This window comes from Oncorhynchus mykiss, chromosome 28 (assembly GCF_013265735.2).
Source record: "Oncorhynchus mykiss isolate Arlee chromosome 28, USDA_OmykA_1.1, whole genome shotgun sequence".
NCBI lineage: Eukaryota > Metazoa > Chordata > Actinopteri > Salmoniformes > Salmonidae > Oncorhynchus > Oncorhynchus mykiss.
Window position 1 is genome coordinate 14,402,945 of NC_048592.1, and position 144,179 is coordinate 14,547,123.

Below are 144,179 nucleotides of genomic sequence, written 5' to 3' on the forward strand. Positions count from 1 at the left end.
TACATATGGCCAATAACTAGGTACTACATGTACAGTGCCTTGCGAAAGTATTTGGCCCCCTTGAACTTTGCGACCTTTTGCCACATTTCAGGCTTCAAACATAAAGATATAAAACTGTATTTTTTTGTGAAGAATCAACAACAAGTGGGACACATTTATTGGATATTTCAAACTTTTTTAACAATTCAAAAACTGAAAAATTGGGCGTGCAAAATTATTTTGCAGGTATTAGGGGTTGCAACAATGGTGGCAGATCATTTTAGAAAGAGAGGGTACAGGTTGTCCAGCCAAGCTGATTTGTACGGGCCCAGGTTGTGCAGTTATTTCAGAACATCTGCTATCTGGATTTGGGTGAAGGAGAAGCTGGAAAGCTTGGGCAAGTAGTTGCGGGGGGTGCGGAGCTGTTGGCCGGGGTTGGGGTAGCAAGGAGGAACGCATGGCCAGCTGTAGAGAAATGCTTGTTGGAATTCTCGATTATTGTGGATTTATCGGTGGTGACAGTGTTACCTAGCCTGAGAGCAGTGGGCAGCTGGGAGGAGGTGCTCTTATTCTCCATGGACTTTACAGTGTCCCAAGACTTTTTGGAGTTAGAGCTCTACAGGATACAAATTTATGTTTGAAAAAGCTAGCCTTTGCTTTCCTGACTGACTGCGTGTATTGGTTCCTGACTTCCCTGAAAAGTTGCATATCGCGGAGACTATTCGATGCTAGTGCAGTCTGCCACAGGATGTTTTTGTGCTGGTCGAGGGCAGTCAGGTCTGGAGTGAACCAAGGGCTATATCTGTTCTTAGTTCTACATTTTTTTGAACGGGGAAGGCTTATTTAAGTTGGTGAGGAAATTACTTTTAAAGAGCAACGAGGTATCCTCGACTGACAGGATGAGGTCAATATCCTTCCAGGATACCCGGGCCAGGTCGATTAGAAAGGTCTGCTCGCAGAAGTGTTTTAGGGAGAGTTTGACAGTGATGAGGGGTGGTCGTTTGACCGCGGACCCATAGCGGATGCAGGCAATGAGGCAGTGATTGCTGAGATCCTGATTGAAAACAGCAGAGTTGTATTTGGAGGGCAAGTTGGTCAGGATAATATCTATGAGGGTGCCCATGTTTACGGATTTAGGGTTGTACCTGGTGGGTTCCTTGATAGTGTGTGTGAGATTGAGGGCATCTAGCTTAGATTGTAGGACTACCGGGTTGTTAACTTCTTGGTGACAGGGGGCAGTATTTTCACATCCGGATTAAATGCATGCCCAAATTCAACTGCCTGCTACTCATCCCCAGAAGATAAGAAATGCATATTATTAGTAGATTTGGATAGAAAACACGCTGAAGTTTCTAAAACTGTTTGAATCACGTCTGTGAGTATCACAGAACTTATTTAGCAGGCGAAACCCAGAGGACAAACCATTCAGAATCTTTATTTTTTTTTGAGGTCGCTCTCTTTTCAATTTCATTGGGAATCCAGATTTCTAAGGGACCTTCTTGCAGTTCCTACCGCTTCCACTGGATGTCACCAGTCTTTAGAAATTGGTTGAGGTTTTTCCTTTGTGTAATGAAGAAGCAGCCCTGTTCAGAACGAGGGTCACTTGAAGTGTACTGTTAGATAGAGGCGCGTGACCAGAAAACTAGCTACAGTTTGTTTTCCTCCTGTATTGAACACAGATCATCCCGTCTTCAATTTTATCGATTGTTTACATTACAAAATACCTAAAGTTCTATTACAAAAGTAGTTTGAAATGTTTTGGCAAAGTTTACAGGTAACTTTTGAGATATTTTGTAGTCACGTTGCGCAAGTTGGAACCTGTGTTTTTCTGGATCAAATGCGCCAAATAAATGGACATTTTGGATATATATCGGCGGAATTAATCAAACAAAAGGACCATTCGTGATGTTTATGGGACATATTGGAGTACCAACAAAAGAAGCCCGTCAAGGGTAAGGCATGAATTATATTTTTATTTCTGCAGGGTTGAAATATGCTTTTCTCTCTTTGTTTACGGAGGTGCTATCCTCAGATAATAGCATTGTTTGCTTTCGCTGAAAAGCCTTTTTGAAATCTGACATGTTGGTGGATTCACAAGTGTAGCTTTAATTTGCTATCTTGCATGTGTAATTTAATGAAAGTGATTTTTATAGTAATTTATTTTAATTTAGCGCTCTGCATTTTCCCTAGCGTCCCCACATATCTCAGAGAGTTTAAGCATATCCCAGTTTAGGTCACCTAACAGAACGAACTCTGAAGATAGATGGGAGGCAATCAATTCACATATGGTGTTCAGGGCCCAGCTGGGAGCAGAGGGGGGTCTATAACAGGCGGCAACAGTGAGAGACTTATTTCTGGAGAGATTCATGTAAAAAATTTGAAGCTTGAACTGTTTGGGTATAGACCTGGAAAGTATGACAGAACTTTGTAGGCTATCTCTGCAGTAGATTGCAACTCTTCCCCCTTTGGCAGTTCTATCTTGACGGAAAATGTTGTAGTTAGGGATGGAAATCTCAGAATTTTTGGTGGCCTTCCTAAGCCAGGATTCAGACACGGCAAGGACATCAGGGTTGGCGAAGTGTGCTAAAGCACTGAATAAAACAAACTTAGGGAGGAGGCTTCTAATGTTAACATGCACGAAACCAAGGCTTTTATGGTTACAGAAGTCAACAAATGAGAGCTCCTGGAGAATGGGTGTGATGGTGGGGGCTCCAGGGCCTGGGTTAACCTCTACATCACCAGAGGAACAGAGGAGGGGTAGGATAAGGGTAAAGTGGTCACCTCGCCATTGTTCCTGTAAACAGACGAGGGATAGGGGTGAAGAAATGTAACCACTCACACTCACAGAGAGTCATGTCCACAGACCAAAATTAAAGTTTTCAATTATTTTTCTGTAAACAATGTTTTAAAAAACAGGGCACAACAAGCTCACATTTTAGTCTCTGACAGGGCAAGAGGAATAAGGGATCCACAAGCCACATTCAATAAAAATCATTAGGCACCATCAAATCAATCACCAACATCAATGTCCTCCGAAAAAAAACACAAAGAAATGCTCCTCCTACCAGTAAAGCACAGGGGTGTCAAATACATATTCATTTTTGTTTTAATAAGAATGCCATCAGAGTATAAATAAATAAAACATGTTTTGATTTGTTTAACACGTTTTTTGGTTACTACATGATTCCATATGTGTAATTTAATAGTTTTGATGTCTTCACTATTATTCTATAATGTAGAAAATAGTAAAAATAAAGAAAATCCCTTGAATGATTAGGTGTGTCCAAACTTTTGACTGGTACTATACATCTGAAATTGCACCCTTAGGAAGCTTGTTTAGCTCAAAGATGCTCTCTATAGCTGTACTCACAGGCCTATTGGGAAATTCAGGTGTGTTAACTCTAACAACGTTCCTAGTCTGGAGACTTTTCCTGCAGCTGAGCAAAAGAGACAAATGTATCATCAAAGAGAAATTGGGCTGGTGAGGAGAGGCCCAGTAGGTGCCAGATGCCAAAAGCCCCATAATTGATTTGGCCTGATAGAGAGAAAAGCCTCGAAGGCTAAATGCTAATCGGAACTGATTCCACATTTTAAGAGACTGCTTTACAATTGGGTTGACACACCTTTTGCCTAGGGACATTGGGAGAGACGAGCACAACACAGAGGAAAGTGCAGCAGGTTTACATGATTCAGACTCAATCTGGACCCAGAGAGGTCTTGGGTGAGTAGGATCAGTCTGTAGCCAGTTCAAAGGGGCTCTGAAATTTGCAGCCCAATAGTATGTCTGAAGATCTGGTAGAGCTAAACCACCCATTAGACTTCTGTAAATGTTTTCTCCCAATCCGTGGAACCTTATCCACCTTTCTTTTGGGACTTTTTCAGCGCAACATTTTCTCTTGATTGCAAGCTGTTTTTCCCCGATCAATAGACAAATAAACATAGAAATCAAATTTAATAGAGACATTGGTGATTTTATCAATGTAATCAGATTTAAAATATTAGGCTGTTATTGACATTGAAATTGTGTTTAATCTGTAGCATATGAATTGGGCTGCTATTATGTTCTGTTCCTCCAACTTTTAGCTGAGAATGTTTTTTTGTCCCAAGCCCAAACCTATTGCCGACTCCTGCTGTACGTAGTTTAGCGGTATAGGAGGGGGGCGGCAGTTTTTTATCTCGCCTAGGGCAGCAGAATGTCCATGGCCGGCCCCTGCCAGTAGGTGTACAAAAACATTAAAGGGAATTTTTTTGAAAAGTGGGGTTACAAGTTGACCAATTTTCAAAGCAGAATTACTTTCACACTGTTCCTAGTGTATGATATACCATTTTCTAGCTCTGAGTGTTTACTTTTATCCAATGTAAAAAACACAATTAAAAATGTTGCTACTTAAGAACGAATCGAGCCTGTCGGTCAGTTATAAAATGGGTTGTTTGGGTCCTGGATGCGGATTGGTTGATAGCAGGGATTTATAGCACCACAATTCCCATATTCCATGGGGAATGTCTGATAACAGTTCAGTAAGATTTATCAATGCGCATCCACTGTCCCACAGCCCAGCCAGTAAATGTATAAACTTAATCTCCCCCGGAAAATAGTGTCTAGACAATATTTCGTCCCCATGTAACAATCCTAGCGTGTCCGACATGCAACATGTTGCAGTTTTGTTTGTCATCTCCACTGTGCCATGCATATGAATGTGATGAGACTGACAACTTCTCTGACCCAGGCAAGTTAATTTATTAAGGATACATTAATATAATGGATGTACAGTTTAAGTCAGAAGTTTATATACACCTTAGCCAAATACATTTAAACTCAGTTTTTCACAATTCCTGACATTTAATCTCAGTAAAAAATCCCTGTTTTAGGACAGTTAGGATCACCACTTTATTTTAAGAATGTGAAATGTCAGAATAATTGTAGAGAGAATGATTTCTTTCTTTCATCACATTCCCAGTGGGTCAGAAGTTTACATACACTCAATTAGTATTTGGTAGCATCGCCTTTAAATTGTTTATCTTCGGTCAAGCATTTCGTGTAGCCTTCCACATGCTTCCCACAATAAGTTGGGTAAATTTTGGCCCATTCCTCCTGACAGAGCTGGCGTAACTCAGTCAGGTTTGTAGGCCTCCTTGCTTGCACACGCTTTTTCAGTTCTGCCCACACATTTTCTATGGGATTGAGGTCAGGGCTTTGCGATGGCCACTCCAATACCTTGACTTTGTTGACCTTAAGGCATTTTGCCACCACTTTGAAAGTAAGCTTGGGGTCATTGTCCATTTGGAAGACCCATTTGTGACCAAGCTTTAACTTCCTGACTGATGTCTTGAGATGTTGCTTCAATATTTCCACATAATTTTCCTACCTCACGATGCCATCTATTTTGTGAAGTGCACCAGTTCCTCCTGCAGCAACACACACCTCCTGCACCCCACAACATGATGCTGCCACCCCCGTGCTTCACAGATGGGATGGTGTTCTTCGGCTTGCAAGCCTCCCCCTTTTTCCTCCAAACATAACGATGGCCAAACAGTTCCATTTTTGTTTCATCAGACCAGAGGACATTTCTCCAAAAAGTACAATCTTTGTTCCCATGTGCAGTTGCAAACCGTAGTCTGGCTTTTTTATGGCGGTTCTGGAGCAGTGGCTTCTTCCTTGCTGAGCGACCTTTCAGGTTATGTCGATATACAGTGCCTTGCGAATGTATTCGGCCCCCTTGAACTTTGCGACCTTTTGCCACATTTCAGGCTTCAAACATAAAGATATAAAACTGTATTTTTTTGTGAAGAATCAACAACAAGTGGGACACAATCATGAAGTGGAACGACATTTATTGGATATTTCAAACTTTTTTAACAAATCAAAAACTGAAAAATTGGGCGTGCAAAATTATCCAATAAATGTCGTTCCACTTCATGATTGTGTCCCACTTGTTGTTGATTCTTCACAAAAAAAATACAGTTTTATATCTTTATGTTTGAAGCCTGAAATGTGGCAAAAGGTCGCAAAGTTCAAGGGGGCCGAATACTTTCGCAAGGCACTGTAGGATTGATTTGCACTTTTCGCACCAAAGTACGTTCATCTCTAGGAGAGAATGCGTCTTCTTCCTGAGCGGTATGACAGCTGTGTGGTCCCATGATGTTTATACTTGCATACTATTGTTTGTCCAGATGAACGTGGTACCATCAGGCGTTTGGAAATTGCTCCCAACGATGAACCAGACTTGTGGAGGTCTACAATTTTTTTCTGAGGTCTTGGCTGATTTCTTTTGATTTTCCCATGATGTCAAGCAAAAAGTAACTGAGTTTGAAGGTAGGCCTTGAAATACATCCACAGGTACACCTCCAATTGACTCAAATGATGTCAGTTAGTCTGTCAGAAGCTTCTAAAGCCATGACATCATTTTCTGGAAATTTCCAAGCTGTTTAAAGGCACAGTCAACTTAGTGTATGTAAACTTCTGACCCATGGGAATTGTGATACAGTGAATTAGAAGTGAAATCATCTGTCTGTAAACACTTGTTGAAAAAATTACTTGTGTTATGCACAAGGTAGAAAAAACAACAACAGGTTGGGCTCAAAACAGGTGACGGGTCACCACTGCAGCAAACTATGTGCATTTTCATTTGTTTTACCTTAGTTTCTATTGCCAACTCTAAGGATACAGTTGAAGTTAGAAGTTAACATACACTTAGGTTGGAGTCACAACCACTCAACAAATGTCTTGTTAACAAACTATAGTTTTGGAATGTCGGTTAAGAATGTTTATCTTTTTAAGCTTGGAAAAGAGACCCTTTCAGACAGATGTTTCAAATCCTTAAACACAGACTTGGACCACACACCATGTCCATAAATAGCAGGCCGAGGAAGCAAAATAGTGATTGCTTTGCAACGCTTGCAGTTAGCCACTGATTCCTTTCAAACCACTCATTGTTGAATTTGCGATTTCCAACTTGTTGTGTAATGTTTATGTCCAATGGCCGATGAGCACCGACACGTTTTATCTATAATTTCTCTTCATAAGACAAGGATTGAAAAGGATTTGCCAGTAGAATGTCAATGTGATTCATGCTGTTTGTTTGTTTAGCTTGCTAGCTAAGATTTCGAAAGTACGATGTTGACATTATCAGTCCAATCAAAGCTATGGTAGATATAATGTGATTTGATATCATTTTATCTGTGGCCAATGACCTTAAGCCTTCTTGGATGGGGTACTTCTTTGGCAGCACCCAAGGCGGCTGTAACTGCCTAGCTCCCCATGTAGAATATGCTGTGAGCCAATCACGACGCAACTAGAGAACATTACCTGCCCCTTCGCTCTGTATTTCCCGCTGGCTGCCCCACCGCCACAGAAAGCACTGAGCTAGGCTGAAACACCTGCATTTTGGAGCTGCCATACTCAAGGAAGCAAGAAAGAGACCCCGTGTTTGTACTACATAAATGTGTTTTTACATTGTTTGCAAATTGATATGTGACACATATTAATGCCAAAATAACATGCAAAACAGGACAAAAATGACAGGTCGGGCTCAAAACATGATGAGTCGCCACTATGTCGGCTAATCGCTAAATTAGCAAGTTCGTTTCTTCAATATGTAGATAGAGCTCACTTTAGTAATTATTAGCCATAATGTCCAGCATGCTACTGGCAACACTGGTCGTGCTGAGAAGTCTAAAATATGGTCCAACTAGCAAGTGTTGCACTCTGAAAATATTCCCAATCCCTTGCTGAATGAAAATCGCCCACAATTCCAGTTTTCATTCAGACGCTCAACATCAAAGCAATTTTGTAACTGCAGAACCACCACCAGTGTTTTCAAATCTGTGCTCCTGCATATATCGTCAGCTGTCGCACAGACAGGCAGACGCATAGACGGACTGACAGCCAGGAGTCAATATTATGAACCTTTACGTCATAAATTTGTCAGCTAAATTACACATTTATTATGTATCACTCAACTCTCATTTAACAGTCTCGTTTGTATTGAAAGCGATATGTATTGTTGATGTAAGTGTTGCTGTAGTCGTGGATGGATCAGAAGGACAGATGTAGAACGTGTTCAAGAGAAATTATCAATAAGCCTATGCATGCAACATGTCATAATTACCTGGAGAAATCTGACCTGCAATTTGTAAACAAAGCTAATATACTTATAATTCGTAAAACCTTTATTTGTATCGCTTTGAAGTGATCCAAATGGCAAATTAATATTTCATCTATACATTTCAAGATACACTATATATACAAAAGTATGTGGACACCCCTTCAAATTAGTAGATTTGTCTATTTCAGCCACACCCGTTGCTGATTGGTGTATAAATCGAGCACACAGCCATGCAATCTCCATAGACAAACATTGGCAGTAGAATGGCCTTACAGAAGAGCTTAGTGACTTTCAATGTGGCACCTTCATAGGATGCCATCTTTCCAAAATGTCAGTTTGTCAAATTTCTGACCTGCTATATCTGCCCAGATCAACTGTAAGTGCTGTTATTGTGAATCAGAAATGTCTAGGAGCAACAAAGGCTCAGCCACGAAGTGGTAGGCTACACAAGCTCACAGAATGGGACAACCGAGTGACGAATCACGCTTCGCCATCTGGCAGTCCGCTGGACGAATCTTGGTTTGGCGGAGGCCAGGAAAACGCTACCTGCTCGAATGCATAGTGCCAACTGTAAAGTTTGGTAGAGGAGGAATAATGGTCTGGGGCTGTTTTTCATGGTTCGGGCTAAGCCCCTTAGTTCCAGTGAAGGGACATCATAACGCCACAGCATAAAATTACATTTTAGATGATTCTGTCCTTCTAACTTTGTGGCAACAGTTTGGGTAAGTCCCTTTCCTGTTTCAGCATGACAATGCGAGGTCCATACAAAAATGGTTTGTTGAGATTGGTGTGGAAGAACTTGACTGGCCTGCACAGAGCCCTGACCTCAACCCCATCGAACACCTTTGGGATGAATTGGAAGGCCGACTGCGAGCCAGGCCTAACCGCCCAACATAACTACTCAACTTCAATAATGCTTTTGTGGCTGAATAGAAGCAAGTTTCCTACAGCAATGTTCCAACATCTAGTGGAAAGCCTTCCCAAAAGAGTGGAGGCTATTATAGCACAAAGGTGGGACCAATTCCTTATTAATGTCCATGATTTTGGAATGAGATGTTCGACGAGCAGGTGTCCACATACTTTTGGTGAAGTAGTGACATTTTATTTGGGACTTACTGAGTCTGTCTTTAATTAAACGTATTTGTCACATTTCACTTTCCATATGACTATCACTCAAAAATCTAATATTCAGAGTTCCATTCCTTGCAATGCTTGACCATTTTATTTCAAAATAGAAGTTGACAAAGCTGAATATTTAACAAGTTGAGGAGTTTATCGCTGACTGTCATTGAGTGATTGGTTCTACTGTTGTAATGGATAAGAGTGTTTGCTAAATGACTCAAATGTAAATGTAATACTTGTAAGACTAGGCCACCATCTAGTGGAAAATGTGTGGTATACTGTAGTTTTACTTTAGCACCATAGTATCAAATAGCCTATGACCCTTTCAACAATATTGCATTGATGTGTATTGTGTAAATAATGTTCTTATTCACTTCCTTAGGCATACAGTAGTTTTGACCCTTGTTCTTTCTTGATCGATTAAGCAGAAGGATGTCCAAGCAATTGCATGGTGCTTCAACTGAAAGAAAAAGGAATTCCAAATGAATAAAACCAGGTGTGACATTAGGTGGGACTGTTGACCTCCCTCTGCTCAAGCCATGTGATTCCCTATTGACTATCTTCTCCATCTGTTGGAGGCTGGAAACACTCAAATCGTGGTACAGACCGACTCTTATCATACACTGTAGCTGTTTTATTTGATTCTTGATCGTCTTTTTCTGGCTTTTTCAAGTGCTTTGAGGTAATTTTTTTTGTAATGAAAAGCGCAACAGAAGTTGAATAAATTGTTGTTGTTATTAGGCTTTTCAAATAGGCTTGAGTGGGTTACATTATTCACAGTAAACATTAAGATGATCAATTAACAGATGTTAGCAATATACTAGTGACTATATAATATAACATGCTGTACTTGATCTAACACTGACTCATATCCCTGCAGAGAGTATATGATTGTTGGGATGAATTCCATGCATAGCCCCTTTCCCTTCCTTCCCTATGCAGCCTGTGTAGCCTACGTTGATCTCAGCTAGACTCCTTGGCTCCCACTCTCCTGGATTTAGCCGCACAGCACTAATCATCATCCCTCAAGGATTCCGCACAAAATCGTTTCTAACCATAGTCAACGACAACTTGAGGAATAAGAAGAGAATAAGACAAATTTCGTGTCATTTTGATAGCAGGTGCCCTGCCGCGAGTCGCATAACATGTAGAATGGAGAAAGGGACGTCACTTCAAGGTAAATTATGTTTTTACAGATCAGTTAATTGGTGTTTCTTCCAACCTTCCATTACTGTATTCCCTGCGGAACCATTGTAAGTTGTTTCTAGTCGTTTATTATGTTCTCTGATTATATTGTAATGTTCTTAATTGGTGGTTTTCGTTCATTTGAAATGTCCATAAAAACATCCTATAATTCCAAATATACCTGCTTTTATTATCGCATTAGGATCTAGGATCTTCATTTCACAGCCGACCCATGTTTGACACACACCAGTTAGGAGAAAGGGCAGGTATAACTTGCCAACTCTTGTTTCAAACAATTCCGGGTACGTGGGCGCACTAATTAAGTGTTGTGCAAGATAACAGCCAAGGAAATGTTTCCAAATGAAAAATGACAAGAGAATCTCAATGGAGTGGTTAACTTTATGATGACGATTAAAACAGGCATGTGGACATCCTGATTATCTAGTCTATTCTATTCTATTCTAGCTACCCCATGGCTTTATGTTTGTGAGGGAAGACCTTTTTCTGTCATTCATTTATTCAGCTACTATGACACCTGTCATATGGCAGAATAAATAGTACTACTAATGATCCGCTCAAATATACCTTATGCATTAACTGAAGTCCAGACTGATATGATTCACATCGTGTTGGTTTAGGTGTGTCTAACCTTTTTCCCACAGCTTCAATGTTGCTTTAATGATAATATGAGGCCAAGGTCCAGGACACAAAGCACAATAGAATACTCTCACCCTTTCACGGTATGCTGGCTGTCACAGGCTGTCCCTCTACTGTAGCCTAGGTGAGAGCAGAGGCAGCTCTGCAGTCATGTCTCCTGTGGCTGTACAGGTCTAATGAGCCTAGCTGCTGATAAGTGACTCACTCTCCCTCCTCTCCCTGTGCCTCAGCTCTCCCACACTCCATAAAGCTCCTTTCAGATCCTGCTCAATGGAAACGGCCTTGTCTCTCCTCTGTCTCAGACAGTCACAGCTATCCGCTGTTCTGTTCTCTTGCCAATGCCTACATACTTAAATAGCCAATTGAGGTGCCTGATACAGGTGTAGGATCCTAATTTGAGCTAGTTTACTACAGCAGGAAAATAATCCTACAGGAACAGGAAATATACATTTTTATATGGATTATAATTAATGGACAATTTTGTAGCGTTTTATGCATTTTTTCATAAGGTATAATCAAGTCTGAAATTTCAAAGTGGAAATGACAAACTTCAGAAGTCTTTTTAAACCTCAAATACACTACATGTTTTACATTTCTTGCATTGCAGGAAAGTTATACTGCAACAGGGTAATCAAATTAAGATCAGCCAGGGTAATCCTGTGAGATCCGTTGGAGCAAGGATGTTAATAACGGTGTGATGAACCCCTGGCATTTACATTATCATCCAATGATGTGCTCTTATTCAGGTCATTTTAATATAGTGCATGATTGGGTAGATTTTGTTCGTGTAATCAGATTGCATTCAGGAAAGGTGAGGTTAGAGAGGATCAGGTCATTCTTTTACTCCATTGAAATGAATGTTCTCCTATTGGTGAATTGTAATTGCCGTATTCTGTTGTCAGCATCCTCGTTTTGGAGATTGTATTGTGTTCCCTAGAAACAAAAGTCTAGAGTGAAAGCTCGGTTTTCCATCTATAATTCTCCTTACCCAATTATCCTCTCTACGTGCTTGGTTCGTTAGTAAATATTGGTTATGTATTAGTAGTTAGCTTCACATAAACAGCTATTAACGCCGAAAGAACATAGGACTGCATCCAGGGAGATCACTGTACTTTTCTTTTCATCCAGCTGTGCGAAATGGCAAGATACACCCAATTATTCTTCAGTCAAATATCAATACAGACTTACGCCTCCACAAGGATCAGACTTTCAACTCCTTTTATTTGACAACATCGTCATCATCACTAAAAGGAACGGACCAACTGTGAAATAAAGGTGACCATTGGGTGCTCCTACATTGAACACGATGTTAAAGGATTAAAATAGCGAACCTCGAGGCAGATAGGAGAAAACAAATCTTGTCTGGTCTGCATAAGATAAGACCGAACAGAGATTTTTTTTTGCTTGTTATTAGCTTCTGGTTATCAGATTGAGTTACAGAAAAAATGTATTCTAAGACTCTGTACAGAAAACTATTACCAGAACATTGTTCATATATTATCTTTCTCTCTCTCTCTCTCTCTCTCTCTCTCTCTCTCTCTCTCTCTCTCTCTCTCTCTCTCTCTCTCTCCCCCTCTCTCTCTCTCTCCCCCTCTCTCTCTCTCTCCCCCTCTCTCTCCCTCTCCCTAGCATTATGTTGATCCCAGCAGCTCTTCTATCCAGAGATGCTCAACAGCTCAGATAAATCTCTCTCTCTGATGCCAGACCACTGTGCCCCAGTGGGTTTGGCTTCCGGTCCCAAAGTCTGCACCACCAGTAGGGGGATGCACGGCACCCGCTCCTCCCTCTCTCTACCTGAGCCCGAGGCATGGCGTCGGACCCCGATGCCCAGCCCGGGCACCACCCGTCAGGGGGGCCTAGCCCAGGGGTCCCGTTCCTGCTCCCTGCAGGTTCCCCGCTCCGGCCTGGAGACCCTCGCTCTACCCCCGCGGGCAGCCAGCTTCGACGTCCCTTACAGGGTGGAAAAGACCGGGTCGGACACAGGCTCGGGGTCTGTGAGCCCCTGTAGTATGCAGAGGAGACGCGGGGGCATCGTGGATCAGAAGGATGTGATCAGAGCCCACGAGTCGCACAAGATGCAGAGCACACCACAAGCCCGCAGGAAAGAGTGGGAGTAAGTACACAAGATAGAGGGGGAGGGGTTCTCTCTTCACATCTCTGGCATGTGTCAAGATGAAAAGAAGCACGGGAAAGAAATGTACAGAATGTATACAGGAATAAAATGTATACAGTCATTTATAGGAATGCACAGTATAATCAGCCAACATTGAGGTCAGTGGCGTAGCGCAGTTTTGCAGGGCCGACGCAAGGTTCGAGCATGCCTCCCCAACCCCCCCAAAATATATTATTATAATTATTCTTACTATTTATTATTATATTTTTGCCATGGGGCAGAGCAAAATTATGTTGAACCTAAGCTACAGTATGCGTAGCTTGCTTGTGGAACATTGAGCTCTGAAGCCTGGAGCTCTGATTAACTCCTTAGCATCAGGAAGGAACTCCTTAGGAACTCACTTGACTGTGTCACTCTATCACTGTCGACCCCCCTCATTTCTCTATCCCCCTCTCGCCCCCACCGGCCCCAACACATGCTCTTCATCATACCGTACATACAGCACATACTGTTATATACTGGGTCCTTGTGTCACTCTCTCTTTGTCTCTGTCTCTCTCATGCTTTCTTTCTCTCATGTGTCCTCTCTCTCTCTATTTCTCTCTGATGAATTCACTCTCATTCTGTCTTCTCTGTGCTCTCTCTCACTCTGTCATACACACGTACGTAATTACTCTTTTGTATCCCTATTACACAAGCACACACTCTCTTGCTCCCCCCCACCGCCCCCTCACTCATTCATCATATACAGCCAAACATAATTGGGAGAGCTGTTTATTTTGGGTTGCAACCCAGTGTTCCAATGTGCAACATTGAATGCAACGGTTACTCTCTCAGTCTTGCACTATGGTGTCTATCAGGTTTGGGAATCACTGGGAATTCACCCTTAACAACAGTTTCAGCATGTCAAAATGAGATTCAATTTGGGAACTCACACATTTATTCCCACGCGTTCCCCCCGAATCCCAGCTCAAGTGTTTTTGGAGGCCTAATAGCATGTCCAGCAGAAAGGCCAGGCATCATGGTTTATCATGGTTTATCTGAGTGTAGTGTGCATACCTGACCATTAGAGGATGCCACAGAATAAAACAAAGCAGACCGTGGAAAATCAGATAGATAGTGGAGATGACAATTGAAAGAGAACGTCTTGTTCTTCCTAGCGATACACAAAATAGTTTGGGTATTTGCTAAACATGAGCAGTAGAGCAGTAGAGATGGTGAGGCTACACAAGTGGTGGATGACTGGTTTCAATAAAGTATTTATTTTTGACAAGTGTCACAGGATGGGATGGACCAACCACTTTTGACTGGCAGTTGTCATCTTTGAGCAATATTGTACAGGATAGCGATTGCCGTAGGAGACATAAACAACATTTTACCATTATCAAAATGCAACTTTGATTTGGGGTGTGGTGTACAGTTTGTTACGAAGAATATGTCTATGTATATAAGCTTCAGTTATTGGTATGTCCAAACTAACATAACTCAGGAATATAGCGTGTCTGTTGCTAGGTAACGGAGAAAAATAAAAAGGATAAAGCCACTCCAGTCACTGTTTTTTGGTGAAAGTCTCTGTCGACAGTTACATAAATGCTCTTCCGAGTTCTGGCGATAAGTACACCCATTAACGTTTTAACGTGGTGCATCTGGGAATATCTTTAAAAAGGGCTGTGCTTATTAAAATTTCCTCCTCCTAAATGTTGTGAAGAGATAAATACATAATTTGTTTTCCTGCAATGTCTTGAGAAACAAGAGATGGCACCGGAACTGCTCATCTCCTCTTTGTACATCCAATACAAAACTTCATACTGAAACACATAATAACAGCACACCATTTCCGCCATGAACCCCTTACTGAGGTCATCTTAGTGGAGGTGTAGTGTAGCTGTGGCCTCCACCTACTACATCCGGTTAACCCCACCAGAACAGGCAGAAGGTTACTTGATTGTTCCTGGTGCTGTCATAGGAACAACCATGCTAAACCTTCTGATGCCATGAATTATGAAGTGACATCTGAAGGCTTGATTATTATGCATGACGTGGATTCAATCTGGAAACACACTCAAACGTGTTTCTCTATGCAACTTGTTACATCCAACACAGTAAGCTGAGCGGTGTTCATACACGTTCAGTTCACTTATTTTACCAGATAGAAATATTGTTTGAAGGTGGTATTGGCCTCTCCGTTTATCTAGAGGGACTGAAACCTTGACATGATGTGCTTGAAGCGGAGTTGCCCTGGGGGGAAAAACGATTTCTGTAGGAAGAGGTTGCTCTATTGTGCAATGTGGCTTTTGTTGGCAAAATGAAAAGAACAGAGCAGAAATTCAAGAGAGCTGTGTCGCTATGGAAACAACTGTTAAGATAGAGAAAAAGGAATGTTTACAGAAATTTACAAATATTTTAGGCCTACCTCTGAGGGTCTTTTTTTGTGCTTTATGTAATGGAGGTTTATGTAAAACAGATAGCTGGATTTAAATGTTTTTTTTTTTATTTTTATTCTCCCTCCTTCTTTCTTGCTCCCCCTCTCTTTCTTTCTCTCTTTATCTCTCTCTCCTTATCTGCACATACAGTATACATCGCATACAGTATACCCATAGGGATGGGGGGAGGGAGTGTTTGGACGACGTGGTAGTCATTTGTAAGACCCATCTCCACATCTCCCTCGGCCCCCATTGGGAAGGGAAGGACAGCCGCAGATGGAATGAGAGAGCCTGGTTGCCAAATGAGGTCTCCATCACACTCTGAACTAGTGTTAAAGCCCCTGCTTTCTCCTCTCTCTCCCTCATAAAGGGGGGGGCGGCCCTTCAAGATCTATTTCATGATCTATTTTTATTTAAGACATGATATTCCGATATTAGCACAATGACCTGGATTGGTTAAATGTTTTTAACAGTAGCCTACAAGTTCGTCTTCACGAATACAAACATCTCAATGCTCTGGGTGTGTAGCCTAAAGCGAATACAGTCACCTCCAAAAGTTTTGGCGCTCTTGATAACGGATTATTACATACAGCAACACATTTTTGGTTGTTTTTGGCACTGTACTCCAGCACTTTCGATTAGAAATGATACAATGAATATGAGGTTAAAGTGCAGACTGTCAGCTTTAATTTGATAGTATTCCCACCCATAGCGGGTGAACCGTTTAGAAATTACCCCCAAGACATGCTATCCTCTCACCATTACAATACCAGTGAAGGTTAGCGTTTTAGGATGAGGTTATGATATTAGTGCGATTGTAACTTTCTCACTCATCATTATTCACGATCCATTCAGGATTATCTGGAATCATGGTATCATCCACATTAATGTAGAAGTGTTTAGAAAGATATTATATTCTTACAATAAAAGTGACTCCAAAATGACACAATACATTATTTACCATTAATTTCTATTGGGCACAAAATAATCTGAAACACAAGCAAAACAAACAGAAAATGCCATCCAACAAATTCGTAGAGTCACATGCTTGATGTAGTCAATTGTAGGGTATTTTAATCCATATCAGGTGAACCATTTAGAAATTACAGCACTTTTTGTACATACAGTGCATTCTGAAAGTGTTCAGACCTTTTTCAAATGTTGTTACCTTACAGCCTTACTTTAAAATGGATTAAATTATCCCCCCCCCCCCCCCCCCCCCCCGTATCAGTCCACACAAAGTTAGACGCACAAATAAAAGCCAAAGAAAAGTCCAAGGGCCACAGTTGGAGAATTACAGAACTTGGTCACATCTTCAGGACTGAAAAATATGGTGGTGGATCTTTGATGTTATGGGGCTGTTTTGCTTTCACTGGTCCTCGTCAAGGTGTACATCATCATGAACTCTACCAAGTACCAGGACATTATAGCCAAAAACCTGGTTGCCTCTGCTAGGAGGCTGAAACCAGACCACAAGTTTTTATTTATCTTTATTTAACTAGGCAAGTCAGTTAAGAACAAATTCTTATTTTCAATCATGGCCCAGGACCAGTGGGCTAACTGCCTGTTCAGGGGCAGAGCGACAGATTTGTTGTCAGCTTGGGGGTTTGAGCTTGCAACCTTCTGGTTGCTAGTCCAACGCTCTAAACACTAGGCTACCCTGCCACCCAGGCAGTGGATCTTCCAGCAAGACAATGACCCCCAAGACAAACTCCTACCTAATATATTGAATTATGCTTGGTTGACAACGCAAACATATATCAACGATCTACTGCTTGGATAGTTAGATCTGAGCCACTGGCTTAATCCTATTATTTGATTTCTTTAACTTTTTTTGGTTGAGATACAGATTTGAATCCAACATATCATAAGTTAATGGCTATTTACCATATGGCAAAAGTGTTACTGAATTGTGTTTGGCTGTCAATGCAAACAAATATCAACATTTAAAGGAGATGAACTCATCACTAAGCTAAGGACCCTGGGACTAAACACCTCTCTCTGCAACTGGATCCTGGACTTCCTGACGGGCAGCCCCCAGGTGGTATGGGTAGGCAATAACTTGTCTGCCACACTGATCCTCAATACTGGGGCCCCTCAGGGGTGTGTACCTAGTCCCCTCCTGTACTTGCTGTTCACCCATGACTGCGTGGCCAAACATAACTCCAACTCCATCATTAAGTTTTCTGACGACACAACACCGACAACGATGAGACAGCCTATAGGGAGGAGGTCAGAGAACTGGCAGTGTGGTGCCAGGACAATAACCTCTCCCTCAATGTGAGCAAGACAAATGAGCTGATCGTGGACTACAGGAAAAGACGGGCCGAACAGGCCCCCATTAACATCGACGGGGTTGTAGTGGAGCGGGTCGAGAGTTTCAAGTTCTTTGCTGTCCGCATCACCAACAAACTATCATGGTCCAAACACACCAAGACAGTCGTGAAGAGGGCATGACATAACCTTTCCCCCTCAGGAGACTGAAAGGATTTGGCTTGGGTCCCCAGATCCTCAAGAAGCTTGGGTCCCCAGATCCTCGAGAGCGCCCTGACCGGTTGCATCATCACCTGGTATGGAAATTGTTCGGCATCTGACCGTAAGGCAGGACCTATATAATAGGCAGTGTCACAGGAAAGCCCATAAAATTGTCAGAGACTCCAGTCACCCAAGTCATAGATTGTTTTCTCTGCTACCGTACGGGCAAGCGATACCGGAGCGCCGGTAGTCTAGGACCAAGTCTAGGACCAAAAGGCTCCTTATCAGCTTCTACCCCCAAGCCATTAGACTGCTGAACAATTAATCAAATGGCCACTGGTCAATTTACATTGACACCCCCCCATTTGTTTTGTACACTGCTGCTGCTGGCTGTTTATTATCTATGCATAGTCACTTCAACCCTACCTACATGTACAAATGACCTCAACTAACCTGTACCCCTGCACACTAACTCGGGACTGGTACCCCCTGTATATAGCCTCGTTATTGTTACTTTATTGTGTTACTTTTTATAATTTTGTTTATTTGGTAAATATTTTCTTAACTCTTCTTGAACTGCACTGTTGGTTAAGTGCTTGTAAGTAAGCATTTCACGGTAAGGTCTACACTTGTTGTATTCTGCGCATGTGACAAATAAAGTTTGATTTGATTTGAGATGTTTCTTATGCTTGGATAGCTCCACCCATGCCACTGAGTCTGACTTTAATTCCAGTTTGTCTACAAATTAATAATTTACACGTTAGATTCACATCTCCATTTCAACCAAAAATCTAAGTTAAAGAATAGGGTCAAATCAAACTTTAAATGCACTTTAAATACAGTTTGATTTGATTTAATCCTATTCCAGTGGAAATTTCAGCATGTAAATCTTGGTGGGGCAAACTTTTAATTTTATTTAGCAAAGCCAATACACAGTACTACACTAAACAATACATTCATTTCCATATAACGGTGACAAGCGGTGCCCACAAACTGTTAGGGCCTACATAAAGGTGTCCCAACAGCAGTCCCAACACCTTATTACTGCTACCCCTGGCTATCAGAGCCTTTTCTGGCAGCGAAACAGTTAATTCAGCCTAATTTCCTGCCTTTTATAAAAACATATCTGATATGGCTGACTTGCTTAGACAAATGTGGTTTCTTCTAACAATCGAGGTGTACAAACTATGGCATAAGGGGACGACGAGCGTATAAAAGGCAATCCGTAATTTCGATTAAGACATTAATGAGCAACCTAGAACGGATGTAGTCAATATAACTATATAACATTTTTTTTTTAAACGGCCACATAGAAATGGCCTTGTTTTTGAAAGAAAAGCACATTTTTTGTCCATTAAAATAACATCAAATTGATCAGCAATACAGTGTAGACATTGTTAATGTTGTGAATGACTGTTGTAGCTGGAAACAGCTGATTTTTAATGGAATATCCACATAGGCGTACAGAGGCCCATTATCAGCAACCATCACTTCGGTGTTCCAATGGCACGTTATGTTATCTAATCCAAGTTTATCATTTTAAAAGGTTAATTGATCATTAGAAAACCCTTTTGCAATTATGTTAGCACAGCTGAAAACTGCTATGCTGATTAAAGAGGCAATGAAACTGGCCTTCTTTAGATTAGTTGAGTATCTGGAGCATCAGCATTAGTGGGTTCGTTAACAGGCTCAAAATGGCCAGAAACAAAGACTTTTCTTCTGAAACTCGTCAGTCTATTCTTGTTCTGAGAAATGAAGGTTATTCCATGTGAGAAATTGCCAAAAACTGAACATCTCGTACAACGCTGTGTACTACTCCCTTCACAGAACAGCGCAAACTGTTTCTAACCAGAATAGAAAGAGGAGTGGGAGGCCCTGGTGCACAACTGAACAAGAGGACAAGTACATTTGAGTGTCTAGTTTGAGAAACAGATGCCTGACAAGTCCTCACCTGGCAGCTTCATTAAATAGTACCTGCAAAACACCAGTCTCAACTTCAATGAAGAGGCGACTCCAGGATGCTGGCCTTCTTTTTTTTTTTAGCTAAACCCTGGGACTCAAAATGAGAATTTCAACAAGCATTTTTCTATGGCTGGCCATGCTTTCAACCTGGCTACCCCTACCCATGTCAACAGCTCTGCACCCCCCACAGCAACTTGCCCTAGCCTCCCCCAATTCTCCTTCACCCAAATCCAGATAGCTGATGTTCTGAAATAGCTGAAAAATCTGGACCCCTACAAGTCAGCTGGGCTAAGACAATCTGCACCCTTTGTTTCTAAAATGATCCACCGCAATTGTTGCAACCCCTATTACTAGCCTGTTCAACCTCTCTATCGTATCGTCTGAGATCCCCTCTTCAAAGGGGGTGACACTCTAGACCTATATCCATTCTACCCTGCCTTTCTAAGGTCTTCGAAAGCCAAGTTAATTAACAAACAGATCACCAACCATTTCGAATCCCACCATACCCACCATACCTGCAATCTGGTTTCCGAGCTGGACATGAGTGCACCTCAGCCACGTTCAAGGTCCTAAACAATATCGTAACCACCATCGATAAAAGACAATAATGTGCAGCCGTATTCATCGACCTGGCCAAGGCTTTCGACTCTGTCAATCACAGCGTTCTTATCGGCAGACTCAACAGCCTTGGTTTCTCAAATGACTGCCTTGCCTGGTTCACCAACTACTTCTCAGACAGAGTACAGTGTGTCAAATCGGAGGGCCTGTTGTCCGGACCTCTGGCAGTCTCTATGGGGGTGCCACAGGGTTCAATTCTCGGGTCGACTCTTTTCTCTGTATATATCAATGATGTCGCTCTTGCTGCTGGTGATGCTCTGATCCACCTCTACACAGACGACACCATTCTGTATACATCTGGCCCTTCTTTTGACACTGTGTTAACTAACCTCCAGACGAGTTTCAATGCCACACAACTCTCCTTCCATGACCTCTAACTGCTCTTAAATCCAAGTAAAACTAAATGCATGCTCTTCAACCTATCGCTGCCCTAACCTGCCCACCCGTCCAGCATCACTACACTGGACGGTTCTGACTTAGAATATGTGGGCAACTACACATACCTACGTGTCTGGCTAGACTGTAAACTCTCCTTCCAGACTCACATTAAGCATCTCCAATCCAAAATAAATCTAGAATCTGCTTCCTATTTCGCAACAAAGCATCCTTCACTCATGCTGCCAAACATACCCTCGTAAAACTGACTATCCTACCGATCCTTGACTTCGGCGATGTCATTTACAAAATTGCCTCCAACACTCTACTCAGCAAACTGGATGCAGTCTATCACAGTGCCATCCGTTTTGTCACCAAAGCCCCATATTCTACCCACCATTGCGACCTGTATGCTCTCGTTGGCTGGCCCTCGCTTCATATTCGTTGCCAAACCCACTGGCTCCAGGTCATCTATAAGTCTTTGCTAGGTAAAGCCCCGCCTTATCTCAGCTCACTGGTCACCATGGCAGTATCCACCCGTAGCGCACGCTCCATCAGGTATATTTCACTGGTCACCCCCAAAGCCATTTCCTACTTTGGCCGCCTTTCCTTCCAGTTCTCTGCTGCCAATGACTGGAACAAATTGCAAAAATCACTGAAGCTGGAGACACATACCTCCCTCACTAACTTTAAGCATCAGCTGTCAGAGTAGCTTACAGATCATTGCACCTGTACATAGCCCACCTGTACATAGCCCATCTGTAAATAGCCCATCCAACTACCTCATCCCCATATTGTTATTTATTTATTTTTTGCTCCTTTGCACCCCAGTATCTCTACTTGCACATTCATCTTCTGTACATCCATCACTCCAGTGTTTAATTGCTAAATTGTCATTATTTCGCCACTACGGCCTATTTATTGCCTTACCTCCCTAATCTTACCTAATTTGCACACACTGTATATAGATTCTTCTATTGTGTTATTGGCTGTTTGTGTCACACTGCTTTGCTTCATCTTGGCCAGGTTGCAGTTGTAAATGAGAACTTGTTCTCAACTGACCTACCTGGTTAAATAAAGGTATAATAAAAATACATTAATGACGGGTTGCCACCTCTCCTGCCCTGAATGACTGGTCTCCACTGTCCTATTCTTTAACTTAGATTTTTGGTTGAGATAGAGAGATGAATCCAACATATTTATTATGAACTTGTAGATTCCATTTGAAATTAACCAACGTTTTTAATTGAATCCTGGGCTGAATTTGAACAATAGCTGTTGATGACTTTCCAAATGCTATATAGGCTTAAAAAGCTTAATTGATGATATACAGTAGTATTGATGGTTACATCTAATTTGCTCTGTTAAGTAGAAGGTCCGTCCAGGCCTATAGTTTTTTTTCTTATTGTGGATATTACTTAGAAGATATTATGTCGTTTTAAGGTTTGTCTATGTTGAAAATTGGTTTCCATGATGACATAATCCTATGGTAGAAATGTTACACTCGAAACAACAGTTGACTACTTTTTCAAATCCAATGTATTGTCGATGTAGATTCCACATCACAATACATTAACAACGTTGATTTAACCAGTTGGTGCCCAGTGGGAGGCTAGTGTCGAGTTAGTGGTTCTATAGAAACCCTTACAGTTCATGTTGATGGTGTGTTCTCTGAGGCAATGACTGTCACCTAGTGGTACCAATGACACACCTCATGTTACGCAGAAAACGTTTTGAAATGCATTTCAGAGAAAGAGGTCTAGAGTATGTGTATCTACCTGTATTTTACTATAACATAATGCTCACAGATTGGATTCCTAATGTGTTCCTTAAATTTCAAAGGCGATTTCAGCCCCTCTTCTACCCACCCCTTATAAATTATGCTTCTTGCTACACATTTAGAACTTACAAGGACCTGCAAATGGTCTGGATAATGGATTTATGTAATGCATAGTTCATGCGTATTTTTGGAAAGTGACCATTTTGAGAACATGTCAGCGTATATCATTGAACGCTGAAAGATGTATTGCCATGGAAACGGAAATATGATTTTTCTATCTCATGATAATTCTCATTGGGATGGATGTTGAAAATTACCATACTGAAAGACGTGGGAGGGGGTTGCGTTGCGCAAGCGTGCGGGAGCTTGCGCTCGCAGCGCATTTAGAGGCTGGTGATCATTTTGAAAGATAAGCGTGCGCCTATCAAATCAGTATTATCGCATCCAATGTTTCTCTCTCCAGAAACAATTACATGTCTGATTGATAAGCGGATAAAGGAATGCAAAAATGTGTTAGTACACCAATCGTTCCGGAAAGTTACCAATATCGAATTTGGCTGAACGAGAGGAGATGCTTAAAGTTGTTGGAGACGAGTATTCCATTATCTAACGAAGATCAACTGGGTTTAGGCTAAATATGCATTCTATAGTGTACGTAACTCACGTTAATAGTTTTTTAGAAAGTCGGTGGATCCAATGATTTGCTTATGTTGAAACTTGCCTGGAGCGAGGCTAACTATCACTTTTCACTCGCCTGGACAGATGGGATGATTCATATGCTATAGATTGAGTTATTTTACAATCCGTGTAACCGAATCGTTATACATTGTGGAATTTGTATTAAGACGCCTCACGAATTTTACCTTTTGTTGTTTACTTCAGCATGTAACTTTTTCAGGGATAATTTTGGTGCTCCAAAAGGTCGTCTCAGGCTGTCAATGGATTGAAAGTGGATCTTTTACTATTTCAATCCATTCGATTTTTCATGCTTTGATATACAAGAAAACAACATTTCTACAAGGCTTTATCATCGTTTTTTCTTCCATAGAATGGCTCGGTTTGGAGAAGAGGTTCAGATGGCGATGGATTCTCGAGACTCCGGGGACCCGGAGCACGTGGAGGACGGCGGGGACACGGCTTCAGGTACAGGGTCAGGGACAGGGTCAGGGACGCTGAAACAAACCAAAGCAGCGAGGGCGCGCACCATGGCTCTTTACAACCCTATACCCCACCGGCAGAACTGCCTCACCGTCAACAGGTCACTCTTTATATTCGCCGAGGACAATTTCATTCGGAAAACTGCCAAGAGGATCATAGAATGGCCATATCCTTCCTTATACTTTAAAGACTCACTATAAATCTTACCTCGTGAATAGCACAGCACTTTAGAGTAGTTTTATGTTGTCTAAAAGTTGGCGCTTCATTGACTTTAGTGCAGTTCAGCACCATGGAAAGCGCCATTCTTATCAAGTGCGCTATTCTACAGATGTTTCACTATTGGAATTTAGTGAATTTAGTTGCAGGCTATGTTATGTAATGGCTGTCCTCAGTCATCACTATAGTTCTTTAGATTTGATTGGACTGTTACCTGCAATATTTTATTTGATGAGGCACGGCACATTTGTCTATAAATCCAATGTTACTGTCTGTCTGTCAATCTATCATTTTCCATCTATCATTTTCCACTTTAAATAGCTGGTCTACCATCTGTACCTTTATCCATCTCCCTCAAACCCATAGTTGTACCTATTGTGCAATAAAATGCTGTGTGAATGTGAGCTGGTTGTGCTCACTGAAGTTAACAGGTCTAGGTTGTAAGCATATCTCTGCTGCCTTGGTGCATGATGGAACATAAACAAGAGTAAGACTCGGGACAAATGCGTTATTCTTTTCACTTTTGTGTTTTGCGACCCTGTCGGTCATTGCAGATACTTTTGCTGTATGAAACTGGCTCAAATTAAGATCCTACGTCTGTACTAACACGTTCTGGTGCTTTACATTCTAGCCATACAGATATTGCTTTGATTCCATAATGCAATACACTGCTCTTTCGAGAATCATCACACTCATACATTGTGTCACTCTCCTGCTTGCTGTGATCAAACCGCCATCCTAGTTGTTGTGTGGGTGTGGGACCTGAGTGGTCAAGGCAAGTTGAATGTAAAGGGTTGGAGGTGTAAGGGCGAGACTGTGAGTGTTCCGGACCAGATAGTATTTTATTTTCTGCACTTGATTGAGCTTTTGTGAAGCAATGGACCTAATAGAATCATCGCCAAAGTGCACATGTTCTACACATGGCACTTCCAGGCAGGTTCAATCAAACGCTTAGAATATTTGAAAGAAAACAATACTTTGTGAGCCCAGGTCTGGTAGTTGGTGGCTAGTATTCATTCAAGTGACTGTGAGAATGACTAATGGGAGTCATGAATCTGCAGAGTATTCTTTTGTTGAGGAGTATTATTTTGTTCTCTGGATTGACTATTTTTAAATAGTTTGAGTCGTGCTGACATGATGTGGACTCATTCACAGTAGCTCCCAGAGGCTCCCCGCCACATCCTACCTCAGTGAGTTAGTGACACCATTTTCACTCAAGGCTAGAAATGAATAATGACGGAGCGAGTGTTCCATGTGGCACCTCTTACCACAGCCAAGACAAACACAGTCTCTCATACACACACACACACACACACACACACACACACACACACACACACACACACACACACACACACACACACACACACACACACACACACACACACACACACACGGGCACACACACACAGGCACACACACACGGGCACACACACACACACACAAGGGCACATACACACAGCGATGCAGCAGCAAGTCTGTGGGTATCACATTTCACATCCAACAGGTCCCTCAAAGAGTTGTCCTGTGGGAAGAGGCTGTCAGGGCCAAAGTGACTTTTGAGCACACTCAGATAACCGTTACTGCAATGTTGTCATGGATACCGTATTATCTCTGACTGCTTTGTTTCAATGCCATTCTCTATATCAACCATTCCATCGTCCATCCGTCCAGTTTTCATTTTACTGGAACTACCAACACCCACAGCCATAGAAGTGTAACAGATTCCATTGTAATGATAAGCCCCCTCCCCACAACACCAATATAATAAGCACTATCACTATCATCTGTTTGTAAATGGATTGTTGTGTACTGTATATGATAGTCTAAAAAAAAGCCCTTTCCTTAACCTTATGGCCCTTACACCGTTTGAGTGGGTGATCCTGGCAACCATCACGGCCAACTGCATCGTTCTGGCCCTGGAGCAACATCTTCCTGGGGAGGACAAGACTCCCATGGCCAAAAGACTGGTGAGACTACAGGCCCTGTTTGGTTTCTATTAGACTTTTAGTCTGCATCTCAAATGGCCCACTATTCACTCTAGTGTTTTAACTTACATTAAATGGGTTACAGAGTTAAATGGGACCACAGTTCATTTCATTAAGAATTACCTACAGATGTTATTTGCAAGAGAGTCATTGTATTACATTGCAATTCATGTGACTGAGAACTACTACAATTTTTTTTATTTTGTAGGCCTATTGGTTAAAAAACTTACAGTTTACCTACCTTTCTTTTACTGTTTTGTACAGTCTAAAGTGGCCAGCAACCCCCCTCACCCTCAGAACAGCCTCAATTAGTGTGCTCTACAAGGTGTCGAAAGTGTTCCACAGGGATGCTGGCCCAATCCTTTCCATAGTTGTGTCAAGTTGGCTGGATGTCCTTTGGGTGGTGGACCATACTTGATACACAGGGGAAACTGTTGAACATGAAAGACACAGCGGTGTGCAGTTATTGACACAAACCGGTGCACCTGACACCTGCTACCATACCCAGTTCAAAGGCACTTGAATATTTAGTTTTGCACATTCACCCTTTGAATGGCACACATACACCATCCATGTCTCAAGGCTTGAAAATCCTTCTTTAACCTGTCACCTCCCCTTCATCTACACTGGTTGAAGTGGATTTAACAAGTGACATCAGTAAGAGATCATAGCTTTCACCTGGTCAGCTATGTCATGGAAAGAGCAGGTGTTCATAATGTTTTGTACACTCAGTGTATAATAGTGCACTACTTTTGATCATGGTCCATATGGCACTATATACAGATTTAGTCGCTGAGAATTTTCCAGAGGAAATGAAAGTGGTAGTGTGTTTATAAAAAGGCTTCTAATGTTTTTAATTTCCATTTTGAAATTTCAGACATGATTTGCCCTAACGAAAAATGTATCAACCCCAAAAACGATTTAAATGTCCTGTTGCTGGAGGATTATTTTCCCGACGGCTCAAATTAAGATCCTACACTTGTAAGGTAAATAGGGTTCCTTCTTGGCTCCCGTCCCTCCGATATCCTAACGTATCCATGTTGCCTCTTCCTCTACAGGAGTGTACTGAGCCTTACTTCATCGGGATCTTCTGCTTTGAGTTTGGCATCAAGCTGGTGGCCCTGGGCTTTGTGTTCCATAAAGGCTCCTACCTGAGGAATGGATGGAATATCATGGACTTCATCGTGGTGGTCAGCGGGTGAGTTTACAACTAGTGAAATATGGATTGCTTTGCGTATGTGTGTGAAATTTGGACGATTTAAATGTCCTGTTGCTGGAGGATTAAAGAAAAGAAGCTCCTGCACGAATATGACTTGTTCATCTTGTGCCAAGGTTTTGGGTTTAAGGCCTAAATTTACTTTGAGTTCAATGGGTAGGTGGCAGCATGGGCCGCTTTCCTCTCTTTTCCGTGACCTCCAAAGCTATGGCTGTCTGGATGTCCACAGTGGTTTGTTTTTGTGGACTGTATTGCCAACATATCCATATGGATCTAGTCTATGGCAGTTAGGTAGTGACTATTACAGTAATGACTATACATTGTGTGCGTTTGGGCTTCAGTCTGTGTTTGTACTTAGACGCACTGTATATGAGGATGGATCCATATTTCCAAACCTTGGACATATGAAACGTAGTCTGACAAACATACCGTAAGTCATAAATTGGTGAAGAAACCTTATTCAATTGCCTTGATACAGTGTAGCTATGGATACCTGCTCATGTCATGACTTGTGTTGGTTAGATAGATAGCTGTTCATCATTACGAAATGAAAATGTGTAACGACTAACATGTGTGTTTATGCATAACTAGGGGAAGTGTGTGCTCCCCTTGCACAGTGCGGCCAGCAGATAGGTGGGTGGATAAGTGGATTGGCGGTCGTGTCGAAAACCTGTTTCGCCCCCAGGACCTGTAAATGTATTCCTGAAGAAGATTTTATGCTAGAAAAGTAGAGAGAGGTGGGATAGAGAGAGAGAGAAAGAGAGGCAGACAGAGCGAGAGAGACACAGAGACCGTTCTTTTGTTTCCCCAAGGAATGGGTTAATTTATGCTTTATGTTTACTTATTCATAATGCTTTAAGTCAATATTATTGGCATCCGTATTCGTTCAGTTCTGTTGTATGGAGGGAGAAGCAGCATACAGCATACCATATTCAGGGAATATAGCTGTTGGCATATTGACATCAAAGCTCACCCCATCGCCCACATCTATCTCTTTCTCTCTCCACTTTCTCTTACTGAATGTACTTACATAAAAGCCCAGCTAACAACAAACGTTCCCACAACTTAACAGAACGTTCCCTTAAGAGTTTCATTAAGTCATTAACTAACGGTGTCATAGGAATGTTCCCGTGATTTGCAAGGAATGTTTCCAAGAGAGTGTTCCCTTAATATCAAATAGAATTGATCAAGAACGTGGTTACCGTGTTCTCAGAACTTAAGATATGACTGTTCTAGAAAAGTTAAATGAGAGCCTTGCAATAACATTAACCTCTACAGGATCGGTGGGTCCCCCCGCGGGATGATTGAGCTAACGTAGGCAAATGCGATTGGCATGAGGTTGTAAGTAACAAGAACATTTCCCAGGACATAGACATATCTGATATTGTCAGAAAGCTTAAATTCTTGTTAATCTAACTGCACTGTCCAATTTACAGTAGCTATTACATTGAACTAATACCATGCTATTGTTTGAGGAGAGTTTACAGTTATGAACTTTGAAAGTTATTAATAAACCAATTAGGCACATTGGGCAGTCTTGATACAAAATATTGATCAGAAATGCAATGGTTCATTGGATCAGTCTAAAACATTGCGCATCCGCTGCTGCCATCTAGTGGCCAAAATCTAAATCGCACCTGGGCTGGAATAATACATTATGTATGGCCTTTCTCGTGCATTTAAAAAATGATGGTACAAAAAAATACAAAAAAAGATTTTACCCGATCTAATATGTTATATTCTCCAACATTCATTTCACATTTCCACAAACTTTAAAGTGTTTCCATTCAAATGGTATCAATAATATGCATATTCTTGCTTCAGATCCTGAGCTACAGGCAGTTAGATTTGGGTATGTCATTTTAGGCGAAAATTGAAAAAAAGGGGCGGATCCTTAAGAGGTTTAATGCGTCCAATTTTCTGTGGGTTAGGAGAATATTCCATCAACATCCCACCAACATACATAGAACATCGTTGCTATGTTTTCAAAACATAAGATAATGTTCTAGACACGTTTCATGAGAACGTGGCAAAAATGTTAATGTGTCCAGTTTTCTGTGGGTTAGGAGAATATTCCATCAAACATACACAGAAAATGCACAATCATTGTTTTTAACATACATTGAGTGTGCAAAACATTAGGAACACCTCCTAATATTGAGTTGCACCCTCTTTTACCCTCAAAACAGCCTCAATTTGTTGGGATATGAACTCTACAAGGTGTCGAAAGCGTTCCACAGGGATGCTGGTCCATGTTGACTCCAATGATTCCCACAGTTGTGTCAAGTTGGCTGGATGTCCTTTGGTTAGTGGACCATTCTTGACACACACAGGAAACTGTTGAGCATGAAAAACCCAACAGCGTTGCAGTTCTTGACACACTGAAACCAGTGCTGCCTGGCACCTACTACTATACCCCATTCAAAAGCACTTAAATATTTGTGCTTGCTCATTCACCCTCTGAATGGCACACATACACAATCCATGTCTCAATTGTCTCAAGGCTTAAAAATATTTTGGATTTCACGCATTTCTGAAACTTTGGCCAAAATTCAAGAAATGTGTGAAAGAGGCAGCCAAAGTTCCACAAATGTGTGAAAGAGAAGAACTGTATACACATTATGTCCATATAAACAAGTCTGATGAATACAATCTAGAACGGCAATAATGACATGATCAAATATTGCTAAGAATGTGAGGGTAGGGTGATTCCCCCAGCAGGTCTGGAACCCAGGCCGTCAGCACCAATGATGAACACCCTAACCACTGTCCCAACAAGAGAGATCTCTAGGGCATGTGCTTATTGGGCTTGTATAGTTTAAGGTTAATATGCCCCAACCAACATTAGACATCTATACAGAAAGCCCTTAAATTGTTAAAGTAAGTAAAAATCAATGAGAGAATAGTCAATTTAACTGATAACTGACAGACATGGTGGAGTAGCAGGAAGATCATTTACAAACCCTAAACCTCAACTAAATATTGTAATGAATAATGTGGTAATTGAGCAAGTTGAGGAGACTAAACTGCTTGGAGTAACTCTAGATCGTAAACCATCAAGGTTTAACCTTATTGTTAAAACAGTAGCTAGGATTGGGAGAAGTCTGTCCATAATAAAGTGCTACTATGCAGTCTTAACAGCACTATCAACAAGGCAGGTCCTACAGGCCCTAGTTTTGTCGCACCTGGACTACTGTTCTGTCGTGTGGTCTGGTGCCACCAAAAGGGACTTAAGAAAATTGCAATTGGCTCAGAACAGGGCAGCACGGCTGGCTCTTGGATGTACACAGAGAGCTAATGTTAATAATATACATGTCAATCTCTCCTAGCCCCAAGATTGACCTCATCACTACTTCTATTAATGAGAGGTATTGGAATGTTGAATGCACCCAGCTGTCTGACTAAACTACTGGCACACAGCTCGGACACCCATGCATACCCCACAAGACATGCCACAAGAGGTCTCTTCACAGTCCCCAAATCCAGAACAGACAATGGGAGGCGCACAGTACCACATATAGCCATGACTACATGGAACTCTACTCCACATCAAGTAACTCATGCAAGCAGTAAAATTAGATTTAAACAAACAGATAAAAATACACCTTATGAAGCAACACAAACATAGGCACAGGCACATGATAACATTCGCACAATACACACACGTACACATGGATTTTGTGTTGTAGACATGTGGTAGTAGAGTAGGGGTCTGAGGGCACATACTTAATATGTTGTGAAATCTGTTGTGAATGTATTGTAATATTTTCTTAAATGTATAACTGCCTTAATTTTGCCTGACCCCAGGAAGAGTAGCTGCTGCCTTGGCATCCATAATAAATACAATACAAATGCCATGAACCAGGAAGTTGTGAGTTCAAATCCCAGGTGAAGAAATGCTGAATAATAATTACTGTAAATGAACATGCACAATGAAATAGTGTGTGTAAAATATGTAAGTTAAAAACACTGTATATTAAAAGCAGTGTGTGTGAGTAGGGCTGTAGTGTTCATTAATTTTAGTCAGCCAGTGATTGTCAAGTAAATAACTGCCGGTCTCACGGTAATTGACTTTTAAATAACATAAACACATTTAGAATCTCCTGGCTTCCACGCCTAGGTTACCATCCACTGATGCAGACCTTTGGAACATCTACATTTTAAAACATCTAATAAATGTATTTAATATAGCCTCACAAGTGAGAATATATCATTCACAAGAGAGAGGCTAATGTTGCCACCCATCAGACTATTCTTGATTTTATCTTGTCTTTACATATGCTAAATAATATATGTGTGAAATTAGTTTTAATTTAGAATGGAACATTTTCATTCACCTCAGAGCAAGGGAAAAAATGTCATCTATGCACTTAAATAGGAAGTGGAGGACGCTTTTCCCCGTGGTTCATTTTCATGCCAGCCAGGTAGGCTATTCTCCTGTTGTAAAGAGAAGCAATGTGTTTAATATTAGGGAAGTTGAGAAATAAATATAGTAGGCCTAGCCTATACAAAGCTGATGGAATTCTCCTCTTTTTAATAGAGGCCATCACTCTGTTTTATAACGCAATTGCATAGCCTATAGAAATGTTGAGCAACATGAGCTCATGGGCTCTCATGAATTGTTTGATTAGATTTTATGATACCATTTGCATTGATGTCAGAATGATTAGAGGGACAATAGAGTGCTGAGTACCAGGCAGTTAGCACGTTTGGTAGGCTACTAATGACCACCAGCAGCATAAGAGCTTGGAGAAGCCTAATTTCTGTAACTAAACAGTCACGTGGAATATGACTGCCATCAGGACTCGTGACCGCCTGTGAGGCGGTAATACGGTTACCATAACAGCCCTACTGTATGTGTGTGTATCACTGACCGTGCCAACAGACAAAAAGTGCTTAGACTGAATCAGTGGTTCACCAATCAGGGCCCTGATGGGCTTGTTGTGAGAACATTTCTTTGGAAACATTCTTGCAACGTCCCCATGAAATTTGTCTAGAACATGAATATCTTTTTACATTCTGTCACGTTCTGACCATAGTTCTGTTATTTTATTCTTTGTTTTAGTATGGTCAGGGCGTGAGTTGGGGTGGGCAGTCTGTTTGTTTTTCTATATGGGTTTTTGTGTTCAGCCTAGTATGGTTCTCAATCAGAGGCAGGTGTCGTTAGTTGTCTCTGATTGGGAATCATCCTTAGGTAGCCTGGGTTTCACTTTTGGTTTGTGGGTGTTTGTTTCCGTGTGAGTGTTTGGGCCACACGGTACTGTTTCGGTTTTGTAAATTCACGTTGTCATTTATTGTTTAGTGTTCTGAGTTTTAAATAAACATCATCATGAACACTTACCACGCTGCGCTTTGGTCCTCCTCTCTTTCTCCCGAAGACGTCCGTTACACATTCAGAGAAGATGGCAACCATGTCCTGTGTATGTTTGATGTGACTTTGATGGAATATTCGCATAATCCTCAGAAAACTGGACACAGGACTGTTCTTGCAATGTTCTCATGAAATGTGTTTAGAACATTAGTATCTAATATTGCGAGAACATGGCAACCAACAGGTCAATCTCAACAGCTGTTCTTTCACCATTTAGTGTAGATTAGTATAGATGCCCATCGCTGGAAGAATCTAAAACGGAGGCTCTACTTAGATTCACAATATATCTTATTCATTTTGGGCCCAGATTCAGGCTTAGAAAATGTACGCCTTTCCTACACACTTCTCAGTAGTTGATGTTCGGACTTACCTTATGAAGTTGCATAATGGGCGTGGGTCCCTTGTGCGCTGAATAAAGGTAATGCAACTGCTGATAACCCTCCCGCTTCCTGGCCAAGAGAATTTCTCATGGAGTTTTCATTCATTGGATTTTCAGTACATTTATCTAAAGCCCTACCTTGGTGCAACTTTAATCCGAATTTTCTCGACAGACTCACAAGAACAGTGGTCACCAAACTTCAAGAGTCAAGATTAATTTCTGAGTCAAAATACATGCCGAGATCTACCGCTCAATTTTTTTATAAACATTATTTTAAAAAATGAAAGCCTATGCAACATTAACCAATTAACAGTTCTATAGCAGTTACAGTGCCTTGCGAAAGTATTCGGCCCCCTTGAACTTTGCGACCTTTTGCCACATTTCAGGCTTCAAACATAAAGAAATAAAACTGTATTTTTTTGTGAAGAATCAACAACAAGTGGGACACAATCATGAAGTGGAACGACATTTAGTGGATATTTCAAACTTTTTTAACAAATCAAAAACTGAAAAATTGGGCGTGCAAAATTATTCAGCCCCCTTAAGTTAATACTTTGTAGCGCCACCTTTTGCTGCGATTACAGCTGTAAGTCGCTTGGGGTATGTCTCTATCAGTTTTGCACATCGAGAGACTGACATTTTTTCCCATTCCTCCTTGCAAAACAGCTCGAGCTCAGTGAGGTTGGATGGAGAGCATTTGTGAACAGCAGTTTTCAGTTCTTTCCACAGATTCTCGATTGGATTCAGGTCTGTACTTTGACTTGGCCATTCTAACACCTGGATATGTTTATTTTTGAACCATTCCATTGTAGATTTTGCTTTATGTTTTGGATCATTGTCTTGTTGGAAGACAAATCTCCGTCCCAGTCTCAGGTCTTTTGCAGACTCCATCAGGTTTTCTTCCAGAATGGTCCTGTATTTGGCTCCATCCATCTTCCCATCAATTTTAACCATCTTCCCTGTCCCTGCTGAAGAAAAGCAGGCCCAAACCATGATGCTGCCACCACCATGTTTGACAGTGGGGATGGTGTGTTCAGCTGTGTTGCTTTTACGCCAAACATAACGTTTTGCATTGTTGCCAAAAAGTTCAATTTTGGTTTCATCTGACCAGAGCACCTTCTTCCACATGTTTGGTGTGTCTCCCAGGTGGCTTGTGGCAAACTTTAACCGACACTTTTTATAGATATCTTTAAGAAACGGCTTTCTTCTTGCCACTCTTCCATAAAGGCCAGATTTGTGCAATATACGACTGATTGTTGTCCTATGGACAGAGTCTCCCACCTCAGCTGTAGATCTCTGCAGTTCATCCAGAGTGATCATGGGCCTCTTGGCTGCATCTCTGATCAGTCTTCTCCTTGTATGAGCTGAAAGTTTAGAGGGACGGCCAAGTCTTGGTAGATTTGCAGTGGTCTGATACTCCTTCCATTTCAATATTATCACTTGCACAGTGCTCCTTGGGATGTTTAAAGCTTGGGAAATCTTTTTGTATCCAAATCCGGCTTTAAACTTGTTCACAACAGTATCTCGGACCTGCCTGGTGTGTTCCTTGTTCTTCATGATGCTCTCTGCGCTTTTAACGGACCTCTGAGACTATCACAGTGCAGGTGCATTTATACGGAGACTTGATTACACACAGGTGGATTGTATTTATCATCATTAGTCATTTAGGTCAATATTGGATCATTCAGAGATCCTCACTGAACTTCTGGAGAGAGTTTGCTGCACTGAAAGTAAAGGGGCTGAATAATTTTGAACGGACAATTTTTCAGTTTTTGATTTGTTAAAAAAGTTTGAAATATCCAATAAATGTCGTTCCACTTCATGATTGTGTCCCACTTGTTGTTGATTCTTCACAAAAAAATAAAGTTTTATATCTTTATGTTTGAAGCCTGAAATGTGGCAAAAGGTCGCAAAGTTCAAGGGGGGCGAATACTTTCGCAAGGCACTGTACCTTTTAGCAATACGTTTGTGCCGTAGGCTATAGGCCCAAAACATTATCACTGCATATTGGCTACGCTTGAATTGCCCTACCAATGTTGTTCTTCTCAGACAATTTTGAAATAATATTGAAATTTTTTAGATACAGTATATGATCACACTAGTACTAGATAATTTGTTGTATTACTTGTGAGGCACAGCTGAGTGAGCATACTATTTTTTAGTGGACTGATGGCCTGCATTTTATGGTCATTCTGAGGGGAGGGAGGGAGGGAGCAGCTGTGAGGCTGCCGCTCACTCGACTCACCGTCCCTCCGCTCTCCCTCCCTTCACTGAGAAAAGGGGACAGTCCTCCAGCTGACAGCAAAACTCAAGTTGCACTGCATCATTTCTGCCTCATGCACCAATTCATGTTGTTACTCTTATTACCAGAGAAAGTGAAATATTCCTCAATATAAAAAAATACACAAGCTGCTAATAATAACAACACAAGCTTATTGAAACACTTTGCAGTACTCATTCATTGCAGCTGCAATACTGGTGGTAGCATGAATGGACGTAGGGAGAACAGAACACACATTTTATGGCTTATAAAAATGTTGAACATAGTGTTGACAGTGCTGAATAACAACTTGAATAACTTACCCATAAAACCAGCAGCTCTCTGCTGTATTCGTTGTGTCCATTTCTAGTCATGGTTTTAAAAGTTTAGAAATCTCACAGTATAAACTTTTCTGTGCGTTCGAGGCTTCTTTTTAGTGTATGGCTCGAGGAAACTGTGCAGACAAGGTGATCTGAGTTATCTATTTGGGCAGCGGTCGGCCTATAGGTGCACTTAATTTGCTGTCTAGGCCTGCCGGGGAGGCAGAGTTCTACCTACATACACATGAAATTGTTCAAAATGGGAAGATTTTGCCTTCCCGGTGCGAGGGCTGCTGAATCAAGTGCCTCTACAGTACCACCAAAAGTGCGAAGCTAATAAAAAAAATTGGAACACAAGGTTTTATTTTTTTATTTTTTACAAAAATGCGATTGACCGGATGGATGGTGACCACTGGGCTAGAATATATGAGAGAACTGTTCAGAATATCAGGGATCAATGGAAGAAGTGTATACCATGTATACACACATATTCACCTCCTTTTCAGCACCAAATGCTAGATTTAAAAACCTCTTAAGGATCAGACCCTTTTTTCTTCTATTTTCGATTTAAAATGACATACCCAAATCTAACTGCCTGTAGCTCAGGCCCTGAAGCAAGGATATGCATTTTCTTGGTTCCATTTGAAAGGAAACACTTTGAAGTTTGTGGAAATGTGAAAGGAATGTAGGAGAATATAACACATTAGAACGTTTTTTTTTTGTACCATCATCTTTGAAATGCAAGAGAATTTCATCATTCCAGTGCAATTTAGTTTTTGGCCACTAGATGGCAGCAGTGTATGTGCAACGTTTTAGACTGATACAATGAACCCTTGCATTTCTGTTCAAAATGTTGTATCAAGACTGCCCAAATGTGCCTAATTTGTTCAAAACTCTCCTCAAACAATAGCATGGTATTCTTTCATTGTAATAGCTACTATAAATTGAACAGTGCAGTTAGATTAACAAGAATTTAAGCTTTCTTGTTACTTACAACCTCATGCTAATCGTATTAGCCTGTGTTAGCTCAACTGTCCCGCAGGGGACCACAGATCCTGACAAAGTTTTAAAAATACTCTGATCTTGTATATTATTTAGGGTTAGGTAACTATTTCTGAATAATAAAAAAAATGGCATATTCAATTGTTCAATCCATGAAATATTGGAAGGGGTTGAACAGTAGTCCTATAAATCTACCCAAGTAATCCTCACTAATCATGGAACTGTAATGACAACGGTCCAGTCGCGTGAACCAAATGAATGTGGGTATAAGTGATGGTGGCTACCGACAGTGTCTAATATTTAACACGATGCAAATGATAAAAAAATACTGTGAAAAGGGCATATCATTAAAACACGCTAGAAATCAAAAATCAACTCGGTAGGTTTGGCGCTATACTGTCACTTACTTATGGCTATAAGGCCGGCATTTCATTAACGTCACTGTGGAAAAGGTGATATGTTGATATGCTTCAGTTTTCTGCCATATGACTGGTATCACATTTGTATGCAGCGATCATAAGGTAAAATAGATCGAAAACAATTGCCATTTATATTTACAATCCATTCATCCAAACAGCTTACTCGTTTACCTAGCTTTTATCAATAGCTCTTATCAATTTCTAAATTACAGTGCATGGAGAATGGTGTTATTTCTATTGTTGAAAAGAAAGTAGAGGTCAGAGGTCAGAATACAACTCTCTCTGGCTGTGTCTACATGTATGTAGACACACCTCCACCACACCTTTATTTCTATGATCTCTACCCCAAAGGAATAGTGGGTGACTAGCATGCTATTCTCATGCTTAAGTTCAAGGTCATAATATGTTTAGAGAGAAAGTGCATAAAAAAGGAATTTTATGTTCCATTTAGTCATGCTTAACTCAGGTTGAAGTCCCCCCCCCCCTTTTATCAGAGTCATCAGTGGGGGGGTCACGGCAGGACAGACAGACCACTCCATGTCCGTACAGTCTCTGGATTCAAGTGTTACGAGGACAGACACAGTATGGTCACTGTCTGGAGCGGTTATTGAGACCATAGAGGCGTGGCATTTACAGAGTAAATCCTTTTTTTTCTGAGGCGATAATGATTAGAGGACAGAACATCCATGCTGTTCTTGTTGGAAAGAAAAAGATTGATGATCGACTTGTACCACAGAGCCGGCCCTTTATTGTACAGTAGCTCACCTGCTGGCTGGTCAAAAAAGTGTGTGTGTACTGTATGTGTGTGTGCGTGTGTGTGTATGTACTGTGTGCGTGTGTGTGTGTGTGTGTGTGTGTGTGTGTGTGTGTGTGCGCGCGCCAGAGAGAGTTGTAAATGCCCAGGTCAGGACCTGGGTGAACCAGAGCTGTATAATTTCAATGCTTCATCCCCTGACAAGGATCACTATTTCAAATGGAAGATGTGTCATGCCATTTCCTGCTACTCATGGTCAGTATATTGGATGCTACGTACTGTATATTCTTGGGTAGTAGTAATCAACTGATTAGTCAATCATTCAAATAATTATTTGACAGAATATTTCACTAGAAAAATATTAAATCAGGTGTGTTAGCAATATTGAAGAATTAATCAGTTGAGGAAGTAGGACTGATCTCGTGACCCAGAAAATATTCTAAAAGGTCACTGCAGCTGGGTGGTTTGAAAATCAAACTCTCCTTCTCCTATTACAATTCAATCAATTTGAACAAAATATACAAAATCTGTCACTTATAATGTTTTCCACATCCTTTTGTCCAGCATGGATTCACACACAGACACATCTGGAACCTGTAATACTGATGACCTGCTTTCTACTGCACTTATCTGACACACTTTCTGTTTGGAAGCATATTCCGCCTCTCCCCTCCTCTCCACCCTTTCCCTCCCCTCCGCCAGCTAGGAAGTAAGTCAGACTTAAAAGAAACAGCACACTTGTCACCGCGGCGACCGGATGGGAATTGAAACAAGGCCAGTGGGCCAGTAGCTGGCAGCTTTCATTTCGTCTGAAAATAATGAAATCGCTGGAACCTAATCTACAGGGACTCAGATCTCAATTAAGAATTCCTCATTTTGATGGGGAGAGTGTGTAGAAAAATCCAGCACTAGTCCATCGTACCCCCAAAAAACGATTTGATTTGCTGGGGTGTTGAATGTGGTCAATTACAGTAGCTCCCCTGGCAACAAGTTTGGTACGTCATTTTTGATTAGCATATCCCAGGGGAATTTGATTGCATATGTTGGTATTCCAATTATGCTTTACAACTGTGTCACATCAAACGTTATTTATAGAGCACATTTCTTACATGGGTTTGCATTTCAAAGTGCTTAACAAAAGAGAATAATAAAAGGTGAGACGTTTAAATAATAAAACAACAATAAAATAGCAGTGGACATGACATGAAAGCACCCTAAGTAAAAGCTTGACTAAAAAGGTGGGTCTTAAGATCTCTCTTCAACATTTCTACAGTTTCTGAGGCCTTAAGGTGCTCCATCAGGCTGTTCCAGGGGCCAGGACTATACTGGCTTAAGGCAACCTCACCAAACGCTTTTATTCTGGCCTTTGCCAGAGGATCTGAGGGACCGACCAGGCACATATCTTAAAAGCATATCAGGCATGTATTTGAGTGCAAGGCCACGAAGAGCTTTAAAAAGCAATAAAGCAATTTTTTAAAATCAATTCTGAAACTAACAGCAAACCAATACAGGGACTTTAAAATAGATGTTACGTGTGCTCTCCTTCTGGTCTTCGTTAGGAGACATGCTGCTGCATTCTGAATTAGTTGGACAACTGGATAGCTACAATATATGCACCTATACAGAGGTGGGGTTTCCAGCTCCAAGGATTTGAAATAACAACCCTCTTATCACTACTCAATTTCTCTATACTCCAAAAAATGCTGGGTTGTTTCGATGACCCAATTGCTGGGTTGCAGGCATTGGGTCACTTAGACGGATTGTTTTCTTTAAACAGAGCATGGTTGGGTTGTTGATGCTAGATTGTTGAGATGTGACCCAGCGGGTCAGATCAGAAGACTGGAGGCGTGGCTTAGTAGGGTGTGGCTTTCAGATAGATGTTTTTGGTCATTCGGGTTAATCTGTTGTATTGTTATCACATGTTAAGGTTGAACGCTTTAATGTGGCTTACACAAGTGTATGAGTTCTTCAAGAGCCTATGCATATCCCAGTGTTGCTGTTGCTGTTAAAATACAATAAATCATTTTCATTCTGAACTGGAATAAACTGATTGATCACATCACACAGATGAATAACAGAACACACACACACAGGCTTTTTGATTGTGCAACCCTAAGTAACAGTACAGAAAAAACATTTATCAGGCCTACTGTACATTACTTACTTAAATTATTGTTGAAAGTCTAGTTTGAAACTGTTGCTGTTAAAATACATATGTTTTTATTCTGAACTGGAATAAACTGACTGATCAAATCACACAGATGTAGACCAGAAAACACACACATACACACAGTCCTAATGAGAGGTGTGTGGCTGGTTGAAGTTTTCAACAAGCATGTCTATTCTGGGCTCTGTTTTTGACAGTGCAACTTTGACAGGTCATGCTCAGCCTTGAAACAGTTTCTGTACTTGTTTTCTAAGTATGTCAGAGTTGAGAACCTTGGCTCGCATAGGTATGTGGTGCCAAACTGGATCAGAAAATCTACTGCTTTCTCAGTCAGGCAGGAGAACGCTTCCTGCTGTACTGTAGATGAGCAACCCAGAACTGCCTCAAAAAGCATCTTGCTTCAATCAGTTTATTCCAGTTAACAATAACAATTGTTACTTGTATTTTAACAGCAACAGTTTCAACCTAGACTAGGTATCAATAATCCTTTCAACAGTAAAATGTACAGTAAAGCCTGATCATTTTTTCATCTTCATCTGTACTGTTACAGTAGCTAGCTTGCTTTGGCTAACGTTAGCTATTAGCTGTGTACAAGAACAGGGGATTGTTTGAAAGACAAATTCACATCTACTACTATGAGAGTTAGTTAGTACTCCCTTATTTCTGCTTATTTCTACCCGTTATTAAATGACAACAATGCCTTGCTAGCTGACTTCCTTTTCCACTGTCGTAGCACTACTAAGCACTTCCCCGCACAAAACACATTGTGGGCGCTCTTCGTTATAAGTATGTATGAAAGAGAGAGAAACGTATCGCTGTATTTGCGTTTCATGACAATTGAGCTCCGTCAGAACTTGTGGCTAGCATGAGTCCATTTGATGACAGCGGTTAGTGTTGGCGAGTGGGAATGACAAGCAAGTGGCTAACTTTTACTTTTACTTGACTAGATTCCTAAAGAAAAGTATGTACTTTTTACTCCATACATTTTCTCTGACACCCAAAAGTACATTTTGAATGGTTAGCAGGACAGAAAAACAGTCTAATTCACACGCTTATCAAGAGAACATCCCTGGTCATCCCTACTGCCTCTGATCTGGCGAACTCACTAAACACGTGCTTCGTTTGTAAATGATATCTGAGTGTTGGAGTGTGCCCCTGGCTATCCGTAAGTGTAAAAAACAAGAAAATGGTGCCGTCTGGTTTGCTTAATACAAGCAATGTGAAACGATTTATACTTTTACTTTTGATACTTAACCCTTGTGTTGTCTTAAGGTCAAAAATTACCCACCACTATGTTTAACAGCAGAGAAAACTCCCTAAATGATACTTTTCAACCTGAAATTTGATGACTTGTCCTAGAGTGACCCCAACATCAGAAAAGTGAAACATCGCCTTTGTTCATATTTCCATGAAAGCTGTTCACCGCCAGGGTACAAAGATTGTCTTAGGGTCATTTTTGACCCGAACGTTACAAAATCATTTTAGACACCACAAAAACCACGCACAAAGAGAAATTGCAATTATGTGTGCTACTGATTGAACTCAGCCAGCAGCTACTGAAGAGGAAGATCATCATAGTCGTCACAGTGACAAAGAACAAGCCGGAGCTCCCCCTGCACTCCTTGCAAACAAGGGGGAGGGAGGCCTTCTCATCAAAGTTTTCCTTTTATCCCCACCACCACTCTAGTATCTTACCTCCCAAAGAGGAACAAGAATGTGGTCTTCCTGAGCACACTGCACAAAACGGCTGAGATCAGTGATCGTGAGGACAGGAAGCCAGCCATCATCCTGGACTACAACCACAACAAAGGAGGCGTGGACAACCTGGACAAGGTGATTGGAACTTACAGCTGCAGGAGGATGACTGCCAGCTGGCCCCTGGTCATCTTCCATGACATCATTGATGTGTCCTCATATGTGATATGGAACAAGATCAACCATACCTGGATGCCTGATAAGCAGAACAAGAGGAGGGTGCTCCTGGAGCAGCTGGGAAAGGCACTTGTAACCCCACACATTCAAAGACGGGAGCGCCTGCCCCGCACAGCAGCCTCTGCAGTGCTTGTGAATTTTTTTTCAGGGGGCTGAATCTTGTCCTGATCCACCTGAGGCTGCAGCTGGGGAAGGCAAGAGGAGGAGATGCCAATTCTGCCCCCAAAGAAGGACTGAAAAACCAATATTATGTGCTGCACATATGAGAAATACATTTTCGAAGTCCATGCACACACACTTGCATACTGTCCTACATGTGCATACTGTCCTACATGTGTTTCTTCATGCAAAATAGATTTGAGGTTTAAAATTCAATTAAGCTGCTTTATTTCAGGGGTTTAGTGAAGGCGGGTCATTTTTTACCCTTAGGACAAGGGGAGTATACAGAATGTATAAGGCTACACAAGGGTTAAGTATATTTGATCAATTACATTTACTTTTGATACTTAAGTACTGTATATTTAAAACCAAATACTTTTAGACTTTTACTCAAGTAGGATTGTACTGGGCAACTTTCACTTTTACTTGAGTGATTTTCTATTAAGGTATCTTTACTTTACTCAAGTATAATAATTGGGTACTTTTTCCAACACTGATAAATAATCATGTTCATTTTACATGTGATTACATTTCCCAATTAAGTCTTATGTACCCTTTCCAAGATTGGCTTTTTGTACATTTGATAAAAGTACAGACTCAGAGCTTCATAATGGTATATCATACAACTGCAGGTGGGGGAAACATGGGAAAGTTAAGCTTATTTAAAATGTGATAAATGATTCCACCTTGTAAACAAGCACCAGAAAAATCCCCTTGAAAGATTGACCCTTGGCCTATATCCTAGCATGTTGTTCTTCACATTGTCTCTAGTAAACACACTATATATCAACTAAAATCAAACCACCCCCCAGACACATCTAGCTCAATGGATGGGTCTCTATTCAATCAATCAATCAAACTTATATATAAAGCCCTTTTTAAATCAGCCTGATGTCATGAAGTGCTACAATGCAGTGCTGCAATGCAGATGGAGAAGCACGGTGGCTAGGATAAACTCCCTAGAAAGGCAGGAACCTAGGAAGAAACCTAGAGAGGAACCAGGCTCTGAGGGGTGGCCAGTCCTCTTCTGGCTGTGCCGGGTGGAGATTATAACAGTACATCGCCAAGATGTTCAAACGTTCATAGATGACGAGCAGGGTCAAATAATAATTATCACAGTGGTTGTAGAGGGTGCACCTCAGGAATACATGTCAGTTGGCTTTTCATAGCCGAGCATTCAGAGTTTGAGACAGCAGGTTCGGTGGAGAGAGAGAGTCGAAAACAGCAGGTCCGGTGAACAGGCCAGGGTTCCATAGCCGCAGGCAGAACAGTTGAAACTGGAGCAGCAGCACGACCAGGTGGACTGGCGACATCAAGGAGTCATCAGGCCAGGTAGTCCTGAGGCATGGACCCAGGGCTCAGGTCCTCTGGGAGGGGAGAGAGAGAATTAGAGGGAGCATACTTAAATTCACACAGGACACTGTATAAAACAGGAGAATTACAGTAAGTTAGTAAAATGTCCCCTATCGTTTCCGTTTCGTCCGCTCAGCTTTCTTGGGATGTTGTGCATTGTCTCTCCAGTTCACATTTACAGTGTTCAATGTTCCAAGACTCATCACATCCTTTTTTGTATGCAAATGGTATATATCCTCTTTGGGCTAGGGGGCAGTATTTTCACGTCCGTATGAAAAGCGTGCCCAAAGTAAACTGCTTGTTATTCAGGCCCAGAAGCTAGGATATGCATATAATTGGTAGATTTGGATTGAAAACTCTCTAAAACTGTTAAAATAATGTCTGCGAGTATAACAGAACTGATATGGCAGTCGAAACCCAGAGGACAAACCACCCCAAAAAATTATAATTTCAGCCTACCACTGTTTCCAAATGCTTTCATGTTTGTTATGAGGCAAAGTCCTCCCATATTGCAGTTCCTAGGGCTTCCACTAGATGTCAACAGTCTTTAGAAAGAATTTCAGGCTGGATTTTGGAAAAATGAGCTAGAAGTTGTAGTTTTTCTAAGTGGTACCCATTTTGGCTGTAGTGTTTCCATGCTCGTGGATGGAAGCGCGTTCTTTGTTATTTATCTCCGGTAATGAACATACTATTCTCCATTTTAAATTTGATCGTTTATTTACGTATTAGGGTACCTGAGGTTTGATTATAAACGTTGTTTGACTTGTTTGGAGAAGTTTATTGGTAACGTTTGGGATTCATTTTGTATGCATTTTGAAGGAGGGAAACTGGTGGATTATTGAATGAAGCGTGCCAGCTAAACTACGTTTTTATGGATATAAAGAAGGACTTCATCGAACGAAAGGACCATTTGTGATGTATCTGGGACCTTTTGGAGTGCCAACAGAAGAAGATCTTCAAAGGTAAGGCATTTATTATATCGCTATTTCTGACTTTCGTGTCGCACCTGCCTGGTTGAAATTTTTTTTTCATGCATTTGTATGCGGGGCGCTGTCCTCAGATAATTGCATGGTGTGCTTTCGCCGTAAAGCCTTTTTGAAATCTGACACAGCGGCTGGATTAACAAGAAGTTAAGCTTTATTTTGATGTATTACACTTGTATTTTCATGAATGTGAAATATTTATATATCTGTAATTTGAATTTCGCGCTCTGCAATTTCACAGGATGTTGTCGAGGTGTCCCGCTAGCGGCACGTCTAGCCATTTGTTGTAAAAACTGCAGTGTAACTGCATGTATAAAAAACAGCCTGCATTCAGAAAGTATTCAGACTCCTTGACCTTTTCCACATTTTGTTATGTTACAGCCTTATTCTAAAATATATCTTTTTTTTAAATGTATCATCAATCTACACTCAATACCTCATTTTGACAAAGCATATACAGGTTTTTTTAGACATTTTTGCAAGTGTATTAACCTTTTCACACGTACCAATAAATGGGTGTGGTCATTCTACAGTGGTCCCTGTAGCATACGCTCAAACCGGTGTGATTAGAGCGTTTATTTAGAACATCCAGTTTAGATTGATGCAACAGTCAGCACTTGAGCTGGCCACACTGTTCTTTTCACAGAAACATGTTGCACAAACACAGTCCTTACATAGTTATGTCTTGAATGTGTCCAGTTTATTTTTGGATGCAATGTTCAGACATTCACAGAAATAGCAACAGCATAACACAATCATCCGAACCGGAAAATGTAGGCTACATAGGTCCTAGCATGAACTGAGGAAAGATTGACATAACACAAGCAGTCATATTTAGAGAAATCTCGGCTGACAGAAACCACAAAATTAATTAGCTAATAGCAATTTATATTTATAATTCATCACATCACGGTCCAGCTCAACATTGATCGAAATAATTGAGCAAAACACTTTCTAGAAATCAAAAGTAATCCGACAATGGGTAGTTTGTGCAGCTATGTTTTTTGTTTGTTTTGGCGTCAACCAAAGATAAGAGGAGACAAGATGAGTTTGGTCTGTTTGCAGTATGAATGTTGAAGGGGTGTGTCGTCTACGATCTTTCACTTCCGTTTATTCACTTCCGGAAGTTTACTTGAAGGATAAGTGAACAATTCCTTCACTTCATTATAACATCTTTGGTCTGACAGACGTTTACGTGACACCCAGAATGCATTGTGTAATGTCAACAAACATGACGCCACACACACAGCTGGCAAATAGCTTAGAATTAGCTCATTATAATCAGTACAACAAAATACAAAAAAGTATTTTACACATCATAGGTGTCCATTACAATCTATGCAATAATCGGAATGAATTATTTGTAACCCGTACTTGAATTTTTAAAAATAAAACTAAATACATTATGCGCCATACATACATGCACACTACGCTTCAGTAGAAATTACAACAAACAGAAAAAAAGGCACTAAATTAGATAGGAGCTCACACATCCAAAGCTATTATTTGTAAGGAAAACAACAATGCAACAATGCGAGGGCCAGCCGGTTTGTGCAAGACTGTGCAAAGGTCTGCATACTTGAAGTGCAAAAAAAATTGTGAAGAGCTCTCCTCGATGTGGAAAGTTTGTCCGGCTCAGTAAAGCGTCAAACATAAATTGTATTCTAAACTGTAATGGGCTACTTCCATGTGAATGAATGAGGTCGAACACACCTCAATTCAAACTGCTTTAGAAAATAATTGGAAATTGACAAGTTGAAACATAGCCTATAGAGTGTTAGCAGGTAGCTCGTGTTAACTGTCCTGTTGTGTAACAATCACATTTTGGTGTGTGAGTGCATTCTAACATCACGGCCATAAAGAAACTCACGACCGTTAGAGATATTTGGAACTCACGTGTGAAAAGGTTAAAAAATAAAAAACTGAAATATCACATTTACATAAGTATTCAGACCCTTTACACAGTACTTTGTTGAAGCACCTTTGGCAGCGATAACAGCCTCAAGTCTTCTTGGCACACCAGTATTTGGAGAGTTTCCCCCATTCTTCTCTGCAGTTCCTCTCAAGCTCTGTCAGATTGGATGGGGAGCGTCACTACAGAGCTATTTTCAGGTCTCTTCAGAAATGTTCGATCAGGTTCAATTTCGGGCTCTGGCTGGGCCACTCGAGAACATTCAGAAACTTGTCCCAAAACCACTCATGGATAGTCTTGGCTGTGTGCTTAGGGTCGTTATCCTGTTGGAAGGTAAACCTTTGCCCCAGTCTGAGATCCGGAGTGCTCTGGAGCAGGTTTCATTCAAGGATCTCTCTGTACTTTGCTCCGTTCATCTTTCCTTCAATCCTGACTTGTCTCCTAGTCCCTGCCGATGAAAAACATCCCCACGGCATGATGCTGCCACCACCATGTTTCACCATAGGGATGGTGCCAGGTTTCCTCCAGACGTAGAGTTTGACATTCAGTCCAAAGAGTTCAATCTTGGTTTCATCAAGATTTCTCTTGATCTGAGTCCTTTAGGTGCCATCTGGCAAAGTCCAAGAGAGCTGTCATGTGCCTTTTACTAAGGAATGGCTTCGTTCTGGCCATTCTATCATAAAGGCCTGATTGGTGGAGTGCTGCAGAGATAGTTGTCCTTCTGGAAGGTTATCCCATCTCCATAGAGGAACTCTAGAGCTCTGTCAGTGTGACAATCAGGTTCCTGGTCACCTCCCTGACCAAGGCTCTTCTCCCCCGATTGCTCAGTTTGGCCGGGCAGCCAGCTCTAGGAAGAGTCTTGGTGGTTGATTGAATTTACCACAGGTGGACTCCAATCAAGTTGTAGAAACATCTCAAGGATGATCAATGGCGTCGGAAGAAATGGCAGCAGTTTTGGGCGCCCAACCAATTGTGCTATTATGTGTTTTTTTTTTGCATTATTTGTAACTTAATTTGTACATAATGTTTCTGCAACTGTATCTTACGGCAGAAAAGAGCTTCTGGATATCAGGACAGGGATCACTCACCTCGGATTAGACAATGTTTTTTTCTACAAGTACGACGCCCCACATAGTCGACATCCCCGTTATTTGCGACGCAGGTACAGAGGACAAAGAGCCGGAGGCTTGGTCAGGACCCGCAGGAGACAACTAGGAAAGCTACCGTTACCGTCAATATTACTCGCCAACGTGCAATCATTGGACAATAAACTAGACGAGGTAAGATCATGAATATCCTACCAACGGGACATCAAAAACTGTAATATCCTATGCTTCACGGAATCGTGGCCGAATGACGACATGGATATTCAGCTAGCGGGATACACGCTGCACCGGCAGAATAGAGAACAGCACACTCCGGTAAGACGATGGGGGGTGGTCTGTGCATATTTGTAAACAACGCTGGTGCACAAAATCTCTAGAAGTCTCTAAATTTTGCTCGCCTGAAGTAGAGTATATTGTGATAAATTGCAGGCCACACTACTTGCCTAGAGAGTTTTCAGCTATACTTTTCATGGCTGTTTATTTACCACCACAGACAGATGCTGGCACTAAGACTGCACTCAGTCAGCTGTGTAAGGAAATAAGCAAACAGGAAACCCTTCACCCAGAGGCGGCACTCTTAGTGGCCAGAGACTTTAATGCAGGGAAACTTGAATCAGTTCTGCCAAATTTCTATCAACATGTCAAATGTGCAACCAGAGGGAAAGAAATTCTAGATCACCTGTACTCCACACACAGAGACGCGTACAAAGCTCTCCCTCGCCCTCCATTTGGTAAATCTGACCACAACTCTATCCTCCTGATTCCTGCCTACAAGCAAAAATTAAAGCAGGAAGCACCAGTGACTAGATCAATAAAAAAGTGGTCAGATGAAGCAGATGCTAAACTACAAGACTGTTTTGCTATCACAGACTGGAACATGTTCCGGGATTCTTCCGATGGCATTGAGGCAACATTTGCACTGAGCTAATGGGTAGAGCTGCCGCTTTCAAGGTGCGGGACTCTAACCCGGAAGCTTATAAGAAATCCTGCTATGCCCTGCAACAAACCATCAAACAGGCAAAGCGCCAATACAGGGCTAAGATTGAATACTATGGGTCTCCCCGGTGGCGCAGTGGTCTACAGTGCCTTGCGAAAGTATTCAGCCCCCTTGAACTTTGCGACCTTTTGCCACATTTCAGGCTTCAAACATAAAGATATAAAACTGTATTTTTTTGTGAAGAATCAACAACAAGTGGGACACAATCATGAAGTGGAACAACATTTATTGGATATTTCAAACTTTTTTAACAAATCAAAAACTGAAAAATTGGGCGTGCAAAATTATTCAGCCCCTTTACTTTCAGTGAAGCAAACTCTCTCCAGAAGTTCAGTGAGGATCTCTGAATGATCCAATGTTGACCTAAATGACTAATGATGATAAATACAATCCACCTGTGTGTAATCAAGTCTCCGTATAAATGCACCTGCACTGTGATAGTCTCAGTATAATCATTCGCACAACTGTTCATCTTTTGTGATGTCCTCGCAATGTTCCCACCTGACTGTTCCCACAATGTTCCCAGAACATTGTGGGGACATCACGACTGAACATTGTGGGGTCGACTGGACAGTTCTTGTGTTATGAGAACATTTGCCACAACATAACTAATGTTTACATAACCAATTTGGACTTTCTGGGAACCTTTTAGTGAATGCTAGGTGAACACACCAAGGATATTTCATTTTACACATAAAAAAAACATTTGGTTTTTGAATGTTTTGGTTATATCATCCTAATGTTAGATACAACCCTAACTAGAACTTAATGGGAATCTTAGCTAATGTTCTGGGAATGCTCCTGGTTTGCTGGATACCCTCGATGCCAAACTGCGTTTCATTGTACTGTACTACTGACCCCTCTAAAATGTATGTGTCAACCTGAATGACACATTCAGACCACAGACCAACTCACCCTCCCCACTCCTCGCCTCTCACCTCTCGCCCCCTCACCCCTCTCTCTACTGTATGTGCCAGACCAGCTCATCCTCCATACTCCCCTCACCCCCCAGCCATCACTTGCCTCTCCTCATGCTGTCCCTCTGCTGTTCCTGATAGAGTGTGTGTGTGTGTGTGTGACACTTAGCTCTGATTCATAATAGATCTGGGAGGGTGTTCTGAATGATTTATTGGCCATCTGGCACAGAGACAGCTCCTCCATGCTGTGTGTGTGTATGTGTGGATTACCTGTACTCGGCATCGCCTCACACCTCACACACAGCTACAGTGGACACTCCCAGCTCCTTAACATATATTCAGTCTACCTCTTGATTCCTTTTCGCTTCATTTTCAGTATGTACACAGCATTGGCAATATTATACAGCACTTATAAAATAGGGGGGAGGGGATGTGATGGGGGGGATTGGGAGGGTGGGGGGGGTGCTCATTTCCAATCTTGCTGTGCTAATTGAACTGTATGAACAATGGTTTCTAGTCCCATGTGGGTAGTGGTTGGGAAAACACAGGCCCAGCTATTTATTCTGTGACTAATAATGGTTTAATGCCGCATGCTTTCCTAATCCCAAATGGAAGCACGCTAAACGTTTTATAAAACATTACGTTTGTGAAGTTAAATGGAAGATAATGCACTTAAGTCTAGTACAGTCGTCTATGGGCGTGGGGTAAAGGAGAGAAATTTTTTAGATTCAGCAGCACTCCATCAAGGGAAATATATCTACATGTATTTCACGATGTTGTGTATCCCTGGAAATGATCAAAATCATGTAAACATTACAGTTTTGAAAAGCTACCTTGTCTAAAAAATGTGGTCTGTTGACACAACTTTGCCCGGATATGGGGTAAGTTAAGCCGCATACACATTTCTGTACTGAATTAAATATTACCACTACCATAACTATCTTTTTCCCCCAAACACATGACAACACAATCAAACAAACACAAACACATTCAACACAATCTTTTAATAATTTTAAGCATTTTTTAACAGAGGCTTAACATCTAAAAAAAATACTTTGTACTTTTAACATAGGCCAGACCCTGTTGTTACCTCATATCCCAGCGATAATGCCTTGCATTATGCCTGGGAAGAAAACATTTACATTTGCTCTAATTGCCATTGGCTCCATCATTGGCTCAACATACCCCATGGCCATTGGCTCAATTTACCCCTAGGCAAACATTTTGACTATATTAGCCCACATAAAGGTGAAATACAGGTATAAGGATGCACTTTCATACTACAGGTTTAGGTTTAGGACCTCATATTGAAGCTTATAGACCCCAACTAATGTACAGAACAATCGTAAAATGATCTACGTTGGTTTAGATAGAAGCGTCATGAAACCTCTAACACAATAAATTAATTTGACTTGGTGAAAATCAGTTTTTTGGATCCTAACTTGCTTACCACTTTTTCCATGTGGTTTCTTCCTTCACAGACAGAAATATTTGGTGAAATGATTCATTTTGTGTATGGTTTCCTAGAAACAAGGCTGGTTCAACTTACCCCTTTGGTGTAACTTACCCCACTCTCCCCTACATACAGGACTCCTCGGTTTATGTTGTTGTTAGCTGCAAGCAGAGTTGTCTTATAATGGCAGCAATGTGATGTTCAGAATAGAGTTACTCTCTCTTTCTTTTTCTCTATTTTTCCCTCCCAGTGTTCAGTGCTGGTTCACCGTGTAGGTGGAGGTGTGTGGGAGAGGCCGGCAGGCCGCATTCTGTTCATGTAATGAATTCAATCACTTAAAAGTCAGTTTCAGTACAATACAGTGATACACTATGAGATGACCATAAAAGTGGAGCAACCACTCAGTGTAGTGTGAATGAACGACGACAAACAAACACGTAAACAACATAAATTAATTCCTGAAATCTGCCGATGCTACTCCTATCAATCCCTTACATTAACAACTACTGAAAATACTCATTTCTATTAGCTAGTGTATTTCTCCAATGCAGGAACTGGTTGATTTAGACTGTGTTTATGTGACAGTTTGTTTGTGTAGCCTGAGTGCCAGTCTGTTTGTGCAATAATATCAACTGTCACTCATTGCCATGTTTGGCTTGACAGTGACAGCAGTGTTGTTGGCAAAAGCCCAAACAGATCTGGGACGAGGCTATTGGTCGTGTGGTTCTGAGAGCAAACCAAACCAGTCTCAAAACCAGTCTCCCCCCCACCAGATCAGCCTTGAAAAAGCAGTAGTGCTGCAGCTTTTGTTAAACGTGTTTGCTGGCTGTAGACTCCTACACCTCTCCACCACAGGAGGTTGGTGGCACCTTAAATGGGGAGGATGGGCTCGTGGTAATGGCTGAAGCGGAATAGGTGGACAGGTATCAAATACAGAAAACATATGGTGTCCATGTGTTCTTTCTCTCTCTCTCTCTCTCTCTCTCTCTCTCTCTCTCTCTCGCTCTCTCTTGCTCTCTCTCTCTCTCTCTCGCACTCTCTCTCTTTCTTGCTCTCTCCCCAGTCTCAGGACAACCCCCCTCTCTTTCATTCTGTCCACGTTCTCTCTCTTACCCTCTTTCTCTCCTTCAATCTCTCGCTCTTTCTTTTTGTCAATCTCTCTCCCTCTTTATCTCTCTCTCTCTGTCCCTCTCTCTCTCCGCTTTCAGTGAATGTTGCGTGGGCCCACACTTGAGTTTCTGCCATTTGCTTTCTGCACCCCTACACGCACGCACGCACGCACACACACACACACACACACACACACACACACACACACTCGCCCACAATCCACAGCACTGACGTGTGTGAGTGAGTGAATCTATTAATCTACAGTGCCTTCAGAAAGTATTCCCACCCTTTGACTTTTTTCACATTTTGTTGCATTACAAAGTGTGATTAAAAGGAATTTAATAGTATTTTTTTTGTCAATGATCTACACAAAATACTTTGTACTGTAAAAGTGGAAAGAAATTCTAACATTTGTAAAAAAAGTAAAAAGTATGTACAACAAAACACTAATATGCACTGAGTATACAAAACACCCGCTCTTTCCATGACATAGAAAGAGCGGGTGAAAGCTATGATCCCTTATTGATGTCAACTGTTATTTCCATTTCAATCAGTGTAGATGAATTGGAGGAGCCAGGTTAAAGAAGGATTTTTAAGCCTTGAGACATGGATTGTCTATGTGTGCCATTCAGAGGGTGAATGGGCAAGACCACATTTTTTAAGGGATATGGTAGTAGGTGCCTGGTGCACCTGTTTGTGTTAAGAACTGCAAAGCTGCTGGGGTTTTCATGCTCAACAGTTTCCAGTGTGTATCATGAATGGTCCACCACCCAAAGGATATCCAGCCAACTTAACACAACTGTGGGAAACATTGGAGTAAACATGGCCTAGCATCCCTGTGGAATGCTTTCAACACCTTGTAGAATCCATTGCCCTGACGAATTGAGGCTGTTTTGAGGGTAAAATGGGGTGCAACTCAATATTATTAAGGTGTTCCTAATGTTTGGTATACTCAGTGTATAAATCATTGATTACACCACTGATTATTATTTATTATCATCTGACCACATTATATTCAGAGAGACATTATCAGTAGGTAAGAACACAGACATCATTCAGTGTGGCTCTCTCTGGAGGGAGAGAGTACAAACCAAATCTCACATCCCTCAACAACCGACGCACGTATTGACAGCCTTCCACCCACACACACAAACATTGAAACACCATTTACAGCAACCAACAGGAGGCAAAGAAAGGCAAATTCACAGTTTCTATGTACTGTATTCACTGTATATCTTGTACTGTACGCTGCATTCAAAAGTTCTGGGACACTGTAAAGTCCATGGAGAATAAGAACACCTCCTCCCAGCTGCCCACTGCACTGAGGATAGGAAACTCTGTCACCACCAATAAAACCACTATAATTGAGAATTTCAATAAGCATTTTTCTATGTCTGGCCATGCTTTCCACCTGGCTACCCCTACCCCGGTCAACGGCACTGTACCCCCCACAGCAAATCGCCCAAGCCTTCCCCATTTCTCCGTCACCCAAATCCAGTCAGCTGATGTTCTGAAAGAGCTGCAAAATCTGGACCCCTACAAATCAGCCGGGCTAGACAATCTGGACGCTTTCTTTCTAAAATTATCTGCAGAAATTGTTGCAACCCCTATGACTAGCCTGTTCAACCTCTCTTTCATGTCGTCTGAGACTCCCAAAGATTGGAAAGCAGCTGCGGTCATCTCCCTCTTCAAAGGGGGGTACACTCTTGAACCAAACTGCTACAGACCTATATCTATCCTACCCTGCCTTTCTAAGGTCTTCGAAAGCCAAGTCAACAAACAGATTACCGACCATTTCGAATCCCACCACACCTTCTCCGCTATGCAATCTGGTTTCAGAGCTGGTCATGGGTGCACCTCAGCCACGCTGTCACGGCCGTTGCTGGAAGAAGACCAAGGTGCAGCGTGGTGAGCGTACATTTTCTTCTTTATTTTGGAATGACGCCAACAAAACAACAAACAAAAAAACAACCGTGAAGCTTACAGGGCATTAGTGCCACAAACAAAGTTAACTACCCACAAAGAAAGGAGGGAAAAAGGGCTACCTAAGTATGGTTCCCAATCAGAGACAACAATAGACAGCTGTCCCTGATTGAGAACCATACCCGGCCAAAACTTAGAAACACAAAATCATAAAAAACAAAACATAGAATGCCCATGCTTTTCAACCGATCGCTGCCCGCACCTGCCCGCCGTCCACCATCACTACTCTGGACGGTTCTGACTTAGAATATGTGGACAACTACAAATACCTAGGTGTCTGGTTAGACTGTAAACTCTCCTTCCAGACTCACATCAAACATCTCCAATTCAAAGTTAAATCTAGAAATAGCTTCCTATTTCGCAACAAAGCATCCTTCACTCATGCTGCCAAACATACCCTCGTAAAACTGACCATCCTACCGATCCTCGACTTCAGGGATGTCATTTACAAAATAGCCTCCAATACCCTACTCAATAAATTGGATGCAGTCTATCACAGTGCCATCTGTTTTGTCGCCAAAGCCCCATATACTACCCACCACTGCGACCTGTACGTTCTCGTTGGCTGGCCCTCGCTTCATACTAGTCACTAAACCCACTGGCTCCAGGTCCTATACAAGACCCTGCTAGGTAAAGTCCCCCCTTATCTCAGCTCGCTGGTCACCATAGCAGCACCCACCTGTAGCACGCGCTCCAGCAGGTATATCTCTCTTTTCACCCCCCAAAACCAAATCTTCCTTTGGCTGCCCTTCCTTCCAGTTCTCTGCTGCCAAAGACTGGAACGAACTACAAAAATCTCTGAAACTGGAAACACTTATCTCTCTCACTAGCTTTAAGCACCAGCTGTCAGAGCAGCTCACAGATTACTGCACCTGTACATAGCCCATCTATAATTTATCCCAAACAACTACCTCTTCCCCTACTGTATTTATTTATTTTTCTCCTTTGCACCCCATTATTTTTATTTCTACTTTGCACATTATTCCACTACAAATCTACCATTCCAGTGTTTTACTTGCTATATTGTATTTACTTCGCCACCATGGCCATTTTTTTTGCCTTTACCTCCCTTATCTCACCTCATTTGCTCACATCGTATATAGACTTATTTTTCTACTGTATTATTGACTATATGTTTGTTTTACTCCATGTGTAACTCTGTGTTGTTGTTTGTGTTGAACTGCTTTGCTTCATCTTGGCCAGGTCACAATTGTAAATGAGAACTTGTTCTCAACTTGCCTACCTGGTTAAATAAAGGTGAAATAAATGTAAAAAAAATCCTGACCAGTAGCTTTGCGTGGATAACATCACTGGGGAAGCCAAGCCAAATCAGTAAAAAAGCCATATTACAACCTATGTTGTGATAATTGCGTTGTTTGCTCTATAACCCATTTGTTCATACACCACCATGATATGCAATAAGGCCGTGACAACAAAAAGACAACAGTCACACAGTGTCTGAATAAATTAAACTACACATACTATCAGGAATCAAGGTAAGACCCAGATGCAGACTGTCGAAGTAACACTGTTTATTATAGCAAACAGGGGCAGACAAAGACAGGTCAAGGCAGGCAGGGGTCCAATTTCCAGGGTAAGGCTGAGGTACATGACGGCAGGCGGACTCAGGGTCAGGCAGAGTTCAGTAATCCAGGGGTGGAGCAAAGGTAGGCAGGCTCAGGCAGAGAGGTCAGGCGGGTGGGTACAGGGTCAGGACAGGCAAAGCCGGGAGGACTAGCAAAGAGAGGCTGGGAAACGAATTGAGCTGACAGGAAAAACGCTGGCAAGTTTGAACGAACAAGACCAACTGGCAACAAACAGACAGAGAAGACAGGTATAAGTACACACAGGGGATAATAGGGAAGATGGGAGACACCTGTAGGGGTGTGGAGACAAGCACAAGGTCATGGGAAACAGATCAGGGCATGACAGGATCCCCCCCTCTAGGGACTCCACCTGGCGTTCCACCTGGGCGGATACCTGGTTGACTGGGATGCCGGCTGCGAAAGTCAGTGATGAGGGCTGGATCCAAGAATGTTTAGCGAGAACCCTGCACCTCTCCTCCAGGCCATAACCATAACCTTCCCAGTCAACCAGGTACTGGAAACCCCTGCCCCGTGGTCAAACCTCTGAAGTCGTCTCACCATGAACGCTGGCTGACCCTCGATGAAACGGGGGGAGGGATGGGCCTAGAAACAGAAGACAAGGGGCAGTCAGACATGATTTTGACTCTAGAAACAGAAAAAGTAGGAAGAATAAGGAGGGTACAGGGCAACAGAGGATGAACAGCAGAAGGGCAAATGATCTTGGAACTGGGGGGACAGGTCTCGGCTTCCGGGGGTGTAGCCACGGCCCTATAGCGATGTGCCAGTGCCTCAGACTTGACCTTCTCGGATACTGGTCGGTGCTACAGAAGCAAAGTGGCCCAGGCCTTACTGAACCCCTCCCGGAGGTCCTGGTAATCTGCGGAGCTGACGGAGAGGTCCGGTGCAATTTTCAAGCCCCCAGGAAGACTTCCCGGGGCAGGCAGAGCTGATTTCAGGCAATGAGTGTGGCAAGACGGGCTCCAGCCCACGATGGCACCAGTAGCCCAGTCAATGGAGGGATTGTGTCGCTGGAGCCAAGAGAATCCCATTACCACAGGGGCCTGCGGAGACTCAACCAGCAGGAATTGGATAGCCTCGCTGTGGTTCCCTGACACTCGTAGGCTGATGGGGGTGGTCTGGTGGATGATTTGGCCTATAGAGCACCCGTTCAGTGTTCTAACACCCATGGGAATGGAGAGGGGTTGAGTGGGGATGCCCAGCTTGGATGCCAGGGTAACGTCTATGTGACTCACATCGGGCCCCGAGTCGATGAGTACCGAGAGATACTTGGACTGGTCGCCCCCACAGCAGGGTGGCATAGAGAGGGGGCGAGTAAGGGGAGAAGAACAATTATCTTTCAGACCCACCAGTATACTCACTCCAATGAATGAGCTAGCTCTCGTGAAGGGACAAGTAGACACAAAATGACCAGCAGTACCTCAATACAGACAACTCTGGGTCTCAAGGCTGTGTGCACGTTCGGCTGGAGACAGCCCAGCCTTTGCCGAGCTGCATCGGCTTGGGAAGAGGTGAATCGGCAGTTCCTCTTGTAGGGACTGGGTAATCACGGATCCTTTCGGGGACGCAGATGCCAGGGAGTTCCGGAATTTATCAGCTGCAAGGTGCGATCCCTGAGTGAGCGATTGGAAGTGCAATCGAACCTCTTCTCCCTCCTACGTTTCTGTAGCCGACAATCAATCCGGATGGTTAAAGCGATGAGTGAGTCGAGATCAGTCGGTAGTTCTCGGGCTGCCAGCTCATCCTTTACCTCCTCCGATAATCCATGCAGGAACATGTCTAACAGCACTTCTGGGTTCCAGGTACCCTCCGCTGCTAGCGTATGGAACTCCACTGAATTGTCTGCCACACTGAGGGTGTCCTGCCAGAGCTGGAGTAACCTCCGGGCAGCCTCTCTCCTGGACACCGGAGCCTCGAACACCTTTCCCACCTCCGCCACGAATACCCCCAGACTGAGGCAGATGGCAGATTTTTTCTCCCACACCGTCGTGGCCCAGGCTAGTGCCCTCCCGGACATCAGCTCGAAAACGAGGGAGCACTGGGAGAGAAAGGCCCGGCAGTTTCTGGAATCTCCATCATTGCGCTTCTGGGGAGGTAAGCGGAGTGCCCGGGAAACCGGGGTGCCAGCGCTGCTACCAGCCGGGTTACAGGGGGTCTGGGAGGTTACCGTTGTGGTCGGCTGCCTAGTAGGCAACCCACAGACTTGCTCTCGCAGACTTGCTCTCGCATGTCCAATGCTTGGTCGTGACGATCGGCTGTGGCCTGCAACCCCTCTATCATGAAGCGAAGCAACTCCTCATGCCTACCAATGGTGGCTACTTGGGAGGAGATGGCGTAGCGGAGCTGGCCCAAGTCTGCTGGGTCAGTCATGGCCAGTTCGTACTATCAGGAATCAAGGTAAGACCCATATGCAGACTGTCAAAGTAATACTGTTTATTGTAGCAAGAGGGGCAGAGAAGACAGGTCTAGGCAGGCAGGGGTCGAAAATCCGGGGTAAGGCTGAGGTACATGACGGCAGGCGGACTCAGGGTCAGAGACATGCAGGGTTCAGCAATCCAGAGGTGGAGAAAAGGTACAGGATGGCAGGCAGGCACAGGGTCAGGCAGAGAGGTCAGGCAGCCGGGTACAGGGTCAGGACAGGCAAAGGTCAAAACCGGGAGGACTAGCAAAGAGAGGCTGGGAAACGAGTGGACCTGACAGGAAAAATGCTGGTAAGCTTGAACGAACAAGACAAACTGGCAACAAACAGACAGAGAAGACAGGTATAAGTACACACAGGGGATAATAGGGAAGATGGGCGACACCTGGAGGGGGGTGGCGACAAGCACAAGGACAGGGGAAACAGATCAGGGCTTGACACATACATTTACATATGTCCTGTGTCCACAAAGCAAATAGTGCATACCAACAGTTATATCACCTGCAGCATGGTCAAGCAAGTTCATATTTACAGTTTACTAAACAACTAATGATTTAGAACCACTGAGTTACTGCAAGTCAGCACTAAGACAACAGGAGCACTGCCTCCGCTATTCCGGGACAATTTTAACTTAAACATTGAAACATCATCAGATCAACACGGTTATATATGCTTAGTTTAAAACACCCAAAACAAACTTAAAGACACCCAAAACGATTTAGTCCAATCAATGTTGCTAAATATCATGTGGCTGTTCATGATGCTGATTCGTCTGTGTTGGTTTGTTTGTGTGTGTGTGTGTGTGTGTGTGTGTGTGTGTGTGTGTGTGTGTGTGTGTGTGTGTGTGTGTGTGTGTGTGTGTGTGTGTGTGTGTGTGCGTGTGCGTGTGTGTAAGTAAATAAGTAATACAAAAACTGTTGACTGACCCTACTTGTAGACTAGTTGAAAGCCAATGCCATCCTCCTCTTTTTCATGTTGGCAAAACGGTGGCTCTGTCATACACACTTTTAGTTTTTGTTGTGATAGGCTACCTAGCTAAAATACTTGCTAGCCTCAATTCCTCACATGGGCAACAATGAACCATCTAAGTTAACTAGCTAGTTAATGTGAGCCTACTAGGCAACATCTAGGCTACATATTCAACTTCAATCGTCTCAGGCCAGTGGCACAACATATTAATTTATGGTTAGATCAGAATCTCCGTCATAATCATTGGCCTGTACAGAGAATTAAGTAAAAACCAGAAGTTCAAATCCCATCTCCATTCATGGCTTAGGAAAGGGATAATTTAGCAAGCTAGCTACTGCAGAACATCAACACCAGCAGACCAGAAACAGACATGTTTTTCTGACAATTATGTTTTGCAAAGGAAGTGATTTGATTGGTCTGAAGCCTAATCCAAACTGGCCTCCCTTGGACGGTGCTTTGCTGCACCAGGACAACCCACAGTTGAGCTCAGCTCAATGCTGATTGGCTAATTATTTTAGAATTGTTTTAATCAAGGGTGGCCAAATGCTTGCAGGCATCAATCAATCAAATGCTACGGCGGCAACATGTTATTCCCTTTTGGTCAAGACGAATTAATAAAAAATTAAAAGCTGAAAATGAAAAGCTGAAATGTCTTGAGTCAATAAGTATACAATCCCTTTGTTATGGAAAGCTTAAATAACTTCAGCAGTTATTAACGTTTGCTTAACAAGTCACATTAGTTGCATGGACTTATCTGTTAGGACCCCTTGCTTGAGCAGTGAAATTCAAACCAATATTCTACCACAAAGACCAGGGAGGTTTTCCAATGCCTCGCAAAGAAGGGCACCTATTGGTAGATTGGTAAAAATAAAAATAGTAGGCATTGAATATCCTTTTGAGCCTGGTGAAGTTATTAATTACACTTCGGATGGTGTATCAATACACCCAGTTACTACAAAGATACAGGTGTCCTTCCTAACTCTGTTGCCAGAGAGGAAGGAATCCACTCAGGGATTTCACCATGAGGCCAATGGTGACTTTAAAACAGTTACAAAGTTTAATGGCTATGATAGGACAGAACTGAGGATGGATCAACAACACTGTAGTTACTCCACAATACTAACCTAAAAGACAGAGTGAAAAGAAGGAAGCTTGTACAGAATAACATTTTTCCAGAACGTGCATCCTGTTTGCAATAAGGCACTAAAGTAAAACTGCAAAAAATGTGCGTCCTGAATAGAAAGCGTTATGTTTGGGGCAAATCCAACACAACACATCACTGAGTACCACTCTTCATATTTTCAAGCATGGTGGTGGCTGCATTATGTTATAGGTATGCTTGTCATCGGCAAAGATTGAGGAGTTTTTTAGGGTGAAAAGAAACAGAATAGAGCCAAGCACAGGCAACATCTTAGAGAAAAACCTGGTTCAATCTGCTTTCCAACAGACACTGGGAGACAAATTCATCTTTCAGCAGGACAATAACCAAAAACATAAGGCTAAATATACACTGGAGTTGCTTACCAAGACGACATTGAATGTTCCTGAGTAGCCTAGTTACAGTTTTGACTTAAATCAGCTTGAAATTTTATGGCAAGACTTGAAAATGGCTGTCTAGCAACTTTACAGAGCTTGAAGAATTTTTATAAGAATAATGTGCAAATATTGTACAATCCAGGTGTGCAAAGCCGGTTTGTGTCAAGAACTGCAACATTGCTGGGTTTTTCACGCGCAACAATTTCTTGTTTGTATCAAGAATGGTCCACCACCCAAAGGACATCCAGCCAACTGCCACGACTGTGGGAAGCATTGGAGTCGACATGGGCCAGCAGCCCTGTGGAACGCTTTCGAAACCTTGTAGAGTCCATTCCCCAATGAAGTGAGGCTGTTCTGAGGGCAAAAGGGGGTGCAACTCAATATTAGGAAGGTGTTGATAATGTTTGGTATATTCCGTGTAAATTATAATTCAATGTACACCACTTCCGCCCCAAAACCCCTTATCCATAAACCACACTGCTTATTAAACGTTGATCCCACTGGAAAAAATGAATTCAATATTTTATTCTGAATCTGATCATGTATTTCTTTCTGCAGAATATTGGCAACAGCAGGGGCCCACATGAACATACCAGTGGATCTGCGGACCCTGAGGGCGGTGAGAGTCCTGAGGCCCCTTAAATTGGTCTCTGGGATACCCAGTGAGTACAGTCAATATCTACCAGCATATCAATATAATTTACAGTGTCATAATACCTCAATATGTACCTTATTATAATGTCTAATTCTCATAGGCAATCAGACATTAACTCTTCACATGTGTGTGTGTTTTTTCAATTTATTTCATCATCAGGCTTGCAGATCGTGCTGAAGTCCATCATGAAGGCCATGGTGCCCCTGCTCCAGATCGGTCTGCTCTTGTTCTTTGCCATTCTTATGTTCGCCATCATCGGCCTGGAGTTCTACAGCGGGAAGCTCCACCACACCTGTCTACCTACTGCTGACATCCTGGGTAGTTACATACTCCAGTCTCCCTCACACACTCTGTATTTTATACACTCCCCCACACTCCCTCATACTCTCTCTCTATCCAAAACCTCTTTTCTACTGTACCTCTATCCATTAAAGAGGTTCCCTTCCCCCTCTGTGTTGCATTTTCACAGGGTCCTCATCTCTATTATCTTGTATTTGACAATCTCTCGCTCTTTGTCTCTCTCGCGCTCACCCCCCTGCATTGTTATTAAGAACATCTTCATACTGCTACTCTTTTACCTGACAGCTTCATGAGGACCCGACTGTCCCATCTAAACAGTGGTGGAAAAAATACCCAATTGTCATAGTTGAGTGAAAGTAAATATACCTTATTAGACAATTACTCAAGTAAAAAGTGAAAGTCACCCAGTAAAATACTACTTAAGTAAAAGTGTAAAATGATTTGGTTTTAAACATACTTAAGCATCAAAAGTAATGATTTAAATCAGTTCACAATCCTTATATTAAGCAAACCAGACTGCACAATAACAAAAAATAAATACTGTATATATATATTTAGGGATAGCCAGGGGCATACTCAAACACGTCGACAATAATTTTGTGTAGTAGGATTCAATGTTAATCCTATCCGCTTTGATACACCAATGCATCTGACCCTACTCGACAAAAAAAAAAGTTTTTGTTTTTGTACTGTACTTACAGGCTTTTAATGTGCACAAATTTGTAAGGTGATGGCATGGGGCAAACATTGTTCATGTTTGTGAGTGAACGTTATTTATAATAAGGGTTACATGGAGAAAATCTGACCTCTGAAATGAAAATGGATGGCCCTCCCTTCAGCAAAATATATTTCACTTAAACCCTCCCTGAACGCTTAAAAAATAAACAGGTCACCTTATACCGCAAATAATAATGAAAAAGTGGATAGCAGAGAACATACCATTTACCATACCATCTACCATTTACCCTGACTTCTTAGACAGACCAGAGCCTTAGATATGCAGTTTTAGAAACTGTTCTTCGTCCTGTAAGCATGATATGGCAATGCAGGAATTTTGATAGCTCACAGGGCTGCGGGCCAGAAGGTTGTGGGTTCGCAGACCACCATGGACAATAATAGGAGTGGAAAGATCTCCTTTATAGTAAAAACATTACATGAATCTATCGTTGTATTTGCAGGTCCGAGAAAAAATTGCCTTTTATAAAAAATGTCACGCAATTGTACTTAATTTGACATATTAGCGGAATCGTTTTTTAATACCACACAAGTCATTGAAATGACAGGCTAAGAATGGACAGAGAGATAGAACCTATGTGTTCAACTTATCAAATCAGTGTGTCTTGTTTGCAACCAAACTGTCCTTGTTTTCAAATAATTCAATCTGAGACATCATTAGGAATCCGTGCATGGTGCTTTCAAAAGTTAGGCCTACCTTTCCACCCCAGACAGAGTAAGCCTACCGATGCAGAAAAATTACAGCTTTAACTACTGACTACTTTTCTTCCATGGCTTAACCAACGAGAGAAGGTCACAAGTGTTTCCTTAAAAAGCTGTTTGAGTTTAACATCTTCTATTGTACAGAAAGTGAACAGCTTAATCAATTGATTGTAATGTCTGTCGTTAAAGGAAGACCAAGGTGCAGCGTGGAAGGCGTACATTTTATTTCATTATACATGTTCCACCAAAAAAACAATAAACAACTCAACGAACGTAAAGCTAGGAGTGCAACACATGCAACACAAAAAGACAAGGTCCCACAACAGAAGGTGGGAAAAAGGGCTGCCTAAGTATGATCCCCAATCAGAGACAACGATAGACAGGCGCTTCTGATTGGGAACCATACTCGGCCAACAAAGAAATATAAACATAGATTTCTCACACTAGTCACACCCTGACCTACCAAATAGAGCATTTAAAAGATCTCTAAGGTCAGGGCGTGACTGTATCCCCCTCCAAAGGTGCGGACTCCCGGCCGCAAACCTAAACCTATAGGGGAGGGTCCAGGTGGGCATCTACCCTCGGTGGCGGCTCCGGTTCGGGACGTAACCCACGCTCCCTACGCTGATCCCTCCGCTTCTGTGGAACCGGACCGTGGATCATCGCTGGAGGTTCTGAACTGGGAACCACCGCTGGAGGCTCCGGACTGCAGATCGTTGCCGGAGGCTCTGGACTGCAGATCGTCGCCGGAGACTCCGGACTGGGAACCCCCGCTAGAGGCTCTGGACTGCAGCTCGTCGATGAAGACTCTGGACAGCGGATCGTCGCTGGAGGCTACGGACTGCGGATCATCGCTGGAGGCTCCGGACTGTGGACCGTCGCTGGAGGCTCCGGACTGCGGACCGTCGCTGGATGCTCCGGACTGGGGACCTTCGCTGGAGGCTCCGGACTGCGGACTGTCGCTGCAGGCTCCTTGCCATGGAACTTCACTACAGGCTCTGTGCCATGGATCATCACTGGAGGCTTCGTGCCATGGATCATCACTGGAGGCTTCATACGTGAAGCCTGTTGCGGGGAGCTGTCACAACACGTCCCGGCTAGATACCCACTTTAGCTCGGTGAGTGTGGAGAGCTGGCACGGGAAGCACTGGGCTATGAAGGCGCACTGGAGGCATAGTGCGTAGAGCCGGCGCAGGATATGCTGGGCCATGGAGGCGCAATGGAGGTTTGGAGCGTAGAGCTGGCACAACGTGTCCTGGCTGAATCCCCCCTGTAGCACGGCAAGTGCAGGGAACTGGAACAGGCCGCACTGGGTTGTGCTGGCGAACTGGGGATACCGTGCGTAGAGCTGGCGCAGGATATCCTGGACCGAAGAGACGCACCGGAGGCCAGGAGCGCTGAGCCGTCACAATCCGTCCTGGCTGAATGCCCACTCTAGGACTGCAACTGCGGGGAGCTTGCACAGAGCGCACTGGCCTGTGGATGCGCTCTGAAGGCATGGTGCGCAGAACCGGATAACACGATGCTTGACCGGCCACTCGTTCCCCACGGTAAGCATGGGGAGTTGGCTCAGGTCTGAACCCTGACTCCACCAATCTCCCCGTGTGGCCCCCCAACATTTTTTGGGGGGGGCTGCCTCTCGTGCTTGCTTCGTTGAGCTATCTTCTCGTATCGTCGCCGTTCCGCTTTCGCTGCCTCTACCTCCTCCTTCGGACGGCGATATTCCCCGGCCCTTGTCCAGGGTCCTGCTCCCTCCAGGATTTCCTCCCAGGTCCAGTCCTCCTGACCACGCTGCTTGGTCCGTTGGTGGTGGGATCTTCTGTAACGTCTGTCGTTAAAGGAAGACCAAGGTGCAGCTTGGTAGGCGTACATTTTCTTTAATTTAAAATGTTCCACCAAAAAAACAATAAACAACTCAACAAACGTAAAGCTAGGAGTGCAACACATGCACCACAAAAAGACACGATCCCACAACAGATCCCCAAGATCCCAGTATGATCCCCAATCAGAGACAATGATAGACAGCTGCCTCTGATTGGGAACCATACTCGGCCAACAAAGAAATATTAGCATAGATTTCCCACCCTATTCACACCCTGACCAACCAAATAGAGAATTTAAAGGCTCTCTAAGGTCAGGGCGTGACATTGATAGTGACATAATTAGATTATTTCCCATGCAAAGTAAGCCTGTGAATGTCAAAAAAACGAAACAGTGATATCATCATATGCATCTTATCTGGGTATTTTAGAGCTTGTTTCTAGCATAAAGCATTGCGGATCAAAGCGCTCTTATAGATCACTTTATATAATCAGATCCGTTTTATTTTCCTCAAAATCTTAAACTAACAAGCCGTAGGCCTGTGCTTTTTTGTTTGTTGCCATTCACCCTCTCATACCCCCACAATTCGAGTTTTGGTTTTAACTCAACACCCCTTCACTGACACGGCTATTTAACTCCCTAGAGTAAATTGCCACACCAGTGCGTCAATCTAAATTAAATAACCAAAAAATACCTATCAAAATCTGTTTTTTTTAAGCTAGAGATATCTGTTTTTTTTAAGCTAGAGATATCTGTTTTTTTAAGCTAGAGATATCTGTTTTTTTTAAGCTAGAGATATCTGTTTTTTTAAGCTAGAGATATCTGTTTTTTTAAGCTAGAGATATCAGTTTTTTTTAAGCTAGAGATATCTGTTTTTTTTAAGCTAGAGATATCTGTTTTTTTTAAGCTAGAGATATCTGTTTTTTTTAAGCTAGAGATATCTGTTTTTTTAAGCTAGAGATATCTGTTTTTTTTAAGCTAGAGATATCTGTTTTTTTAAGCTAGAGATATCTGTTTTTTTAAGCTAGAGATATCTGTTTTTTTTGCTTTGGCAACTCACGTAAACGTCTGTAGCGTCGGAACGGTTTGACCTATAAATTATTATGACCACTCTCTAAAGGGGAGACTGTCACGAACACGATGGTGTTCTCCGTTTTGACTTGTCTGAAGTGTGTACGGTTAATGTACCAACTTCTGTTTGGTAACGTCCGAACTGTTTGGGCTACAAACTAATGGGAACATGATGGTGTTCTCCGTTTTGACTTGTCTGAAGTGTGTACGGTTAATGTACCAACTTCTGTTTGGTAACGTCAGAACTGTTTGGGCTACAAACTAATGGGAACATGATGGTGTTCTCCGTTTTCATCTACCGGTTTAAAAAAAACAAATGGAGTTATGAAGGTAGTTAAATATGTGTAAAAAAAAAATATATATATATATATATATATATATATATATATATATATATATATATATATATATAAAAACAATTTTTTTTAGTAGTATAAGTTTTTTTTATATCTACTAGATTTAGGACAGACACTTCAAAACCTTATTTCTTATTATTTAGTTTTTGGTTGTTTTTGCATTCAATGTGTTATTCTATGTGTTTCTATGGACTTTGGTAGTAAAGGCCCAAAGAAAACTTAAGGGGTCCAACAATTCAAAATCAAATAGCTAAATGATCCATAGTATAACCATCTTAAAACAATTCCATATGTCAGCTTAGCACCCCTCCCTCCTCCTCCAACGTCTTAGACTCTAAATAATTGAAGAGTGCATTGTGGGTGGAAGAATAACCAACAAATCTATGGATATAGCAGCCTATAGCCTAATTTTGTCTCTCAAACAGGTAGGCCTACCTCTTTTTTCTTAAATAGGAAGAAATAGGCTCCAACACAAAACCCTCTTGTTGTTATTAAAGTCTAATTAAAATTAAGAAGGTTGAAATAAATTATGCCTACTAGAATTGGACTACTTTCAGCTCCATCAGCTGTCCATTTTCGATTGATTGTGCCGCGGCACCACAATGTACATTGAGTTACTTGAATCTGGCTTATTGTGAGGTAAAAACAGAAGCGGAAAGAAACATTGTTTTTAATCAAATCAATGATAGTAGTAGCAAGCTGTCAAAGTTTACCTCCGGTCCTCCATTTTTTGGAGTAGGCCCAATCAAAACCTATTTTTGGTAGAAACCTATCACTCTCCTCCTGAACTACCACTGTAGGCCTACGCAGCACAGCCATTGGTAAGGCAGCACACAAAAAAAGAGCAGCCCATTTCCGTGTGTAATAAAGCCTAGTTTAATTTACACCATCCCATCAGTTATCTTATACACATAATTTTTCTCTGTGCTTCTCCAAGCGTGCACTTCGTAGCCTATAGGCTATGGATGACTTGATTGAGACCACACTAAATAGCATATAGGCGCACTTGATATTGCATGCCCAGCAGAGAATCAGAGATGAGGGACGGCATCAGGCACACATCGATATATAGCCTAATAAGCAGCTAATTCTATAACACAGAGAAATATAAACGTTTCATCAATTACAAAATACATGACCCCAAACCCTCCCCTTGACTAAAATTGAACATGACACTCCCCCATTTTCCTCGAGGTATCCATTCTGTAAATTGGAATATGTCCCTTAATACGCCCAACTGGGCTCCCTAGCTACCTTTTTAATTAGCCAACAATGATTACTCTGTAATCACACAAGCCAAATATAGTATTTTTAATAAATATGGTTTAACACAGTCAGATGTGATCTCTCCAGAATGTGTATTTCTCAACCCTCAATTCACGAAGCAGCATTGACCCCTGTGATGTTGATGACCGGTCCCTGAGGTGGTTAGCTGAAACAGAATGTCCGTTTTTCACAGCTCTCCTGTTGTAATTAAGGTTGACGCTCTAGACATCCGCTACTCCTAAACCGTATTGCCCTCTTGAAGAGCAACCTGCATTTCAAAGAACAACAAAGTGTTTACCCTACCACTGTTTTGGTAAACAGCTGAGGGATGGGGCTGGAGAAATGTAACCACTCTCAAATTCATAGACAGAGCTATGGATGCCAGGACTGACCATCCATGGTATCGACATGTTAGTTTTAACAATGTTTTGAGGCTGTACAGTGTTTGTTCTCAATTACTTTGTTTACAAACAATGGAGTATAATTTTTTTTTACATTTAGCAGACACCCTTACAGTAGTGAGAGCATACATTTTCCAACTGGTCCCCCATGGGAATCAAACCCAGTGTGTAGAAAGTAACAAGCTAGCTACACGTTAACCACCACAACCCCTGCCTTGTCCTGTGTTAGAAAATGAGACGATGGATACGACCGAGGTGGAGTTTGCCTGCGGAGTGAGGAAGTGTCCGGAGAAGTATGACTGCATCGGGTCATGGATTGGCCCCAACAACGGCATCACCCAGTTTGACAACATCCTGTTCGCTGTGCTCACTGTCTTCCAGTGCATCACCATGGAGGGGTGGACAGCTGTACTCTACAATGTGAGAACAGATCACTCAAAGTATTTTTTAGGAACTATTTATAAGGTAGAGACATTGACGTAAGGGATAATCAAAGAGGGGCTATGAAGTCCGGTGGAAATAACCCACAATGTGCGTGTGGGATGCGTCCCCGGCGCACAGCATTATGGCACAGCTTCCGCGTTGTGCTTGATTTCCAGGGAATGCGTAGCCCCTTGTTCTTACATAGTAACTCTTCAGCAGTGAAGTGTTAAGTCTGTACCTGTATTTATGTACCTTATACATGTCTATTGTACCTCCTTTAGACCAACGATGCCTTGGGCTCTATGTGGAATTGGATGTACTTTATTCCTCTCATCATTATTGGCTCATTCTTCGTACTCAACCTGGTGTTGGGAGTCCTCTCTGGGTGAGTAAATAAAAGCTGTGTGTATGTGTGTGTGTGTGTGTGTGTGCGTGCCCATGTGGAATGTTGTGTGTGATTTTATGAGTGTTTTAGAAGAGGAAACAATGGATTGCCTCATGTCCTGCGTGTGTAGGGAGTTTGCCAAAGAGAGGGAGCGGGTGGAGAACAGGAGAGCCTTCATGAAGCTGAGACGTCAACAGCAGGTGGAGAGAGAACTCAATGGATACAGAGCCTGGATAGACCGAGCAGGTACTGTACTGTTTGTTACCTTACAACCGCTACCACCCGAGATAACTACATAAAATGCAAAAATGTATGTATTATAAGATCCAATTGGATCTGCCGTGATGGAGCTGCCTGGGGAATATGTGGATGGAGCTACCTGGTGAATATGTGGATGGAGCTACCTGGTGAATGTGTTGATGGAGGGGGACTTTGTGAAGCTGCAGTGCTATAATGGCAATCTACAGTATCTTTCTCCCACGCAAGTAGAGGTTGAGAGGAAGGTGATGCGGACTCCTTGACCCAAGTGTAAATGTGTGAGTGCGAGTCTGTGCATGTCTGTGTGTATGTGAGCTGGTGTGCATGCGTGTGTGTGTATGTTCATCTGTGTGTGTGTGTGTGTGTGTGTGTGTGTGTGTGTGCTTGTGCGTCCGTGGGTGTGTGTGCACATTCACGCGTCCGTCCGTGTGTGTTTGAATGTATGCATTAGTCATATAAATCAATAAGTGTTCCCTCTCTGCAGGGCGGCATCAGGGCCCTGAAAGTGAAAAGTTAGCTACCAGGCGAGCCCTGGATGAGCTCTTACCTGATGATGAGTTCTTCCCTCTCTCAGAGCATCAACACTATGCATTCAGCCCAAATACTCACCTTTGTAGTGCTAATAAAATCATTTCAATATTACATTTAAACAGGTTGGCCCCATGATTTGCTAACAATCATCTGAGAGTGCTAAGGGAAAGAGAGAGAGAGCCCTGTTTATGTTTCAGGAGCACTTTATGACTGACCTGGAATTCACTTTGTGTGGATGACAATGACATGTTCACCCCATTGTTTCAGAGGAGGTGATGCTGGCTGAGGAGAACAAGAATTCAGGGAGATCTGCTTTAGATGGTAAGAACCACCAGAAAACACAATTCATTGAGAGGAGTTACCACCATAATGGTGAATTCAATTGTGCGGAAGACCTTTCCTCCCACGTTCACATCAGTAAATCCTTATGTAACAGGGGTCAGAGGTGCTGCTAAGAGCTTTGCTTCCTCTACTGTCCAAATGCCCCTTACTGGGCTTGAACCAGTGATCCTCTGCCCTGCCTCTCTCCATCCACTACACTTTAACTGCAGTTGTAAACAAAGGCAGACATTTTGTTCCTCTTTGACCTTCATTAGCTTAGAGCTGCAGCAGACAATTGAAAATTGCAGTGAAAAGGCTAAACCTCTTTCAGAGAAAAATATACCGTAAAAACCTCAAGAAGTTAATTTGCTTTGATTACTGTGTGAACATCGCGGGTGTCTTGGGAACAGCAAGGTGAAAATGGCTTGGGGCACGCCTGTAGTGATATATCGTATGTCAACCGTCTTGTTTTTATATCATGTTTTTGTTAGTCTCACTCCTTTTTGGAAAACGAGAATGGTTCATAATGACACTTTCATTTACACCATACCTTATCAACCTAACAAAAAGGTGCCATCATTAAAGCCACATTTAATTGGCTCTTCCTCCTTCCTCTCATGTTCAAAGTATTTCAGTCAGTTTGCCTGAAAGTTAGCACGTCAACATTACCGTTTACATCCATTAATATATAATTATCTCTATAACTAGTTTGTCACTCTTTATGGACGAAATGGCTGGAAAGTGAAATATGTTGTGCCGTTATGCTTATAAGCATCTGTTGTTCTATCCATGCTATTGGGGATATTCTCTGTTTGTCCTAATTTTCTGTTGTGTGTGTATTCAGTGCTGAAGCGGGCCACCAGTAAAAATGCTAAGCATAGAGGAGGTCCTGGGGATGCAGAGATCTCCACTATAGGTGAGAGAGGAACACACAGCCCAGATCCTCATATTTAGGCAACTTCCTGTTTTTCTCTCCACCTCCATTTCTGATCTTTTTCCCCTATTATCTACTGTATTTGACCTTGATTTGACATATCTATTATTTTCAACACCCTTTCTCTCTCCTCTCCAGCCCTGACCTTCTTCTTTCTCCGTGTCCTTTCTCTCGCTCTCTTTCTTTCTATCTACTCATCCTCTCTTCCTCTCTTCTCATTCTTCCTTCCCCAGGAGCACCTCGTATGCGGATCCGTACAGTGCGGCGTGGCCCGGTGGCGTATATACGTCGTAAGGAGCGTATGCTGCGTATCTCCCTGCGGCGCATGGTGAAGACCGACACCTTCTACTGGACTGTCCTCAGCCTGGTGGCTCTCAACACCATCTGTGTGGCCATCGTACATCACAACCAGCCCGAATGGCTCTCCACCTTCTTGTGTACGTCTGGGCTGGACTGTCAATCAACCAATCAATGAATGAAAATGTGTCTTTATAGCCCTTTTTACAACAACGATTGCACATTCAGAAGAAACTCCAAGTCCTAAGTATAGGATATGTAGTGTATTTACAGTAACAGTAGCAAACTATCAATTCAATCTGGCCGGCTTTCAAATATACTTCTAGACGATGGAGATGTGGTTCTTCTGTCGTGCAGAGTTTATAACATGAAAAAAAGCTAAATAGCTTGGTTTGAACAGAGGAAAGACTGTGAACATTTGCCCAGTCTTTGATTCATAATGATTTATTCTTTCTTCAGACTATGCGGAGTTTGTTTTCCTGGGGCTCTTTTTGGCAGAGATGTTCTTAAAGATGTACGGCCTGGGATTCCGCCTCTATTTCCACTCCTCCTTCAACTGCTTCGACTGTGGAGTGAGTTCATTCATTCTACTCCATGTTAGCTGATGGTGAACCAGGACTTAGACGTGTGGCAGCATAAGATTTTCTTATGGTTGTACGGGTGAACCGAGGTGTGTTATGTTAGGGAGTTAGGAAAAACAACAAGACGTTTCATTTCTAACAATATGGACAATTAAGTGCTATTGTTATGTGATACTGTCCTATATTGCTGACTAATGTGTGTTCTTAATGATAAAGGTTTGTCTAAACTTCCCTTGTGGTGTTTGAATGTTGCGTGGTGTCTCTCCCGTGCAGGTGATAGTTGGCAGCATCTTTGAGGTTGTGTGGGGCTTCTTCCGGCCTGGCATGTCCTTTGGCATCAGCGTCCTGAGGGCACTGAGACTCCTCAGGATCTTTAAGATCACCAAGTGAGTGGGACATCAACCAGAATGAGGGTTAGGGTCAACATTAGTGTTGCTGCTGTAAGTATAATGTATTACCATTGTAGGTTAAAGGTTAGGGTAGGGTCAGCATTAGTGTTGCTGCTGTAAGTATAATGTATTACCATTGTAGGTTAAAGGTTAGGGTTGAGTCAGCTTTAGTGTTGCTGCTGTAAGTATAATGTATTACCATTCTAGCATTAGTGTTACTGCTGTAAGTATAATGTATTACCATTCTAAGTTAAAGGTTAGGGTAGGGTCAGCATTAGTGTTACTGCTGTAAGTATAATGTATTACCATTGTAGGTTAAAGGTTAGGGTAGGGTCAGCATTAGTGTTACTGCTGTAAGTATAATGTATTACCATTCTAGGTTAAAGGTTAGGTTAGGGTCAGCATTAGTGTTACTGCTGTAAGTATAATGTATTACCATTCTAGCATTAGTGTTACTGCTGTAAGTATAATGTATTACCATTCTAGGTTAAAGGTTAGGGTAGGGTCAGCATTAGTGTTACTGCTGTAAGTATAATGTATTACCATTCTAGCATTAGTGTTACTGCTGTAAGTATAATGTATTACCACTCTAAGTTAAAGGTTAGGGTAGGGTCAGCATTAGTGTTACTGCTGTAAGTATAATGTATTACCACTCTAAGTTAAAGGTTAGGGTAGGGTCAGCATTAGTGTTACTGCTGTAAGTATAATGTATTACCATTCTAGGTTAAAGGTTAGGTTAGGGTCAGCATTAGTGTTACTGCTGTAAGTATAATGTATTACCATTCTAGGTTAAAGGTTAGGGTAGGGTCAGCATTAGTGTTACTGCTGTAAGTATAATGTATTACCATTCTAGGTTAAAGGTTAGGGTAGGGTCAGCATTAGTGTTACTGCTGTCTTTTCCTACTAGCACTGAACTACTTTGTTGAGGGAAAATGTACTTGCTACGACTGTGATGTGTGGTTGTCTCACCTAGCTATCTTAAGATGAATGACCTTTTGCAAGTCGCTCTGGATAAGAGCTTCTGCTAAATTGCTCAAATGTAAATGTAAATGTAGGGATCAGCATCAGTTATACTGCTGGAAGTACAATGTATTACTCTCCAAAATACATTCAAATGGCAAACAGAAGATGTTGAGGTCTGTCTATTTTGTATGTGAACCTTTTCTTCCTTTTTCTTGACCAGGTACTGGGCATCTCTTAGGAACCTGGTTGTGTCTCTTATGAGTTCCATGAAGTCCATCATCAGTCTGCTCTTCCTCATCTTCCTCTTCATCGTCGTCTTCGCCCTGCTGGGCATGCAGCTCTTTGGGGGCAGGTGAGCACAACCAGAGGGTTGGGTTCACTTATTAGATACGAGGGTCACTGATCTCAGGATAGTGATTCAGTGCTTCACCAATATTAGGACATCAGTATGTTTTGGTATGCACAAGTCCCAGGTCCCATGAATTTATTTTCAGTTGATCTGTTCATTGACCAATGATGTGTATTGCCCATCATCACGTCACCGTATATATTTACAAATATAACTTCCGAAGCAGCTGGGAGCTTGCCATGTTTTGTTTTGCTGCGTCGGAAATGGAATGATAGACCTGAAATTACACGTCTAGTTGAAAATAGCAATTTCCACCTCCTCCTCTTCCCACTTCTTCCTCCTCCTCTTCCCCGGTCATATCTGCCCATCCATTCTTTCTCTCCCTTCAGGTTCATCTTTGAAGATTACACTCCTGCCAACTTTGACACGTTTCCAGCTGCTATCATGACAGTGTTCCAGGTTTGGCTCATACCGTCCCTCTCACTGGCTTCTCCATGGTGACACACATAACCTACCCGGGTATATCTCCCGCAACCCCCCCCCCCCCCAGGGCCTGAATGGAACAACACTGCTCACCTCCCCCTCCATCTACTAGCATCCCATACATACACATATGCACATACATGTCAGAGCTGTGAAATATGGAAGAATGTTTGATCAAAACCATAAACTGGGTTTCCGAGACAAATCAAATAATACTAGTTCTGACATGATTAACTCTGCAGGGAGAACGAACCCTGTTAACGATGTGATTCAATTATGGCCCATAATGTATTTGTGTGTTAGCATTTTATAAGACACAGTGCATTCGGAAAGTATTCAGACTTTTTCCCTTTCTACAACTTGATTGGAGTCCACCTGTGGTAAACTCAATGAATTGGACATGATTTGGAAAGGCACACACCTGTCTATATAAGGGCCCACAGTTGACAGTGCATGTCAGAGCAAAAACCAAGCCATGAGGTTGAAGATATTGTCCATTGAGCTCCGAGACTGGATTGTGTCGAGGCACAGATCTGGGGACGGGCATCAAAACATTTCTGCAGCATTGAAGGTCCCCAAGAACACAATGGCCTCCGTAATTCTTAAAAGGAAGAGGTCGTAACCACCGAGACTCTTCCTAGAGCTGGTCGCCCGGCCAAACTAAGCAATCGGGGGAGAAGGGCCATGGTAAGGGAGGTGGCCAAGAACTCGATGGCCACTCTGACAGAGCTCCATAGTTCCTCTGTGGAGATGGGAGAACCTTCCAGAAGGAAAACCAGCTCTGCAGCACTCCACCAATCAGGCCTTTATGGTAGAGTGACCAGACGGAAGCCACTTCTCAGTAAAAGGCACATGACAGCCCGCTTAGAGTTTGCTAAAGGACTCTCAGACCATGAGAAACAAGATTCTCTGGTCTGATGAAACCAAGATTGAACTCTTTGGCCTGAATGCCAAGCGTCACGTCCGGAAGAAACCTGGCACCATCCAGACGGTGAAGCATGGTGGTGGCAGCATCATGCTGTGGGGATGTTTTTCAAAGGCTGGGACTGGCAGGCTAGTCAAGATCGAAGGAATGATGAACCCCACAAAGTACAGAGAGATTGTTGATGAAAACCTGCTCCAGAGCCCTCAGGACCTCAGACTGGGGCGAAGGTTCACCTTCCAACAGGACAGCGACCCTAAGCACACAGCCAAGACAACGCAAGGGTGACTTCGGGACAAGTCTCTGAATGTCCTTGAGTGGCTCAGCCATAGCCCAGACCTGAACCCGATCGAACATCTCTGGAGAGACCTGAAAATATGCTGTGCAGCAGGTTTTTAGCTTTGTCATTATAGGGTATTGTGTGTAGATTGATGAGAAAGAAAAACAATTAATCCATTTTAGAATAAGTCTGTAATGTAACAAAATGTGGAAAAAGTCAAGAGGTCTGAATACTTTCCTAATGCACTTTATGCGTTCTGTTTGCGTATTACTTTCATTCAGACTTCAAGAGGCTGATCATCACAGATCTTGTACTTTTCAATCTAGATTCTGACTGGTGAGGACTGGAATGAGGTGATGTACAATGGCATCCGCTCCCAAGGGGGAGTGCAGTACGGCATGTGGTCCTCCATATACTTCATAGTGCTCACCCTGTTTGGCAACTGTATCCTTGCTCAACATCCTGCTAACCACAATTGACAGATTCTGCTCACATTCTCGATAGGTTTACATGTATCTTTCTTTTTCTTTGAAAGTTGTAGCATAGACCTAAAGTGGTAGTAGGGTCAAGGGTTGATTTATTGGGGGAAAAGATGCACTGAGTACAACCCAGGGGATAACCCTTTCAAGCGATTCCACTTGTTTTAAACGTATTTCAGATGTTTTGTGGAACTGTCCGACAGTAACCTAATTCATGTATTTCAGTTTCATCCACCCCTGTTAGGACTCTTGACCATACTGTGAACAGATACTCTACTCAACGTCTTCTTGGCCATCGCTGTGGATAACCTTGCCAACGCACAGGAACTCACCAAGGTGTGTAGTACTGTTTTAAGAGTTTTTACGGAATGGGGTATCTTTAAATTAAAATAAGTGCTTTCAAAGAAATGTGTAAGGGTCATAACCTAAGGCCATATCTGCCCGATATCATAAACTAATTGTGGGATGTAAACTACTTTGTGTTTTTATTTGACCTTTGAAGGACGAAGAGGAGGAAGAGGAGTTTTTCAATGCAAGATACGCCAGAGGCAGAGATGGCCCGATGTCTGAGTAAGTGTTCTGTTTATACTTTTATCACAATGGCAGTTGGTCAGTCACCTACTTTGGCCTAGTCTTGATGATGATTAGGAGGAGATTGAATCTGAGGGGTGATCATGACGCTTTCTCAATATCTGTCGATTACACAGCCGTAAAACCCACCGAAAAACAAGGATCCACTATTCTCTTTGAGAGTGTGATGTAGGCGTTACCAGGAAGAATGTTTATTTCCCTTGCGTACAGCTGCACGATGAGTCTTCAGGGTTAGAGAGGCATGTTCTGAGTGTGGATAATGTATGTGTACCTGCCTGTTACAAAGCATGTGTAATGGCAATTGCATTAGTGAAATTAGGGATGAGGCGCACATCCCAGTGATTACAAGCATCTTCGCTCATGAATCTTATGTTGTTCTGGGGACTTGCTAAAGGATACTGCATGATTTTAATTCTACTTTTTGTTTTGTTTAGTTGAGCATGTCATTCAACAGGTAAATTAAGAAAGATAACAGGCCAGTCATACACGCATGTTTTTATTTATTTACAATTTGTTTAATTGTGCATGTCAGTCGACGGGTAAATTAAACCAAATGACAGGGCAATTATAGAGTATAAGCGGAGTATGTGCTTAGTGTATAAGCTCCACCAACCATTCTGCTCCCTCTGTAACAGGTACAGGTAGGGAGGAAAAGGATGCATGGATTGTACTGTCCTCTGATCTTCTCCAGGCACGTTACGCTGACTCTGTCTTTTGTCTGTTGCTACATATTTGAGTGTCAGTCCTCTGTGCTTCAGCGCTATCAAGATGGTGCTGCTTTTGATACATATACTGTACTATGGTGTAATGTTATGAATATGCTGCTTCCATCATGTTGTCTTGTTACTCTATGCCTGTTATGTGGCACTGACCGAAAGAGAGAGGACAAAATATAGAAGTCTAAATTCGAACCCTGCCCCTGTACGGTCAAGGTGAAACAATTTGTAACTTGGATAACCACTGTTATCTGATAAGATTTATAAAACATCCACTGTCACTACTTAGGAAATAATGATTTTTCTAAGTGAACAGGATTTGGATCCATTGATCAAGCCTTCAAAGCCAAATATGAAAATATAATTATAAGAAAAATAAGATATAACCAAATATACTAGACTGGCATTAAGGTGACGTCTGTTGACCATTGGCCTTGACCCTTGACCTGGTTTTGGACTGTGTCACAAGGTTCTGTTCTGTCTTTGTTCCAAAATCACTAATGTCTTGTTTTCAACCAATCACTCATTGATTACATGGACTACAAAAGAGTTTGAATACCCGTAAGTAAAGTTGTTTGTCTGTACCCCTGTGACACCTAATTCCATTTCCTTTATCTTAGAAGAAGAAGCTAATTGCTAGATATAACAGTATTTTCCTATTTTAATCCTGCACTATTCCTTTTTGTTTTTGTGGCTTTTTGAGTTTGTGCGCTTTCTTCCCAGGTACTTTCATCATTTGAATTTCAATTGAATTTATGGATGTTTGTTTTATTTAGATGATAATTCAATGTGTGAATTCAATGAATCTTTAGCCATACAATATGCAATATATCTGAGTCAAAATGTTAATATATGTCATGCAATTTTCGTACTTCATTATTGACTTACATACACACATACATGAATACATACAATGTTATATAATATGTAATATGCTTATACTGTATTTAGTGTTGAGATGTATCCTTTCATTGATATGTAAGTGTACATATGACATAGGCATGATGCTGCCCTCTAGTGACAGGCTTTGTGTTGTGCTCTGTAGGAGGAGGAGGAGGCCCTATCTCCGCAGGAAGAAGGCCATTCACAGGGGCCGTATGGCCGTCCCCGAAGAGGAGGAGGAGAGCGGCGCCCCGGGCGGAGCTGACCAGCCCCCCAATGGGGCCAACACCTTCTCCAACCGCCGTGACAGACGGAGGAGGGGGGGAGGAGGAGGAGGAGGAGGAGGAAGAGGCGGAAGATCCGTGTGGGAGCAGAGGGCCAACCAGTTACGCAAGCGGCGCCAGATGGAGAGCCAGGAGGTGCTGTTCGGGGGCAGCCCCACCGAGGACACCACTGACAACCCTACCACCGCCTACCGTGCACCCACCCGTTCCCCAGACACCAGTCCCGGACACCTGCCCGAGTCGCCCATGTCCGGCATCATGCCCATGCCTGAACCCCCGATGTCCATCGCCATCCGGCTGCCGGAACCTCCAGACTCTGAGCCTAGGCCTCTGTTTACATTGGTTGAGGAGAGAGCAGTGCACCATCGACCCGCAGGTGGGGACAGGAGGCACAGAGTGGCCCGGAAGTTCAGGCCTGGCCTTGGGGGGGCGGAGGAGGGAGGGGTGGCTCGGCATAGGAGGCACCGTCATCGTGAGGCCCGGGCTGAGGCCAAGAGCAGAGAGTCCCCACATGAGGAGGTCAGAGAATCAGGCAGCAGAGAGAGGAAGATACTGGAAGAGAGGGAGGAGAAAGAAGAAAAAGAGGAGAAGATGGACAAAGGAGAGGTCGCTGTGGTGGAGGGAGGAGTGTCGGGCCAGGAAGAAGGAGCCAGCATTGTCAACTTAGAGAGTGAAGAAGAGCATCTGAGGTAAGACAGTGGTGCAATGTTCCATTCTTTTAAGCTAAGGGTTAAGGCATTGTGATTCGTGAGATGAGACTTCAGGCCCACATTAGGATTGGCTAAGTGTCTAAACACATCCACACATTCTCTTCCATACACCTCCTCTTCAGAGTGTGTATTGCAGACATCCCCGAGCCTCCCCTATGTGATGACTTCCCCGAGTCCCTACCCCCACCCCTGTTGGATCCTCCACCCCAGATGGAGGAGGGCGAGGTGGGGGAAACTGGGCAGTGTGAGCCCCTGTCTCAGGACCCTCCATTGGAGCCAGCCCCAGAACAGTTCACAGACCCCCCAGAGCTCCAGGCAGCATCCGGGGTCAATGATTCAGAGAACAACCCAGCCTCCCTGAACCGTGAGGAGGGTGAGGGGCCAGGCCAAGTCCTAGACAGCCAGACTAGTGTGATCATAGAGATGTCTGGAGAACAGCCACTGCTGGAGATCATCCCTTTGACAGGTATGCTTCCATATAGTCGCTCTTGACCGACATTCGTAGCTTGATACATTCTAGTTCGTTGAAAGCAATGTAATTGCCATTGACTGTTCTGTACCGTTTCCTGCTGGAACAAGGATGGTAACGATGGTCTTGTTTTGCCATGCCCGGCAGGAGCCAGGTCAAATAACAGGTTTTATCTTCAATTTACATGTAGCTTTACACAACAACAAAGAGATGGAGGTGTACCAGCCTGAAAGGAAGGAGAAGGAGAAGGAAAAGGAGGAGAAGGAGGCGCAGGAGGAGGCCAGCCCGCCCAAACCTGTACCTCCTGACAGCATGTTCCTCTTCAAGGCCTCCAATCCGTAAGACTCTCCTTCCTGGCCATGTCTTGGCATGCATTCTACTGCGGTACTAATCAATTCAGTTCAGTTTTATAAAAAGACTCCCTTTTAGTATACGTAGGCTATTGTGTTTCTCTCTCTGCACACACTCTCTCATGCACTGTAGCTGTACAGCACTCTCACTCTCAGAGAAAAAGGATTGGTTAGGGTACCATATTGTTCCCTGCAGTACAGAAATATCAAAATGCACATAATGCATCTTCAGAGGTACACTACTGGTCAAAAGTTTTAGAACACCTACTCATTCAAGGGTTTTTCTTTATTTGTACTATTTTCTACATTGTAGAATAATAGTGAAGACATCAACACTATGAAATAACACATGTTGAATCATGTAGTAACCAAAAAAGTGTTAAACAAATCAAAATGTATTTTATATTTAAGATTTTTCAAATAGCCACCCTTTGCCTTGATGACAGCTTTTCACACTCTTGGCATTCTCTCAACCAGCTTCATGAATTAGACACCTGGAATGCATTTAAATTTACGTGTGCCTCCTTAAAAGTTAATTTGTGTAATTTCTTTCCTTCTTTATGCGTTTGATCTAATCAGTTGTGTTGTGACAAGGGAGGGGGGTATACAGAAGATATCCCTATTTGGTAAAAGACCAAGTCCATATTATGGCAAGAACAGCTCAAATAAGCAAAGAGAAATGACAATCTATCATGACTTTAAGTCATGAAGGTCAGTCAATATGGAACAATTCAAGAACTTTGAAAGTTTCTTCAAGTGTAGTCGCAAAACCTATCAAGCGCTATGATGAAACTGGGTCTCATGAGGACCGCCTGTCACGTATAGTGGCTTGAGAAAGTATTCACCATCATTTAAATGTTTCCCTTTAAACCACTCGAGTGTTGCTTTTGCAGTATGCTTAGGGTCATTGTCCTGCTGGAAGGTAAACCTCCATCCCAGTCTCAAATCTCTGGAAGACTGAAACAGGTTTCCCTCAAGAATTTCCCTGTATTTAGCGCCATCCATCATTCCTTCAATTCTGACCAGATTCCCAGTCCCTGCTGATGAAAAACATCCCCACAGCATGATACTGCCACTACCATGCTTCACTGTAGGGATGGTGTTCTCGGGGTGATGGGAGATATTGGGTTTGATCCAGACATAACATTTTCCTTGATTGCCAAAAAGCTCAATTTTAGTCTCACCTGACCAGAGTACCTTCTTCCATATATTTGGGGAGTCTCCCACATGCCTTTTGGCGAACACCAAACGTGTTTGCTTATTTTTTTCTTTAAGCAATGGCTTTATTTTGGCCACTCTTCCGTAAAGCCCAGCTCTATGGAGTGTACGGCTTAAAGTGGTCCTGTGTACATATACTCCAATCTCCGCTGTGGAGCTTTGCTGCTCCTTCAGGGTTATCTTTGGTCTCTTTGTTGCTGTTTGGAGAGCTCCTTGGTCTTCATGGTGCCCCTTGCTTAGTGGTGTTGCAGACTCTGGGGCCTTTCAGAACATGTGTATATATACTGGGATCATATGACAGATCATGTGACACTTGCACACAGGTGGACTTTATTTAACTAATTATGTGACTTCTGAAGGTAATTGGTTGCACCAGATCTTATTTAGGGGCTTCATAGCATAGGGAGTGAATACTTAAATATGCAAACACAACTTTTCCATTTTTTATTTTTTTTCATTTCACTTCACCAATTTGGACTATTTTGTGTATGTCCATTATATGAATTCCAACTTATTGTGGGAAGCTTGTAGAAGGCTACCTGAAACATTTGACCTAAGTTAAACAATTTAAAGGCAATGCTACCAAATACTAATTGAGTCTATGTAAACTTCTGACCCACTGGGAATGTGATGGAAGAAATAAAATAAAACAATTCTCAGCCTCAGAAGCATCTTCATTCACCAAATGTTGTGTGGTTATCTTTACACGTATTCTCCAGATTTATACATAGGGAATTGTTGATATGTTGTCAAATGTTTCTTTTAGATGACCTTTTCTTCCCCCAAATTTGACACATTCATTATATGTACCTTTCCTTAGTATTTAAAAAGTATTGATCCACAATCTCAATCCAAATCCAATCGTATTTGTCACATGCGCCTAATACAACAGGTGTAGCCTTACAAGCCCTTAACCAATCTGCTATCTCAAAGTCCAGTCATGAAGTGTCTTAACAAAATTAAGCCAAAATATTTAGGCTGACTTCGTCAGTGGCCAGAAAACTTTATTAGAATATGTGCGTACTTAATTAGATATAACCTCATTTGTGTCCACATTCAACTGGTTAAAGTTGATTGTGATATGATTCACGGAATAAAAATATCCTATTTGGGTGTGGTGCCTAGCCTTGACCCAAAACGGAGAGACAATGTCAAGAGGTACGGATCTCTTGGTATAATGGTTAAGGTGTTGGCTGGACCCAGGTTCAAGTCCTGGTCAGGGCTGAATTCACTACATCAGTGTCAGAAGTAGGATTGTAGAGAGGTGTGTACATGTGAGGGTATTGGTATAGAGAAGATGTACATTTTTGCCACTTAAAAGGAACAAACGGCTTTATCACTGTGGTGGTACCCTAAAAAGGCACATCTATCTTGTCCCCTAAGGTACACAATTGCCTCTTTTAAGGTACAAACTACAGGGGTACAATTACCTTAGAGAGTACCACTACAGTGGCAAGCTTGTACCCCTTTACGTACAATTCTGTACCCTCTGTTCTGAGCCTGTATGAGCGACCATGAGTGTTTGCGATACTGTCAACTCCGCTCCTCTTTATTGATCTGTAGGATCAGGAGGATCTGTCACTATTTGGTGACCATGCGCTACTTTGAGATGACCATCTTGCTGGTGATCGTGGCTAGCAGCATCGCTCTGGCTGCTGAAGACCCTGTGTGCACCAACTCTGACAGAAACAGGGTAAGTTCCATACGAATCTGGAATGTTTGTGTCAGTGACGTGAAGATGTGTATTTCCTCTCACGTAATTGTCGGATGCGTTTGTGCTTTTCTAGGTTCTCCGTTACTTTGATTACGTCTTTACTGGAGTCTTCACTTTTGAAATGATCATAAAGGTGAGATACTCAAAGAGAAATGATCATAAAGGTGAGATACTCAAAGAGAAATGATCATAAAGGTGAGATACTCAAAGAGAAATGATCATAAAGGTGAGATACTCAAAGAGAAATTATCATAAAGGTGAGATACTCAAAGAGAAATGATTATAAAGGTGAGATACTCAAAGAGAAATGATCATAAAGGTGAGATACTCAAAGAGAAATGATTATAAAGGTGAGATACTCAAAGAGAAATGATCATAATGGTGAGATACTCAAAGAGAAATGATCATAAAGGTGAGATACTCAAAGAGAAATGATCAATTATGAACCCCCTAAAACTATGCACGGAAATACACTTGTAACGTTTTTTTCAGTGTAGTAACTTATGTTGTCTTATGTGTGTGTGTGTATCTATGTTGCCCTGTGTATGTGGGTGTGTGCTTGTGTCCTCCAGATGATTGACCTGGGCCTGCTTCTGCACGACGGCTCCTACTTCCGTGACCTGTGGAACATTCTGGACTTCATCGTGGTGGTGGGAGCTCTGTTCGCCTTCGCTCTGACGTGAGTCACAATACTTCTGGTGCTGGATTAGTAATCACACTGACTCACTGGCTCACATATATTATATAGTGCACTGTAGCATATCTCCAAATGTATAAAACTAAGTGTCTGACATGCATCTTCTGGTTGATGCCTCGTGCGGTGATATAAATATGACATTTCTTATGTCTTTGTTTAACTCTTTCCCCTCTGACAGGTGAACATGTTAAATATCTTTCAGTCTCTTGTAGGCTAACAGACTAGTAACGTAATCAAGTAGCTAGCTAGCTAGCTAACGCACAAAATGTTCCGTTCTGGGTTGCGAGATTAATGAACTTGTGCTTCTCCCCTGCCTTATATATAGATATGACTGTGTGTTGATTTCTCTGTTGTGGATATGGCTGTAACTGTGATCCTCATTGTGTATCTCTATTTGTTCTTCTATTTCTCTGTTGTTCCTGGGGAATTTATCACTGTTGGGGCTTCCAGGAATGTGATTGGGTAAAGCAAACACTTCTCACTCTCATACTTGTCATGTGCAATTTGTCATACACTTCTCATAGAATTCTCATGTACTTCCCATACTTCTTGTACACGATTCGCCATGTCTTTTGTCTGATACTTCCCACTCAGCTACAAAGTACAAGTGAATTCATATTACTCTGAAAATGTTCTTTATAGTATTGTTTGTCATTGAAAGATAGATTGAGATCTTTTTTGTTAATGTGTGTGTGTGTGTGTGTGTGTGTGTGTGTGTGTGTGTGTGTGTGTGTGTGTGTGTGTGTGTGTGTGTGTACTTGCACTCGCTCGTGCATGTATGCGTGCATGCGTGTGTCTTCCCTGTCCCCACAGTACACTAAAACACATGTCTACATCAACAGGAACAACAAAGGCAGAGACATCAAGACCATCAAGTCCCTCAGGGTCCTGAGAGTCCTACGACCTCTGAAGACCATCAAGAGACTCCCCAAACTCAAGGTAATGTACTGTGTATATGTTAATTTATGTTCATCTGCCAACATGGCAATGTTTAGTAGACCTTGGCTTCTACATTCAAAACTTTCAAGGAATTTCCAGGGAATGTGGGGTTGTACTTTTGATTTGTGCTACCTTGTCATTATGTTATCATCTCTCCTTCTCCTATACAGGCAGTGTTTGACTGTGTGGTGACATCCCTGAAGAACGTCTTCAACATCCTCATCGTCTACAAGCTCTTCATGTTCATCTTCGCTGTCATCGCCGTGCAGCTCTTCAAGGGAAAGTTCTTCTACTGCACAGACAGCTCCATGGACACAGAGAAGGAGTGCCAGTGAGTCAAACACACATATATACACACTGCCCGCTGTTCCCTCTTACAATACGCACACTGGAACAAAGATATACACATTGACCTTACTAATTTATCTCGTCACAATCAAATGAATCAATAAATACCATTAAGTCGTGATCATCCACATACCACCCCATTTTGTGAGTGATCGGAGGAATCCCAACCTCCTCTGGCTCCCTCCCCTAACCACCATTCTGTTTCCTACAGAGGTTATTACATAGACTACGCTCGAGACAAGAAGGAAGTGAAGAAGAGGGAGTGGAAGAGACATGAGTTCCACTATGACAATGTCTGCTGGGCTCTGCTCACCCTCTTCACTGTTTCCACTGGAGAGGGCTGGCCGCAGTGAGTCCCTGATGTTCCCAGCCCTACACTCTTAGAAAAAAGGGTTCCAAAGGGGTTCTTCGGCTGTCTCCCATAGGAGAACCCTTTTTGATTCCAGGTAGAGCCCTTTTTGGTTCCAGGTAGAACCCTTTTTGATTCCAGGTAGAGCCCTTTTTGGTTCCAGGTAGAACGCTTTTTGATTCCAGGTAGAGCCCTTTTTGGTTCCAGGTAGAACGCTTTTTGATTCCAGGTAGAGCCCTTTTTGGTTCCAGGTAGAACGCTTTTTGATTCCAGGTAGAGCCCTTTTTGGTTCCAGGTAGAACACTTTTTGATTCCAGGTAGAACGCTTTTTGGTTCCAGGTAGAACGCTTTTTGTTTCCATGTAAAACCCTCTGTGGAAAGGGCTCATCAAACGGTTCTCCTATGGGGGACAGCTGAAGAACCCTTTTAGGTTCTAGATAGCAACTTTTTTTCTAAGAGTGTATGCTCTAACACCAAATGAATGCCATTTGATAGGAGATTCAGAGAGACTGTTTAGACATTAGACTGTTACTATTCTCTCTTTCTCTATCTTTCTCTCTCCTTCCCTCCAGGGTGCTGCAGCATTCTGTGGATGTGACAGAGGAGGACAGGGGTCCAAGTCGGGGCAACAGGATGGAGATGTCCATCTTCTACGTCGTCTACTTCGTGGTCTTCCCTTTCTTCTTTGTCAACATTTTTGTTGCTCTCATCATCATCACCTTCCAGGAGCAGGGGGATAAAATGATGGAGGAGTGCAGCTTGGAGAAAAATGAGGTACAGGACAGAAAAGCGCCATGTTGAAGACGCACTCCCAGTCTACTGTAGCTTAAACATACATCACTCATACACAAATTCTTACAACACAAATAAATTGCATTCGGAAAGTACTCAGACACCTTGACCTTTTCCACATTTTATTATGTTACAGTATTATGTTACTTATTCTAAAATGGATTAAATAAAACAAAATCCTCATCAGTCTACACACAATACCCCATAATGACAAAGCAAAATCAGGTTTTAATCATTTTTTGCGAATGTATTAAAAATACAAAACACATACCTTATTTACCTACAGTAAGTATTCAGACACTTTGCTACGAGACTCGAAATTGAGCTATTTGAGCCTAATGTTTCCATTGATCATCCTTAAGATGTTTCAACAACTTGATTGGAGTCAACCTGTGGTACATTCAGTTGTTTGGACATGATTTGGAAAGGCACACACCTGTCTATATAAGTTCCCACAGTTGACAGTGTATGTCAAAGCAAAAACCAAGGAATTGTCCATAGAGCTACGAGACAGGATTTTTTCGAAGCACAGATCTGGGGACAGGCACCAAAACATTTCTGCAGCATTGAAGGTCCCCAAGAACATTATGGCCTCCATAATTTTTAAATTACTCTTCCTAGGGCTGGCCGCCCGGGCCAAACTGAGCAATCGGGGGAGAAGGGCCTTAGTCAAGGAGGTGGCCAAGAACCCAATGGTCACTCTGACAGAGCTCCAGAGTTCCTGTGGACAACTATCTCTACAGCACTCCACCAATCAGGCCTTTATGGTAGAGTGGCCAGACGGAAGACACTTCTCAGTATAAGACAGATGACAGCCCGCTTAGATTTGCCAAAAGGCACCCAAAGGACTCTCAGACCATGAGAAACAAGATTCTCTGGTCTGATGAAACTAAGATTTAACTATTTGGCCTGAATGCCAAGCGTCACATCTGAAGGAAACCTGGTACCATCCCTACGGTAAAGCATGGTGGCAGCATCATGCTGTGGGGATGTTTTTCAGAGGCAGAGACTGGGAGACTAGTCAGGATCAAGGGAAAGATGAACAGAGCAAAGTACAGAGAGATCCTTGATGAAAACCTACTCCAGAGCACTCAGAACCTTAGACTCGGTGAAGGTTCACCTTTCAACAGGACATTGACCCTAAGCACACAGCCAAGACAACGCAGGAGTGGCTTTGGGACAAGTGTCTGAATGTCCTTGAGTGACCCAGCCAGAGCCCGAACCTGATCGGACATCTCTGGTGAGACCTGAAAATAGCTGTGCAGCGACGCTCCCCATCCAACCTGACAGAGCTTGAGAGGATCTGCAGAGAAGAATGGGAAAAACTCCCCAAATACAGGCGTTCCAAGCTTGTAGCATCATACCCAAGAAGACTCGAGGCTGTAATCACTGCCAAAGATGCTTAAAAAAAGTACTGAGTAAAGGGTCTGAATACTTATGTAAATGTGATATTTCAGGTTTTTTATTTTTTCTTGTAAATTTGCAAACATTTCTAAAAACCTGTCTTTGCTTTGTCATTATGGGGTATTGTGTGTGTAGATTGATGAGGGGGGGGGGGGGGGGGGGGGAACAATGTAATACATTTTCGAATAACACTGTAAAATAACCAAATGTGGAATAAGTCAAGGGGTCTGAATACATTCCGAATGCGCTGTACAATTACAGGAGTTCATGAAATTGATTCACCTACAATAACCATCTTGGCATCTTGATCAGATATACACTTTATATTGATCACAATACTCGTAACAGATTCATTCCTGATTTGTCCCCCTCTTCTTTTTTGTTATCTCTCCATCAGAGGGCATGCATTGACTTTACCATCAGTGCCAAGCCCCTGACCTGCTATATGCCTCAGAACAGACAGACTTTCCAGTACCGGCTGTGGCACTTTGTGGTGTCACCGTCATTTGAGTACACAGTGCTGGTCATGATTGCCCTCAACACTGTGGTGCTCATGATGAAGGTATGGAACCTATATCTTTTTAACAGAGCTTATAAACATGACATATGTGCAGGCCTTTGATTGAAACTAGTTTCACTCTCAAAGACTCAAATCCATAGGAGAAAGCCCAGTGTGCCCCTGTTTGGCTGATAACAGTTTAATATTACACATCTCAGACTCTTTGTATTAAATATGTTACCCTCTTCTTTGCCATCGCTCTGCAGAGGTTGACATTTATTGTCACGAGCTGTACCCTGTAGGCAGAACTGAGAGGTTCCTACTAAAAACCTATACAAATAGGTTAAAATTGAATTTAAGGTTAGAGTTGGGTATTAGGGTTAGCAGTGTGGTTAAGGTTAGGGTTATGTTTAAACTCAGATTTTATGACTTGGCTAGTAACTATTCTGCAGAGCTGCCTCCAGTACATGAAACATCTCAATAAATGCCAACCTGCTCACTGTTTGATACATCCCGCTATTACCCTGACTGTGTCCTGTTCATCTGCAGTACAACTCCGCTCCGGCAGCGTATGATACAGTATTGAAGCACCTGAACACGGCCTTCACCGTTCTCTTCTCCCTGGAGTGTATCCTCAAGATCATGGCCTTTGGTTTTGTGGTGAGCAAGACAGTAGGACTTTAGTCAACTGTTGGCAAAATGTAATTAACTGATCCAATGACGTGGTGGCATGTACAGACATAATCCTTTCCGTTCAACATTTTACAATGGTGTTCATTTGTCCCCTGACAGAACTATTTTCGAGACACTTGGAACATTTTTGATTTCATCACTGTGCTCGGCAGCATCACTGAGATCATTGTGGACTTACAGGTGATATTTCACTCTAGCTCCCTAACCTTTACTTTATAACAATTCTGATTCCCAAGGTGGTAGTACTGTAAAGCTTTTTCTCTCAGTAAAAACTAGGTTATTAAAGTATACTCACTTCGTTCACTTGAGTGACTTTCAATCAAATCTATCTGCCTATATCTGTCTTTGTCATTTCTCTAACACCTTCTCTCTCCCCGGACCCTTCTCCTTTCGGTATATTCCTTGTCGTCTCCACCTCTCTATATTTCCTATGGTCTGTCTATCTCAGTCAATAAACACGTTCAATATGAGTTTCCTGAAGCTGTTCCGGGCTGCCAGGCTGATCAAGCTGTTGAGGCAGGGCTACACCATACGGATCCTGCTCTGGACCTTCGTACAATCCTTTAAGGTCAGCCATGTTCTCCCCTACTTTTACCATCTCTCATGTCCACTTAATAAATATCCAACTTTGTTCATATACATGGTGTTCTTTTGTATATACACGTCTTTTCTTTGTATGTCCCTGGTCCCAGTACTCTATGATGAACCACCAACCTTTTCTGAGTTAAGATCACTTTCGCAGTCAAATAGCAAGTCGAGAACTACCACTCACAATTTTCTTTTTTTACTTGACTTAATAAATGTAACATTAAACTAATAAAAACAGTTCTGTATGAATGAGGTTTGCCAATATGGTTTGCCAGTAGGTCTAATACATTATCACAGCATATTGGCGATATTCCTGGCCTGCCAATATTGTTCTTCTCAGACCATATTATATTTGAAAACTCAAGCTTGGATAACAAGATAAATCGGTTAGTGTAGCACTTGCGAGGCACAGCTGAGCATAAATTGAAATAATTTGCTAATAATTGACATTTTTATTTTACTGGACTGGTACCTGCATCTGATGGTCATGGTGCTTTCAAGATAACTGGGAACTCGGAAAAAACAAGGTCAAATCATGACGTCAGTGAACTTCCGGTCAGAAAGTCTGTGTCACCGAGTTCAGTTGTCTTGAATGCACTGAAATCGGAAGTAGGAGATTTCCAAGTCCCCAGTTTATTTTAACATGGCATTAGTCTCAGCGGGAGGGAGAGAGCAGCAGAGGGTCTGCCTCTCACCGTCTCATCTCTCTTCTTCCTGTCCTCCGGTGAGACTGACCAGAGAGAGGGCCAGTCTTCCACCTGATGGTGAAACTCCAGTTCAAATCCAATTTTATTGGTCACATACACATGTCTAGCAGAACAATTTCACAACATATACCAATAGACACAAATCTAAGTAAAAGAATGGAATTAAGAATATATAAATATATGAACGAGCAATGTCAGAGTGGCGTAGACTAAGATACAGTAGAATAGTATATAATACAGTATATACATATGAGATGAGTAATGTAAGATATGTAAACATTATTAAAATTACTAGTGAAAGATTATTGGAATCTGTGTGGGAAGCTGGACAGGTAGGATGACTGACAGTGAAGGTGAACAGATGGTCACGGAATGGATGAGACTGAGGCAAGAATTCCTTTAACCATAAAGTGTTATATTTACTGGGTAGTCTGTCTGTGCTGCATAACAAAGGAAACAGAATAACATGTATGAAATTTTAGTTGCCACATTTCTTCAGCCTCCTGAGGTTGAAGAGGCGCTGTTGCACCTTCTTCACCACACTGTCTGTGCGGGTGGGCCATTTCAGTTTGTCAGTGATCTGTATGCAGAGGAACTGGAAGCTTTGCATCTTCTCTTTTGCGGTCCCTTCAATGTGGATATGGCGGTGCTCCCTCTGCTGTTTCCAGAAGTCCACGATCATCTCCTTTGTTTTGTTGACATTGAGTGAGATGTTATTTTCCTGGCACCACACTCCCAGAGCCCTCACCTCCTCCCTGTAGGCTGTCTCGTCCTTGTTGGTAATTAAGACTACTACTGTTGTGTCATTTGCAAACTTGATGATTGAGTTGGAGGCGTGCTTGGCCACGCAGTCCTGGGTGAACAGGGAGTACAGGAGGGGGCTGAGCACGCACCCTTGTGGGGCCCCTGTGTTGACGATCAGAGAAGTGGAGGTGTTGTTTCCTACCTTCACCACCTGGGGGGGCGGCTCGTCAGGAAGTCTAGGACCCAGTTGCACAGGGCGGGGTTCAGACCCAAGGACTCGAGCTTAATGATGAGCTTGGAAGGTACTATGGCATTGAATGCTGAGCTATAGTCAATGAACAGCATTCTTACATTGGTATTCCTCTTGTCCAGATGGGATACGCAAGTGTGCAGTGATGGCGATTTCATCGTCTGTGGATCTATTAGGGCGGTAAGCAAATTGAACTGAGTCTAGGGTGACAGGTTAGTTAGAGGTGATATGATCCTTGGCTAGTCTCTTAAAGCATTTCATGACGACAGAAGTGAGTTCCTATGACAGATGTTGTTCCTATGACCAGAGAAAGTGAAATACTCCTCGATTTTAAAATAGACACGATGAGCTGCTGCAAGTGCAACGTTAGCGATACACTTGGCTACTCATTCATGTGGAAGTAGAGAGAAGCCCGTTTTATGTTTTGTAATAGTGTTGAATAAAAAAGTGTTGACAGTGCTGGATAAAACCTATACATGAACTCACTCACAAAAACAGCAGCTCTTTGCTGTATTTGACAGTCTCTCTCCAGTCAAGGTTTTAAAAGTTATGAAATCTCACATAGGCTAGTATCAAACTCTGCTGTGGGCAGGGTCGTGGAAGCTGTAGGTAGGCATGGTGATTTGAGCTATCCGATTGGCCAGCAGAGTAGGCGCACTTGATTTAGCCACAGATCTCCCGCAGTTTGTATTTTCAGACAAATGGAATGGTTCAAAAGGGAGCACTTTGCCTACCCAATGCGCAGGGCTTCTAAATCAAGTGCATCTGCCGTCAACAGCGCAACACACAAAAAAAGGAGCTTTAAGCCTTAATCATTGGCTTTTCTACAGAAGTGTTTGGTGATCGACTAGGAATGCCTTGAAGATCGACCCGTCTGGTTGGTGACCACTGACCTGCAGTAGGCTGCCAGAGTGTATGCTATTGGGAAAACCAAATAATAATGTATCTCTTTGTATCTCTTCTTCTCTCTAGGCCCTTCCTTATGTGTGTCTGCTCATCGCAATGCTGTTCTTCATCTATGCCATCATTGGGATGCAGGTAAAGCATCCAAACGCTTATATGCTTTACAATGGTAACTTCAGCCTCAGCAGTGGATGATCAGGGAGCCGGAACATACACCAATAGTTACCAAGAAGCCCAAACAGATATAATATTTGACTAAAACATAATTGCTTCCAGGGGCGCAACTTTCACTGGTGACATATCCCCCACGCGTTCATATTCCCTCAAGTTTTATCATTGGAAAAGGACCATGCAGACGCCTCTGAGCAGTACCCCTCACTTCTAAAAACAAAGTTACGCCCCTGATCGTTTCAAACCATGTTTACATTTGTATACCATCCCTTATATCTCTCTATTATACGTGGTCTATACTTTGGAACAGATGTCCAAAATTAAAATCAGTTGGAGCTGATTTGTTAGTGTTTTTACAGTCTTTACAGCCATGCTCAAAGGGAAGTAGTATCATGTTTTTTTCTCACCTGATCCACACAAGGTGTTTGGAAACATCAAACTGAACGACGAAAACCACATCAATCAGCACAACAACTTCAAGACCTTCTCCGGTGCGCTGATGCTTCTCTTCAGGTGGGCGCATTGAGAAGGACTCGGAAGCTGAACTGAGATATTCTAAACTATAAGTAGATGATTATGCTGACTGATGATGAATTAATATATATTAATAGACTAACTGGTTGATCAAATAATTGCTTGCTTGATTAATTCATTGACTCATTGATTAACTCATTGATTGACAGGAGTGCGACCGGGGAGTCATGGCAGGAGATCATGCTATCGTGTCTGGGGGGAAAGGAGTGTGAGCCAGACTCCTCCATGGCACCCATGACCATGTCCCCTGACCACGAGGGAGGCTGTGGTACTGACTTTGCCTACTGCTACTTTGTCTCCTTCATCTTCTTCAGCTCCTTCCTGGTGAGGACGCTCCAGAAATACACTTTTTCTCCTTACCTCCACTATCTGTCAGTTCTCTCTCTCTCTCTCTCTCTCTCTCTCTCTGTCCATCTTACTGATACACAAAGTACATTTAATTGTGCTACACAAATACACTTTCTCTCCACTCTGTCAGCACTCTCTGTCCATCTTTTTCATTCTCATACTTAAAAGCAGTTATTTTTATTGTATGCATGCATGCACATGTGCACATCAGTATAGCACATACTGTCTATTTGTACATACACACATGCCGTCCTTCACACGTCCTCTCCTCTTGTGTGACTGTGTAGATGCTGAATCTGTTTGTGGCTGTGATCATGGATAACTTTGAGTACCTGACCAGAGACTCTTCCATCCTGGGGCCTCATCACCTGGATGAGTTTGTCCGTGTCTGGGGAGAGTACGACCGCGCAGCATGGTGAGAGATAAGAAACCCACCATGTCTCAACTTTGCCCAGCAGAGGGCAGTGTATTGATTCACCAAAGACTAAATAGGCCTAAACTGCATTTATTCCTGTGCAAGATTTGCCAACTTGTTCTGTTTCAAATTTACACCAACTCGTAATGAATGCCTCTACCAATTCCTTTTTTCCTCAACTCATTCTCTCTCCTTCCTCATCTTCTCTGTTTCTTCCGTAGTGGGCGTATACACTACACTGCCATGTATGAGATGTTGACCCATATGTCTCCACCCCTTGGTCTGGGGAAGAAATGCCCCAGAGGTATGGCCTACAAGGTATGGGAGAAACACTTATTTTCTTCTTTTTCATTTGTTGTTTTACTGTTGTTTACTCTCCCTCTCCCTCCCTCTCTCTCTCTCCACAGAGGCTGGTGTTGATGAACATGCCAGTGGATGAGGACATGTCAGTCCACTTCACCTCCACTTTGATGTCTCTCATCCGCACCGCCCTGGAGATCAAGATCGCACGAGGTCAGGGAATGAGTTGAGTTTGAAACCACCATGCATCACTGCATCTGCATGCGTTTATCCAGTTTAGACATGGTCTTCCATCTTAAGCCTGGAGATCCACACATCCTAGGGATGCAGGCTTTTGGTTCAGCCCATTACTGGTAACACACCTGATTCAACTTAGAAATGGCTTGATGACTGGTTGAGTAGTTGAATCAGGAAATTTAGCAAAATCAACTATTTCCACTGCCTGTGGAATGGATGAATAAATATCTATTTTATTGTGCTCCAGGTGGGGAGGACCGAGTAGCTCTGGACACTGAGCTACAGAAGGAGATCAGTGTGATATGGCCGTACCTCCCCCAGAAGACCCTGGATGTACTGGTGCCCATCAACAAAGGTCAGACCCACGTTAGGGAGATTTGGAGAGGTAGAGCTGGTAGGCAGTCAGTCACTCAATGACTAGCAATCTAACTGTGTTTGTGTCTTACAGATTCCGACATGACAGTAGGTAAGATATATGCCTCCATGATGATCATGGACTACTTCAAACAGAACAAAGCCAAGAAGCTGAGAGCACAGCTGGAAGCACAGGTCAGATGTACACACTATATCAACATCATATGTACTGTATAAAACTCACTTCTCTTTTGTATAAGATTATCATGGCATCTGATCTGTTGACACAACCCAGTGCCTGCAGTGATACATTGCTTGGTGTGGTCTCCTCTACAGAAGGCCAGCCTGATGCCGTTCAAGAGGCTGGATGCCTCAACTCTCTCTGAAGACATTCTGTACAATGCCCATCCCCTGCCCTGCATGTCCCTCAGTGCCGGCTCCGCCCTGTGAGTCAATCCATGCTCTGTGTGTGTGTGTGTGTGTGTGTGTGTGTGTGTGTGTGTGTGTGTGTGTGTGTGTGTGTGTGTGTGTGTGTGTGTGTGTGTGTGTGTGTGTGTGTGTGTGTGTGTGTGTGTGTGTGTGTGGTGTGCGTGCGTGCGTGCGTGCGTGCGTTGTGCCTTTAGTAAGTATTTGACAGTATTTCCTGTGGGGCTTGCCTCCATCTGTAGGACCAGAGGAGGCCTGGTGGCGTTGAGTCCTCTCTCCCAGGACCTGTTCGCCATGCAGCCCATGACCTCTGACCAGGACACCAGCAGTCAACACTCCAGGGTAAGGAGAAGTACCAAGGACTACGTACTGTAGAAACTTATCACAGGAGTACTGTATATCACACTAAACTAGCACAGGCACCAACACATAGTACACCAACAAAGGAGCCTTTATATAATTTAGTAAGCGTACAATGATTGCTCTATAAGTCCCTTTGCTAGGAGCCAAAAGGAAAAAGGAAAATCACAATGATATAGTAACTATGGGCAGAATATGAAATACTGCACAATGAAAACCTAACCTCCTGTGGTAAAGCTCATTATCAAACCAAACATAGACAACAATGAATAAATGACACATCTAGTAGAAAGTGTTAGGGCCAATTGTTTTAGTTGTTTTCTGTGTTTTTTCCCCTATTATCTTGCAGGGAATGCTATTTGTTGATCAGTGATTCTACACCTCACTTTGCTCAAGCCGATCCTCCTCAATGGACTTGGCAGTTGTAGCAAAAAGTTGTTCAATTAGGCTATGTTTATACAGGCAGCACAATTCTGATCTTTTTTTTAGAGCTGATCTGATTGGTCAAAAGACCAATTAGTGAAAAAAGATCATAATTGGGCTGCCTGTGTAAATGCAGCCTAATTGAGCCATCTTTAGCTACAACTTCCGAGTCCATTGGAGAGGATCGACTTGAGTGAGGTATAGAGTCACTGCTCTACAAATAGTGGGCTGCTTAAACGCAGCCCCAGAGGCAGTTTAAGGGGAGAGTCAATGACCACATTTACACGCACACCAATACCCCATTATTATTCGGGATACTCAAGTATTCTGTTTTTGAGTTGACTCATATAAACATCCTATCCAATAACTGGAAAAAGCCTATATCCTGGTTATGAGAAACTCGGAGAAGATGCCTGGGATATTCTGATCTAAAACGGGATACTGTGTAAACATCTTATCCTGTTTACTGTGCAGGCTCAGTTTCGCATATCACGCGTATTGTGTGAAGATGTTTTCATCTGATTGTCAAACAAACACATCACTTCAAAAAGTAGTCAACCTGTGCAGTTCGAGCCACCATAATAATTCAATAATAATTTAGCTTATAATTCATTTACTACTTGCTACTTCCACTGCTATGTTCACCTGCAATTTAGACAAGTTTCTGCTATACAGTTGAAGTCAGAAGTTTACATACATCTTAGCCAAAAACATTTAAACTCAGTTTTTCACAATTCCTGACATTGAATCCTAGTAAAAATTCCCTGTCTTAGGTCAGTTAGGATCACCACTTTATTTGAAGAATGTGCACAGTCAACTTAGTATATGTAAACTTCTGACCCACTGGAATTGTGATACAGTGAATTATAAGTGAAATAATCTGTCTGTAAACAATTGTTGGAAAAATGACTTGTGTCATGCACAAAGTAGATGTCCTAACCGACTTGCTAAAACTATAGTTTGTTAACAAGAAATTTGTGGAGTGGTTGAAAAACGAGTTTTAATGACTCCAACTTAAGTGTATGTAAACTTCCGACTTCAAATGTCATTTCCGACACTGGACATATTATAATTTTCTGACATTTGGTAGGACATTTGTTTACCATTTGATACATGCAGCTTCTCTTTTGTCAAAGTAAAATAGGGCTACCAGAATGTCTTACATCAGTAGAATTCATGCGTTGGTGATCTAGTTAACACCAGTAAAGTTGTCTGTTTGTTTAGGGACCGGGGAGAAAACGCAATAACTCAAACAGTGGAAAGATTTACCCTGTGCAAAATGTCCAAATGTCATCAGTTTGACTGGTTTTAAGGAAATGAAGAGCTGAGAAAACGACGAAACACCTTTCTGATAAGGCTTCAGTTCGTCTTGGGTGCATATTTCATGTGGTTGAAATACTGTCTGCTTGCATAAGTGTCAAGGATTACACATTACAGGCACATTTGTGTTTTCTCAAGAGATGCTGAAAGAAGGAAATATTTCTCCACTCGTGTTCCTGAGACAAAATTAACATTTGTTATATAATTTCACTGCATGAAATTCATATTTTTATTTTCTTTTGGAAAAGTTTTATTGTTGAATTTCCTTTAAAAACAGCCAATTTTTGTACGGAATTTTATACACATAAAAACGGCATAAAAACATAAAACACAGCATTACATTTAAATTTGTTAAAAAGTCCATGTTAAAAACAATAGAAATAACCATGAATAAAAGTACTTTTCCTTGTAAAAACATCAAGAAATTCATAATTCTGGGTAAGGTGTTGGCTTGACAGTTGCTGGACCTGGGTTCGAGTCCTAGTCGGGGCTACCCCACGAATTTGCTACAACACACTTCCATGGTTGGTTTAATTGACTCGCCCCTTAAACAGCACCTAATTTACCAATTTTTAGCTACAAATTGAGCAAATTGAGGTGTAGAATATCTGTTCTACAAATAGTATTTCCTGCCAAATAACAGGCTGTTAATTAAGATTCGAAGAGCTACGCCTCCCCTGGCTTAGGCGATCCACCACATCAAACACTCACGCGCAACCAGATATTGATTGATGGATTGGAGACAACTTGTGTCAATTAAAAAGATTTCCTAGGATTTTCTACCTGCAGCAAACCTAGTGGATAATGCTGGAAATACCGGTTAAAGAAAAACATTTAGAAAAAAGCAACTATCCCTAGTAATGGTTGAATGAAGATACTAGTAGTGCATTGCCAAGTTGTAGTCCGGTTAGTGGAGGAAAAGAGACGTTGTCATTCTCAGTGCTCACTGTACTGTTTCTATGCTGTTTGGTTGAACTGGTCTGCAGTGTACTTTTTGCCCTATAGGAATCTGTTAGTGTTTGCCTTCTTCTATGTATATTTTCACTGGGGAGTAACATGACTGGCTTTAAAGCAGGTGAACTTGTCTCAGTACGTTTGGTGCATCCAGATCTGTACTTGCATGAGTGTATGTGTAACAACAGCCCGATAGTTGTTCTGTCCTCTCTCTCCTCATTTATTGTAGTAGCGATGTGCTTATGTCGCCGTCTCCTTACACCCTCTTACTCTTTCTCCTACTCATGTTTCACCCAAACCTTCTGGGGTCAGTCTCCTTGTTGTCATTGGTTGTTAATCTGTGGCTCTTTGGCTGGAATGGCTTCTGATTGGTTGGTGATGATGGAATGGCTTAAATTCTCTCCCAATTGCAGAAAGGCACTTGCAAATTATTACGATGTAACATTGGCCGAAACCCTCCTTGGCTGGAACCCCAAAAGGCAGTTAGTACCGGTATTAAATTGACCAGCCTGATCTGTACTGTACTCTATCTCTCCCCTCGCCCCTCTCTCTGTCTCTGGTCTCATATAGGTGAGTCTTGGGGAGTTCAGTGGGTTGATTCCTGACTCACTGCAGCTCCCGTTTGGCAAGGGGCTGTGTGTACGGGCCTCCTCTATGCCCCGTCTGGCTGTAGAGCCACAGGTACAGCCCTCTGACCACACTGACTCCTCCAGGGGCCAGAAGGGCCCCGGGCAGCAAGGGGGCATCAGAGTGTGACGTGCATGTTTGTTTGACAGAGGACGAGGACCAGACTACACTGGTTGTTCCGTTTGGAGAGAAAAATGGGTTTATGTATCTTCTGTTTGCTGCTGGGTTTCTGGAGAGGGATAATCAACATGGATGTTTCAAAGGAATGCTAGCGTTTCAGAATGGTGTTTGATTGATCCTGGGTTACTGGTATGTTTTGTCTCTGTCTTCCGCTAAACAATGAGTTGAAGAGTAAAATGAAGAGGTGCAAGCATCCTACTTGACCTGTTCATTTCCTGGAATATTGAGCATGGAGATGGATAAAAACAGAGAATGCTGCATGGATCGACAGATGGATGGATTTCTTTGAAAATAACAAAAACCTATTTCATGGTACATGCGGGTATTTAGTTGTGTCTCCTTCTGTGTGCGTGCAGACGGAGATGGCCAGTGGCTCCATTAAGCGGTCCTCGTCCACTGTGGCTGACCAGAGGGTTAATGGCCTGTGGCAGGAGGAGAAGAAGAGTCCTGATAGACTGTACAGACCACGCCACAAGAGCTACAAGGCTGCCGGTCAGTCTCCACTCTCCAATTTCCACTCATGTGACCTCTCCTCTTATCTCTCCCACTGGCATGATGAGGGGTGTTACTGTGTGGTTATTGTTTATATGTGTTTATATGTGTTTATATGTGTTAAAATGTCAAGTTCTCTTCTCCGCATTTTCCCTTTCTTTTCTTATGTCTTTATCCTATTTTCAAGTGCCACTTTTCCTTTTCTTTTCTCCTAAGTGCGTCAATGATCTACAGTGTTACAAAAATATCTATATATTCTTATCTTGCTTTCCCTCTCTGTGCTCCTTTCCATGGTCTTCCTCCTCCAGTCTCCCGGTCAGAAAGAAAGAGGCAGTTGGACACAGAGAAGGAGCGCGGGAGGTCCAAAGAGCGCCGCCACCTCCTCTCCCCAGACACATCCCGCTGTAACTCTGAGGAGAGGAATCTGCAGCCCTCATGCTCCCCTAGCCGAGAGCGCACACACCCCCTGGACAAACAGGTAGGACACACACACACACACACACACACACTGGATGCCTTACCAAGGGCAAACATTAAAGGGCCATACACCCCTGGTGTAAACTCTGGTTGACACGAAGTAGACCACAAACACATACCCACATTGGATACACAATAGACACTTTTAAAAAAGGCAAATCAGATGTCTGTATTAAATATGTTTTGACTCCTGTGTGTCCAGGGTAACAGCTCCGACAGCCCCATCCCCACCTCTGAATCTAGTACCCCTAGTCGCCGCCCCCTGTCCCAGACCCCAACTCGCTCCCATCCCCACATCTCCTACTCCCCTCTGGTGTGTCGCACGCACCCTCCCTCCGGGGACGATGATGACGACAGGGGCAGCCCAGAGACCCAGAGGTGGGGGGAGGCCTCCAGAGAGGCAGGTGGAGAGGGACAGACCGGGCCAAGGGGTCGTCGCCACCACCACCAGCAGGGCTCCCCTCTGCGTCGCTACCCGTCGGAGCCCTATCTCACCCTGCAGGAGGACGAGCACAGTCCGGACCCCTCCAGGTTCATGGAGACACTGACCTTCGAGGCGGCGGTGGCCACTAGCCTGGGACGCGCTAACACGGTCAGCTCCAGCTCCAGCTCTAGCTTCAGCTCGGCCCGACGGGGCTCCAGGGGCGGCTGGCAGATCCCCAATGGACACTTCCGGAAACGCCTGGCTCAGACCGTCTCTGTTGCAGGCTGTGAGCCACTCAGCGACACAGAGGAGGACGGCCGCTGCTAGGAGGAGGAGGAAGTGGTGGTGGATGAGAGGTGAGGAAGGTGTTAGTGTATAAGATGTACTACAATATAAAAGAAAGAGGGACATTTGTCGCTCTCTTGAATTACTACTGCATACCTGTGTGATTGCAGTATGTTTGATCAAATGTGAGGGGAGGAAAAAAATTAAGAACATCCATTTTTTCCACTTCCTGCAAGTGGGATCCCTTTTAAAGTCACACAGAAAATGTACAATAAATATCTCTCCGCAAATATTTGACTGTGGTTTATTTATATTCTGACTAACAAAAGAAAGGGACTAATAATAAACCTCAATTAGCCTTGGATGTACAGAAAAGAGATGAAATAAATTGAAAGGATAGAATTACGTTGTCTGTCAATAGGTATTGTCATTTCTGAAGGTGTTTCTCTGACATTGATTTTGTGTTTCTCTTATCAGTGTATGTGGGGTGTGTGAATATGTGCAAATATAAGGAGAAACAATATCTTTGAAAACCATGGTTTTTGTAAATACCTGTGATTTGTCATAAAATTGTAATGCCACCAATACCACTTGATTGTCTGAGTAGGTTACATGGCCATAGAGAAGGTTAACTGTTGACTTATCATTAAGTTAATAAAATGTCATGTCTGTAAACAAAAAATACACACAAACAATAATTGATCAAAGCAATGTGTTTTGAAATGTAGTATTGTCTACAAAAGGAACACACTTCTTTAGTAATTATCTATTCATACGTAAACTATGTAATTCCTGTTGTAAAATGTCAAAGGAATAAAACAATGATCAATAGGACAGTTATCCACTTTATACAAACAGAAAGTGAATGGCGCACTCTTCTGTTGGGAATCTGTATGATTTATTTACATTTTTTTACCGACTTGCAGGACAATTGAAAGCAGCCAACAATATTATGAAATGTGATCAACTGTTTTTCAGAAAGGAATGCCTAAATATCCAGTGTGATTTGAAAGACAGTACTTTGCTATGAATTGGACTCTAGAGAGCCAAATGACTCAAATTACACCCAGAACATGGCTTCAGTTCATCGATGAACCTTTATTAAGTCACTAGGAAAACCAGCAGACCATTTGCCTGTCTTGGACCAACTTTCTTCTTGTAAACGAACTGTACCTGTTTTTCTTCAGTTTGTTACAATATTCCACCATTTGACGGATTCATTCCTTGTCATCTTCCAGAATCAATAACTGGCACAGAAGCAATCATGAACTTGAGTGTTCTGTTGTTCATCAATGTAGCCGTCCACATTCTCCTCTTTCTACATTAGCTTACAACATCATCGGTATGTGTCAAAGAACTCACTGCAACTGTATATCTTCTTCATTCTTTATGTCAATACTGTATGAACCATTACAGACGACAGATGTAGAAGGATGTTTTCCACACCTGTTTTCACCCGTTATTTAGAATGGTTTATTAATAATGTACAGTACATTTCTATCATATTTTCTGTAGGATTGTAAGAGACAATATCCATTTCCGCTCACAACACGCTTGAAGGATGGAATAGGATATCTCTGGAATGTTAAATTAAGGTATTTGTATTTGTTTTACTTGCCTGAAAAAGGGTAATGATTCTGTGAAACTCAGTTAACCAAAAAACATGGAGAATTGTCCTGGAATGCAAAATAGTTGTTTGGTTTATATGTGTATAATAGCTGTATATATTAATAAAAGTGTCCTCAATTGCACATACAATATGTGGCTGCTTGTCTCCATATCTGAGGTTTACTAGACCAATGGTCAGAGGCTTGACATCATCTGCCATATTGTGGATTCAGAGGTACCTATCTAACTTAACACATGTCGTTTTTCTTTAATGGGAGCCTCTCTAACGTAAACCAGTGTGGTATACATCAAGGCAGCTGTCTTGGTCCTTTATTGTTTTCTATTTTTACTAATGACCTACCTTTAGCCTTGAGTAAAGCCTGTGTGTCTATGTACGCTGATGACTCAACATTATACATGTCAGCTACCACAGCAAGTGATATCATTGCAACCCTTAAAAAAGAGCTGCAGTCAGTTTTAGAATAGGTGGCTAATAATAAGCTGGTCTATAATATATATAAAACTAAAAGCATTGTAATTTGGACAAATCACTCGCTAAACCCTGAACCTCATCTAAATCTTGTAATGAATAATGTGGCAATTGAGCAAGTTGAGGAGACAAAACTGCTTGGTGTAACATAGATTGAAACTGAAGTAGTCAAACATATTGATGCATTGGTTGCTAAGATGGGGAGAGGTACTGTATGTCCTCGATGACGTGCTGCTCTGCTATCTTGACTTTAACAGTAATCTGAAGACTGTTATTTATCCATTTAACTAACCATGTTAAATTGTTACCTGATTAAATTAATAATGTAACAGTTAACTCATTAGGATCTGGGGCACCACGAGATTCTCTAAAACAATGTTGGAGGCGGCTTATGGTAGAGAAATGAGCATTCAATTATCTGGCAACAGCTCTGATGGACATTCCTGCAGTCAGCATGCCAATTGCACACTCCCTCAAAACCTGAGACATCTGTGTCATTGTGGCCTTTTGTTGTCTCCACCACAAGTTGCACCTGTGTAATGATCATGCTGTTTAATCAGATTCTTGATATACCACACCTGTCAGGTGGATGGATTATCTTGGCAAAGGATAAATATTCTCTAACAGGGATGTAAAGAAATTTGTGCACAACATTTGAGAAAAATAAGCTTTTTGTACTTATGGAAAAATTATTATTATTATTACCATTAAATTATTATTTCAGCTCATGAAACATGGGACCAACACATGTTGTGTTAATAATTTTGTTCAGGAAATATACACTACCGTTCAAAAGTTTGGGGTCACTTATGTCCTTGTTTTTTTAATTAAAGCACATTTTTTGTCCATTAAAATAACATCAAATTGATCAGAAATACAGTGTAGACATGGTAAATGTTGTAAATGACTATTGTAGCTGGAACTGGCCAATTTTTTTTATGGAATATATACATATGAGGCCCATTATCAGCAACCATCACTCCTGTGTTCCAATGGCATGTTGTATTATCTAATCCAAGTTTATAATTTTAAAAGGCTAATTGATCATTAGAAAACCCTTTTGCAATTATGTTAGCACAGCTGAAAACTGTTATGCTTATTAAAGAAGCAATAAAACTGGTCGCCTTTAGACTAGTTGAGAATCTGGAGCATCAGCATTTGTGGGTTCGATTACAGGCTCAAAATGGCCAGAAACAAAAACCTTTCTTCTGAAACTCGTCAGTCTATTCTAGTTCTTAGAAATGAAGGTTATTCCATACGAGAAATTGCCAAGAAACTGAAAATCTCGTACAACACTGTGTACTACTCCCTTCACAGAACAGCGCAAACTGTTTCTAACCAGAATAGAAAGAGGAGTGGGAGGCCCTGGAGCACAACTGAGCCAGACGACAAGTACATTTGAGTGTCTAGTTTGAGAAACAGACGTCTCACAAGTCCTCAACTGGCAGCTTCATGTAATAGTACCCAAAAAACACCCGTCTCAACGTCAACAGTGAAGAGGCGACTCCATGATGCTGGCCTTCTAGTAGAGTTCCTCTGTCCAGTGTCTGTGTTCTTTTGCCCATCGTAATCTTTTATTTTTATTGGCCAGTCTGAGATATGGCTTTTTCTTTGTAACTCTGCCTAGAAGGCCAGCATACTAGAGTTGCCTTTTCACTGTTGACATTGAGACTGGTGCTTTGCGAGTACTATTTAATGAAGCTGCCAGTTGAGGACTTGTGAGGCGTCTGTTTCTCAAACTAGACACTCTAATGTACTTGATCTTTTTCCGCAAAATCTCAGTTTCCTTCTCCAGTGAATGCCGGTGATCTGGGCTTGGTCAGTTGTCTGTAGTATCTCCCTCCCGCGCCGAATCATTGAAAAAAAACTCTTTGCCTATTCTGAGGTGAGTAATTGCAGTTCTGATGTCCAGAAGCTCTTTTCGGTCATAAGAGACGGTTGCAGCAACATTATGTACCAAACAAGTTACGAACAACGCGAAAAAACAAAAAAAATAGCAATAGTTCTTCCTGACTGTATGAAATAACACTATCCTGCCGATAGAGTGTATATAATCCCAAATCTAATATAGATTTTCTGGGCTAGCAATGTAAGAAATAATACTGCAAAGTTTCCTATTGACTAGAAGTGAGGCAGCCCTCTCTGTCGGCACCATCAGCACTTAATGATTCTCTACCCTATACTCTACACTACACTATACTTAATTGTTTTGTTACATAAACTGAAATTAGGTGAACTATTATAATTTTTGCATTGAAGAAATGGCGGAGCGATTTCTGCATAGTGCATCTTTAATTATTAATTATTAATAATCTAATATAGATTTTCTGGGCTAGCAATGTAAGAAATAATACTGCAAAGTTTCCTATTGACTAGAAGCGAGGCAGCCCTCTCTGTCGGCACCATCAGTACTTAATGATTCTCTACCCTACCCTACCCTATACTCTACACTACACTATACTTACTTGTTTTGTTACATAAACTGAAATTAGGTGAACTATTAGAATTTTTGCATTGAAGAAATGGTGGAGCGATTTCTGCATTCGTGCATCTTTAATTATTAAGCAAGTGAGGAGTATTTGAGAGACTGTGGAATTTAGTCAAGAAAAAAATGATATTTTTTTATACCTGAGGCTTATAATATAGGTTAAGTAATGCTTAGGTTGTTATGAGCATACTGATAATAAGTGTGATGCACGTGACATTCTGGTAAACTGAGAAAAAACACAATTCATTGAATTGTCCCTGTTGAAATTCAAGGTGTCTATGCATATTCATGAGGCTAGAATAGCATCCCACACACCATTGAATACAGGCGGTTGACGTCAACACCCTTATCGAATATTGAAAGTATATTCAAATAACGAGATGTATCCTCCAATCCAGAGAGGAATGGGCGGGAGCTTGACATCCCACTGTTCCGCTCTATGGACAGCGAATCCCATTGTTAGGGCGGAGTCACAAGCATCTTGTCATTATGTCCAGGATCTCTGATAATATTGCTAGCCAGACAGTTATTTGTTAATTTTTTCGCGAAGTCATTGGTCGATATTTGTACAAAATATTCATTTTCTATCGCTTGATGTTGTTATGGTAGTTGCTTTTTAAGTGAACGTTTTACATTTCAAATCGTAGACCGAGGAATGAGTGATATTCATTTAGGAATAACATGCTAACATTAGCTAGCTAGCCGAAGTAGCTAACGTTAGCTACTGTTATTATCTAGCTCTTTGTTTTGACTGTGATGGTCTGATGATGTTGAATAGCTTGGAAAGCTGCTGGGGCTCGATATAGTATTCGTATGAACAGACATATTATATTTTAATGGGTTGTTAAACAGTAGTTAATGTGTAATACCGTTACTTCTGTAACGAGTGGAGGATACATGTGGTTGTAAACTAACAATAGTAAGTTTACAAGCTAGCTTCTATAGCTAGCTAAACAACGAGGGGCTGAGAAGAGGACATGGGCAATTGTCTCAAATCGCCGACGTCGGACGATATATCTTTGCTTCACGAGTCTGACAGAGGAAGTTATGGGGAGGCAGACGCGGATTTGGAGCCACCTCCGCCTTACCAGGTCAGACTTGATATTAACTTAGCTAGATAGTTTTATTAGTTATTTAGCTAGCAAATGTTAGCCAGTCACTGGTGTGAAGTAGGGTTATGATAATTGACAGAATCATGCAAAACCCAGGGTAGGGGGCAAATGCATTGAACATCTTGGGAATCTGGTCAAAACATTTTCTGATTTTTAGCTAGCTGGTTGATGTTATTTATTTTGTACTCTTCCAGACCATTTATGACTCATTCATCTAGCTCGTTATAGTTATAGTTTATAGTTGCTGTCAAATGTATAGTTTCAATTTGACTTCAGATTAGCCCGAATGAAATATTTAAAGACCAGGGGAAATAATAGGTTTTGAATATTTTGAAATATATATTTTACCTTTATTTAACAAGGCAAGTCAGTTAAGAACGAATTCTTATTTACAATGGCGGCCTACCCCGGACAAACCTGGACAAGGGCCAATTGTGCTCAGCCCTATGGGACTCCCAGTCACGGCCAGATGTGATACAGGCTGGATTCGAACCAGGGACTGTTAGACTATGCATTGCCTTAGACTACTGCGCCACATGGGAGTCCATAGTGCATGAAAATTATTATTTTCATAGCTAGGTATTGGAACTGATTATGGGTCTGAGTTTTCATATTACAATAGTTTAACAAACCCAGTTTGTTAAACACAAAGGAAAAATCACACACGCAGCACTTTTGTTGCCCAAATGCTTTTCAATCTCACAAAAGTGTTCCTAACAGGCTTGCCAAGAATGTCCAGAATGGGCAGTTTTTGTCAACTGCTTTATCCACGGCAGGGTGGATAACAACAGTATCTACAACAGTATCTATGGGCTTAAAAAGCCTAAATGAAAAACTTTAGCTGACATGAAATTTCTGACAAGTTAGAAATAGCTCTCTAAGGTATGCAATGACAAACATGACAAGAGGAACTGATGATGCACCGCCCAGTTTCAAAATTGCACCCTGTGCATTCTACTATTACAACTAGATGTCATCTGGCATCAACTTTATCAATTGAAACCAATATAAGCCCAGCCACTCTTATAGGCAGGGTGAAACCGAGCTAGGAGGGGGTCCCATCCCACCTCACGCATACAGTGATTGATAAAACACTGGGTTGTGCAATCAGTCCAGTTGAGTTGGCCTGTGTATTGACTCTCCTCTGTATGTGTGTCTTTTCTCCAGGAGCAGGCTCACATGCCGGTGTACCACCCCACCCCCAGCCAGGCCCGCCTGGCCACCCAGCTGACTGAGGAGGAGCAGGTCCGTATCGCCCAGCGTATCGGCCTCATCCAGCATCTTCCCCGGGGCGTCTATGACGGAGGCCGGGACGGCTCCGAGAAAAAAATCAGAGAGTGAGCATCTGCATACCACTGTTTTTATTCTTTGATGTTATTGATAGAGATCACTGATCATGTGACCTAACTAGGTAAAACTTCTGCCCTAGCTGTAACATGTAACTGTGTGTTTAACATAACTAGTGCCCATGGTTTTTCCTGGTCAGCTAATGTGCTCAGGAAAAATATACGACAGACTCTAATCAAAACTACTATTAATAATTGTATATAACCCATTTTCTAGGTGTGTGATATGTATGATGGACTTTGTGTACGGGGACCCCATCCGGTTCCTGCCCTGTATGCACATTTACCACATGGACTGTATAGATGACTGGCTGATGAGGTCCTTCACCTGCCCCTCCTGCATGGAGCCTGTGGATGCTGCCCTGCTTTCCACCTACGAGACCAACTGACCCCTAAGACAACCCTACCCCATTATGATGAGCTCCGCAAAGCCGCACCCCTACACACACACACACACACACACACACTACAACCATCACAGACTTCTTACAGCGCCACCTCCACCAGCCCCAACAAATACATACACACGCTGCCCTCCTCCCCTCTGCTTTTAACTTTGGGATAACGAGTAGCATGGTGTCTTGGTCGGTGATGACATAGAGAGAGAGAGAGACTATGCGAACACTAGTGATTAACAATGAAAAGACTTTGACCCATCCGCCCATCACCTGGAACTGGCTCTGAACTGAACAGGCTGAGTCATGGAGGACATAGGAGGACAAGCATGCAAAATATGTTTGTGTGTCTGTGGTGGACTGGGTTCCTGAGCCAGCTGTTGAATACAGTAGGCCTGGGTTGGTGATGTTATGGTGGGAAGGAGGAGGAGGGGGCTGTTACCGTAGTGATGGCTCACTGCAGTTCCACTTGAGCAGGTCTCGGTGGTATCCCATCCCAGCATTTTGTTCACCATGATTAGTAGCTGGAAATGGGATTGGATAATTCTCTGTCGTCTGAATTTGTCCACCAGGAGGTATCCTATCAGATTCCTCTAAAAGCCACAGCTGGCAACACCATGACATGACTCATCTGTCTTCTAAAGTCTCCAAATCCTGCACTCTGAATATGGCTTAGTAAGGGTAAAAAAGCCCCAGGAAAGCCGGCATGGTGGCGTAATAATCGGTATCTCTCTATGGACTGAAGCTTACCCTGTTTTAGTGTTACAGTTGCAAAGTAAAATAAGTTACAGAGCATAGTATTCTTTAGGCTTACAACAAAGTAACTATAGTATGCACATACACAGTGCAGAAATCACCCAAAGTCCATCCTTTATTAGACTATGTACTACATGCATTGGCTTTTGTTTTGCCATTCAGATTTGTATGTCAGTCACCCTGTGTAAGGTTCATATGTTTTACTTTTAGAGGATTAACATAGCTGTCAGCCAATGTAAAGGGCTCGTTTGTGCATGTGGTGGAGGATCAGTCTAGAAGTTAGGAATGCTTGCACACACATTAAATCTGATCCCGAGATTTGCACTTTACTTATAGGACATTAACGGAAGCATTATGTTAATATATATCTATATCTATAACCTTGCACTTTTCAATATTATTTATTATTTTTGCAGCACAGAAGTTAGGATTGATATTGATAATGGTATCAATGCTACCATTGGTCACTTATCACATTAAAGAAAAGCTCAATAGCTGAATATATATTCATGAATTGTGTGATTCAGTAGAGTGAGTCTCTGCTTTGTTTTGCTTGTCTTGATCCTAGTGTGTGTTTTTGTGTGAAAGCGACTGGGAGAAGGGGAGACAATAAGAATAGTGGAATTTCTTCCCTTAAGTACTTAGCTTACTTATCTGTATTTTCAGTCTTCTCCCACAGTCAATACATCATTGCGCAAAAATACGTTCTGGCTGTTTTTACATACACTATGATTTCCTTTTTTGTTTGTCGCTTTTTATATATATATATATATATGTATGTTTGTAACTGCTGCTGCGGTGAATTATTTCCGTTAAATGTTTAGTTTATATTATAATGATACCCTTTTCTGTATTTATGTTTGCACTGGTGGAAAAAGTACCCAAATTCATACTTGAGTAAGAAATAAAGATACCTTAATAGAAAATGACTCAAGTAAAAGTCACCCAGTAAAATACTACTTGAGTAAAAGTTCAAGAGTATTTGGTTTTAAATATACTTAAGTACCAAAAGTAAATGTAATTGCTAAAATATACTTAAGTATCAAATGTAAAGTATAAATCATTTCAAATTCCTTATATTAAGCAAACCAGAAGGCACCATTTTCTTGTTTTTTAAATTTACGGATAGACAAGGGCACACTCAGACATAATTTACAAACAAAGCATTTGTGCTTATTGAGTCTGCCAGATCAGAGGCAGTAGGGATGACCAGGGATGTTCTCTTGATAAGTGCGCGCATTGGACCATTTTCCTGTCCTGCTAAGCATTCAAAATGTAACGAGTACTTTTGGGTGTCATGTAAAATGTATGGAGTAAAAAAAACATTGTTTTCTTTAGGAATGTAGCGAAGTAATAGTAGTCAAAAATATAAATATTAAAGTACAGATACCCCAAAAAACTACTTAAGTATTACTTTACACCACTGGATGTTTGTATATCTCCTACCTTTAGATGTATTGTTTGTCATTGTGTTTGTAGGAGATAAAAGTTTTGGCCATTAGAGTTTACACTGGTTTTGACTATGCATCTGCAAAACTCTGTCCCAGAGATATAAAGTGCAAGAGGGAGAAGATTTACAGTGCATTTGGAAAGTATTCAGACCACTTGACTTTTTCCACATTATTCTACAATGGATTACATTTGAAAAATCCCCCATCATTCTACACACAATAACCTGTTTTCTCTTTGTCATTATAGAGTTAGACATTTTGCAAATGTGTGTATGTGTATATATATATATATATATATATATATATATATATATATATATATATATAAATATATTAAAACAAAAACCTTATTTACAGTTGAAGTTGGAAGTTTACATACACCTTAGCCAAATACATTTAAACTCAGTTTTTCACAATTCCTGACATTTAATCCTAGTAAAAATTCCCTGTGTTAGGTTAGTTTGATCACCACTTTATTTTAAGAACGTGAAATGTCAATAATAGGAGAGAGAATGATTTATATCAGCTTTGATTTCTTTCATCACATTCCCATTGGGTCAGAAGTTTACATACACTCAATTAGTTTTTGTTAGCATTGCCTATAAATGGTTTAACTTGGGTCAAACGTTTCGGATAGCCTTCCAAAAGCTTCCCACAATAAGTTGGGTGAATTTTGGCCCATTCCTCCCGACAGAACTGGTGTAACTGAGTCAGGTTTGTAGGCCTCCTTGCCGCATATGCTTTTTCAGTTCTACCCACAAATGTTCTATGGGATTGAGGTCAGTCCTTTGTGATGACTTTGTTGTCCTTAAACCATTTTGCCAGAACTTTGGCAGTATGCTTGGGGTCATTGTCCATTTGGAAGATCCATTTGCAACCAAGCATTAACTTCCTGACTGATGTCTTGAGATGTTGCTTCAATATATCCACATCATTTTCCTACCTCATGATGCCATATATTTTGTGAAGTGCACCAGTCCCTCCTGCAGCAAAGCATCCCCACAACATGATGCTGTCACCCCTGTGCTTCACAGTTGAGATGGTGAAAAAGCCTCCCCCTTTTTCCTCCAAACATAACAATGGTCATTATGGTCAAACAGATATTTTTGTTTTATCAGACCAGAGGATATTTCTCCAAAAAGTATGATCTTTGTCCCCATGTGCAGTTGCAAACCGTAGTCCAGCTTTTTTAATGAGCGGCATTTCAGGTTATGTCGATACAGGACTCGTTTTACTGTGGATATAGATACTTTTGTACCTGTTTCCTCCAGCATCTTCACAAGGTCCTTTGCTGTTGTTCTGGGATTGATTTGCACTTTTCGCACCGAAGTACGTTCATCTCCAGGAGACAGAATGCATCTCCTTCCTGAGCGGTATGACGGCTGCGTGGTCCCATGGTGTTTATACTTGCGTAATATTGTTTGTACAGATGAACGTGGTACCTTCAGGTGTTTGGAAATTGCTCCCGAGGATCAACCAGACTTGTGAAGTTCTACAATTTATTTTCTGAGGTCTTGGCTGATTTATTTTTATTTTCCCATTATGTCAATCAAAGAGGCACTGAGTTTGAAGGTATGCCTTGAAATACATCCACAGGTACACCTCCAATTGACTCAAATGATGTCAATTAGCCTATCAGAAGCTTCTAAAGCCATGGCATCATTTTCTGGAATTGTCCAACTATTTAAACACAAGTCAACTTAGTGTATGTAAACTTCTGACCCACAGGAATTGTGATACAGAGAATTGCAAGTGAAATAATCTGTCTGTGAACAATTGTTGGAAAAATGACTTTTGTCATGCACAAAGTAATGTCCTAACCGACTTGCCAAAACTATAGTGTGTTAACAAATTTGTGGAGTGGTTGAAAAACAAGTTTTAATGACTCCAACCTAAGTGTATGTAAACTTCAACTGTAAATAAGTATTCAGATCCTTTGCTGTGAGACTCAAAGTTGAGCTCAGGTGCATCCTGTTTCTATTGACCATCCTTGAGATGTTTCTACAACTTGATTGGAGTCCACCTGTGCTAAATTCAATTGATTGGACATGATTTGGAAAGGCCCACACCTGACTATATAAGGTCCCACAGTTGACAGTGCATGTCAGAGTAAAAACCAAGCCATGAGGTCGAAGGAATTGTCCGTAGAGCGCCGAGACAGGATTGTGTCAAGGCACAGATGTGTGGAAGGGTACCAAGAACACAGTGGCCTCCATCAGTCTTACATAGAGGAAGTTTGGAACCACCAAGACTCTTCCTTCAGCTGGCCACCCGGCCCAACTGATCAATCAGGGGAGAAGGGCCTTGGTCAGGGAGGTGACCAAGAAGCCGATGGTCACTGCCAAAGCTCCAGAGTTTCTCTGTGGAGATGGGAGAAACTTCCAGAAGGACATCCATCTCTGCAGCACTCCTCCAATCAGTTCTTTAGGTTAGAGTGGCCTGATGGAAGCCACCTCTCAGTAAAAGGCACATGACAGCCCGCTTTGAGTTTGCCAAAAAACACCTAAAGACTCTCAGACCGTGAAAAACAATATTCTCTGGTCTGATGAAACCTAGATTTAACTATTTGGCCTGAATGCCAAGCATCACTGCTGCAGGAAACTACAGGGACTGGGAGACCTGTCAGAATCGAGCGAAAGATGAACGGAGCAAAGTGCAGTGATCCTTCATGAAAACCTGCTCCGACGCGCTCAGGACCTCAGACTGAGGCCAAGGTTCACCTTACAACAGGAGAGCGACCCTAAGGACACAGCCAAGACAACGCAGGAGTGGCTTCGAATAAGTCTCTGAATGTCCTTGAGTGGCCCAGCTAATGCCCGGACATGAACCCGATCTAGCATCTCTGTAGAGACCTGAAAATAGCTGTGTAGCGACGCTCCCCATCCAACCTGACAGAGATTGAGAGGATCTGCAGAGAAGAATGGGGGAAACTCCCCAAATACAGGCGTTCCAAGCTTGCAGCATCATACCCAAGAAGACTGGAGGCTGTAATCGCTGCCAAAGGTGCTTCAACAAAGTACTGAATACTTATGTAAATGTGATACGTTTTTTATTTTTAATACATTTGCCAAAATGTAAGAAACAGTTTTTGCTTTTGTTATTGTGGGGTATTGTGTGTAGATTGATGAAACAATTGAATCAATGAGGCTGTAATGTAACAATGTGGGAAAAGTAAATGTTTTTTTTACATCTTTTGCTTCTTTTTTTTGTTCAGGAATCTGAAAATAAATGTAATCTTGATTTTTGGAAGGCCATATTGAATCTGTATAAAATAAACCAGAAAGCACACACTTGGGTAATCCCTGAATTATTGTGTGTTCTGAGACTGTAGTATCTTTTTGTTACACCAGATGGTAGTACAGTGTCACAGTGTCACATTTCCCCTTTAAAGCTAGCTCTATCAACACAGTACATACAGTATATCTTGCTCCTTTGTTGTTTTTTTAGCTGTTATTATCGTGGCCATGGTGTTTGAAAGTCACTTGCCATAGGCAGCCCAATTCAGATTTTTTTTTAATTGGTCTTTTGACCAATCACATAAGATGTTTTTCAGAGCTGATCTGATTGGTATGAAGACCAATTAGTAAGAAAGAAAAGAAAATCAGAATTAGGCTGCCTGTCGAGACATGGCCAGACAGTTTTGTACAAAGCCAGGCTTTATGGCCATGATCTGTGCTTTTACAAAGAGGATTGGCAACATGCCTGTTTGTTCCTCAGATTAGGTGTTTGACCCAGTTAATCGGTGTGATCAGCTTAATTTAGCAATGTTTCAATGCAATCACCTGAAAAGCTTAGGCTAGCGGGGCTAATGTCATGATACGTAGGCAAGATTACATTAGGCAACGTCAAACAAAACATGGGCTCTGTCAAAAGAATTACTCTAGCTGCAACATGCTAACATGTTTGTACTTTTCCTTGAAACTTAATACAATCATGATAATATATGCCATTAAGCAGACACTTTTATCCAAAACAACTGAATGCATACAATACACCTAATCAGATTTTCTATGGCAACAGCTAGTCTTTGTTGCCCTATCACTAGTAGTTCCAATCAGCAATAGAAAGGTTTTTGGGTGCAAGGTCTCAGAATGTATTCAAATCTTATTTTCATGAAGGAGCTTTATTGAGGGACTTTATTGTTGCCTTTTGGGACTAGTGCTTTCATATCTGTACCTGCGCTACATCTGTATATATAGGGGATACGGTGTTTTTATACAATATAAAATAGTCAAATTATTAGTTACACCATGCAACTTTCCCAAAATAACTGGCATACAATAGAAAGGCCAGTGTTTTGATTCTATTTTTTATTATTGCAACCCTGAAGTACTCAAAAACTACAAGCTGATCTTGTACGCTGTCTGTGGGCTCCCTGATAAATAATTGTAAGAAGCCTACTGATGCCATGACACCTGCAGGTTCCATTTTCACCAAAAATGAATGCTCAACCATACTAAATCATAGGTTTCACAAAGTTAAATGACTAAATCATGATGTAAGATGATTAGGTACGTGGCTTTTTTTGCGAGTTATTTGTAACCTATAGTTTGTCATTGTTTATTTGTTTGTTCTATTGTTGAGTGACAGTTGATGCTTAGTTAGTTTGAATAGCTTGGAGTGGTGACTACTAGTCTTTGTGCCCAGAGTATTGTTGCCAGGTTATGGCTTGTACATTCCGTGGAAGGTGACCGGCATAGAGCACTTCACCTCTGCCCTGGCGATCTCCGACATGTCCTTGGCGTTGAGGATCAGCATGTACCCTGGCCTCTGGGCCCCGGTGGCCACCACAATGGTCAACTGGACACCTGTGGGTCATTGGAAAACCACACTGGTTGTTAGAAAACAGCCTGGACTCATAGACTAGACGTAACATATTACATTTTATATCGGGGAATCTCAAATGAGTATGATATGTTATGTTTGGTATGGTTACATAAGACAGAAGGTTACTTAACCCTTTAACCTAAACCTTAACCCCTAGCCTAGGTAACGTTAGCCACCTAGCTAACATTAGGCACAACAAATTGAAATTAGTAACAAATCATACTTATTGTATATTCATAGCATATTGTACGCATTGCAATTCGTAACATATCGTACGAATTGTAATTCATACCATATTATACGAGATGGATGATGGACATCCACAAATTAATACACAACATATCATACTAAATGGAGGTACATTTACATTTACTATGTCTACCCCTGAGTCCAGGTTTGAAAATACAGCGCCCACCAAATGTTACAGTAACCCCAATTTTGAACAAATTTTGCTTAGAACATTTTTCTACTAAATTGAAAATACCTTGTCCCTGGATAAATAGCTAAAGTCTCTTAAACTCTCTTCCTAACACTAACACAAACAAGATACTGGGTATGTGTTTGCCCTGCACCATACCTGTAACTGTTACCGTATACTAGTATTTCGCTACACTCGCATTAACATCTGCTAACCATGTGTATGTGACAGATAAAATTTGATTTGATTACTACAGTAACAGTACAGTACATACCATCATCATCATCCACTCCATCAGGGGTTTGCATAAATGGACTCTGAGGGGTAGGAGTCTGGCTCCTGCCACACCTAGGTCTCCTTGGTCTTCACGTTCAACTTGATAATCTACAGCCGCAAGTGGACAGAGACTCATCAAGGTCTAACATACATGTTTTGGTATTCACATTCAGTTTGATGATGTACAACCACATATAGACAGAAACTCATGGTCACTCAGGTAACATGCTATGGCCCCTGCTATTTACTGCTCAAGAGTTAGAAGATTTTGAAGAGAGATTTGTGGCAAACAAGACGACTCAACCCTGAAGTGGTTGAGGCGTAGGCATATGTGTAGTTCTTCTCACCGTGCTTCTAATAGTTGATTTGAGGGAACTCAAAGGCTTGGTGAGGCCCAGAGAACAGCGCTTCAGGCTCCAGCCAGATGGTCCCGTCAGAACACATCACCGATGTTGCCGTGGTGTATCAGGTTCTGTCCCTGCTCCTCCTGGAACATATAATCAGTATATGTTGCTATCCCAAAGAAGGGAAAATACAGGCTATGCACATATGCACTTGAATGTAATTTATTTTTTGACACAAATATGTAAATGAAATATTTATTTTTTCTAAAGCTGGAATCCGTGGCGTTTGCGATATTACAACAACAAAGACGTTACTTCAAACAAATGCATTCCCCCCCCCCCCCCCCCCCCCCCCCCCCGCACATCATTGCAAGCGCAATAGAACATAGTACGTACTAAGATTTTTCTTTCTTCACGACGCTGGATGCTCATGTCCTCCGTTTCAAAACCAGAACAAAAACAATAACGTGCTTGCAGCGACCAGTGGCACTGTTTCACCTTTCGCGGATTTCAGCTTCCATTTCAGGATTTCCATTCAGGGAAGGGAATAACTTACCCTGTGGATGTCCACTGGGATGACGTATCTCTTGACCTCTGGCTGAGGAGTCATCATGGCTGCATTCTTCACCTCCTCCCAGTTGGAACGCAGGTTGGCCAGCCAAAGGTAGTTGTAAACAACTCAAACCTACCAGGAAACAAAATAAAGAATGAGTTTTATAGTCCTTTAACAGGCTGACTATACTGCTCGTGTGTAACATACATGTTATTCAATTGTTGCACCGACACTGCTCGCGCACACCAACAAGCGTCTGCGTTGCCAATGACTAAAATAGAAGTCAGTTCTATTTCTGACGCAATCTGCTGCAAGTCCTGACTCTCCCATCTCCTCATTCGTTTATAGGAGCAAATACAAACGTGCCATCTCCTCATTGGTTATACCCATGCGGGTGACTGAAAGACAAACGAGGTCAGTGCCGGTAATGCACCTAATTTATGAAAGTTGCCAATCGCAATATAAATTCAAGAAAAGAAAAACCCTAGAAGGAGGAGAGATGACTAGAAACGATTCGGTTGACTGTTTTATGTGTGGATTAATTGGTGGAGTAGAGGACCTTGTGCATTTCAGGGAAAATAACAACTCAATATTTATATCCCAGGACAAGTTATCTAGCAACAGAAGCTAGCTAAATAGGACCAATTAGCTAGCAAGTGCAAGCTAGCTAGCTAGCTAAATTGCCATAAATGTTTAATGCTTTTCGACCTGTCCCCAAATGAATATAATTGGTTCAGAGTTTGTTTTGATATTTTAACCTGCGTGTCGTGATCACGTTTGGTGTGGGGGGACAAAATACATTTATGCGCGATGGCCCCACGCCGCAGCCGGTTTGGGTTCTGTGTAAGGCAACTCACTTCAAATGTATGCCACCCCTGAAATCCCTCAGTCCATAAATAATCTAGTCAGTTATGACATCATCACTTTTTATTAACACATTTACATTTGCCAGTGTACCGACATTGCCATTGCTTTTGAGAGACATTGTTCCATTACCCTTTCCATGTATACACTTCAGCCACGATGAAGCCTTGTTCCTCGTAAGTGTTGATGTGATGAAACAGGTTGATAGGAGCAGCCCTGAACTTATGGTCAACATACTCTCCTTGTCCTCCTCCAATGTCCTTTCTGGCGATGTGGAACAACGTCTGTGAAATGCAGGTGGGGTATGCTGAAGTCTCTTCAGACCGCACACATGCATGATTTGGTTCTCAGTGCCAAGATTAGGTACAGTATGCTGTTGCTGTATGTTCCTGTATATAAATGTGTCACTTTTAAACTGAAGTATATTGAGTGTTTATTTCCTGACACCAAAAACCTAATTGGACTCAAAGCAATACATGTAGTTGGAGCCTCGGATGCTCCAGGCACTCAGGAACTTAAGGTTGATTTTCACCGGGGTCTCCACGAAGACAATGTAGTTCTACGACATGCCAAAACTAAGGGTGATATGGAAACCATACGACATATGACTTAGTCCAATTACACAAACTGCCCCTGCAGTCTGTAACACAGGAGGCGTGTTGATGTTAGACTTTATGCTGTTTCGGGGACCTCAAGTTTGACTATAAACATGATGGACATGTTATTATGACCCATCTGTGCACATAGGAGGGCGTGAACCTCTTGGCACTGGGGAATTGCACCACAGCCATGGACTTTTCAATGGGGTCTGAGGAAAGAACACAAGATGCAAGCAGGGCACAAGCCTTCAGCTTGCCTTACCGTTACAGGTTCTCCTATCCAGAACATGTTAAGATATCAAGGACAAGTTGCTTACATGTTGTAGCTTAATTCAAACATCGACTAGGAGGTGGAACATGTGCATGAAGTCTGAATAAATATTGTGCACTTTTTATTTTCTTGGTAACATTGTAGGTCTGATAACATTGTAGGTCAGTGACGCTCCTTTTCCCATGCAGTCTCCAATGTTGAACACTGTTCCGTGCAAGTGGGCTGTCACTCCATTGATGTTGACGCAGTCCCCCTGAGGGGAAGTGAAGTCATAGTGTTATTAATGTGTCATTCAGAATCATGTTATACATTATTCATGTGTTATAACTTATTGAGAAGTGCAATTTCTGTCTACAATCAGTGGACCAGTCGGTAACACTTCTGTTTTTTGAGTCAGCTGAATTAGAACAAAGAATATATGCAAACACTGTGGTTCCTAATATATTGGGAATAATGTAATACAGGGGGATGGAATCTCAATTTTGATCTTCTTCAGTGTCTCCAGTGTGTCAGTGTTGACTTTAGTGATGTAATTGGTTTCTGTGATGACATAGTAATCTTCACCAATGGGATAAACGTTCACCAGGCAGGTATCAGTCACCGCAACACCCTTGAAGTAAGTGAAAAACTTGCACGGAGAAACCCATAAACAAGTTTTGAAATTGACCCGAGTCATCATCAAAATGACGTTCAGGGCATCGACCATAAAAATATACACACTGATTGATATGAAGGATCAGATACAGGCTAGCAAATAACAATTTACAGGAAATGTTACTCATCTAATATAATGGCAAACATGAAAAGTGATGATAGACACTGTGCATTCGGAAAGTATTCAGACCCCTTTACTTTTTCCACATTTTGATACGTTACAGCCATATTTAAAAATGTATTCATTTGTTTTTTCCCCACATCAATCTACACACAATACTGCACAATGACAAAGCAAAAACAGGTTTTTAGAATTTTTTTGCACATTTATTAAACAAAACAAACTGAAATATCACATTTACTTAGGTATTCAGATCCTTTACTTTGTTGAAGCACCTTTGGCAGTGATTAAGCCTTGAGTCTTCTTGGGTATGACACTACAAGCTTGGCACACCTGTATTTGAGGAGTGTTTCCCAGTCTTCTCTGAAGACCCTCTCAAGCTCTGTCAGGTTGGATGGGGAGCGTTGCTGCACAGCTATTTTCAGGTCTCTCTAGGGATGTTCAATCGGTTTCAAGTCCGAGCTCTGGCTTGGCCAATCAAGGACATTCAAAGACTTATCCCGAAGCCACTCCTGCGTTGTCTTGGCTGTGTTAAGTGTCCTGTTGGAAGGTGAACCTTAGCCCCAGTCTGAGGTCCTGAGCGCTCTGGAGCAGGTTTTCATGAAGGATCTCTCTGTATTTGGTCCGTTCATCTTTGCCTCGATCCTGACTAGTCTCCCAGTCCCTGCTGCTGAAAAACATCCTCACAGCATGATGCTGCCACCACCATGCTTCACCGTAGGGATGGTGCCAGGTTTCCTTCAGATGTGACGCTTGGCATTCAGGCCAAAGAGTTCAATCTTAGTTTCATCAGACCAGGGAGACCTGTTTCTCATGGTCTGAGAGTCCTTTAGGTGCCTTTTGGCAAACTCAGAGCAGGCTGTCATGTGCCTTTTACTGAGGAGTGGCTTCTGTCTGGCCACTACCATAAAGGCCTGGTTGATGGAGTGCTGCAGAGATGGTTGTCCTTCTGGAAGGTTCTCCCATCTCAACAGAGGAACTCTAGAGCTCTGTCAGAGTGACCATCAGGTTCTTGGTCACCTCCCTGACCAAAGCTCTTCTCCCCCGATTGCTCAGTTTGGCCGGGTGACCAGCTATAGGAAGAGTCTTGGTGGTTCCAAACATCTTCCATTTAAAAAAAATTGATAAAAAAAATAATATATATATATATATATATATATATATATATATATATATATATATATATATATATATATATATATATATGTATCACCTTTATTTAATCAGGTAGACCAGTTGAGAACAAGTTCTCATTTACAACTGCAACCTGGCCAAGATAAAGCAAAGCAGTGCGACAAAACCAACAACACAGAGTTACACATAAACAAACGTACAGTCAATAACACAGTAGAAAAATCTATGTACAGTGTGTGCAAATGTAGAAGACTTGGGAGGTAAGGCAATAAATATGCCATAGAGGTGAAATAATTACAATTTAGCATTAACACTGGAGGGATAGATGTGCAGATGATGATGTGCAAGTAGAGATACTGGGGTGCAAAAGACCATGAGGATAAGTATTTGTGCTATTTACAGATTGACTGTGTACAGGTACAGTGATCGGTCTGACCGACCCTGGTAAGATGCTCTGACAGCTGATGCTTAAAGTTAGAGAGGGAGATAAGACTCCAGCTTCAGTGATTTTTGCAATTCGTTCCAGTCATTGGCAGCAGAGAACTTGAAGGAAAGGCGGCCAAAGTAAGTGTTGGCTTTGGGGATGACCAGTGAAATATACCTGCTTCATTTAAGAATGATGGAGGCCCCGGTGTTCTTGGGAACCATCAATGCTGAAGACATTTTTTGGCACCCTTCCTCACATCTGTGCCTTGACATAACCTTGTCTCGGCACTCTACGGACAATTCCTTCGACCTCATGGCTTGGTTTTTGCTCTGGCATGCACTGTCAACTGTGGGACCTTATATATACAGGTGTGTGCCTTTCCAAATCATGTCTAATCAATTGAATTGACCACAGGTGGACTCCAATCAAGTTGTAGAAACATCTCAAAGATGATCAGTGGAAACAGGATACACCTGACCTCTATTTCGAGTCTCATATCAAAATGTCTGAATACTTATGTAAATAAGGTATTTATGTGTTTTATGTTTAATACATTTGCAAACATTTCTTAAAACCTTTTTTCGCTTTGTCATTATGGGTTTTTGTGTTAATGTATTTAATCCATTCTAGAATAAGGCTGTAACATAACAAAATGTAGAAAAAGAAAAGGGGTCTGAATACTTTCCAAAGGCACTCTATATTTAACCCTTTTTTAACCAGGTAAGTTGACTGAGAACACATTCTCATTTAAAGCAACAACCTTACAGGGGAGAGGAGGATGGATAAATGAGACAATTGTAAACTGGGGATGATTATGGGGACCATGATGGTATGAGGGACAGATTGGGAATTTAGCCAGGACACAGGGGTTAACAGCTCTACTCTTACAATAAGTGCCAAGGGATCTTTAGTGACCACAGAGAGTCAGGACACCCATTTAACATCCCATCTGAAAGACAGCACCCTACCCCCTGGGGCATTGGGATATTTTCTTGGACCAGATGAAAGGGTGCCTCCTACTGATGCTCCAACACTGCTTCCATCAGCATCTGGTCTCCCATCCAGGACCAACTATGCTTAGCTTCAGAAGCTAGCCAGCAGTGGGATGCAGAGGTAGGCGACATAATTTTGACACTGTATTATTTTTCCTTTTGTTTATCTAAGCATACCTACTGAGCTGTCTATGTCCTCCTGACTGGTAGTTTTGTTTTTAACAAACCAAGTATGCTTTTCTGCATCACTACTACAATATGGGTAAAAGATTGAAAGAAATGTGAGTCTTATTTTGTACTTTTAATAATTGCTTACATTTCTAAAGTCTACCAACCTTGTCACTAGACATGCAAGCTAAGATAATTAGGCAAGCTAGCTACTCTAACTTGATTGATTGCCTGACATGGCTTCTTGGTGGCTAGTTATGAGGTTGGAAGATTGGGAACCTACAGTGAGGGAAAAAACGTATTTGATCCCCTGCTGATTTTGTACGTTTGCCCACTGACAAAGAAATAATCAGTATAATTTTAATGGTAGGTTTATTTGAATAGTGAGAGACAGAATAACAACAAAAAAATCCAGAAAAACGCATGTCAAAAATGTTATAAATTGATTTGCATTTTAATGAGGGAAATAATTATTTGACCCCCTCTCAATCAGAAAGAGTTCTGGCTCCCAGGTGTATTTTATACAGGTAACGAGCTGAGATTAGGAGCACACTCTTAAAGGGAGTGCTCCTAATCTCAGTTTGTTACCTGTCCACAGAAGCAATCCATCAATCAGATTGCAAACTCTCCACCAGGGCCAAGACCAAAGAGCTCTCCAAGGATGTCAGTGACATGATTGTAGACCTACACAAGGCTGGAATGGGCTACAAGACCATCGCCAAGCAGCTTGGTGAGAAAGTGACAACAGTTGGTGCGATTATTCGCAAATGGAAGAAGCACAAAAGAACTGTCAATCTCCCTCGACCTGGGGCTCCATGCAAGATCTCACCTCGTGGAGTTGCAATGATCATGAGAATGGTGAGGAATCAGCCCAGAACTACACAGGAGGATCTTGTCAATGATCTCAAGGCAGCTGGGACCATGGTCACCAAGAAAACAATTGGTAACACACTACGCCGTGAAGGACTGAAATGCTGCAGCGCTTGCAAGGTCCCCCTGCTCAAGAAAGCACATATACAGTACATGCCCATCTGAAGTTTGCCAATGAACATCTGAATGATTCAGAGGACAACTGGGTGAAAGTGTTGTGGTCAGATGAGACCAAAATGGAGCTCTTTGGCATCAACTCACCATGTTTGGAGGAGGAGGAATGCTGCCTATGACCCCAAGAACACCATCCCCACTGTCAAACATGGAGGTGGAAACATTATGCTTTGGGAGTGTTTTTCTGCTAAGAGGACAGGACAACTTCACCGCATCAAAGGGATGATGGGCGGGGCCATGGACCGTCAAATCATGGGTGAGAACCTCCTTCCCTCAGCCAGGGCATTGAAAATAGGTCGTGGATGAGCATTCCAGCACGACAATGACCCAAAACACACGGACAATAATTTCTTTGTCAATGGGAAAACTTACAAAATCAGCAGGGGATCAAATACTTTTTTCCCTCACTGTATCTGGGGTAGTGAAGGCCAAATTCATAAAATTGCTTGGTGAAGCTCATCATAGAGGTCACATGCAGAGTGCTAGTCACTTAACCAATCATCTTAGGGAAGGTCTGAGACAGGAGCCAATGACTGCCCAAGCAGGGCATCACCATCTCTTGGTGAAAGAGTGCACAGAGAATATTGGTCATTGTGAGCTCTCTTCACAGGAGAAACCAGCCACTTGTAGCTCTCCAACACTACTGGTGGATGTGACCTCACTGGTTTGGAAACACTCATGGCTGGCATATGAGTGCAATGTGTGAGTTGGAGTACACCTCCAGAACCCAATTCAGACTACCAACTGCCCACAGTTTTATTCTCAAACTACTGTCTATCACATTTACTCTTTCAATTAAATAAACAAACACATATTCAAATTTCCGTTACTGTGCGACTACTCTACCCACAGATAAAGAGCCTCATTGCCAAATCCAGAACTATCCCTTTAATGACTGATCTTAGCTGTCCTGATTTGCATATTCCCAGAATTTCACTTCACAACCACAGACAACTGTACCTAGGTGTGATTGTTCATTAACAAAAAATTATCATATGTAAAGTATATACTTTGCCCATGATTTTTAGAGGTCACATGCAGGGTGCTTGTCACTCAACCAATCACCTTGGGGAAGGTCTGAGACAAGAGCCAATCACTGCCCTAGCAGGGTATCACCTGACCTGGGTGAGTGAGTGCACAGAGAATATGGGCCATTGTGAGTTGTCTTTACAGGAGAAACCAGCCAGAGCAGCTCTCCAGCACTACTGGTTGATGTGACCTCACTGGCTTGGAAACACTCATGGCTGTCATATGAGTGCAATGTGTGAGTTGGAGTACACCTCCAGAACCCAATTCAGACTACTCTCTGCCCACAGTTTTATTCTCAAACTACTGTCTACATTTACTCTTTCAATTAAATATTCAAATTTCCGTTACTGTGCGACTACTCTACCCACAGATAAAGAGCCTCATTGCCAAATCCAGAACTATCCCTTTAATGACCCACAGATAAAGAGCCTCATTGCCAAATCCAGAACTATCCCTTTAATGACTGATCTTAGCTGTCCTGATTTGCATATTCCCAGAATTTCACTTCACAACCACAGACAACTGTACCTAGGTGTGATTGTTCATTAACAAAAAATGATCATATGTAAAGTATATACTTTGCCCTTGTGTCACTCAACCAATCACCTTGGGGAAGGTCTGAGACAAGAGCCAATCACTGCCCTAGCAGGGTGTCACCTGACCTGGGTGAGTGAGTGCACAGAGAATATGGGCCATTGTGAGTTGTCTTTACAGGAGAAACCAGCCAGAGCAGCTCTCCAGCACTACTGGTTGATGTGACCTCACTGGCTTGGAAACACTCATGGCTGGCATATGAGTGCAATGTGTGAGTTGGAGTACACCTCCAGAACCCAATTCAGACTACTCTCTGCCCACAGTTTTATTCTCAAACTACTGTCTACATTTACTCTTTCAATTAAATAAACACATTTCCGTTACTGTGCGACTACTCTACCCACAGATAAAGAGCCTCATTGCCAAATCCAGAACTATCCCTTTAATGACTGATCTTAGCTGTCCTGATTTGCATATTCCCAGAATTTCACTGTGTGATTGTTCATTAACAAAAAATGATCATATGTAAAGTATATACTTTGCCCATGATTTTTTTAAAGTTGTTGTAAAACCATAATAGATGAGGTCGAGGCTGCTGTGGCACTATATAACAACATCAACCCTGTCTCATTTTCTGTGGGTGGAAGCTCATCATAGAGGTCACATGCAGGGTGCTTGTCACTCAACCAATCACCTTGGGGAAGGTCTGAGACAAGAGCCAATCACTGCCCTAGCAGGGTATCACCTGACCTGGGTGAGTGAGTGCACAGAGAATATGGGCCATTGTGAGTTGTCTTTACAGGAGAAACCAGCCAGAGCAGCTCTCCAGCAGTACTGGTTGATGTGACCTCACTGGCTTGGAAACACTCATGGCTGGCATATGAGTGCAATGTGTGAGTTGGAGTACACCTCCAGAACCCAATTCAGACTACTCTCTGCCCACAGTTTTATTCTCAAACTACTGTCTACATTTACTCTTTCAATTAAATAAACAAATTTCCGTTACTGTGCGACTACTCTACCCACAGATAAAGAGCCTCATTGCCAAATCCAGAACTATCCCTTTAATGACTGATCTTAGCTGTCCTGATTTGCATATTCCCAGAATTTCACTGTGTGATTGTTCATTAACAAAAAATTATCATATGTAAAGTATATACTTTGCCCATGATTTTTTTAAAGTTGTTGTAAAACCATAATAGATGAGGTCGAGGCTGCTGTGGCACTATATAACAACATCAACCCTGTCTCATTTTCTGTGGGTGGAAGCTCATCATAGAGGTCACATGCAGGGTGCTTGTCACTCAACCAATCACCTTGGGGAAGGTCTGAGACAAGAGCCAATCACTGCCCTAGCAGGGTATCACCTGACCTGGGTGAGTGAGTGCACAGAGAATATGGGCCATTGTGAGTTGTCTTTACAGGAGAAACCAGCCAGAGCAGCTCTCCAGCACTACTGGTTGATGTGACCTCACTGGCTTGGAAACACTCATGGCTGTCATATGAGTGCAATGTGTGAGTTGGAGTACACCTCCAGAACCCAATTCAGACTACTCTCTGCCCACAGTTTTATTCTCAAACTACTGTCTACATTTACTCTTTCAATTAAATATTCAAATTTCCGTTACTGTGCGACTACTCTACCCACAGATAAAGAGCCTCATTGCCAAATCCAGAACTATCCCTTTAATGACCCACAGATAAAGAGCCTCATTGCCAAATCCAGAACTATCCCTTTAATGACTGATCTTAGCTGTCCTGATTTGCATATTCCCAGAATTTCACTTCACAACCACAGACAACTGTACCTAGGTGTGATTGTTCATTAACAAAAAATGATCATATGTAAAGTATATACTTTGACCTTGATTTTTTTAAAGTTGTTGTAAAACCATAATAGATGAGGTCGAGGCTGCTGTGGCACTATATAACAACATCAACCCTGTCTCATTTTCTGTAGGTGGAAGCTCATCATAGAGGTCACATGCAGGGAGCTTGTCACTCAACCAATCACCTTGGGGAAGGTCTGAGACAAGAGCCAATCACTGCCCTAGCAGGGTATCACCTGACCTGGGTGAGTGAGTGCACAGAGAATATGGGCCATTGTGAGTTGTCTTTACAGGAGAAACCAGCCAGAGCAGCTCTCCAGCACAACTGGTTGATGTGACCTCACTGGCTTGGAAACACTCATGGCTGGCATATGAGTGCAATGTGTGAGTTGGAGTACACCTCCAGAACCCAATTCAGACTACTCTCTGCCCACAGTTTTATTCTCAAACTACTGTCTACATTTACTCTTTCAATTAAATAAACACATTTCCGTTACTGTGCGACTACTCTACCCACAGATAAAGAGCCTCATTGCCAAATCCAGAACTATCCCTTTAATGACTGATCTTAGCTGTCCTGATTTGCATATTCCCAGAATTTCACTGTGTGATTGTTCATTAACAAAAAATTATCATATGTAAAGTATATACTTTGCCCATGATTTTTTTTAAGTTGTTGTAAAACCATAATAGATGAGGTCGAGGCTGCTGTGGCACTATATAACAACATCAACCCTGTCTCATTTTCTGTGGGTGGAAGCTCATCATAGAGGTCACATGCAGGGTGCTTGTCACTCAACCAATCACCTTGGGGAAGGTCTGAGACAAGAGCCAATCACTGCCCTAGCAGGGTACCACCTGACCTGGGTGAGTGAGTGCACAGAGAATATGGGCCATTGTGAGTTGTCTTTACAGGAGAAACCAGCCAGAGCAGCTCTCCAGCAGTACTGGTTGATGTGACCTCACTGGCTTGGAAACACTCATGGCTGGCATATGAGTGCAATGTGTGAGTTGGAGTACACCTCCAGAACCCAATTCAGACTACTCTCTGCCCACAGTTTTATTCTCAAACTACTGTCTACATTTACTCTTTCAATTAAATAAACAAATTTCCGTTACTGTGCGACTACTCTACCCACAGATAAAGAGCCTCATTGCCAAATCCAGAACTATCCCTTTAATGACTGATCTTAGCTGTCCTGATTTGCATATTCCCAGAATTTCACTGTGTGATTGTTCATTAACAAAAAATTATCATATGTAAAGTATATACTTTGCCCATGATTTTTTTAAAGTTGTTGTAAAACCATAATAGATGAGGTCGAGGCTGCTGTGGCACTATATAACAACATCAACCCTGTCTCATTTTCTGTGGGTGGAAGCTCATCATAGAGGTCACATGCAGGGTGCTTGTCACTCAACCAATCACCTTGGGGAAGGTCTGAGACAAGAGCCAATCACTGCCCTAGCAGGGTATCACCTGACCTGGGTGAGTGAGTGCACATTGTGAGTTGTCTTTACAGGAGAAACCAGCCAGAGCAGCTCTCCAGCACTACTGGTTGATGTGACCTCACTGGCTTGGAAACACTCATGGCTGTCATATGAGTGCAATGTGTGAGTTGGAGTACACCTCCAGAACCCAATTCAGACTACTCTCTGCCCACAGTTTTATTCTCAAACTACTGTCTACATTTACTCTTTCAATTAAATAAACACATTTCCGTTACTGTGCGACTACTCTACCCACAGATAAAGAGCCTCATTGCCAAATCCAGAACTATCCCTTTAATGACCCACAGATAAAGAGCCTCATTGCCAAATCCAGAACTATCCCTTTAATGACTGATCTTAGCTGTCCTGATTTGCATATTCCCAGAATTTCACTTCACAACCACAGACAACTGTACCTAGGTGTGATTGTTCATTAACAAAAAATGATCATATGTAAAGTATATACTTTGACCTTGATTTTTTTAAAGTTGTTGTAAAACCATAATAGATGAGGTCGAGGCTGCTGTGGCACTATATAACAACATCAACCCTGTCTCATTTTCTGTAGGTGGAAGCTCATCATAGAGGTCACATGCAGGGTGCTTGTCACTCAACCAATCACCTTGGGGAAGGTCTGAGACAAGAGCCAATCACTGCCCTAGCAGGGTGTCACCTGACCTGGGTGAGTGAGTGCACAGAGAATATGGGCCATTGTGAGTTGTCTTTACAGGAGAAACCAGCCAGAGCAGCTCTCCAGCAGTACTGGTTGATGTGACCTCACTGGCTTGGAAACACTCATGGCTGGCATATGAGTGCAATGTGTGAGTTGGAGTACACCTCCAGAACCCAATTCAGACTACTCTCTGCCCACAGTTTTATTCTCAAACTACTGTCTACATTTACTCTTTCAATTAAATAAACAAATTTCCGTTACTGTGCGACTACTCTACCCACAGATAAAGAGCCTCATTGCCAAATCCAGAACTATCCCTTTAATGACTGATCTTAGCTGTCCTGATTTGCATATTCCCAGAATTTCACTGTGTGATTGTTCATTAACAAAAAATTATCATATGTAAAGTATATACTTTGCCCATGATTTTTTTAAAGTTGTTGTAAAACCATAATAGATGAGGTCGAGGCTGCTGTGGCACTATATAACAACATCAACCCTGTCTCATTTTCTGTGGGTGGAAGCTCATCATAGAGGTCACATGCAGGGTGCTTGTCACTCAACCAATCACCTTGGGGAAGGTCTGAGACAAGAGCCAATCACTGCCCTAGCAGGGTATCACCTGACCTGGGTGAGTGAGTGCACATTGTGAGTTGTCTTTACAGGAGAAACCAGCCAGAGCAGCTCTCCAGCACTACTGGTTGATGTGACCTCACTGGCTTGGAAACACTCATGGCTGTCATATGAGTGCAATGTGTGAGTTGGAGTACACCTCCAGAACCCAATTCAGACTACTCTCTGCCCACAGTTTTATTCTCAAACTACTGTCTACATTTACTCTTTCAATTAAATATTCAAATTTCCGTTACTGTGCGACTACTCTACCCACAGATAAAGAGCCTCATTGCCAAATCCAGAACTATCCCTTTAATGACCCACAGATAAAGAGCCTCATTGCCAAATCCAGAACTATCCCTTTAATGACTGATCTTAGCTGTCCTGATTTGCATATTCCCAGAATTTCACTTCACAACCACAGACAACTGTACCTAGGTGTGATTGTTCATTAACAAAAAATGATCATATGTAAAGTATATACTTTGCCCTTGATTTTTTTAAAGTTGTTGTAAAACCATAATAGATGAGGTCGAGGCTGCTGTGGCACTATATAACAACATCAACCCTGTCTCATTTTCTGTAGGTGGAAGCTCATCATAGAGGTCACATGCAGGGAGCTTGTCACTCAACCAATCACCTTGGGGAAGGTCTGAGACAAGAGCCAATCACTGCCCTAGCAGGGTGTCACCTGACCTGGGTGAGTGAGTGCACAGAGAATATGGGCCATTGTGAGTTGTCTTTACAGGAGAAACCAGCCAGAGCAGCTCTCCAGCACTACTGGTTGATGTGACCTCACTGGCTTGGAAACACTCATGGCTGGCATATGAGTGCAATGTGTGAGTTGGAGTACACCTCCAGAACCCAATTCAGACTACTCTCTGCCCACAGTTTTATTCTCAAACTACTGTCTACATTTACTCTTTCAATTAAATAAACACATTTCCGTTACTGTGCGACTACTCTACCCACAGATAAAGAGCCTCATTGCCAAATCCAGAACTATCCCTTTAATGACTGATCTTAGCTGTCCTGATTTGCATATTCCCAGAATTTCACTGTGTGATTGTTCATTAACAAAAAATTATCATATGTAAAGTATATACTTTGCCCATGATTTTTTTTAAGTTGTTGTAAAACCATAATAGATGAGGTCGAGGCTGCTGTGGCACTATATAACAACATCAACCCTGTCTCATTTTCTGTGGGTGGAAGCTCATCATAGAGGTCACATGCAGGGTGCTTGTCACTCAACCAATCACCTTGGGGAAGGTCTGAGACAAGAGCCAATCACTGCCCTAGCAGGGTATCACCTGACCTGGGTGAGTGAGTGCACAGAGAATATGGGCCATTGTGAGTTGTCTTTACAGGAGAAACCAGCCAGAGCAGCTCTCCAGCAGTACTGGTTGATGTGACCTCACTGGCTTGGAAACACTCATGGCTGGCATATGAGTGCAATGTGTGAGTTGGAGTACACCTCCAGAACCCAATTCAGACTACTCTCTGCCCACAGTTTTATTCTCAAACTACTGTCTACATTTACTCTTTCAATTAAATAAACAAATTTCCGTTACTGTGCGACTACTCTACCCACAGATAAAGAGCCTCATTGCCAAATCCAGAACTATCCCTTTAATGACTGATCTTAGCTGTCCTGATTTGCATATTCCCAGAATTTCACTGTGTGATTGTTCATTAACAAAAAATTATCATATGTAAAGTATATACTTTGCCCATGATTTTTTTAAAGTTGTTGTAAAACCATAATAGATGAGGTCGAGGCTGCTGTGGCACTATATAACAACATCAACCCTGTCTCATTTTCTGTGGGTGGAAGCTCATCATAGAGGTCACATGCAGGGTGCTTGTCACTCAACCAATCACCTTGGGGAAGGTCTGAGACAAGAGCCAATCACTGCCCTAGCAGGGTATCACCTGACCTGGGTGAGTGAGTGCACATTGTGAGTTGTCTTTACAGGAGAAACCAGCCAGAGCAGCTCTCCAGCACTACTGGTTGATGTGACCTCACTGGCTTGGAAACACTCATGGCTGTCATATGAGTGCAATGTGTGAGTTGGAGTACACCTCCAGAACCCAATTCAGACTACTCTCTGCCCACAGTTTTATTCTCAAACTACTGTCTACATTTACTCTTTCAATTAAATAAACACATTTCCGTTACTGTGCGACTACTCTACCCACAGATAAAGAGGCTCATTGCCAAATCCAGAACTATCCCTTTAATGACCCACAGATAAAGAGCCTCATTGCCAAATCCAGAACTATCCCTTTAATGACTGATCTTAGCTGTCCTGATTTGCATATTCCCAGAATTTCACTTCACAACCACAGACAACTGTACCTAGGTGTGATTGTTCATTAACAAAAAATGATCATATGTAAAGTATATACTTTGCCCTTGATTTTTTTAAAGTTGTTGTAAAACCATAATAGATGAGGTCGAGGCTGCTGTGGCACTATATAACAACATCAACCCTGTCTCATTTTCTGTGGGTGGAAGCTCATCATAGAGGTCACATGCAGGGAGCTTGTCACTCAACCAATCACCTTGGGGAAGGTCTGAGACAAGAGCCAATCACTGCCCTAGCAGGGTGTCACCTGAACTGAGTGAGTGCACAGAGAATATGGGCCATTGTGAGTTGTCTTTACAGGAGAAACCAGCCAGAGCAGCTCTCCAGCAGTACTGGTTGATGTGACCTCACTGGCTTGGAAACACTCATGGCTGGCTTATGAGTGCAATGTGTGAGTTGGAGTACACCTCCAGAACCCAATTCAGACTACTCTCTGCCCACAGTTTTATTCTCAAACTACTGTCTACATTTACTCTTTCAATTAAATAAACAAATTTCCGTTACTGTGCGACTACTCTACCCACAGATAAAGAGCCTCATTGCCAAATCCAGAACTATCCCTTTAATGACCCACAGATAAAGAGCCTCATTGCCAAATCCAGAACTATCCCTTTAATGACTGATCTTAGCTGTCCTGATTTGCATATTCCCAGAATTTCACTGTGTGATTGTTCATTAACAAAAAATTATCATATGTAAAGTATATACTTTGCCCATGATTTTTTTAAAGTTGTTGTAAAACCATAATAGATGAGGTCGAGGCTGCTGTGGCACTATATAACAACATCAACCCTGTCTCATTTTCTGTGGGTGGAAGCTCATCATAGAGGTCACATGCAGGGTGCTTGTCACTCAACCAATCACCTTGGGGAAGGTCTGAGACAAGAGCCAATCACTGCCCTAGCAGGGTATCACCTGACCTGGGTGAGTGAGTGCACAGAGAATATGGGCCATTGTGAGTTGTCTTTACAGGAGAAACCAGCCAGAGCAGCTCTCCAGCAGTACTGGTTGATGTGACCTCACTGGCTTGGAAACACTCATGGCTGGCATATGAGTGCAATGTGTGAGTTGGAGTACACCTCCAGAACCCAATTCAGACTACTCTCTGCCCACAGTTTTATTCTCAAACTACTGTCTACATTTACTCTTTCAATTAAATAAACAAATTTCCGTTACTGTGCGACTACTCTACCCACAGATAAAGAGCCTCATTGCCAAATCCAGAACTATCCCTTTAATGACTGATCTTAGCTGTCCTGATTTGCATATTCCCAGAATTTCACTGTGTGATTGTTCATTAACAAAAAATTATCATATGTAAAGTATATACTTTGCCCATGATTTTTTTAAAGTTGTTGTAAAACCATAATAGATGAGGTCGAGGCTGCTGTGGCACTATATAACAACATCAACCCTGTCTCATTTTCTGTGGGTGGAAGCTCATCATAGAGGTCACATGCAGGGTGCTTGTCACTCAACCAATCACCTTGGGGAAGGTCTGAGACAAGAGCCAATCACTGCCCTAGCAGGGTATCACCTGACCTGGGTGAGTGAGTGCACATTGTGAGTTGTCTTTACAGGAGAAACCAGCCAGAGCAGCTCTCCAGCACTACTGGTTGATGTGACCTCCTCACTGGCTTGGAAACACTCATGGCTGGCATATGAGTGCAATGTGTGAGTTGGAGTACACCTCCAGAACCCAATTCAGACTACTCTCTGCCCACAGTTTTATTCTCAAACTACTGTCTACATTTACTCTTTCAATTAAATATTCAAATTTCCGTTACTGTGCGACTACTCTACCCACAGATAAAGAGCCTCATTGCCAAATCCAGAACTATCCCTTTAATGACCCACAGATAAAGAGCCTCATTGCCAAATCCAGAACTATCCCTTTAATGACTGATCTTAGCTGTCCTGATTTGCATATTCCCAGAATTTCACTTCACAACCACAGACAACTGTACCTAGGTGTGATTGTTCATTAACAAAAAATGATCATATGTAAAGTATATACTTTGCCCATGATTTTTTAAAAGTTGTTGTAAAACCATAATAGATGAGGTCGAGGCTGCTGTGGCACTATATAACAACATCAACCCTGTCTCATTTTCTGTGGGTGGAAGCTCATCATAGAGGTCACATGCAGGGTGCTTGTCACTCAACCAATCACCTTGGGGAAGGTCTGAGACAAGAGCCAATCACTGCCCTAGCAGGGTATCACCTGATCTGGGTGAGTGAGTGCACAGAGAATATGGGCCATTGTGAGTTGTCTTTACAGGAGAAACCAGCCAGAGCAGCTCTCCAGCAGTACTGGTTGATGTGACCTCACTGGCTTGGAAACACTCATGGCTGGCATATGAGTGCAATGTGTGAGTTGGAGTACACCTCCAGAACCCAATTCAGACTACTCTCTGCCCACAGTTTTATTCTCAAACTACTGTCTACATTTACTCTTTCAATTAAATAAACAAATTTCCGTTACTGTGCGACTACTCTACCCACAGATAAAGAGCCTCATTGCCAAATCCAGAACTATCCCTTTAATGACTGATCTTAGCTGTCCTGATTTGCATATTCCCAGAATTTCACTGTGTGATTGTTCATTAACAAAAAATTATCATATGTAAAGTATATACTTTGCCCATGATTTTTTTAAAGTTGTTGTAAAACCATAATAGATGAGGTCGAGGCTGCTGTGGCACTATATAACAACATCAACCCTGTCTCATTTTCTGTGGGTGGAAGCTCATCATAGAGGTCACATGCAGGGTGCTTGTCACTCAACCAATCACCTTGGGGAAGGTCTGAGACAAGAGCCAATCACTGCCCTAGCAGGGTATCACCTGACCTGGGTGAGTGAGTGCACATTGTGAGTTGTCTTTACAGGAGAAACCAGCCAGAGCAGCTCTCCAGCACTACTGGTTGATGTGACCTCACTGGCTTGGAAACACTCATGGCTGGCATATGAGTGCAATGTGTGAGTTGGAGTACACCTCCAGAACCCAATTCAGACTACTCTCTGCCCACAGTTTTATTCTCAAACTACTGTCTACATTTACTCTTTCAATTAAATATTCAAATTTCCGTTACTGTGCGACTACTCTACCCACAGATAAAGAGCCTCATTGCCAAATCCAGAACTATCCCTTTAATGACCCACAGATAAAGAGCCTCATTGCCAAATCCAGAACTATCCCTTTAATGACTGATCTTAGCTGTCCTGATTTGCATATTCCCAGAATTTCACTTCACAACCACAGACAACTGTACCTAGGTGTGATTGTTCATTAACAAAAAATGATCATATGTAAAGTATATACTTTGCCCATGATTTTTTAAAAGTTGTTGTAAAACCATAATAGATGAGGTCGAGGCTGCTGTGGCACTATATAACAACATCAACCCTGTCTCATTTTCTGTGGGTGGAAGCTCATCATAGAGGTCACATGCAGGGTGCTTGTCACTCAACCAATCACCTTGGGGAAGGTCTGAGACAAGAGCCAATCACTGCCCTAGCAGGGTATCACCTGATCTGGGTGAGTGAGTGCACAGAGAATATGGGCCATTGTGAGTTGTCTTTACAGGAGAAACCAGCCAGAGCAGCTCTCCAGCAGTACTGGTTGATGTGACCTCACTGGCTTGGAAACACTCATGGCTGGCATATGAGTGCAATGTGTGAGTTGGAGTACACCTCCAGAACCCAATTCAGACTACTCTCTGCCCACAGTTTTATTCTCAAACTACTGTCTACATTTACTCTTTCAATTAAATAAACAAATTTCCGTTACTGTGCGACTACTCTACCCACAGATAAAGAGCCTCATTGCCAAATCCAGAACTATCCCTTTAATGACTGATCTTAGCTGTCCTGATTTGCATATTCCCAGAATTTCACTGTGTGATTGTTCATTAACAAAAAATTATCATATGTAAAGTATATACTTTGCCCATGATTTTTTTAAAGTTGTTGTAAAACCATAATAGATGAGGTCGAGGCTGCTGTGGCACTATATAACAACATCAACCCTGTCTCATTTTCTGTGGGTGGAAGCTCATCATAGAGGTCACATGCAGGGTGCTTGTCACTCAACCAATCACCTTGGGGAAGGTCTGAGACAAGAGCCAATCACTGCCCTAGCAGGGTATCACCTGACCTGGGTGAGTGAGTGCACAGAGAATATGGGCCATTGTGAGTTGTCTTTACAGGAGAAACCAGCCAGAGCAGCTCTCCAGCAGTACTGGTTGATGTGACCTCACTGGCTTGGAAACACTCATGGCTGGCATATGAGTGCAATGTGTGAGTTGGAGTACACCTCCAGAACCCAATTCAGACTACTCTCTGCCCACAGTTTTATTCTCAAACTACTGTCTACATTTACTCTTTCAATTAAATAAACAAATTTCCGTTACTGTGCGACTACTCTACCCACAGATAAAGAGCCTCATTGCCAAATCCAGAACTATCCCTTTAATGACTGATCTTAGCTGTCCTGATTTGCATATTCCCAGAATTTCACTGTGTGATTGTTCATTAACAAAAAATTATCATATGTAAAGTATATACTTTGCCCATGATTTTTTTAAAGTTGTTGTAAAACCATAATAGATGAGGTCGAGGCTGCTGTGGCACTATATAACAACATCAACCCTGTCTCATTTTCTGTGGGTGGAAGCTCATCATAGAGGTCACATGCAGGGTGCTTGTCACTCAACCAATCACCTTGGGGAAGGTCTGAGACAAGAGCCAATCACTGCCCTAGCAGGGTATCACCTGACCTGGGTGAGTGAGTGCACATTGTGAGTTGTCTTTACAGGAGAAACCAGCCAGAGCAGCTCTCCAGCACTACTGGTTGATGTGACCTCACTGGCTTGGAAACACTCATGGCTGTCATATGAGTGCAATGTGTGAGTTGGAGTACACCTCCAGAACCCAATTCAGACTACTCTCTGCCCACAGTTTTATTCTCAAACTACTGTCTACATTTACTCTTTCAATTAAATATTCAAATTTCCGTTACTGTGCGACTACTCTACCCACAGATAAAGAGCCTCATTGCCAAATCCAGAACTATCCCTTTAATGACCCACAGATAAAGAGCCTCATTGCCAAATCCAGAACTATCCCTTTAATGACTGATCTTAGCTGTCCTGATTTGCATATTCCCAGAATTTCACTTCACAACCACAGACAACTGTACCTAGGTGTGATTGTTCATTAACAAAAAATGATCATATGTAAAGTATATACTTTGCCCATGATTTTTTTAAAGTTGTTGTAAAACCATAATAGATGAGGTCGAGGCTGCTGTGGCACTATATAACAACATCAACCCTGTCTCATTTTCTGTGGGTGGAAGCTCATCATAGAGGTCACATGCAGGGTGCTTGTCACTCAACCAATCACCTTGGGGAAGGTCTGAGACAAGAGCCAATCACTGCCCTAGCAGGGTATCACCTGACCTGGGTGAGTGAGTGCACAGAGAATATGGGCCATTGTGAGTTGTCTTTACAGGAGAAACCAGCCAGAGCAGCTCTCCAGCAGTACTGGTTGATGTGACCTCACTGGCTTGGAAACACTCATGGCTGGCATATGAGTGCAATGTGTGAGTTGGAGTACACCTCCAGAACCCAATTCAGACTACTCTCTGCCCACAGTTTTATTCTCAAACTACTGTCTACATTTACTCTTTCAATTAAATAAACAAATTTCCGTTACTGTGCGACTACTCTACCCACAGATAAAGAGCCTCATTGCCAAATCCAGAACTATCCCTTTAATGACTGATCTTAGCTGTCCTGATTTGCATATTCCCAGAATTTCACTGTGTGATTGTTCATTAACAAAAAATTATCATATGTAAAGTATATACTTTGCCCATGATTTTTTTAAAGTTGTTGTAAAACCATAATAGATGAGGTCGAGGCTGCTGTGGCACTATATAACAACATCAACCCTGTCTCATTTTCTGTGGGTGGAAGCTCATCATAGAGGTCACATGCAGGGTGCTTGTCACTCAACCAATCACCTTGGGGAAGGTCTGAGACAAGAGCCAATCACTGCCCTAGCAGGGTATCACCTGACCTGGGTGAGTGAGTGCACATTGTGAGTTGTCTTTACAGGAGAAACCAGCCAGAGCAGCTCTCCAGCACTACTGGTTGTTGTGACCTCACTGGCTTGGAAACACTCATGGCTGGCATATGAGTGCAATGTGTGAGTTGGAGTACACCTCCAGAACCCAATTCAGACTACTCTCTGCCCACAGTTTTATTCTCAAACTACTGTCTACATTTACTCTTTCAATTAAATATTCAAATTTCCGTTACTGTGCGACTACTCTACCCACAGATAAAGAGCCTCATTGCCAAATCCAGAACTATCCCTTTAATGACCCACAGATAAAGAGCCTCATTGCCAAATCCAGAACTATCCCTTTAATGACTGATCTTAGCTGTCCTGATTTGCATATTCCCAGAATTTCACTTCACAACCACAGACAACTGTACCTAGGTGTGATTGTTCATTAACAAAAAATGATCATATGTAAAGTATATACTTTGCCCATGATTTTTTAAAAGTTGTTGTAAAACCATAATAGATGAGGTCGAGGCTGCTGTGGCACTATATAACAACATCAACCCTGTCTCATTTTCTGTGGGTGGAAGCTCATCATAGAGGTCACATGCAGGGTGCTTGTCACTCAACCAATCACCTTGGGGAAGGTCTGAGACAAGAGCCAATCACTGCCCTAGCAGGGTATCACCTGACCTGGGTGAGTGAGTGCACAGAGAATATGGGCCATTGTGAGTTGTCTTCACAGGAGAAACCAGCCAGAGCAGCTCTCCAGCAGTACTGGTTGATGTGACCTCACTGGCTTGGAAACACTCATGGCTGGCATATGAGTTCAATGTGTGAGTTGGAGTACACCTCCAGAACCCAATTCAGACTACTCTCTGCCCACAGTTTTATTCTCAAACTACTGTCTACATTTACTCTTTCAATTAAATAAACAAATTTCCGTTACTGTGCGACTACTCTACCCACAGATAAAGAGCCTCATTGCCAAATCCAGAACTATCCCTTTAATGACTGATCTTAGCTGTCCTGATTTGCATATTCCCAGAATTTCACTGTGTGATTGTTCATTAACAAAAAATTATCATATGTAAAGTATATACTTTGCCCATGATTTTTTTAAAGTTGTTGTAAAACCATAATAGATGAGGTCGAGGCTGCTGTGGCACTATATAACAACATCAACCCTGTCTCATTTTCTGTGGGTGGAAGCTCATCATAGAGGTCACATGCAGGGTGCTTGTCACTCAACCAATCACCTTGGGGAAGGTCTGAGACAAGAGCCAATCACTGCCCTAGCAGGGTATCACCTGACCTGGGTGAGTGAGTGCACAGAGAATATGGGCCATTGTGAGTTGTCTTTACAGGAGAAACCAGCCAGAGCAGCTCTCCAGCAGTACTGGTTGATGTGACCTCACTGGCTTGGAAACACTCATGGCTGGCATATGAGTGCAATGTGTGAGTTGGAGTACACCTCCAGAACCCAATTCAGACTACTCTCTGCCCACAGTTTTATTCTCAAACTACTGTCTACATTTACTCTTTCAATTAAATAAACACATTTCCGTTACTGTGCGACTACTCTACCCACAGATAAAGAGCCTCATTGCCAAATCCAGAACTATCCCTTTAATGACTGATCTTAGCTGTCCTGATTTGCATATTCCCAGAATTTCACTGTGTGATTGTTCATTAACAAAAAATGATCATATGTAAAGTATATACTTTGCCCATGATTTTTTTAAAGTTGTTGTAAAACCATAATAGATGAGGTCGAGGCTGCTGTGGCACTATATAACAACATCAACCCTGTCTCATTTTCTGTGGGTGGAAGCTCATCATAGAGGTCACATGCAGGGTGCTTGTCACTCAACCAATCACCTTGGGGAAGGTCTGAGACAAGAGCCAATCACTGCCCTAGCAGGGTATCACCTGACCTGGGTGAGTGAGTGCACAGAGAATATGGGCCATTGTGAGTTGTCTTTACAGGAGAAACCAGCCAGAGCAGCTCTCCAGCACTACTGGTTGATGTGACCTCACTGGCTTGGAAACACTCATGGCTTTCATATGAGTGCAATGTGTGAGTTGGAGTACACCTCCAGAACCCAATTCAGACTACTCTCTGCCCACAGTTTTATTCTCAAACTACTGTCTACATTTACTCTTTCAATTAAATAAACACATTTCCGTTACTGTGCGACTACTCTACCCACAGATAAAGAGCCTCATTGCCAAATCCAGAACTATCCCTTTAATGACCCACAGATAAAGAGCCTCATTGCCAAATCCAGAACTATCCCTTTAATGACTGATCTTAGCTGTCCTGATTTGCATATTCCCAGAATTTCACTTCACAACCACAGACAACTGTACCTAGGTGTGATTGTTCATTAACAAAAAATGATCATATGTAAAGTATATACTTTGCCCATGATTTTTTTAAAGTTGTTGTAAAACCATAATAGATGAGGTCGAGGCTGCTGTGGCACTATATAACAACATCAACCCTGTCTCATTTTCTGTGGGTGGAAGCTCATCATAGAGGTCACATGCAGGGTGCTTGTCACTCAACCAATCACCTTGGGGAAGGTCTGAGACAAGAGCCAATCACTGCCCTAGCAGGTTATCACCTGACCTGGGTGAGTGAGTGCACAGAGAATATGGGCCATTGTGAGTTGTCTTTACAGGAGAAACCAGCCAGAGCAGCTCTCCAGCAGTACTGGTTGATGTGACCTCACTGGCTTGGAAACACTCATGGCTGGCATATGAGTGCAATGTGTGAGTTGGAGTACACCTCCAGAACCCAATTCAGACTACTCTCTGCCCACAGTTTTATTCTCAAACTACTGTCTACATTTACTCTTTCAATTAAATAAACAAATTTCCGTTACTGTGCGACTACTCTACCCACAGATAAAGAGCCTCATTGCCAAATCCAGAACTATCCCTTTAATGACTGATCTTAGCTGTCCTGATTTGCATATTCCCAGAATTTCACTGTGTGATTGTTCATTAACAAAAAATTATCATATGTAAAGTATATACTTTGCCCATGATTTTTTAAAAGTTGTTGTAAAACCATAATAGATGAGGTCGAGGCTGCTGTGGCACTATATAACAACATCAACCCTGTCTCATTTTCTGTGGGTGGAAGCTCATCATAGAGGTCACATGCAGGGTGCTTGTCACTCAACCAATCACCTTGGGGAAGGTCTGAGACAAGAGCCAATCACTGCCCTAGCAGGGTATCACCTGACCTGGGTGAGTGAGTGCACAGAGAATATGGGCCATTGTGAGTTGTCTTTACAGGAGAAACCAGCCAGAGCAGCTCTCCAGCACTACTGGTTGATGTGACCTCACTGGCTTGGAAACACTCATGGCTGTCATATGAGTGCAATGTGTGAGTTGGAGTACACCTCCAGAACCCAATTCAGACTACTCTCTGCCCACAGTTTTATTCTCAAACTACTGTCTACATTTACTCTTTCAATTAAATATTCAAATTTCCGTTACTGTGCGACTACTCTACCCACAGATAAAGAGCCTCATTGCCAAATCCAGAACTATCCCTTTAATGACTGATCTTAGCTGTCCTGATTTGCATATTCCCAGAATTTCACTGTGTGATTGTTCATTAACAAAAAATGATCATATGTAAAGTATATACTTTGCCCATGATTTTTTTAAAGTTGTTGTAAAACCATAATAGATGAGGTCGAGGCTGCTGTGGCACTATATAACAACATCAACCCTGTCTCATTTTCTGTGGGTGGAAGCTCATCATAGAGGTCACATGCAGGGTGCTTGTCACTCAACCAATCACCTTGGGGAAGGTCTGAGACAAGAGCCAATCACTGCCCTAGCAGGGTATCACCTGACCTGGGTGAGTGAGTGCACAGAGAATATGGGCCATTGTGAGTTGTCTTTACAGGAGAAACCAGCCAGAGCAGCTCTCCAGCAGTACTGGTTGATGTGACCTCACTGGCTTGGAAACACTCATGGCTGGCATATGAGTGCAATGTGTGAGTTGGAGTACACCTCCAGAACCCAATTCAGACTACTCTCTGCCCACAGTTTTATTCTCAAACTACTGTCTACATTTACTCTTTCAATTAAATAAACAAATTTCCGTTACTGTGCGACTACTCTACCCACAGATAAAGAGCCTCATTGCCAAATCCAGAACTATCCCTTTAATGACTGATCTTAGCTGTCCTGATTTGCATATTCCCAGAATTTCACTTCACAACCACAGACAACTGTACCTAGGTGTGATTGTTCATTAACAAAAAATGATCATATGTAAAGTATATACTTTGCCCATGATTTTTTTAAAGTTGTTGTAAAACCATAATAGATGAGGTCGAGGCTGCTGTGGCACTATATAACAACATCAACCCTGTCTCATTTTCTGTGGGTGGAAGCTCATCATAGAGGTCACATGCAGGGTGCTTGTCACTCAACCAATCACCTTGGGGAAGGTCTGAGACAAGAGCCAATCACTACCCTAGCAGGGTATCACCTGACCTGGGTGAGTGAGTACACAGAGAATATGGGCCATTGTGAGTTGTCTTTACAGGAGAAACCAGCCAGAGCAGCTCTCCAGCAGTACTGGTTGATGTGACCTCACTGGCTTGGAAACACTCATGGCTGGCATATGAGTGCAATGTGTGAGTTGGAGTACACCTCCAGAACCCAATTCAGACTACTCTCTGCCCACAGTTTTATTCTCAAACTACTGTCTACATTTACTCTTTCAATTAAATAAACAAATTTCCGTTACTGTGCGACTACTCTACCCACAGATAAAGAGCCTCATTGCCAAATCCAGAACTATCCCTTTAATGACTGATCTTAGCTGTCCTGATTTGCATATTCCCAGAATTTCACTGTGTGATTGTTCATTAACAAAAAATGATCATACGTAAAGTATATACTTTGCCCATGATTTTTTTAAAGTTGTTGTAAAACCATAATAGATGAGGTCGAGGCTGCTGTGGCACTATATAACAACATCAACCCTGTCTCATTTTCTGTGGGTGGAAGCTCATCATAGAGGTCACATGCAGGGTGCTTGTCACTCAACCAATCACCTTGGGGAAGGTCTGAGACAAGAGCCAATCACTGCCCTAGCAGGGTATCACCTGACCTGGGTGAGTGAGTGCACAGAGAATATGGGCCATTGTGAGTTGTCTTTACAGGAGAAACCAGCCAGAGCAGCTCTCCAGCAGTACTGGTTGATGTGACCTCACTGGTTTGGAAACACTCATGGCTGGCATATGAGTGCAATGTGTGAGTTGGAGTACTCCTCCAGAACCCAATTCAGACTACTCTCTGCCCACAGTTTTATTCTCAAACTACTGTTTACTCTTTCAATTAAATAAACAAATTTCCGTTACTGTGCGACTACTCTACCCACAGATAAAGTGCCTCATTGCCAAATCCAGAACTATCCCTTTAATGACTGATCTTAGCTGTCCTGATTTGCATATTCCCAGAATTTCACTGTGTGATTGTTCATTAACAAAAAATTATCATATGTAAAATATATACTTTGCCCATTATTTTTTAAAAGTTGTTGTAAAACCATAATAGATGAGGTCGAGGCTGCTGTGGCACTATATAAAAACATCAACCCTGTCTCATTTTCTGTGGGTGGAAGCTCATCATAGAGGTCACATGCAGGGTGCTTGTCACTCAACCAATCACCTTGGGGAAGGTCTGAGACAAGAGCCAATCACTGCCCTAGCAGGGTATCACCTGACCTGGGTGAGTGAGTGCACAGAGAATATGGGCCATTGTGAGTTGTCTTTACAGGAGAAACCAGCCAGAGCAGCTCTCCAGCACTACTGGTTGATGTGACCTCACTGGCTTGGAAACACTCATGGCTGGCATATGAGTGCAATGTGTGAGTTGGAGTACACCTCCAGAACCCAATTCAGACTACTCTCTGCCCACAGTTTTATTCTCAAACTACTGTCTACATTTACTCTTTCAATTAAATAAACAAATTTCCGTTACTGTGCGACTACTCTACCCACAGATAAAGAGCCTCATTGCCAAATCCAGAACTATCCCTTTAATGACTGATCTTAGCTGTCCTGATTTGCATATTCCCAGAATTTCACTGTGTGATTGTTCATTAACAAAAAATTATCATATGTAAAATATATACTTTGCCCATGATTTTTTTAAAGTTGTTGTAAAACCATAATAGATGAGGTCGAGGCTGCTGTGGCACTATATAACAACATCAACCCTGTCTCATTTTCTGTGGGTGGAAGCTCATCATAGAGGTCACATGCAGGGTGCTTGTCACTCAACCAATCACCTTGGGGAAGGTCTGAGACAAGAGCCAATCACTGCCCTAGCAGGGTATCACCTGACCTGGGTGAGTGAGTACACAGAGAATATGGGCCATTGTGAGTTGTCTACAGGAGAAACCAGCCAGAGCAGCTCTCCAGCACTACTGGTTGATGTGACCTCACTGGCTTGGAAACACTCATGGTTGGCATATGAGTGCAATGTGTGAGTTGGAGTACACCTCCAGAACCCAATTCAGACTACTCTCTGCCCACAGTTTTATTCTCAAACTACTGTCTACATTTACTCTTTCAATTAAATAAACAAATTTCCGTTACTGTGCGACTACTCTACCCACAGATAAAGAGCCTCATTGCCAAATCCAGAACTATCCCTTTAATGACTGATCTTAGCTGTCCTGATTTGCATATTCCCAGAATTTCACTTCACAAACACAGACAACTGTACCTAGGTGTGATTGTTCATTAACAAAAAATGATCATATGTAAAGTATATACTTTGCCCATGATTTTTTTAAAAGTTGTTGTAAAACCATAATAGATGAGGTCGAGGCTGCTGTGGCACTATATAACAACATCAACCCTGTCTCATTTTCTGTGGGTGGAAGCTCATCATAGAGGTCACATGCAGGGTGCTTGTCACTCAACCAATCACCTTGGGGAAGGTCTGAGACAAGAGCCAATCACTGCCCTAGCAGGGTATCACCTGACCTGGGTGAGTGAGTGCACAGAGAATATGGGCCATTGTGAGTTGTCTTTACAGGAGAAACCAGCCAGAGCAGCTCTCCAGCACTACTGGTTGATGTGACCTCACTGGCTTGGAAACACTCATGGCTGGCAAATGAGTGCAATGTGTGAGTTGGAGTACACCTCCAGAACCCAATTCAGACTGCTCTCTGCCCACAGTTTTATTCTCAAACTACTGTCTACATTTACTCTTTCAATTAAATAAACAAATTTCCGTTACTGTGCGACTACTCTACCCACAGATAAAGAGCCTCATTGCCAAATCCAGAACTATCCCTTTAATGACTGATCTTAGCTGTCCTGATTTGCATATTCCCAGAATTTCACTTCACAACCACAGACAACTGTACCTAGGTGTGATTGTTCATTAACAAAAAATGATCATGTCTACATTTACTCTTTCAATTAAATAAACACATTTCCGTTACTGTGCGACTACTCTACCCACAGATAAAGAGCCTCATTGCCAAATCCAGAACTATCCCTTTAATGACTGATCTTAGCTGTCCTGATTTGCATATTCCCAGAATTTCACTGTGTGATTGTTCATTAACAAAAAATGATCATATGTAAAGTATATACTTTGCCCATGATTTTTTT

The 144,179-nt window shown here is 42.2% G+C and overlaps 2 protein-coding genes and 1 pseudogene across 6 annotated transcripts; 2 read left to right on the forward strand and 1 right to left on the reverse strand.

The window, feature by feature from the left end:
- The first annotated feature begins 26,026 nt into the window (after positions 1-26,026).
- LOC110508606 (voltage-dependent R-type calcium channel subunit alpha-1E) lies at positions 26,027-101,310 on the forward strand. Of its 5 annotated transcripts, XM_036966537.1 has the most exons (46): positions 26,027-26,137; positions 27,214-27,353; positions 61,035-61,138; positions 61,291-61,449; positions 68,013-68,203; positions 68,488-68,591; positions 68,722-68,837; positions 69,648-69,701; positions 70,546-70,617; positions 70,869-71,072; positions 71,392-71,504; positions 71,787-71,899; positions 73,086-73,217; positions 73,604-73,673; positions 75,226-75,343; positions 75,647-75,714; positions 75,881-75,948; positions 77,731-78,540; positions 78,684-79,027; positions 79,221-79,368; positions 82,162-82,291; positions 82,386-82,445; positions 82,885-82,991; positions 83,460-83,471; positions 83,852-83,948; positions 84,119-84,279; positions 84,508-84,645; positions 85,218-85,419; positions 87,239-87,403; positions 87,890-88,000; positions 88,133-88,213; positions 88,482-88,601; positions 91,295-91,360; positions 91,818-91,909; positions 92,080-92,254; positions 92,566-92,693; positions 92,915-93,011; positions 93,101-93,206; positions 93,478-93,585; positions 93,679-93,779; positions 93,921-94,030; positions 94,253-94,352; positions 97,638-97,748; positions 98,231-98,366; positions 98,675-98,844; positions 99,046-101,310. In XM_036966537.1, exons 1-46 carry the CDS (start codon positions 26,123-26,125, stop codon positions 99,592-99,594), a joined length of 6,576 nt encoding a protein of 2,191 aa, XP_036822432.1. In that variant the 5' UTR covers positions 26,027-26,122; the 3' UTR covers positions 99,595-101,310. The 5 variants fall into 5 exon arrangements, with proteins under 5 accessions (XP_036822432.1, XP_036822435.1, XP_036822433.1 ...); XM_036966540.1 differs by lacking the exon at positions 97,638-97,748 and having other exon boundaries at positions 93,101-93,218; XM_036966538.1 differs by lacking the exon at positions 83,460-83,471 and having other exon boundaries at positions 93,101-93,218.
- Positions 101,311-104,602: 3,292 nt separating this feature from the next.
- Positions 104,603-108,251, forward strand: LOC110508607 (RING finger protein 11). The gene is made up of 3 exons (XM_021589258.2): positions 104,603-105,229; positions 106,418-106,587; positions 106,814-108,251. The coding sequence occupies exons 1-3, from the start codon at positions 105,116-105,118 to the stop codon at positions 106,983-106,985; spliced, it is 456 nt and encodes a 151-aa protein (XP_021444933.1). The 5' UTR covers positions 104,603-105,115; the 3' UTR covers positions 106,986-108,251.
- Positions 108,252-113,860: 5,609 nt separating this feature from the next.
- LOC110508166 lies at positions 113,861-118,026 on the reverse strand (annotated as a pseudogene).
- Positions 118,027-144,179: the final 26,153 nt, after the last annotated feature.

What these genes read in the sequence shown, in the direction of transcription:
- LOC110508606 (XM_036966537.1), top strand. An exon ending in ATTGGTCTCTGGGATACCCA is followed by an intron (nt 61,139 to 61,290) that starts GTGAGTACAGTC and finishes TTTCATCATCAG; the next exon opens with GCTTGCAGATCGTGCTGAAG. An exon ending in TCAACTGCTTCGACTGTGGA is followed by an intron (nt 71,505 to 71,786) that starts GTGAGTTCATTC and finishes TCTCCCGTGCAG; the next exon opens with GTGATAGTTGGCAGCATCTT.
- LOC110508607 (XM_021589258.2), top strand. Translation starts at nt 105,116, where the DNA reads ATGGGCAATTGTCTCAAATCGCCGACGTCGGACGATATATCTTTGCTT. An exon ending in AGCCACCTCCGCCTTACCAG is followed by an intron (nt 105,230 to 106,417) that starts GTCAGACTTGAT and finishes TCTTTTCTCCAG; the next exon opens with GAGCAGGCTCACATGCCGGT. An exon ending in TCCGAGAAAAAAATCAGAGA is followed by an intron (nt 106,588 to 106,813) that starts GTGAGCATCTGC and finishes CCCATTTTCTAG; the next exon opens with GTGTGTGATATGTATGATGG.